This window comes from Populus trichocarpa, chromosome 4, assembly GCF_000002775.5.
Source record: "Populus trichocarpa isolate Nisqually-1 chromosome 4, P.trichocarpa_v4.1, whole genome shotgun sequence".
Taxonomy (NCBI): Eukaryota; Viridiplantae; Streptophyta; class Magnoliopsida; order Malpighiales; family Salicaceae; genus Populus; species Populus trichocarpa.
This window is the reverse complement of record NC_037288.2, coordinates 503,904-628,312: the sequence shown is the minus strand read 5'-3', so window position 1 is coordinate 628,312 and position 124,409 is coordinate 503,904. Positions and strand designations below refer to the sequence as shown.

Below are 124,409 nucleotides of genomic sequence, written 5' to 3'. Positions count from 1 at the left end.
TTTCTTTTCATTTTGGTCCTTTTGTCCAAATATTTTTTATTTTTTGTATTTTGATTTAAAAAAAAAACAAGATCAAACACGGACTCAATAAGAAAAGCCAACAATTTTGAAAATAAAAATTGAACACGTTTAAAAAAAATTTGAAATTTGAATCTTTTTGAAACAACGCAGAAAATAATATAAATACATCAAGAAAATATTTTTTTTAATTTTTTTTTTGTATGTTGAAAATATTTAGAAAAAAATATAGAGTCAAAAATTGGATTACAACATTCCTCCATCCTCAAATATAAATTTCCTTATTTTTCACTTTATTTTTGGAGCATTTCTCGTCTTTGGAATGTCGGGGCACCATCAGTTTTCCATTCTATCAATTCTAGATATTTTAGATGCCTGAATTTAGACCAGTAATGGTTACATAATTTTCTTCGTGTCTCATTACTCACATCATTTTCTAATTTTTAGTATGTCGAAGGTTGTCCGTCAATTTCTTCATGCACTGAATATACAGCGCTAGCTGTGGTTCATGACTAATATTGGTTAATCACGTGTTATAAACGGAACCAGACTTTTGTTAGACTTTTACTTATTTGACATTACATTATCGTCAACAAATAACATTCAGTTGTTGTCTTGTTGATACTGTAAGAGACCATCGGATATTCTTGGAGTTGGAGAAGTGTTTTTTTTCTTTCATATAGTGGTGGGGTTTTCATGAGGTTTTCACCGCTGTTATTAAATTTAGACCGGCCGAACTGGATTAACAGATCAATTCAAGATCCAGTTAATCCAAGGGTTAGACTAGTTCGGATAAAATAAAAAACCGACCAGTGCAACAATTCGGTAAAACTCGGTCGATCAGGCTAGTCAACCCATGACCCGGACAAATCCAGATGAGATTCAATGTTTTTTTTTCAAATATGGTTTTTCTTTTATACCCCTCTTTTTTTATATTTTTTTTAGTTGGTTATTAACACTTTTTAAAGTTTACTATATAAATACTAGAAAAATATTGTATTTTTTCAATGTGAGATTTGAAACCCTTTAGTATATATACTTTATGTTCCCAAGAAAAAAAGTTATTTTTTCAATATGAGATTTGAAACCTTTTCGTATATATACTCTATGTTCACAAGAAAAAAATTAAGTTTTTTCAATGTGGGATAAAAAACTTTTTGATTTAAATACTTTAACTTAAAAGAATAACATAATATCTTTTCAATGTGAAATTTAAATCTTTTTAATATATATACTCTATTTCTTCAATAATCTTCTTAAATATATAAAAGACAACAACTTAAGATACATGTATTTAGTTCTTTTCATATTTTTTTTCCTAAAACAAATTTAGTTAGATATTATATAACGACAATTAATAATAATAAATAGAAATTTTTAAACTCTAATAAAGATTATAAATTAATAAAAATACAACTTTAAATACACAAATTTTAAATATAAACGTTCTAAAATCAATATAATGATTTTAAATCATATAAATAACTGATTCTTTGAAAATTAACTGTTGCCTTTGTGGAACTACATATGATCTAGAAACATTTCTGTTTTAATCTTCCTTGTGTGATTTGGGATTGAATTTCCTTAAAATTCTTATAAAATTGAAAAAGAGGAAAATTAGAAGGGGGTCAAATGACATTTAAATTTAAGTGTAGGGGTTCCCCCTTCCTTAATATTTTGCTTCGCCCCAGCTTTAATTACCTTGATCTTCTAGCAAATAATTTCTTCTTCATCCATTTCCAAATATAATTTCCTTGAAGTATTTTTCACTTTATTTTTGTGGAGCATGTCAATATGTCATATAAATTAACCAAGTATTAGTTAATATATATATATATTAATTTTTTGTATACAATTGGATAAACTCTAAATCGCACCAGTAGCCAAAACAATAGTTTTTTTTTTTTTAATGAAAGACGAGAATTTTATTAATCATCATATTTAGCCAATAAGAACATGGCTAAACAGGAGAGAAAAAAATAACCAAAAATATACAGAAAAATCACAAAACAAAACATGATTAATTGGCTTCTCTATTAAGTCCATAAAAGCAGAGAAATGAAGCAACAAAAAAAAAAAACAACTTGAAACTGCCTAAACAATATTGCAATATTAAAAACCATATTTTCTAAAAAATGCAATTTGGTAGTTTTCTAAGGGGTATTTATTAAATGGATCAATTGACCTACTTTCGGTAAATTTTAAAGCCAATCGACCAAACTTTGAAGTTCAAAAGAAAAACAATCGATTGCCAAAATCAAAGCGCACAAAAAGGTGATTTTGCCTGTTTTGTATCCTGTTTTCCACAGTGAACTACAGTTGAAAGCTTCTCTAAATATGTATTTTGACGGATTCCCACCCATATTAATGAAACTATCTTCTGTTTTTCTTTGTGGACCTATAGACTAAGACAACATTGTCTGTCATCTACTTTCCAACAACTGGTTCTAGAATATTACTTGCATAGGAGGTCAAAACAACTCGGACAAAGTTTTTCTTTCTGTAGGTTTACTAAATTGTCATGCATGTACCCAGCCCGAAGTTCACATGCTAGTGAAATCCACAATAATCTTTAAAGTAAAAGGAAAAAAAAAAACTCCACGTTGTTGACCACCAAGTTTTCCAAAGATCATTAGTAATTTCAGTGCATGTTCCAAATCCAAATTCTAGATAATAACAATATGTCAACGCCACAGACTGAGGTTTATAAATTTCCATAATTTGATCAGTATGAATGACTTGTATCTATCCATCTCCCATATCACCATCCCAATAAAAATCTTCAAATTAACCATTTAGAACGCATATACCTTCTTAATTATACATTTTTCTCAGCCACTCTCTAAAAATGGAGGTGATGGCCAAATTGCTATCCGAAAGTGACACGAATAATAAGCGATTCGAATTCCCGACTGAGAGCTTGGGGGCTTTCCCTATGCCTGCCGGTCAAAATTCAGTTCATTTCGTTGCATTTGACATGTTAGACCAACCGTGGAGACTGAAGATCTCTGTACGCAAGAAAGGTAAGTATCTAAAACCTTGGATATGTGGTCAATGGAGGCGCTATGTTCTTCAGAAAAAGCTCAGGCCAGGAGATAGAGTTACCTTGATTATGCATGTGCAAGAGAATGGTGCAAGAAATTATCGTATCATAGCTGAAAGGAAGCATTTCGGTTTCTGGTATTCCATTGATCACTAGTTTACTGCACAGGCAAGATAGGGATATCTTCTGGAGCAGGTGTGGAAGCATTCTTGTAGAAAAGTGAAGAGATGAAGTATAATGGACACTGAAATGGACTAATAAGTATATAATGAGCTTAAAAGAGTTTTTCTTTCTCTAGCTTAAGCAATTTTTAACTCAATCATCTATGTTCTGCACTTTTCTTTTGTATATGAGATTATATGTTTTTAATTAATTTCTAGTTTGCCATTAACTTACTGGCACTAGCTTTAATAATAAATTCACTCGGCTATTATAAAAGAAAAAAAATTAATTATGGTCAAAGTAAAAGTATCTCTAGTCATAAGCAACTATGTATAAATATTTAATTTTATTAAAATATATAATTAGATATATTTTTTATTTAAAATATAATTTGTATATAAAAATAAAATAATTATCTAATTCTTTTCTTGAATTTAATTTATAGTTACTTGATTTATTTATGAAATAAGTAAAGTTTTTTTTTTTAAATGCAAATTTAAATTTCCTAGCTGTCAAGTACAGGACTGATCACTTGTCCTTAACTATGATGATGAGCTGTTTACCTCATCACCTTCTCTGTTTCTCTCTTGTCCAGTACTAACTTAACTGAAAGTCTGAAACTCCAAAATAAACCCATTCTGAAAAGTTAAATTGCCTAGCTGTCTGCTTCCAGATGAGCTGTGCAGTTATTTGGTGATTGCCCAGAATTGCAGAAGCTGAGTACTCTGAATGAATGCGATTGGGGAGGTGCAAGTTTGCCAGTGATTTGGTAATCTATTTTGTAAGAGTTTCTTATAAAATTATAATTACATATTTTTTTTCTTTTAATTTGTAATTATAACTATAATTTTGTAATGTGATTATAATGATATGATTTGATTGGAAGCCCCACCAATAGATATTTTTGCGTTTCTTTATAAAAAAATCTCTTCCTTCTCCATCTTCTTCATCCTTAATTTTAGAGTTTCTTTGTCTTCTTCGATCTTCTCCATTCCTAACACACCATCCTTCCCTCCCTTCCAACACCTCTCTCTCTCTCTCTCTCTCATTCCTTTCCGTTTCCTTCTCAGGTTCTCTCTAGAAAAACGGTAGGATTATTGTTTGTTTTTTGGATTAGAGTTGTTGCATTTCAATTTTGACAGTTGGTGAATCAGATCAGGGCTTGAATTGAAGTTGTGATATCAAGAAAAGTGGAATTGCGTAAAGTTTGATTTGTGGAAGTAGAAGTTGATTTTTTTCAGAAAGGGAATGTATTGGGTTTTTTGCATTTAGGTTAAGAATTGTGATGAATACGAGGAGTTCATGGGCTGATTTGGCTTCGAATTCTGCAGATGAGCGCACAAATGCTGGCTCTTCTGCTAACAATGAAAGTGTAGGTACTGCGGGAAATGCCCCTACTCGATCCACATATGTCCCTCCTCATCTCCGCAACCGCGCGCCATCTTCAGATCCACCAGCTGCTGCCTTTAGCGGGCCTGCGTCGAGTAATGATCGTCCTGGGTATGGTGGTGGATCTCGCTGGGGTGTTCCCCGAAATGATTACCGCGGTGGGTATGGTAGTGGTGGTGGGAGAGGTGGTTGGGATCGTGGGAGAGAGAGAGAAGTGGATCCTTTTGGAAGTGATAGGGCTTCTACGAGATTGGGTGGATTCCATGGGATTAAAGCATCAAACAAGGGAGTGATTGTTTTAAAGGGTATGTCATGTTTGTGGCTCAAGGTTTTTTCTTTCTTTCTTTTTAAAGGTTTATGCTCTGTGATTTTATTTCCATTCAGTGCTACTCATAATGGAAATTTCCGAGGTTGTAGTTTTGTTGCTATTTTCATTCTAACAAGGTTAGTTTAACTGCTTTATTGTGTATGTGAGGTTCAATGTGAGTTGCTTGTAATGTTCTTTGTCCTTTGGGTTTTGTTGGGTCTGTTTAGTTTTGTTTCTGGAATGAATTGGTGCGGATCCATGCAGATGGGGGTGATGGGCATAGTGAGAAATTGGGTGGGTTTCAATTTTCAAGGGTTAAAGCTTCAAACAAGGGAGTCACAGTTCTAAAGGGCGGGTCGTAAGTGAGAATTTTTTTGGTTCTAGTTAGTCTTTTTTAAGGGTTTTTGCTTTATTATTTATTGATGTTGTCGTCATTGATAGTGGTGGATTAGAGAGGTTATGTTAAGTAATAATTTTATTGTGTTGCTGGTTTTGTTCACAATGTTCAGTTTGATTGCTCTGATATGTTAGGTTCATGTGTGTTGCTTATTATGCTTTTTTGTCCTTCATTTTACTAGGGAGATGGGATTGCATTAAAAAGATTTCAGTAATTTTTACTTAATAAAGTACTTCCTGATAAATATTTATATATTTAGAGATGAAAAATGTGAAAATGAATGCCATTGCCTGTTGTCAGTCACATGTTAAGCTTGTTGTGTTGTCCTCAATAATCATCTAGCCAGCTTTTCTTTATGTTTGTTCATAAAGGTTAGTTCTTATTTGCTTGTTAGTCTTCTAGATTTTGTTGTTGAATGTTTTAGTATATGCAGATGAAAGTGATGGGGCTAGTGTGAAATTGGATGTGTTTCAAGGAGCTAGGGCATCAAACAAGGGAGTGGCTGTTTTGACAGGTAACGAAGATTTTTATAGTCCAAGCTGTTTTCATTTTATTTATTTATTTACATATTTCAGTTGTTAAGCATGTTAAGCATTGGTTTTGTTGAGTTGCTGCTTTTTGCTTTTTAGCATTCGTGTTACCATCATGAAATTTGACTGCTTGCTATGTATATTTGGTTGAACATTGTACCTTTTGGGCCTCGGTTATAGTACTACGGAGATGGGAATTTATTAAAAGGTTTCAGTTATGTATGTTCATTGCATGTGATTGAAAGCTTCTTTAATTTGTGGCACAGGATACAAATTCAGTAGCAGTGTTTGGTTCCTTAAAGATTTTGAGCTACAATGTTTGGTTCCGAGCAGACCTGGAGATGCATAGGAGGATGGAAGCACTTGGTGAACTTATTCAACTACATTCACCAGATGTCATTTGTTTACAGGTTTTTCTTGTTCCCTACTCTTGAAATTGGATCTCCCTGTGTTGACTTTCATCTTAATTACTGCCATTTTTTTTCCTGCAGGAGGTTAGTCCAGATATATGACATATTTCAGCAATCCAGCTGGTGGAAAGCATATCAATGCTCTGTTTCTTCTGAAATAGCAAGTTCAAGAAGATACTTTTGCATGCAGGTATGGTTTTGATATGTGCTGGATGGTGATTCTGCTTGTTAGTATGCTTCTGGCTTACTTTACTTAGTGAAAAAGTATGGATCCTGAGAATTCTCTTTGTTGTACACTCTCTCCCCCAAACTGGAGAATCATGGAAACATGGTTTTATGTTGGCTGTTAAATGAACTTCTGCAGGTTTTCCTTCTTTTGGTTGAGTGATAGTGTTTCATTTATTGGACCGGCCCTTGATTATCTTACTGATCACGGAATACGTTTGACCTACTCCCTCCCTGCCATTAACATTTTTGCACTTTATTCAACAGAATGCTTCAAACATTTAATTTATGCACGGCTTTTTATGCGTTCTTTTTTCTTGATTTGCTTTTTCTCATGTTTCGATTCTTGAAATATACTGAATGATTGATCAAATTCCAATGGTCTAGGTGCCTAAGTACCTGCTATTAGTTAATGTCGTACCATAGGCAGCAATCCATATAAATTTCTAAATTCCTAATATTTTTTTTTAAGATTATGATAATGATTTTTTTTAAAGTATTTTTTATTTAAAAATATATTAAAAAAATAATTTTAATATCAATATATTTAAACAATCTAAATACATAAAAAAAAAATTCAAATTTTTGAAAATTTCATTCCAAACACTTCCCGACAGCATATTACTTCTTGGATCATATGATGCTGTCTGCACATTAATATATAACACCAAAAAAAACATTTGTCACACCTCATAATCTAAAATGAAAAGGGTACACACACACACACAACAGCCTCTCTCTTTTCTAGCCGGTTAGAGAAAGGGAAGAAAATTTATTCTAATGAGAGTTAGGCAGCACAACAAAGCATAGATCATAAATTTAAAACAGAAGACAATAAGTAGCCTCTAACATGGAGCAGGCAACTACTCGTTACTCAACATTGACCCGAACATTAAATATCCTCATTTGGGTTTTAATGCTGTATCCTTTTCCATTTTTCCCATCGATCTTATTTTATTATATATATAAAAAACTTAGGTATTTTATAATTATTTTTAGACTACAAGACCCATAAAAAAAAAAAGTAACCGCCCCATTGTTGGATTAAAGATTATGATTAGTGTTGATTCCTCAGTTTTGATACCAAAAATGCAATGGCTTTCCCCCTAACTTGTCTCAACTGCATGCTACGCAATATTTTATTCTGCATCTTTAGCCCTACTGGTATCTTTAGCCATCATAAATTGTCTTCTCCAGCTAAGTGGCTGTTTGGATATGCTGCAGCGGTCGCGGTTGAAATGAAAATATGCAATATAGTGTTTGGTTAACACAAACCATGTTTTTTATTTATGTGGATCCCAGTACAAAACTAAAGTTGGAATTCAGTTTTTGAAAAGCAATTTGCTTTTTATGCGTTTTGCCCTCTCTCTCATTCCCCTTGCTTTCCCTTTATTTCCCAACGGTCCCACCTCCTGTCCTTGGTTTTTATGTTTCAACTATTCTAGAGGGCTTGCTGCCGACAAGAATTGTGTATTTAAAAGTGTATATGTGATTATTTTTAAAGTATTTTTTATTTAAAAATATATTAAAATAATATCTTTTTAGTTTTTAAAAATCATAATTGATATTAGCATATTAAAATAATTTAAAAACTTTAAAAAAATATTTATTTAAAACAAAAATAAAAAAATTTAAATTTTTTTTATAAATATTTTTAAAATACAAAAATTAGTTTTTTCAAGTCGCAATTTCTTTTCAAAATTAGTTATAAATTAATTTTTAAAATACAAAATTAGTCCCGCCTCTCATTACTCATCATAATTTATTCTCCTTCATCATCCATATAGAGAACTTATTTTAATTGTTGTTGTTAAAAGAAAAAAACTTCGTCACCGTTTATTCCGTGGTTATTTGAAAATTATTTTTTAATTTTTTATATGTTTGTTTATTATTAAAAAATTTATTTAATAAAAAACATTTTTTAATATAAAAAAATATAGCTTGGCTTTCAACAAATAACTTTTCTTTTATTTTAGGTAAAAAATACATTTCAAAAGTTACAAGAAATTAAAAATCATCTTGTTAAAGGTTAATTATATCAAATTTGAATTTTTTAATTGCTATATATATTTTTTTAATTTTATTTTTATCTTTACAATTTAATTTAAATTTCTTTTATATGGATTACTCATTTCAGTTTAAAATTTAAATTTTTTTATAATAATATTATCGATGGTTCTACGAATAATCATGTATCAATTTGATATGCAGAATTTTTATGATAATTTGTTCATTAATATTGAATAAGATTAGAATATCCTTTTTCTTGATGTTTTCATTATAAATTATTTATATAATTTTTTAAATTTATTATTTTTGTTTTTTATGCAATTATGGAGAGATAATTGAATTATGATTTTTTTTCTTAAGTTTTATTGAATCACTTTTATGTGCGTGTTTATTTTTATTATTATTTAATTAAATAAAAAAATTATTTCTAAAACCCCAATCAAATTTATATGTTGGGGAATCAACATCTATCTTATAGTTTTTAAATTTAATTATTTTTACATCGAAAATCAACGCATCAAACAATAATTGTCTGACTTGACAATAATTGTCTGACTTGACATCCAGAAGGCTGTATCTTTTTTATTTTGTTTTTAGCGCAAACAAAAAATCTCAGCCAAAACTTCAGGAAAAAAGTTGCCACAGGAGAAGGTGAGAGAGAGAGAGAGAGAGATTCAATGGCTTGCAGGCAGATCTCTTACAGATCCAAAGGAACAAGGAAAGTATCAAACTACCAAAAAAAAAAATTAAATATATCAAATAAACAAGCATACCATAGCTTCAAAATTTCTTAACAGCACATTAAATATATAAATAAGTGATTTAAACGGGAAATAACTGTCTATTAAAAGGCTTCGTAGCTCGCGGGTAAACTAAATATCTGTCTAAAATAACATCCAATCGTTTTTCTTTTTGCCCTAGCTAGTGCGTGTTCAAGCCCTCCTTTAAAAGATCATTGAATTTATTTTTTCTGTAGTGGTATGAGGACACATCACATCACATCACAAAAAGATTATGTAGAAAACAATTGATGATGTAGTTCTACATAATCACATCATTGAATTTATTGTTTTCTGTAGTGGAGAAAACAATTGATGATGTGATTATGTAGAACTACAACCCAAGCATTATTAAATAACTAATCGATTAGGTGCCCAGTCAACTTCCTAGTAAAGCTTACACGTATACACATCACATCACAAAAAGCTTCAGCCAAATTTTCTCACAAGGAAAAAAAAAAAAAAGTAACCGTAAGTCGATACCAAAACCCTAATTAAGTTGTCTAAAAGGCATGCTACGCATTCTTGTATTCTGCATCTTTAACCCTCCAGGTATCTTGAGCCATCATCAATTGTTTTCTCCAGCATCTGAATATTAAGAACAGAAAAGAATCAATTAGTCAAAACTTTTATCTTTGTCAAATTCATGAAATTTATGCCTGTGATAATTCAAAGGCTCAATATCAACAGAGAGATTGGAGATCACAATCCACAATTCTATCAACTTATCTGAATATGCACCCAAATGGCTGAATTGATTTTTTCTTACGACAAAATCTTTCAGTCAATTGTTTTACTTTTACACCATTTCGTATAAAAAAAAAGCATGGTTTTCCTGAGAATTCTCTTTGTTGTACACTCTCTCCCCCGAACTGGAGAATCATGGAAACATGGTTTTATGTTGGCTGTTAAATGAACTTCTGCAGGTTTTCCTTCTTTTGGTTGAGTGATTGTGTTTCATTTATTGGACCGGCCCTTGATTATCTTACTGATCAGGGAATACGTTTGACCTATAACTAAATTTTAGCAGTTCCTTAAAGTCAGTGTCTTTGTAAAACATGGGACCAAATAATATCTTACCTGGATTTCATGTATTACATTGCCTTGTAGTTGTCAGCGATCCAACTTAAAGACTTGATATTGGCATTCATTTTTTTCTAAATTCATTTTTTTATTATTATTAATATTGCCCCCTTGTTTGCAGTTAAGCAAACTACCAGTAAAATCTTTCAGCACTAAACCCTTTATGAATTCAATAATGGGGAGAGAACTTTGCATTGCTGAGCTTGAAGTACCAGGAAAAAAGTCATTAGTTGTTGCCACTAGCCATCTAGAGAGTCCTTGTCCAGCACCTCCAAAATGGGATCAGATGTTCAGCAAGGAACGTGTGGATCAGGCAAAGGAGGCCATCAACCTTCTCAAGAAGAACTCAAATGTGATTTTTTGTGGTGACATGAACTGGGACGATAAGTTGGATGGTCAGTTTCCTTTCCCTGATGGATGGGTTGATGCCTGGGTAGAGTTGAAGCCAGGGGACGATGGATGGGAATATTTAGACACGGTCAAAGATAGTAAATATTTATTTCATAAAAAAAAATAAAGATAGTAAGTGTTTCCAATTTCAAAATCATAAGATTTTAATTCCTCAGTTTTGAAACAAAAAATCTGCCGGAATTTCTTATTCATTCGTTCGCAAGGCCTGGCTCTATATTTGTTTGTTATTGGACTATCCTGTGTTGCATGATTTGGAATTTTGTTTTCATTTTTGGATTTTTTATGCAATACCCCTTCCAATCACATTCTGCGTCTTGGAATAAAAATTGTAAAAAATATGAAAAAAGTTGATTGAAAAGTAGTAAAAAATCAAAATGAAGCTGCTGAGAGAACCTAGTTTTTTGCGGTCATAAAGAGGTTCTGACTGAACAGTTTGAAGAACAACAAAGACTTACGTGGAAGGGCATCATTGACGTCCGGGATTCTGTGCATGTGGAATGTTTTTCAAATAATGACAGTATGCTAAAACTAGATATCACTGGCGAGTATAGAAAGCACCGTTTTTTTAATAATAATAATAAAAAAACATCTAAACCTCATCGAAGTTGGTGAGAGATTTTGGCCTGTCGGAATTGCTGTTTAAACGGAGTTTACCTAAAGGTTTTTTTTTTTAAAATTAATATTATTATATTTTTAAATTAAAAATACTTGTAATCTCTATTTTAATTTACTCCGAATAAATCTCATTAATTATGATGAAATATCTTGAAGAAGTCTCATTGATTATATGATGAAGTATTTTGAAAAGAGTGTTTGAGATTGTAATAGTATCGTGCTTTTAAAAATAATTAATTTTTTTAGTTTTAAATTAATTTTATTTATTTATTTTTGAATCATTTTAAAATATTGATGTGAAAAATAAATTTTAAAAAATAAAAAAAATATTATTTTAATATATTTCTAAATAAAAAATATTTTTAAAAACAAAATTTACTACAGTTTCAAACACATATGAAATTTAATATCTATATAGATACGAGATCTTTGAAAATGCATGCAGTGTGAGATAAGATATATAAATGGTTGAGTACCGTGTGGACCCCATCAAAGCACTTGTATGGTCAAACAGCCACTTGGCCAATTTCTTGGCTTTCTTGCGACGTAGCTTCCTAGAACTTTACCTGATGATGGAAGCTGCTATTTAAATTTAAGAAAATTAAAAATAAATACAATTAAAAATATATCACCATGCTAAAGTATTAAAAAAATATTTCATACTTACTCTAAATAGTACTTCAATTCTTCACAGTTAAAACAAATATAATTATGTGTAATTTTCATTTCAGCATGTGACAAATATCTTCTATTCTCTAGACCATTTTTTCCCCGTGTAAGAAAAAATTGAAAATGATACTTGTGCCATCATGATACACCGAATCTAATAGCGGATGACAAATCTGATCCCCCTCACATCTAAACCCATCTCTTTAACGAATAAATACCCCCTCTTGCTCCGTTACTCTGCGATCAGCCAGCTCGCACTCTCCAGTCTCCACTCTTCACTCACAATTCACCGAAAGCAAACTCTCTCATATCATCCTTAACTCTCCCCTACCCATTTAGCTCTATCATGGCCACCGTGATTATACGTAAACGACTCGCTCGCACAGACATCAAATCTTGTCTGTCTTATCCCACTGATGCACTCGGGCCTTTTCCGATGGTCGAGGGTCAAACGGCTATTTGGTTTCAAGCAAGAGATCCCACCGGGAAAGTTTGGAACTTTGAGCTCTCTAAACGGCCTCGTGGCTATCTAAAACCCGTCATGAGAGGTGACTGGTTGAACTACGTCCGTGAGAAGAGCCTTACAGTTAGAGATGTTATCGTCCTAACAAGGGAACAAGATATTCAGGATGAAGTAACCTACCACATCAAAGTTGAACCAGATTTGAGACTCACCTTGAAGACATTTTCTTCGGCTTATGAGGTGATCACCTTACTCTTGCTGTGTCATTTATGCTTTGCTTCTTTCGGTCTGGTTTCAGATCCCCTAGAGAGTCTTCAACCTCTAGGGTTTGGTTTAGTCTTGGGTTTATTTTAATATAATCTTTGATGGTATGATACTATCAATCAATATAGTTATACACTCACATAAGTTGAGTCTACTCAGTGTTCGAGTATACTCTACTTCTAGCCTTTCTTGGTCTCTAGCAAGTTCTCTCACATTTGATGATTGTGTTTCTTCAGTATCTGCTAAGCAAGCCATTGAATCTCTCTCTCTCTCCCCCTCTCTCTCTCTATCTCTCCCCCCTATGGCAACGTTTTTCCTGAAGTTCGTCCTGAGTTTTTTTGGTTTGTGCTAAAAGAAATAAAAAAGATACAGCCTTTTGGATGTCAAGTCAGATAAGTTGTTAGATTTGTGGATTCTGATCTCCAATCTCTTTGTTCAGCTTTAGAATTAGCATAAATTTCGTGGATTTGACCAAGATAAAAGCTTCGACTAATGGAGTCTCTTTTGTTCTCTTGAGTTTATTGGGATGCTGGAGAAGACAATTGATGATGGCTAAAGATACCATGAGGGTGGAAACTCTGTGCTATAGTAATTGAGTCTCTTAATGATTTGATTTTTGAGTGCATTTTCTTGAGTTCTTGTTTGTGCTAAAAAAAAATATACCTCTTGATTCCTACATAGCTATGCATGTCATTCCTACAACAACTAACACAGACTCTGACCAGACCCTTTTTTTTGGATACGAAATGGTGTAAAAGTAAAACAATTGACTGAAAGATTTTGTCGCAAGAAAAAATCAATTCAGCCATTTGGGTGCATATTCAGATAAGTTGATAGAATTGCGGATTGTGATCTCCAATCTCTCTGTTGATATTGAGCCTTTGAATTATCACATGCATAAATTTCATGAATTTGACAAAGATAAAAGTTTTGACTAATTGATTCTTTTCTGCTCTTATTCAGACGCTGGAGAAAACAATTGATGATGGCTCAAGATACCTGGAGGGTTAAAGATGCAGAATACAAGAAGGCGTAGCATGCAGTTGAGACAACTTAGGGGGAAAGCTTTTGCATTTTTGGTATCAAAACTGAGGAATTAACACTAATCATGATCTTTAATATTCCAACAATGGGGTGGTTACTTTTTCTTCTTCTTTATATGTATATATAGCATCTACTTTATGTGAGGATTATTTGTCTTTGAATCGCTGCACAATGTTAGTTTTTTTATTAGCTTTGAAATATATAACCGCTGTCTTGAAGCAAAAACGTTAGTCGATCTGTCCACTTTTTCTTTTTTCATTGCATCATTGACGACTAATTGAGTATGAACTGACTAATCCAAGTAGTGTTTAAATCAGTTGATACAAAAGAAAATTAAATAAAATTTTAAGAGAGAAAATGAAAAGAAAAAAAATCTAAATACAAAACTCGGCAGAAGTTGCATTATAAAGCCAAAGTTAAATAGACATGCTTGATAAAATATGCTAAAAAATATATAAAAAATAATATGTAAAATATGCAACTTTTTTTTTAATTCGCTTTTCTTATAAATCTTTTTTAATACTAATATAATCGAGTTTGAATTAGATTTATTATCAATATTTAGTTCAGGGAAAAGAAAAGGATCTTCTTAGATTGACAGTGTACTTGTATGTTGAATTTTTACATGGGTTTAGTGGATTGAGGGTTTAGATGTGTCTGTGCTTTCAATGAAATCTAGGATCCTATATTTATGTGTGGAATGTTTTTCCACCGCTTTCGAAGAATGGTTGATGGCTAAAACTAGGTGGTATTGACAAGAATCGAGAGTATCTGTTTCTGACAAAAAGTAGCTAAACCTTGTGCAAATTGGAGAGTTGAACACAGGTGAGAAGAATCCTTGCTTAATGAAAAACGAAAAACACGCACATAAAGTATTTATCATTATCTATGTGTCCCGTAAAGAAATAGAGGCACTATTAGATTAGCTGATAAATATGAGAAAATCATGTCGAGTCAGAAAAAAGTGGAAGATTTAACTGGTCCGGAAAAGGACACGATCTAAATAACCAATAAAAGAACGAAAAACACTGAATATGGAGCAAATTGGAAGAGGACAACGAAAGTATTTATCATTCAACGAAAGTAGTTAAAGAGGCTACTATGGCCCAGGCCAGCGACGACATGTGGAAGCATAAACATTCAGATCGTGTCCTTTTCGCGAGCAAGAGAAAAAAAAAATAGATCGTGTCCTTTTCAGATCGTGTCCTTTTCGCGAGCAAGAGAAAAAAAAAATAGATCGTGTCCTTTTCGCGAGCAAGAGAAAAAAAAAAAAAAATCGAAGCAAGAGAATCAAGAGACCAACACTTGTCCAGAAAAACCAAACCACCAATAGAACCCAAAAATAGATATACAAAACAGGAAAAAAAAATGTTTTCAAAATTTATTCAACCATATACCTAATCCTGCTTCCTCTCACCCTAAAAATCTATATGTAGTTTAAAGCCATCACCCATCAAGATAATACACAATACATACCAGGAATTCTAGCAAAGAGCTGATTCTTGTTGATATTAGAGCTGATTAATTCTTGTTGATAATCAAGATATTAAGCAAACCATCAATCGTTAGAGCAAGCAACAGAGGAAAAATAGAAGCTTCAACGTTAAGCAGATAAAAATAATTAATCTACATTGTTACCTTGCTTACTTGCCCTTCTCAAGATCAGTAAAATTGACATAATTGGTAAGGAGGCAATACCTGGGTTATCATATATCAAGGAGAAGAAAGTGAGAAGAGAGGTAAAGATGTTGGAGCTTCCTGTCTTGCCTAGCGATCATTATGGTGTGCTTTTAACAATATCAGGTCTGTAAAGTCAAGTGACGATTTTAGCTGGACGATAAGGCTTGGAACAGCTTGCAGAGCATGATGTTACAGATTTTGTATAGAACTTTTTGGATCGAAGTGATATGAACTGTTTATTGTTACTGCAAGGTTAACTAAGACCTGTTTGTTTGTTGGAAACTATTTTTTTTAAGAAAATAATTTTATTAGAAAGTAAATTTTTAGAAAGTGAATTTATTTTTCGATGTTTGATAGTATCATAGAAAATAAGTTGGAAAACACTTTCTAGTGTTTAGTTATGTTATGGAAAATGAGCTGAAAAATAACTTATTAATATTTTTTTTCAAGTTTATTAAAATAATAAGAAACAAATATTATAAATTAAAAAGTTGAATGAGAATGAAATTAAAAAAAAATCTAATTTTATAAATTATCTCAAATAAAATAAATAACAATTAAAATAATGGAGATCAAATCTAACAGATAAAAAAATTGAAAGATGATGAAATTAAAATAATAATAATTACAATTTCATAAATTATTTCACATAAAATAAGTAACAATCAAAAGAATAAGGACCAAATTTGATAGATAAAAAATTTCAATTAAAAAAATAATAAGAGAAAAACAAATAACAATCATAAAAATAGGGACCAAAGTTAATATAAAAATTAAATTAAATCAAATTCTAAGGGTGAAATTAAAAAAAAAAATTCAAAATAAAATATATAGCAATCAAAAGTTTGAAGATCAAATTTATTATAATCAGTAAATAATATGATATATTTTAATTTTTTACAATTTCTAGAAAGTGTTTTCTACTCAAAATAAAAGGAAAACACTTTTCTAGAAATTAAATCATATTTTTCTTTAACCGGAAAGTGTTTTTCGTTGACCAATTTTTTTAATGACAAACAAATACAGAAAAGTTTAAAAAATAATTTTCTACCAAACAAACAAGGCTATTAATGTTATACATTGTCATACCTAGTATCAATTTACGGATTGCCCAGAATCATCTTATTCAGTGAGTTTTGAAAGCTGGACTCAGCATGTAAATGAATGAATGTACAGAAAACTTGTATAAATGAAATAAACATTGTAGCCTTTGATTGAGCAGCTCTCTCTCCCTCTCCCTCTCTGTTAATTATGTATGGTTGATTTGCAGGGTATCTTCTTGTCGAAACTTAAAAACTTCGCATTGGATCCAGTGCCTCCTTGTTTCTTGACACAACTCAAGATCGTCAAGATCCACACATTTGATGCAAGTGAGGAGGAATTGCGCGCATGCTGTCAGGATTTTATTCAGAGTCTCAACAGTTTCGGAAAAGGTGTACATTTCAGGTGGCAGGTTGAACCAGAATAAGACATCCATGCTCGCTAGAGAACCAAAATTCGAAAGCATTTACATGTGAACCATGCACATATTGTTTTGAGTTTTGACACAAAATTCCGTGTGTTGAACAATTAAAATAACTTGTGCTCCTACATTTCTTTTTCTGCAGTCGTGTTATAGATCAGTGGTATATTTGTAACTGAGTTCTAGCAGTTCAATAGGGGTATTTAGTTCCTTCTGATGTGTACTTCAATTTCCTGCAAACATTTTTTAGTCCGATTCTGCTATCTATACTGGATTTTGTTGTATCTTAATGTTTTTTTGTTTATTTCATTGATGCGTAAGCTTTAATTGCTTGTCTTCTGATTGCAGATTCATGATTTTACTCTCTTTTTTTTTTGGTTGTTAGATATTGCATAGTACATCCTTTTTCTTTCTCTCTGTGGTTAAAACCTCCTCCTCCTAAAACCTGGTTTAGCCGATGACTCGGTCTAAGGCATAAAAATCTTGTTAAACTGAAGCAAACAGCGTTGAGCATGGGGTACCCCGAAGCAAGCAGTGCTCTCTGCTTGTGATGTTTTTTCCCCTCTTTCTTCAGAAAATTGAATGCCACTGTCTTTGTATAAAAACACTTGGCATCTCTTATTATATATTTAAATAGTTATCATTATTTTTTTAATAGTAATAGAGAGAATTATATATAAAATAGCACTGTAGATCATGAAGACTGAGAGAGAAAAGAAATTACAAAAAGGCACCATGAAAAGGGAAACAAAGACAAAACTATTTAATCCAGTTAATGATACATTTAAGATTTCTAAAAAGATCAAAAGCCTGTGTTACTGAAATTTCAAACCGAGAATTTCAATTAAAGAACCAAATAGTTATTATTATCTTATTATTATCACTACAGTAACCATTGACACTGGCAATCAATGCAAGTATTATTGTCTCGCAATCATGGTAACACCTATCTAACTATTGTATTAATATAACTATCATTAAAACAACACTGACCATCCGTTGTTTTTTTTTCATTAAACAAACATATAATTTAAAATTTATAAACATGCAAAAACAAACATTCTTTCATTATTGTTATGAGGGTGATATAGTTTTTCAGCCCTGTTATTTAAGTAAAATGACATATAAGCTATATAGGTAAAGAATTCATAATTTTTCTGATATTAACATATATACATAAATTTAGAGGCGGAAACAGGAGGTGGCAAGCAGGGGCTGGGGCCCCTGCAAGAAAATTGTTTTTCCAGCCCTTCCTTGATAATTTATATGATTTTAACTAAAATAATAATATAACTGAAATCTTACCCCCCTAATTTTATCTTTTGACTCCGCCCCTATACATAATATTATTTTATCTTAGCATGAATTACATACTAAAACAAAAACAAACTACTTTGTTATTGTGATTTAGTGATCTTTTATTTGACTCTCTTTACATATTTATTGACTTGACTAAGAATTATTTTGCAAGTAATAGGCTTTCTACATCAAGCTACTATCTTTCTTATTTATGAAGAATGATACATTATTAAATCATCATAAAACTTTATTTCCATGTATCTTGGATTTTTTAATGATTTAATGAAAATATAATTATGGTACATTTAGAAGAAATGAATTGCTTTAAAATGCTCACATCAAACTTAGAAAATCAAAGAAGAGATTACCTTTTTTTTTTCTTCCAGCAAGGCTAATTCCTTAATATTATAGAAAATTACTAGATAGGTTTCCCGCCACCACAGATTATCTTTCGACGCATAAAAATAGTTTCGTGCATGCATTAATGCTTTTTCAAGCAGTAATAAGATTTTTTTTTTTAATCCAAAATGCATTCGCTTTTGTTTTTTAAATATTGAGATCTGTTAAATACAGGCCTCAGGTCATCAACCTGGCCTTGTTCAATTACTTTGTTCTTTTATATTTTATTTAATAATATAATAATAATAAAAAATACTCGCTAAAAAGTCAATGATTTTTTTTAAAAGAAACAAATGTACTAATAGAGCAAGTTCGTTGGTTAAATACTAATAGAACAAGTTCGATGATTTTTTTAAAAGTCAAAGATTTTTTTTTAAAAAAAAAACTTCATGAATGCCTCTGTTTTTTCATTCACTCAAAGGCATCGTGTAATTGCTCACACCATACTAATAGAGCAAGTTTGATGATTAAATACTACCACATTTAACCAATATCGACCAAACCAAACATTTCAAGCAGCACTGCACATTGAATTAGTGGAAAGAAATGACAGGAAAAAAAAATAAAAGACCAACACAAACAATTTAACTAATTAAAATGCACCTTCCCTAACCCCGAGGAGGAGTTTAACTGATTAGATCCTGGGTTTACTTTCCAATAATCACGAGTTTGAGTCTTCTTAGGGCTATTAGAGGCTTACATGGTCATTAGCTTTAAAAACCAAGGGATTAATCAAGATGCAAACAAGTTTATCCATACAACAACGTTAAAAAAAAAAAAAAAAAGCACCCTGCCAACTTATGTGGTTGTCCTTCGAGCCCCTCATCTGTATTAGCTGACATGTTCAACTGGCAACACCATAAAACTACTCAAGAATAATAGTACTCGTACCATTTTTCTCAGTTTATTCCTAATCAAGTTTTAAAATAATGCACCTGGTCTACAACCCATTTAGCCAAGAACCAGTAAGTTAATCAGTTCGACCACAAAAAGAAGATTTTAAGAAGACTTTGAATGCAAGGATCCTAGGAGTTGAAGATCGCAATTAAGTGATCTCTTTGGCCAATGTTCTGCAGGCTGCTGCCAATGCACTACAAATTTTCCTTCATTAATAGCTTGCTTGGCACCCTGTAGTTGCCTATTATTGATAAAGTGTTTTTGTATATCAACTCAGTAAAATGCCAGCACACCCAGGAATTCACGAAAAGGACAACTACGGGATCCAAAACGAAGCACCAATTTCAATAATCCAGTCATGGAAAAGGTTACGAACTCACTGAGTAGCAACTCTCAAAGCGAACAAACAACCCACATAACAACAACCAACACACAAACATTGTTGAGAAAGCAATAAAAATCAATGAAAAAATGACAACAATATTCAAAGCAGCAACCTCACCGATTCAGGAAAATAAATAAAAAAAGCACCGATTTATATATCGAAAGAGCGACATCAATCACAACTTCTTTAACCATTGGCTCGACCAGAAAGAATTCAGTCCACATCACTTAATACAAAAGCAATATTATTCAAAAGAAAGATCAATAAATAACAAAACACAAATCTTCAGACTTGGAATGATTTAAAATCTAGAAAAGAAAGGAAGAAATATCAGTCGATTGGAAATGGAAGAAAGTAAAATTACTCTACCTGTCTAGTTACCCTCCTCTCTCCAAGCCCAATATAGAACTCATCATTCAACAGCTTCTCATTGTTTGTGCCCTGTATGTATTGAATGCAGTTGGAAGGTTTTAGTAACTAAATAGCAAGGGACAACTAATAGCTCTAGTAAAGCAGTGATTGAGGTGTGTCTAAATAATAGAAGAAAAATGAGTATGAAATTGTTGTAAATTTAGCAGATTTATCCTTACTGCAAAGGCAAGTAATCCTCCTAATGCTGTCTATGGAGAGAGTTTTCCTACCAGAATCCCCATTCCTTAACGAATGTAAAACGATTGCATCATTAAGAGATAAGAAGTGGTTTGCACATCCAATTTGTAAATAAATTTATGAGCATCAATACCTGGCAACCAAGACCCCCAAGCCCGAAGATACACTCACCATCAGTAATAACAATGACTTGGATATTTCTCTCTGCCCAATCCTTTGATGCTTTAAGAATTTTGCCCCTGAAAAATTCAATTTTCGCTTAATACTCCATAATTGAGCACCATAGATGTTTAGAAAAGAAAGAAAAAACTATAGAAAATTCATGTATAAAGGTGCACATGAATGAAAATGAACAAATGTTATTGTGATAGCAATTACTCAAGCATCATTGCAGGTTGCTGGAAGTACTGAGGGCGTTGAAACACAATATTCTGCACAATGGTTGGATTAGGTACTAAACTTCAAATGTATAGTCTAAATCTTTCCTTCTTAAGGGATGAGTTTCAAGCTTTTGCAAGCACACTGTTATAATAATATCCTATCCCATTATTTCAGCAAGAATGCAAGAAACTTCCCCAGGGCTTTCGAGTTGAAAAGTAGCCTTCATCTACTGCTCATGGCTGTCTTGTCAATCATGTGGTCCTTCATCAGAATTCATCATTTAAAATCTGGGTTATTAAAACAGAAAGCGAAACGGCACACACCACCGTAGAAGACAATTCTGTTTAAAAAATCTTATTTGTGCCTATGGACACTAAAAAAAACTAAAAGCAAAGCACAGAAGAGATCAAAAACCTTTCTTCCTTGGCTGACAAGCGATCTTCGAATGAATAAGCCCCACCCTTTTTCTAACACAGAGAGGCAATGTGTTTGGTGATGCATAGCAATGGCCAGTGAAGGGTTTGGTGATATTTGGTGGAAAGGGAAGATCCATATGAGAGGAAAACTGTATGTTGGTGTCCGGCCCTCACCATAGTTTGAGACAAAAACACAAAAAATATGTATATATTATGATAACAAAGAAGCCACGTTGCCAATAACTCAACCGCACATACAAAACCTGAGAAGAAATTACACCAGACATATCTCGAGATCAACAAAATTTTCAACGCAAAACACTTTTTAAATCCACAGTGAAATCACTCTTAATCTGCAGGATTTCTGATCTCTTTTAGTATTTTTTGTTTATTTTAATTTCTTGTAATCTATAATTTGGGCAAAACTACCCTGCTATATCCAATCGAAAGTGATTTGGGTTTCTTTATCCAACTTTTTATTACTAGCAAAATCGTCCAATAAAAGCCACATGACATGAAAAGATTGAACAAAAGATGTCCAATTGTCTTCTAATATTACAAATAGAGCATATATATATATATATATATATATATATATATATATATATATATGGTATGTTTAATTAAACAAAAATAAACCATACTGCAATTAAAATGTTGTCGAGCGTGGAGGCCTTACAAGTCCGAACTCTAAAGAAGGACACTCTGGCAAGCAGCTGAGTGCACTGTACTGGTGGGCTACATATATCAGAGGTTTCTAACGTCTCTCTCTGGAATGACAGCCTCTGCAACTTCCATCACTTCAAGAACCAGCCATGTCAATCTAGATGAAGTTACCATAAAGCTCCACTTCTTGTTTCAAACCTTTACCCTTTGTCTTTAAGAGCACGTTGCAAATAAACTAAAGTACTTGTCGGTTCACAAGGCCACTTTAGGGAATTCACATAGATAAACGAACAAGTTAGGGCAAACTTCAATTATACCCCCCAATTATTGGAGTAGTGTCGATTGTCTCCCCAAACAACCTTTTCTATTGATTTTACACCCAAATAATTTGGATTTTTCAATGAAGTTCTTCTAATAGGGACAATAATGTTCTCCAAGATCGTAGAAAACTTGATCTTACTCGTACGTTCCATAATATTAGAAAATCAGGTATAAAACAAATCTTATAAACTCAAGGAAGAAACATAGTAACAATGGTAAAAAAAAAAGAGTTATCATTGATGAAAAACATTAAAATAAAGAGGTAAAAGAAAGTTATGATTTGGATGGAAGTCATGATCAAACATGAATGGAAAGATTTAACTGAAAATGACGGAAGCTGAAGGAATAAAATTTTGTTTGGGGACGAAATTGAAACTAGTAATCTAGTTAGGGGTATTCTTGAAGTTTTCCGAACAATTTAATTCATCTTGTTAGCAAGTAAGTTCATGGGATTGCTTTCTTGATTCTTGTTAGATACTGGAAGATTTCTTGAGGTCAACAAGCCAACTCCAACTCCAACTCTGAAGCCAAACCAAAACCCACCAAGAAAATTCACTCAGAAAACGAAAAAATTAAGCCTACAAATGCAAGAACCTTTAGCTGAACCAGAACCAGAACCAGAAGATGACGTTGTGAAGCTCAATTTCTTCTTCAGTTATGGCACTGTCTAAGCTTCCTCTCTGCAGTGTCTTCTTCTTCCTGTACATTTCACTTTTTATATCATCACAAGGTAATGGAGAAAAACCCCACTTGTATATTCACTATTTCAAGAAACTAGGAAGAATCCCTTTTGTGTTTCTAATGTTTTTCTGGCAAATTTGCAGCTTTATCATCAAAAATAGCAGTGGCACAAATCAAGGACCAACAAGACAATGAGCCATTTGTGGGAATCAACATAGGAGAAGATGTGTCCAATCTTATGTCAGCTACAGAACTTGTTTCATTTCTACAATTTCAAAAGGTTACACATATCAAGCTTTATGATGTAGACCCCGACATACTCAAGGCCTTGGCTAACACCAAGATCCGGGTCATTATTAGTGTTCCAAATAATCAGCTTCTTGCTATTGGATCCTCCAATACAACTGCAGCTTCTTGGATTGGTAAAAATGTTGTTGCTTATTATCCACAGACTGTAATTACTGCAATTGCTGTTGGTGATGAGGTTTTAACTACAGTACCCTCTTCAGCTCCTTTGCTTATGCCAGCTATTGAGTCTCTTTATAGTGCTTTGGTGGCTGAAAATTTGCATAATCAGATAAAGATTTCAACTCCACACTCTGCTTCTATAATTCTTGATTCATTTCCACCTTCTCAGTCTTTTTTTAATCAGAGTTGGATCTCGGTTATTCAACCGTTGCTTCATTTTTTATCAAGAACTGGGTCACCTTTGATGATGAATTTTTATCCTTACTATGTGTTTATGCAAAATAAAGGAGTGGTGCCTCTTGATAATTCTTTGTTCAAGCCCTTGACACCATCCAAGGAAATGGTTGATCCTAATACTTTGTTGCATTACACTAATGTTCTTGATGCTATGGTTGATGCTGCTTATTTTTCGATGAAGAATATGAATTTTACTGATGTTGTGGTTCTTGTTACCGAGAGTGGTTGGCCTTCAAAGGGTGATTCAAAAGAACCTTATGCTACAATTGACAATGCAGATACTTATAATTCTAATTTGATTAAGCATGTTCTTGATCGTAGCGGGACTCCTTTGCACCCAGAAATCACTTCTAGTGTGTATTTATACGAGTTGTTCAATGAAGACTTGAGGTCACCACCAGTATCAGAAGCAAATTGGGGATTGTTTTATGCGAATTCGACACCGGTTTATTTGCTTCATGTATCTGGAAGTGGGACTTTCTTGGCTAATGATACAACCAACCAAACATATTGTATTGTTATGGATGGTGTTGATTCAAAGACATTGCAAGCAGCATTGGATTGGGTATGTGGACCAGGAAGGGCTAATTGTAGCGAGATTCAGCCAGGGGAGAATTGTTATCAGCCTAACAATGTTAAGAACCATGCCTCTTATGCATTTGATAGCTATTACCAGAAGGAAGGAAGGGCTTCCGGGTCCTGTGATTTCAAGGGCATTGCCATGACCACTACTACCGATCCAAGTAAGCATTTTTCACTCTTAATGCCTTGAATAAACACAGTTCTTTCATATTTCATTGAACTTTAACAAAGTTTAGGATCTGATCTTCAAATTTCGTCCTCAATAGATCGTTATTTAACTGTTGTCTGTTTGCAAAATTGAATGTGTGGTTACTGCTTAGACAACCAAATAGTATGCTGTGCATCTACTAAAAGTGCATTAAGGCTCTTGAGTGGTTAAACAGATACCTTAAGCTCAAGTATTTAGGATTAAAAGTTAAAAAGGTGCTAATTGCCTTATGCCACACCACTAAAGGAAAGTGAATGGTGGCACCATCCCATCATAATCCTCGGGGGATACTATTGAGGTGACTTCAAGGGTACATTTTGTGTGATTCCTACCTGACAGAGTCACATGGTTTCTTGAGTGATTGGATTGTGGAAAGGGCATGGAATAACATTTTGTGCTGAAACAGCCAACCTAGGAAATTATGATTTCAACTTGGACGCTATATGCCAAGAGAGCCCCATAGAGTCAGGACAGGACAGTAACAACAGTTCAAGGCCATTCATCCTCTTTCTTTTATACATTCTTGCAAGAAACTCCATCATTGCTCTTTATCTACCGAATGACTGTTACCTTGAGGAAAATGAGTCCTGTTTGTGATGTTTTTTCACCTGTTATGTTTCTCAAACCTAACATCTTTTTTCCTTGTTGGCAGGTCATGGGAGCTGTATATTTCCTGGAAGGTAAGAAACCCTTTTTTTCTACTTGGTGGCCTAATTTATTCGAAAGGACATCACACTTTGGTTCCTTTTCTGCTTCTTTGCATTCCCTTTCCTGGTAGTCAAAGAGAACAATTTCTTAATGAAAGTGCAAAAAGCAAAATCATTACTTAATGAAAACACCTTGCAACAATTTCTCACCAATTTTCCAACTTCGGATGCAGCAAAAAAATAACGAATAAGGCGAGGACGGTGGTGAACACAACCAATCCAAGTAACGCAGCGGGTGGTTCAAGATTAATCAGCTTCAAAAGCAGTAGAATGAGTGCAGTAGACAAGGCATTACAAACTCTCTTGACTGTAATCTTCTCTATTTTGTTATACATTCCCTTTATGATGTCTTGAGGCGTAAAATAAAACAATTTTTTTTGTAATGTAATAGTGTTTAATTCCTTCATGATGATTGGCTATTGCTGTGCTAGGCTGTTTTTAGTCCACAAATTCTTCATTGTACAAGCAAATTCTCACTTGAGAGATGTTCTTGGTAGGGTCTTCTCTGTGAAAGGAGTGATGACAATTTTTTTGTGGGCTCTTCTGTGGAATCAAAAGTGTTCAAAAAAGTAGGTTAGCACTATATACTTTCTTGTAAGCAAGAGCATACCGCAACAAACATGGAGGCCTAGAGAGAAGGATTTTTCGGGGCCATGATTATGAGCAAGATAATGGGAGTATCTTCAAGATTTTTCCTTCCTCTAAACAAGCCAGAAGGAATGATGAAGTTTGTGAAAAGGCTAGTCTTTAAGACCCAGGTTCTTCTTTTTATTTTTTTTATCTTTTTTATTCACTAGTTTTTTAGGCTAATCTTCTCGTAATGATCATGACAAACAGTCTAAACTAAGGTTTGACCTGTGATTAAGGTGAGCTTCTTTCTTAATCATTCAAACTTCAAGCTAAGATTGTGAGATATAAAATTGGTTTCGAATGAACTTTAATGGTGAACTTTGTGTCCAAGTTACAAAGTTAACCTAAGATACCCTTATTGTAAAACCAACAAATAAAAAAACAAATTATTAATTATTAAATTTGATTTTACTGTGATAATAATAATAATTTATCCACTCAAAATTAAATAAGAAGTTTCAAGTTTTAAATTAAATTTAGCATAGAGTTAAGCTAATCAAAATTTAATTTGATTTTTTTAAAATTATTTTCTTTAAATTTATTAAAAAAACAATCTTGAAATTTCTTTGTTTTTGTCTTTTTTTTAATTTTTTTTAAATTCTTTAATTTAAAAACAATCTTGAAATTTCTTTGTCTTGGATTATGAGTGTATGATGTAGGGGTGTGCATTTCCGGTTCGGTCCGGTTTTGGGCCAAAATAAATAACCAAATTGAAATTATTTTTTTTCAAGTTTTGGAACCGAACCGAACCGAAAACCGGTTCAAACCGACCATGTTCGGTCCGGTTCGGTTTTTTTTTCCTTCCAAACCGTTTAAACCGGTTCGTCTTATTTCTATTTTCATAGCTTTGTGCTTATGAGAGAAATCTTGGCTTTCTCAACAAGCTAAACCGGTAAGGAATATCCAGAAATCCAACCCCAGTTTTCTTTTTGCTAGATCCTTGCTCAAAAATTAATCTTTGCACAAAAAATACACAAAACATAAGGAAAGGAAAGAAAAGAAGTTATTTCACTGAAAAAAAAAATTAAGATCAAAAGATATGTATTATTCAAATGTAAAACCAAAACAATCAGAAACTAATTACAAATTTTTATATAGATCTACACCATCTATCGAGTGTGTGGTGTTTTTATACTCGGTTTCTTCAATAAATAACCGAACCCGATATCCAGTTGTTGTTCTCATGAGACCAACATCAAGAAAATCACAGAAAAACTTTTCACTGGTTTGACATAACAATCTTCTTCGGTTACATGGGTATAAAAAATTATATAGCAATTACAAAGTTAAAAGCAAAAGAAAAGGTAAGAGAGGCGTGGCTGAACTAAAAAAAATTAAAACCAAGTGAAGAAAGGTGTGCCTTTGATATGAGGACAGCTAATAGGAGGACAGATAAGCATGGAGAAGCAGGAGCTTAACGATTCTTAAAAATTGTGGGATATGGATTGTGGAGTACAAAGAAAAATGAGGGAGGAGAGAGTGGGAGACGCAGAGAGCAAACTAAAGGGAGGGGGCGGCTGTCTTCAGAATGTTACTTTAGGTTTAGGGTTACGAAAAAAACATGTTATTTATACCTTTTTTTTTTTAATGGTGGCTGGGTTGAACCGGTTCGGTTCGGTTCGGTTCAATCGGTTTCAGACTTTGAAAACCGAAACCGAACCGAACCGAATTTTTTTTGTGATTTTTCAATCGGTTAATTCGGTTTTTTTTTTTCGGTTCGGTTTTTTTGGTTGTTTTTTATTCGGTTTTGTCGGTTTAATCGGTTATTCGGTTTTTTTGCTCACCCCTAGTATGATGGAAGATATTTTTTAAAAATATATTTTATTTAAAAATATATTAAGATATTTTTTAATTTTAATTTTTTTTTCAAATTAAACGCAATTTTAAAATATGCAGCTTTAAACTGAAAAAAAAAAAAACATTCTTTTAAAATACTTGGCCATTATGTGGGTCCCTCAAATTCCTTCCGCTGACCATAGGTCCCATTTAAGCACCTACACGTTTGATTCTTCAGTGGGCCATACTTGAAGCACTTTGTCTCCAAAGCTGGACTTTAATGTTTCAAATTAGTTTGAACTTTCCGAACTTATAAAAATGCAATCTTTGTTGCAAAAAATAACCTTCGTGCCCATCGTCATCATCTCTCCCCTTTCTAAACCTAGTAAAAGCTGCAATCTTTCTGTTCATCTCTCAAACCTCATGTCTTGGTCTTGCAAGAAGTGTACTTTCATTAACTCTCCATCACCAAAACCCACTTGCCAAATCTGTCTCTCACCTCCTTCACCCCCTCCACTACCTTCCTCTTCTTCAAATCAAGAAACCCCAAAATGGTCTTGCAAGGCTTGCACTTTCTTGAACCCGTATAAGAACAGTAGCTGTGAAGTATGTGGCACTAGAGGTTCTGTTTTTTCTCTTTCTAGTTTAGAGGATTTGACCGATACTAGTGGTCTTGATGGTGATGTGGATTCTTCTGTTGGGTCTGTTTTCATGCCCTTAAGGCATTGTAAGAGGAAGGTTAGAGACTCAGTTGACGATCATCAAGAGGGTGGGTTTCGTGGGGTTATGTCTTTGAACAATGTCGAAGGTTGGTTATTTTTTGTGTGTTTGTTGTTTGCTTTATGGATTTTGTTGGGTTTTTTGTCTGCTTAATGGATGAATGTTGCTTGTGTATGCAGTTGGAGGTGATGAGGATTCTGCGAAATTGGGTGCATTCCAAGGTGTTAAAGCATCAAACAAGGGAGTGACTGTTTTAAAGGGTAAGTCAAATGTTTGTGGCTCAAGTTCTTCTTCTTTTTTTGTCGTTTTAAAGGTTTATGCTCTGTAAGTTTATTTCCACTCTGTGCAACTCAAAATGGAAATTTCCGAGGTTGTAGTTTTGTTGCTATTTTCATTTTAACAATGTGAGTTTGATTGCATTATTGTGTGTATGCTAAGTACAATGTGAGTTACTTGTAATGTTCTTTGTCCTTTGGGTTTTGTTGCTGATCTATGCAGATGGAGGTGATGGCCATAGTGTGAAATTGGGTGGGTTTCAAGGGGTTAAATCATCAAACAAGGGAGTCACAGTTCTAAAGGGTGAGTCGTAAGTAAGTTTTTTTTTTGTTCTAGTTAGTCTTCTTTAAAGGTTTTTGTTTTGTCATTTATTTATGTTGTCTTCATTGATAGTGGTGGATTAGAGAGGTTATGTTAAGTAATAAAGTGTGTGAAAAATGTGAACATTAATGCCATTGCTTGTTGTCAGTCACATGTTAAGCTTGTTGTCTTGTCCTGAATAATCATCTAGCCAGCTTTTCTTTATATTTTTTTTTAATTAAAGTTTAGTTCTTTTTTGTGCTTCTTGTTAGGCTTCTAGATTTTGTTGTTGAATGTTCTAGTATATGCAGATGAAAGTGATGGGGCTAGTGTGAAATTGGGTGCGTTTCAAGGTGCTAGGGCATCAAACAAGGGAGTGGCTGTTTTGACAGGTAACGAAGATTTTTATAGTCCAAGCTGTTTTCATTTTATTTATTTTTTTACATATTTCAGTTTAATGGTTCTTTGCTTTGTTAGTTTATTTATGTTGTCTGAAACCACAATGATGGATTGATGAGGTTATGCGGCGTAAGCATTGGTTTTGTTGAGTTGCTTCATTCATTTTGCTTTTTAGCACCCGTTTTACCATCATAAAATTTGACTGCTTGCTAGGGAGATGGGAATTTATTAAAAGGTTCCAGTTATATATGTTCATTTCACGATTCAAAGCATCTTAAATTTGTGGCAGAGGATACAAATTCAGCAGCAGTGCTTGGTTCCTTCAAGATTTTGAGCTATAATGTTTGGTTCCGAGAAGACCTGGAGATGCATAGGAGGATGAAAGCACTTGGGGAACTTATTCAACTACATTCACCAGATGTCATTTGTTTACAGGTTTTTCTTGTTCCCTACCTCATGAAATTGGATCTTCCTGTGTTGACTTTCATCTTAACTATTTCCATTTTTCCTTGCAGGAGGTTATTCCAGATATATATGACATATTTCAGCGATCCAGCTGGTGGAAAGCTTATCAATGCTCTGTTTCTTCTGAAATAGCAAGTTCAAGAGGATACTTTTGCATGCAGGTATGGTTTTGATATGTGCTGGATGGTGATTCTGCTTCTATGTTCTTGTAATACACCATTCACAGGCCTGCGAGATAGATACATTAAGCATCAAAATTAGTGGTCTTGTAAGTCACCATGTTGAAAGTTGTTACAGTTACTCTCATGCTCTGTTATGGCAGAGACAACTCATACATGGTTTCAAATTAACATGACCTTTAGTATGTTTCTGGCTAACTTTACTTACTGACAAGTATGGATCCTGATAGTTCTCTTGCTGTACACTCTTTCCCAAGAACTGGAGAATCATGGAAACATGGTTTTATGCTGGCTGTTGAATGAGCTTTTGCAGGTTTTGCTTCTTTTGTTTGAGTGATAGTGTTTAATTTACTGGACCGGCCCTTGATTATCTGACTGATCACCGAATATGTTTGACCTTTAACTAAATTTTAGCAGTTCATTAAATGTCATTGTTTTTTTGTAAAACGTGGGAAAAAAATTAATATCTTAAAGAATTAATGTTGGCATTGTTTTTTTGTAAATGTCATTAACAGTTCATTTAATGTTGGTATTCATTTTTTCTAGTATTATTAATAATGCCCCCTTGCTTGCAGTTAAGCAAACTGCCAGTAAAATCCTTCAGCACTAAACCCTTTATGAATTCAATAATGGGGAGAGAACTTTGCATTGCTGAGCTTGAAGTTCCAGGAAAAAAGTCATTAGTTGTTGCCACTAGCCATCTAGAGAGTCCATGTCCAGCACCTCCAAAATGGGATCAGATGTTCAGCAAGGAACGTGTGGATCAGGCAAAGGAGGCCATCAACCTTCTCAAGAAGAACTCAAATGTGATTTTTTGTGGTGACATGAACTGGGATGATAAGTTGGATGGTCAGTTTCCTTTCCCTGATGGATGGGTTGATGCCTGGGTAGAGTTGAAGCCAGGGGACAATGGATGGACATATGATACCAAATCCAATCAAATGTTGTCTGGTAATCGTGCATTGCAAAAGAGACTGGATCGATTCATATGCAGTCTGTGTGATTTCAAGATCAGTAAAATTGACATGATTGGTAAGGATGCAATACCTGGCTTATCATATATGAAGGAGAAGAAAGTGAGAAAAGAGGTAAAGATGTTGGAGTTACCTGTCTTGCCTAGTGACCATTATGGTTTGCTTTTAACAATATCCGGTCTGTAAAGTTAGTAACGATTTTATCTAGCTGGACGATCACGATACAGTCAGGGAACAAAAAATCCTTTGAGCATACTTTGCATGCAATTTTGTACAAAACAAACTCAAAGATGCAAAGGCCTGGAGCAGCTTGCAGAGCATGCTGTTACAGATTTTGTATAAAACTCTTTGGATCGAAATGATATGAACTGTTTCTTGTAACTGAAGCGTTAATTAAATGTTCTACATTATCATCACTAGTATCAATTAACGGATTGCCCAGAATTTTATCAGTGAGCATTGAAAGTTGGCTAAGCTGCTTCTGCTTGAGAATTGCTGTCATAATATTTTGATTTGTGATGTAATTAGGTATGAATTATAGCAATAGATCATCGCCATTAGACAACATTATTTTAATTTGTATCTTAAGTTTCTAGCTCACCTGTATGACCAAGTGGTTCAACTGTTTTCGTCTAAAACTAGAGATCAACAAGAACCTGAAATGTTAAAACCATAATTGAATATTTTTTAATGTTTTGGGTTGCATTAGATCGACACAAGAATTTAAGCACGCATGGATGATCAACCACTGTTCCGCATTTGGCAGATTTCATTCAGTTTCTTTTGCACATTTTGCCTTCAATGATGGAAATTATTGATCACTTGGAGTTACACTTAACATTCGTAATATCGTATCATTTAAGAATACTGCATGGTTATGGAAATATGAGAAGTGTTTAGTTGTGAGGACAGAAGAACATACATCTAGGCAAGGTGGACAAGAATGCACTGTTAGGTTTTGCTTTGTAGGACCACCATTTCGAAATTCATGACTAGGAAAGATGACCCAGAATCCAATAACGGGGCCAGAACTTATCCATCCATGGACTCCACCATCTTTATTGTCCATTGAATATTGGTACATTTAATCACTCACAGCATTTTGCCAGCATGAAATCAACATTATATCTTGCAGTTGAAGGAACAAGCAGTCATCGGTACCGTATCCTACTTACCTCTCGAGATCAGGATTAATTGGATTTACCAAAAGAATTGACTCAGGCACAATTAGCTGTTTGCCTCTGTCTGGAAGTAGATCTTCAGGCATTAGCATTATCCCTTGCTTCTCATCAGTGATTGCCATGTAATGAAACCTAAAACAAGCATTTTCGCTTAAAGCCAACAAACATGTACAGAAAGAGGCATTAATTAGCGAATAGCGTAGAGAGCAGCATATTTTACTTGTCGCGTCCAAACTTGAAGACCATCCTTGTCTGAGCAAGATCAAAAGCTGGAGATCCTGCCAGAAGCTCGTAGATGGCATAGCAGAGAAATCCTGAAACACCACTATTCAATATGTACCTAAGAACAGAAAGAAGATTATATTAAAATTCAATATAAGTTCAGGAAAATTAATTTTGAAAGAGGAACAAGAAGGCTCAGATGGATCAAAGACCTTATGTCCATACTGAGAGGCAGTTTGGTGCTCATAAATGAAATCTCTAACTTGTCATTACTATTATAAATGACACTATACTCAGCTCCATGCAATCTGCAACATACAAAGTAACAAATATTTTGAATCATTTAAGAGAAACGAAGTATGACAAGAAAGTATCATAGCTATTTTGTTCAAGTGATGGTCATACAATTGATATCTGTCCTGCCCTCCCGGCAAGTTGCAATTGATGTCCCAATATTTGCAAATTATACACAGACAATGTTATATAGTTGACTTGTCAAGTTATGATCAAGATTATAAGAACATGGACTAGTGAGATCATCTTACAATTGCAGCAGCAGCATTAGAACATGTTCTTTGCTTATCCAAGACTACTGAAAAAAAGAATTGAAGTATGAATAATTGTGGGGCTTTTTTTTTTTTAAGGTTATCCTCTACTAGATTCATTTGATTTTAGGTCAAGAATGTTGTCCATTCCTCCATATTTAAGGCCTGTTAAGTACCCTTGAGGTTTCAATATTGTGACTTGTGAGCCTCGCCAAACCCTTGTCCTGTATGACCTGCACCAAATTAAACACCAGCATGTAGTATGAAAGAGAGGTAGAGGTGAGAGTTAAGACTTGTGGGGCAGTAGAGTTACATATGGACCTTGGTTGACCAACCTCACTTTCCCCTTTCCCATTAAAGATTTTGTACCTTACCTTTTTCCTCTCAATTACTTGTGATGATTATATATCATTTTCAAGTATTAGATGACTAAAGAGTGATAAGGTAGTTGGTTACTAAGAAAATACAATAACATCAAAGTTTATAATCTTTCATGTCTCGTTAAATTGTCTATGCTTTGACAATACAAGCTAGCTAAGACTGCCCTAGTTAATATTAACAAGTTGATGGCTCTTTGTTGAACCTACATATGGAATTATCTTGAACTGCATTAATTAGCTGCTTTACTTCAAGGTGTCTTCTCTACGCTTCAAGAGACAGTGTATTATTAAAAAGGAAAGTAGAGAAGGATCAGGATATTGGGCTTTCCATGACTGATTTTGGACGTAATGTTTGGGCCTGAATGTTATGATTTGGATTAAGTCAGTGAAGTTAGAGAAAATAAAGAGAGATGAACGAGGGGGAGAAAGTTTAATGTAATGGTAAAGAACAGTATTTTTTTTAAATTGTATGTTGTGAGGATGGTTTAGAGTATTTATACACCTGGCCACCTAGGATTACATGACTCGCCGACGAAGATAATAGGAGCAGTACATAGTAGCTCATATGATAAAGAGGGGATAATGAGCAGTGATTCTTCTTCCTGACGATAAGTGGGTGTGGTGATTATTCACCTATTTTCCTTACCTAAAAAAAGAGCACGTATAATGAATTATGCAGCCAATAAAACTATATTATTTCACCAAAATGTGAACCAATCAGGAGACGTGCATGTATGAAAATCTTGAAGGCGACCAGTTGCTTCTGAAACAAGTAATTAATAAAGTGGCGCCATACTATCTCTTTGAAATGTGTAGCACAACCCGGTGATATGGTCAGTTGCAGGTTGAAATGGTTAAGGAGGACTGGTTTGAGCCTGGCCTGAGGGCCTGATTTCAGTCTGTTTGGGACTCGTTTTCCTTCTTTTCTTTTTTCCTGTCAGAAAGCCATGCACTAGTTTTTGTTTGCTATCGGAAATAATAGAAGAGGAGAGGCTGCAGCCTGTTGGCTGCTGCCACACATTTGGCTACATCTAAAGACATGCCAGGCTAGCCGGCATTGTCAAAGAATCGAGGTATTGCATATGATTCCAACCTCATTGCTGTCAAATTGCTACCTGTTTTTTTTTTTCCAGTTATAAATGAGAGTTTTCCAACTTGATGCTTTAACACATTAAATTATATGTGCATGTTGTATCTTTACATATCCCATGCCAACTTCAACACCTCTCTTACTTTCGTTATTAACACATAATTTGCATCAATCTTCAGCATATCACGTGATAATAATTAACCACAAGTTCTGAATCTGACTCTAGAATCAGTTTTTTATTCCCAGCGACCATGCCAGCTCTATAGAGGAGTCTTAAATATCATCAGTTGAACACCAAGTATTCTTCGTTGGCCGACAGTGAAGCCCAACCATGCCAATCCGCCAAAGAACCAAATCATTGGACTATGTAGGCATGAAGTACGTACTTTTCTAGACCACATTAATATAGTCAAATTAGGGATCCACGTTGTTGATAAAACTTCTCATTCAATTTATTCAACATTGAAGGATTACAATCAACGCACTCACTTTCTACTCGATATCCATGATCCATGCATTCGATCAAGCTTACAAGAAATATATGTCTAAAGGCCAAAGCGTGTATGTACAGTCCAAGAAATTAAAAAAAAAAAAAAATGGGACCGAGAAAGGATCCATGGAAATTAAGAAATGAAGACACCCCACATGCAAATGATGATTTTGCTTCAATGTTGGATGCATCTAACATTAATTAGCACCGCCTTAATAAGAAAAATACTCTTAATTTGGATCGAAATCCAAAAGTCCAAAAGGGAAAGTACCCTTTCCTTTAAGGATTTACTAATAATTAAAGCATCAAATTTAGAAATTTCATAATTTCCAAAATTCCCTCTCTTTATAAAAGGAAACGACTTTGGGAGTTACCACTTACCAAACTATATAGGAAACAACACTATAATTGCTCTCTTATATATATACACACACAACATTCTTTCTTGCTTTATTGTTTCTCAGACACAAAAATTACATACCAATTGACGGAATTTCTCTCTTTCTTTGTGTCTTTCCTTGGCCCTTTTTCTTTGACACCATCATGCAAGAAACGGAATTAGTAAACACTACAAGGAGATGGGGCACGGGCCGGAAGAAGGTGGAGATGAAGAAAATAGAGAGCAAAAGCAGCCTAATAGTGACTTTTTGCAAGAGACGCAATGGTCTTTTCAAGAAAGCTAGTGAATTTTGCAATTTATATGATGATGCCAGTCTTGCTATAGTCGTTTTGTCCCCTAACCAAAGACCATACTCTTTTGGTCATCCTGATGTGAATACCGTCGTTGATCAATGCCTTGGTGATCAAGAAAGCAGTGAAAGAAACAATATTTCTTGTTCAGAGGACACACATGGGAAAAACAACATGGATTGTGACAACATTAATGAAGAAGGAGAAGGGTGTTGGTGGGAGAGGTCGGTTGAAGATATGAATTTGGAGGAACTTGAAAAGTTTAGGGCATCTTTGGAAACATTGAAGAATAATGTGGCAATGAGAGTCCGAGAGGAGAGGAGAACAAGAGTTAGTACCAGGGATTTCTTGGGTGGTTTTTCATAGTTTTTCAAAAAAATTTAGCAGCTTTGGGTTTTGTTTGTAAGATAGCTGCTATTTTGGTGTCTTTTGATTAATTTAATCACTCTACCATTAGTGAAATTTTTAGTAATTACAGCATAATTTACTAAAAATGCAAAATTTGCAGTGAAATCAAATTATCAAATATATAACCTAACTTTACATCTTCTTTTTTTTCTTTTGAGAAGGAAAAATAGAACTGTAGTAGCATGTAATTCCATTAATATACTAGCTAATAGATTTATACTCCGCAATATAAATTAAAAAGCTTATACAAGCATATAATTAAATAAATCAATAATTATATATGTAAATAAATAAATAAATAAAAATCATTAATATTAACTGAAAGAGAAATTAAATAAATTAAGAGATAGATGTAAATTAAGATATTTGATTCCACAAAATAAGACATTTACTCGTTTGTATCTACTGAATTTGTTTATTAAAATCAATGGATAATAGAAATATAAATACATATGAAACTGATTTAATAAGATAAAAGAAAAATAATATTATGTAAGGCCAAACATATTAGAAATATATATTTTTAAAAAATAAAGCTCATTTGTATAAAATAAAAAAATCTTCAAAAATCAAATACAAACAAAACCAATTTTTTTATAAAAAAAATAACGTAGAATGATAAAATCATAAAAAATAAATAAAAATACTAAATTGCATTAACTTTCTAAACTTGTTACTCGTGTCAATAGATCGAAAGCTCAACAAATAAAAAAAACACGAAATCTAATTCTCAACAAATCAAATGTTGAAAAATAAAACTGAAAAACAAATCAATCACAAAACAAAACTGTGATAAGAAGAGTGAGGGTGAGAATAAAATAAAAAATAAATTAAAGGGCATCAAAGAAATTTAAATTGAAAAGAAAAACATTTTAACAAAAGAAAAAAGAAATCAAATGAATGAGATCTAAATTGATAAAAATAAAAAAACATAAACTTTGATTCAAGAATGAAATTGAAAACCAATTAAACTTTAACAAAAAAATCAAGGAAAAAAAATCAAAAATAAAAAGAGTAAGGACTGAATTAGAAAAAAAAATATGACAAATAGTAATTTGATGACTAAATTGAAAACAAAAAAAGCTTTTATATGGCTAAGGATGAAAATAAGCAATAAAAAACATAAAGACTGGAAAAAAAATGACAAGGCATGTACTTTCCTTAGAAGAGAGAGAAAAGAAGGAAGAAAAAAAAAATGACCACTTGTTAAAATTGCCCATCATTTATCGCCACACGTAACATTAGCAAAAAAAAAAACACGATGACGCTTCTAAAGACACGATAAAATAATAGGTTTAGCCTCCGGATGACATCTCATACGCCACTTAAAGGGAGAGGACTCAATTCGCGTACTAACGCATAATGAGTATGCACTAGCAATTTTTTTGAATAAAAAGTTATTTTTCTAACTGGAAAATATCAAAATGCCCTCCATCAGCCTAGAAATTACAACACAGCCAATGTGAAAGGATACAAATGCCTCTAGACGCATGTCTTGTTTTATTTTTTTTATTTTTTTTTTCTATAGAGTTATCTTGATATCATCTCTTAGGTTATAAATATAACAAGTTTACAAAATTTATTTCATGTCTTTTTTCTTTACTGCTTTTTAATTTATTTTTTTTATCTCAAGTGAATAATTAAAATCTTAATTTTTTTAAAAAATAAATTTGCATCATCTTAATATTTTTTTCACTAAAAAAGAAGAAGATAGATCCATGGTGTAAGACTGGCCACGTATGTAATGAAACCCTAAATCTCACCCGTGGGTGGTTCTCGGTCTGTAGCAGAGCATGTATCCATCCATGTGATTCCAGGCTTCACGTGAATGAGGTAACTCTCTCACTTCTCTCATTCTCTGCACCTCTCCATCTATCACATTCCATTATTTTAATGGCAATTAATGTTTTCTTGACATTTTTATTTATTTTTTATTATTTATTGTCATATTTTGACAGCAGTGTCCTATTATTAAGAAAACAAATAACTAAGAAAACACAATCAAGTCAACTATCACATGTTTTATATTATTACTAAAAGTAAGATTTTAAATAAATTGGTACAGTAAATGGATCAAATCATTTTTTTTAGTACATAGAGATGAAAAGTAAGTAGTTTATTTTTAGTTTTAATAAAAAAACATAGCACTCATATTACACATTTTTATTTATTTATAACACTTATTATATTTAGATTTGTTTACTTTTATTTTTAGATATTTTTTAAAAATATATTTATTTTAAAAATAATTAATTATTTTTTAAGTTTTCTCAATAATTTTGATATATTAATATTAAAAATAAAAAAATCTAAAAAAACTAATTTAATATATTTTCAAGTAAAATATTTTTAAAAACATGTTTCGCCATGATATCAATCATGCAGTTAGTTTTTTTTAAATAACTATTTACTGTATTACCTTAATTTATATTTATTTATTTATTTTAAAATATTAATCAAACATAATTTAAATAAATAAATAGAAAGCCTATGTATTTTTTTTTCTAGTAATTCTTTATTACCCACCAATCAAAGATTTCTTTTATCATCCAATCAAACCGAATCTAGAAGTGATCCACTTTTGGTGCTGAGTGCTGGCCCACTTTGACACTGAGAGATGTCTATGATTTGATTGCACCGCTAAAGTTCACTAGATTCTACGCATGTATGTGATAAAAACCCAAAGCACAGCTAATCCTTGCCGTACTGTCTCTGCTCGGTTACCTTACAAAAACAGAGCTCTCAGCTTAAAAGTGACCGAGCAAAGAAGAGATAGATACAGAGAGAGACCCCTTTTAGTTTCTTTGTAATGTAATGCAGCCTTAAATCTTTGCTTAACAGATCCAAACAAACACTCGTCAAATAATTTTTGCTACATAGAGTATAACGAGAGAGAGTTTGCAAGAAATGGGAGACTACAGGGCCTTTTGTGCTTCTCTCGTTGTTTTCTTGTTGTTTCTTGGCAATGGTGTTAATTGTGAAGACCCTTATAGATTCATTACATGGAAAATCACTTATGGTGATATCTACCCTCTTGGTGTTAAGCAGCAGGTAGAGTACTGCTAGTTTCTTGTTCTGTTTTCTTTGTAATTTTTGGATTGGAAAGAAGTGTTCTTGCTTTCGGAAATGATTTTTGAAGCGGTTTAAGGTTTTGAAGTAATGTGTTTAGTTTTGCGGGCTGAATGTTTCAGGGGATCTTGATAAATGGGCAGTTTCCAGGGCCACAAATTGATGCTGTTACTAATGAGAACCTCATTATCAGTGTTTACAATTACTTGAGAGAGCCATTCCTCATTTCTTGGTAAATTTAACTATCTAGCAATGTTTCTTTCTTTCTTTCTGTTTTTTTTTCTTGATGTTTTCATGGTTCTGCTTGGTTGCTTAGAAAATGTAGGAAAACGGAATAACAGAAAAAATATATTTTTTCTTTTTGTCTGGGATGTTTCATTTATTTGTTTCTCATACTTTGCATGAAACTCCTTAATCACATGCCATTTTCTTTTCTTGCATTTCCCTGTCAAAGCAGATTGCCACTCTTAATATCTTTCTGTTTTGGGTTTAAATTCTCTTACCAGATCTGTGGCTAAAAGCTTTCCATTGTAAAAAATGTGGGATTTTTTTATTTTTTGTTAGATTTTGATGTATAAAGTCACCATCAATTTTATCAATCATGGGGTTGCTTTGGCCATTTGCATGTTGAAGATATTATTATTTGGATTTCTGTCCTTGCGTTCTTGGATAGCATGAATACAAAAATATTTGTTTTGCACACAGATCTATAGAAAATGTTGGGCAGAAAAACACGGCCCTTTTTCAGCTGCTTCCTATGGTCTGGGTTTGTACAGTTGACACTCACATCAGAATCACTGTTAAGAACGATGTAATGCCATGGTTAAATCCTAGTTTCTCTAACTAATTACTTTCACTTACGACTCACTGATTGGCCGACACTGAACGCGGTGTTAAAATATTCCAATTGTACAACTGGCCCTTGAAATTAATTCCACTACTCACATGCTAGATCTCTGGATCTTGACTATGCCCACATTTTTGCATATGATATTATTAATGTCATTGGTGGTGGTTGGCCAGAGTTAAATGTTTGCCTCACATGTTTTTATGAGTATGATTCTGGTTTTTAATCTTAGCCCTAGGTGGATTGAGACCCCATTATCATCCTCAGCTCTCATGCATTTTTTCAACCTTATTTGTTTCATGGGGAACCACAAGCATCTGCGTTCATGGTGCTTTCTGCCATTCTGCCATTATGATGGAAGTGTGCAGGAGTGCATTAAGAAAAAGATGTTGAATAATTTATTAGTAAAGTTGCATAGGTAAAGGACAAAAAGATATTGAAGGATTTATTAAAATTACACAAGACAAGTAGCATGATTTTAAGGAAGTAAATAAGAGGTAATTTTCATATAATCTGAAACCTTGAGCTGATTTTCATGGTCAAACATTGAGCCCTCGGATGATCTCCAATTTCTTGATACTGTATATGACCTGAAGTTCAAGTGCAGACTTTTTGCATGAGTTCTCCTGGTGTGAGATAGAGACCATTGCTTCCCACAACGAAAGTAGTCGTTTCTCATCCTCTAAATGTCTGGGTTTGACTCAAGCACAATATTGGAGACTTCAACTGACTTTTTTGAGCTTCCACTTATGTCTATAAAGTCAGGCACTTAAGTCAAACACTGTTGATGTGAAATTTGGCTGTCATGGCATAACAGGAATGGCATACAGCAAAGAAGGAACTCATGGCAAGATGGAGTCTATGGCACTAGCTGCCCAATCCCACCAGGAAAAAACTTCACTTATGCTCTCCAAGTGAAGGACCAGATTGGTAGCTTTTTCTATTTCCCATCACTAGGATTCCACAAGGCAGCTGGTGCATTTGGTGGCATCAGAATCTGGAGCCGGCCTCGTATTCCTGTGCCTTTTCCTCCCCCTGCCGGTGATTTCACTGTATTAGCTGGAGACTGGTACAAGAGAAATCATTATGTAAGAGCTCTCATAGATTAACGGACTTTAGTCTAATATCTTCTTGTTTATTAGTATTGATACCAGGTTCTCTTTGGTTATGTAGCAATTGAGAAGAATCTTGGATGGCGGCCACAATCTCCCATTCCCTGATGGCCTTCTCATCAATGGTCGTGGATGGAATGGATACACATTCACAGTTGATCCAGGTTCCTGCCCTTGAACTTATAAATATCCCTGCAAATATGCTTAATCTTTCGATTTAATTTATCACCAGTAACTGAGAGCAATCTATGTATTGTATATCTATCCGCAGGCAAGACATATAGGTTCAGGATATCAAATGTTGGCCTTACAACATCCATTAACTTCAGAATCCAGGGGCACAAGATGAAACTGGTGGAGGTAGAAGGATCCCATACACTGCAGAACACATACTCTGACCTCGACATCCATCTTGGACAATCTTATTCTGTCCTCGTCACAGCTGATCAGCCAGCAAAAGACTACTACATTGTTGTTTCCTCGCGCTTCACCAAACCTGTGCTTGCCACAACTGCCGTTCTTCACTACAGTAATTCATGGCAAAGAGTTTCTGGCCCTATTCCTGGTGGACCTACTACACAGATTGATTGGTCCCTCAACCAGGCTCGATCTTTTAGGTATTCCGCTGTCATGAGACTTATTGTATATATTAACAACTTATATTAGATGGGGTTGTGGTTAATGAACACAAATCTTATCTCATATTCTCTCAAACCAGATGGAATCTGACTGCAAGTGGACCTAGGCCGAATCCCCAAGGGTCTTACCACTATGGATTGATCAAGACCAGCCGCACAATCACCCTCGCAAACTCTGGTCCAATTATCAACCGCAAGCAGCGGTATGCTGTCAATGGTGTCTCATATATTCCTGCGGACACCCCATTAAAAATTGCAGACTACTTCAATATTCCTGGGGTTTTCAGCCTTGGAAGTATGCCTAGCAGCCCCTCCTGGGGTAATAATGCTTACCTCCAGACTGCAGTCATGTCTGCTAACTTCCGTGAATTCATCGAGATTGTTTTCCAAAATTGGGAGGACACTGTTCAGTCATGGCACATTGATGGTCATTCCTTCTTTGTTGTCGGGTAAGCTTATCACTCTCAATACTCAGAATTTATGCTTCCATGGTACAGAATACTGTACAATGTTTCAGTCATAAAAAATGTTGAAGATTTGCTATGTGAGCAGTATGGATGGAGGGCAATGGACACCAGCAAGTAGAGCACGCTACAATTTAAGAGACACGGTAGCTCGTTGCACCACTCAGGTTTGGACAAAACAACCTTTTGGTTTTGTTATTTTTTTTATTCGATCTAAACATGTTCAGTGTGAAAGCTGTAGATGCTTTTGTAGTTTTTGCTAAATATTTTGATTGAATGCAGGTTTATCCCAAGTCATGGACTGCGATTTACATGGCTTTGGACAACGTTGGAATGTGGAACATAAGGTCAGAAAACTGGGCTAGGCAATATTTAGGTCAGCAGTTCTACCTCAGGGTTTACTCTCCAGCACACTCATGGAGAGATGAATTACCAATTCCAAAAAATGCTCTCCTTTGCGGCCGGGCAAGAGGTCGTCACACGAGGCCTCTTTGAGTTAGGTAGCTAGATCATTGAGTTTTGTCACGAGAGGGTGACATTGTGCTTATTGCAGAGGAGGGCTAACTGTTCCCTGCGGAAGTCTTTAATGCAGAAGCTCAACTTGAGCTTTTGAGTCGTTTTTCATTCATTCTTGTCTGGCTTATTTTTATCTAATTGTTGCTGTGCTACTTTTAAATAACTATGAATTCAATGTGCAGCACTTCTGGTTCTATACTGAGCTTGATTACTGCTTAGAACCTCATTAGGATACAAGCCTAGAGAAAAACCAAAATCTTTAACCATGTTTCCATCAAAAGGTAAAACAACCTTGAACCTCATTAGGAGTCGAGGGCTTGCTCGAGTTGTGTGGACAAGGCTCATATCATCCCAAGTGCAAACAATTTTCTGCGTATGCATCTTTATTTGAGATTCATATGTTTATTTGAGATATTTACAACATAAAAGCTTAATCCATAGTGATTATCATATTAAATCAATATCTAGCTGGGTCAATAAATTAGAATATAGTACTCTAATATTTGAATTAATGGTTGTCTAAGAAATTGTGAAATCTCGCTCATGTTGGACTCTGGATTGATGCCAGGAATCAAACTCACAGGAGAAATGAAGGAACCCGATGCCATCACCTTTATCTTTTTGTTTCGGAATATTGTCAAGAAAAAACACCAAGCTGGCAAGGTAAAAGTAAAAAGCGAGTCAAGCTGGCCCGGACACCCACGTAAATAAATAAAAAAAAAAGTAAAAAGCGAGTGAACCTAATAGAGTCTATAACTCGGAATATTGTCAATGAATTTTTTAATTCAAAATGGTGTTGTCCAGGAAAAAAAAAAAGAATTTAAACACAACTTAAACGAAAACAAAAGATGAAAAAGTCATTTTGATCTTCTTCAAGGTCGCGGTCCACTCATCAATTCAATTGAATTTTCTAGATCAATTACATGGCCAATATGAATAAAAACCTTACTTGGTCAATTGCTCAAGTCAACAGATTCCTAAATCCATTAATTTTATGCCAAATCAGGTTTTATTATTATGATTGTTTGAATTAACTTGCATATACTTAATTAATTTTATATATCCTGAAATTAATAATTATATAAACCTCAAATAACTTTTACTATTATTTTCAACACCCTTTGATGCAAAAGAGCCGAAATACAAAGCCACGGCCGAACAAGAAGTTGAAAAACCCGGTAACCAAACATGGGCTACAAATATAGCCCAAGCTAAAGTTATTTGATGCATAAATACATTAGAAGTTTTATAGCATGTGCAGGGAAAGTAATATTGCTTGATATCATCATAGAACAATCTTATAAAACAATTCTTGGCTTCTAGTCCAATATTGCCCTTCTTTTGATAGCTAGCTAGCTCCTACTTTATGAAACCACAACACTAGCTTATGATAATGATGGTCTTGTCTTGGTAAAGGAAGCTTAATTCTTAATTTGTCATAGTCGTCACCCTACCTCTAATCATTCTCACCATCATTAACATTCAATAAAGCTTGGAATCCTAAAGGTGATCGACTCAGCTTCATGCTCAAGATCTCAAGATCTCAAGATCAAGAATTTTTTTGTATTTTTTTTAATCTATCTATCATCATCAATGGTGGGATCTTTAACGATCATTTCTTTAACTCCTTTGAGAAAATTAAGGAAAGGGGACTTTTTTTTCTTTTTCTTTTTAACTACTTGAATTTGGATTAAAATATTTTGAACTTATTGTAACTGCTGGATGCTGTGGACTTGCTAACTATTTTAGTATTTTACCTCAAAATTCGATATGTAACGGATTATAAGAGAGTTGAATTAAACAATATTGATTTAACAAGATGCCAACATACTAGGAAACATGGATTTTGTGACCATTTTATCCAAGAATTAATTAATGAAGCTCTTGCACTTCTAGGAATCCTAGCATTTTCCCCCAACAGTAGTATTCTTTTCCCCCATCTTTCATGAACAGAGGCTACCTAGGTAATTCCCAACTTTAAGCTAAATATAATTTATCTTCCCATTAAACAAAAAGTCTTGATAATTAATATGAGTTCATGCAACCATTTAACACAAATGGTAATATAAAAAAGAAGGATTATCAGGTTAATTATGTTGCTACCAACAAAGTAACCTGTTTGAATATATATGAGTTCATGCAACCTTCACAAATGTTAAATGTACAAAATTTTAACGTTCATTTGGATAATTTAATGTCTGAGGAAGAGCACAAAAATTCCAAGAAGTCTCTCTCTCTCTCTGTTTTTTTTTTTTAACATTCTATCATTAATTTAATTATGCTTACGAAATCATAAAACACTTGTCCATGCTTGTGGCAAATCCATCCAAAGAATATTTCCCAATTTGAAACCGTCTTCTGAATTCTCCAACCCTTTGTCAGCTTAGTCACATCCCGACATTCATAATTTGTTTCACCACTTTTGGCCTCAATTGGCAATGAAAAAACCCACTTGGTATTGCTTCCCACAATGCCCTAGCTCTCAACCTTGAAAGAAAAAAATAAAAATAAAAATAAAAATAAAATCCCACCACCAACGGTGACGTTTTAAACCCTAGGTGTCATGTGCATGGAAATTTGCTCGACATTCCAAGCATGTTACGTGGCACCACATGTTCTAATATTATCACTACTAGTTTACCAAAATTATTTTTGAAAAATACAATAAAACTAGTGTTAGAAGTCGGTTAATGATATATTACACCATTTGGACCATACATGACGTACTCATATTTATATGCTTAATAACATCCATTCTTACGTTAAAATTGTACATGGTTAGTATTTCAAAATAAAAAAATATTTGATTAAAAAATAAAAATATAAAATAAATTTATTTTTAAAATAGTTTTTAGAGTGAAATATAGAAAAACATATCTTTTTTATCACTACTATTTTTATCTTTTTTTTTTCCCAAAACACTAATACTCCGTCTCTTTTAATCCAATATATATAATAATCAAAAGCTACCTGATATATATCTCTAATATAAACATGGTTTTTTTTTTTGTTCAAAGTCTTGTCAACGGAGCATTGATTATCGGGTTTTGAGGCAATATAAAGGGAAGCTAAAGCTATATATGGTTTTTTTTTTTTTAAAAAAAAAAGGGATAAGAAGAGAGAACGTTTCAAGGTGTGGGAGGGTTTCTTGGTATGTTTCCTTAAGGTCATGCAAAGGCTTAGGTCATGAGCCCATGTTTTTCACTTTCAAATGCCTAGCTATGTCTTCCTTGTTTTGTTGTGAATTTTCTTCTTGTACGTACGTTTCTTTGTTATAACGTTTGGTTTAGGCAATTGGGCGTGGGAATTTGTTCTGGGAATGGCTGCTGGCATGCTTAGTTTGCTATTCTAAGAGGCTTACCTTTTGTTTTATTTGACCAAGTATTGGAGATGATCTCATCAAGAATATCTTGATTTGCAACAATACAAGCAGCGATAAGAATGAAATAAAACAGGGGAAAAAATTAAGGAAGACTGTACGTACAAGTTCCAAGATTTAATTTCAATTATTTAATCATTTAATTTTTCATCAGATTCAGTATGATGTTAGGAAATCTTTAAAAGCAAAGAGTTATGTGATCAATGTAATTAGAAAGCAAACTTCACCTGCATCAAAGTTTTTTTTTTAAATTTAAAAAAGCATTGTATAATTCTGATTTTTTTTTCTTTCGTAATTTATCTATTTTCTTTTCGAAAATCTATCTTAATATATATGTAAAGCCCTTAACATATTGGGTTTTATTTTACTCTTTGATTATAGTAAATAAATAATAACTTCCTTTTATGTATACTTAAAAAATAGATTATTCTTTTTATTTCTCTAAATAGTTATAATAAAAGATAGATTCAAAGAAAAAATATCTGCAATATTCCTATTTGTAGCTTAAAATCTAACAAACCTCCTCATTAAGGAAGAAAATTTAATCACCATGGATATGAAAATGTAATTTATGGTAAGTCTAATTACTCCCCTTTTCCATTTCTTGAATAAATTCAAAATCTATTTTGCAACTTTTGAGCCCAGAAGATAATCCCCTCATCCAAGTATATCTCTTATTTTAAAAACTTTAACGAATGCCTAGATATGGCTCAAAGAATGTCATACATGCACACAAAATGATATCATCATGAACTTTTGGATACAAGTGCTTTTTCAACTTCTTTTTCTCCTTTCATTTTCACCCAATCATCAACGCATTTTTGAACTCAATTCTCTGATATTCCGAGCCCAATTTCTTCTTTTTCTAATAAAAAAACCCCCCCGCAATGCCTAAACTCACCTTAGAATAATAATAATAAGAAAAGAAAAAGAAAAAGAAAAAAAGCTGCACATAGTGACGAAATTATGCAACTGAGTCTCCTTAGTATTTATTCTCTTTTGTATTGGCATAGACCAACTCATCTTCACTCTCTATATATCTCTACCTTTCTTCTTGATGAATCCTAGAGGCAATGAAGAAAGTTGAAATTGAGAGCTCTCTAAATAAAGGGTCTCCATCATCTTCTCTTGATATAAGAGTTACTAAGAGAGGTGTAGCTGGTAGTTTGCAAGAAAAAAACATGAAATCAGCCACAGTTAGGCCTTATGTTCGATCGAAAATGCCCAGGCTTCGCTGGGCACCTGATCTTCATCACTGCTTTGTGCATGCAGTTGAATGGCTTGGTGGAGAAGATCGTAAGTTATCTTGTTATTTACAAGCCCTTCACTTCACTTTTTTAATTTCTAGTTCTTAATTGTATATAAAAAATATACAGGGGCCACCCCAAAGATAACACAATATTGAGTTCTCATATACAGGGGCCACCCCAAAGATGGTTTTGCAAATCATGGATGTGAAGGGCCTTACCATATCTCACGTAAAGAGCCATCTTCAGGTTGGCTATATATGATCAAATTTGCCTTGAGAAAAATGTTTTGCTTTTGAATCTTCTTTAGAGGTTTTAGTAAAAGCTTTGGTATGTTTGTGGTCAGATGTACAGGAGCATGAAGCATGAGCAGATGACACAAGGTATGTAACAAATGTATTAGCTATTAATTCTGGCAACACACACACACACACACACACACACACACACAAGGTAATTATTCTGGCTGAAAACTCAAATAGCTAGGTTGTGACAGTGTCATACAGGCAAGCAATGGTCACCATGTCAGTTAATTATTTTCCCCTGGTTCTGAAAATAATTTTTGTACTTTTTGTGCTCCATGTCAGAGAGTTATCATCTAAAAGAAGAATTACATTAAAGCTGCAACAGTGATTAGACATGGGTATCATGCTTTGCTACCATATTCAGTAGCTTATTTTTGGACCCTTTTTTCGACTTGTTCTGTAAACAAAAAGAGCAACTCCATGATAAAGAAATTCATTTTCTTCATTTAAAAGGGGTCAATAATTTAATCCTAGTACTATAATTCTTTTAGCCTCATGTATGATTCCTTGGTGCAGAAGCGGCTATGGAAGCAAAGAAGAATGGTAAGGAGCCTAAGATTCACCATTCAAATTATTTGACGCATACAATGTGCTGCCAACAGAATCGTCAGTTAAATGGCAAGGGATTGGTCAATAACAATGCACTTCTCCATCAAGGCCGTGGAGCTCACAATCCTGCTAATGGGCTTGCCCTCAGAAATGCTAGCTTCTTGACATCTCAAAGGTTCATAAATTTCAATCCTTTTCTCCATAACATAGTTCCAATAATTATACTAATTAATAATGGGTGTACATTTATTTAATTATTAATAATTAATAATTATCTGTATATATAAAAAATACAGATAATATTGGTCAATAACTATGTTATTTCTCCATAACATATATAGTTCCAATAATTATACAGATTGTTAGTTATTATTTTATAATAAAAGAGTCAAGATATATATAAAAAAGACAGCAGCATGTTTTTGTTGAAGAACAAAGTTGAAAGTATATATATGGCTTGTAACTTTGCAAAACAAGGTGCGGGGAGAATACGTGATTTTGTGGCTTGTATCTAATTGTTTCATGTTGTGATATTCTCTGTTTTGAATGTTTTAAAATAAAAAGAGTATGAAAACATATAATTCTATATGTCCAATTATCTATATTTTCTATCTTGAAATAATAACCAAAAGCTATATTAAATCATGCTCGCATTTTGAATGGAATGAAGTAGGAAGGCAAATTCTGCTGAGTGATTCAATTCCCAATTGACCATCACAATCAGTTAAGGAGAAAGAATATTACTTTTAGTGGTAGTCAAAATTTACACTCATGAGATGAGGTGTTATTCTCTTCCATTTCTACTCATTACATTATTTTCTTTGTCATCTTGTTGTTTTGTAATGATTTTTCCTTTTGGTCAGAACTAATAAGAATCAAAATAACCATATGTGGCTATTTGCGGATATCTTTGCAGGAAAGACAGGGAAGGGCTGTGGATTGGAAAGAAAGTGAATGAACCATTCTTACATGAAGAAAAAACAAGCAAGGAGTGGGAGCAGAAACCTGATAATTACATTATCTTCAAGGATCTACTCAAGAGCTGCAATGGCACAGTAAACTCTCTACTTCTTGTCAAGTACTGATATCTTTCGACATGTTTATGACATTAAAACCAGTACGACAAATAAACTTGTACCTCAACTGGTTCTCACACGTTTGTTACTCGTGCCCATTTCTTAAGAGGTTTCCTGTTTGAATCTTTTCTTTGTTAAATTTGCATGAATCCAATCTTGTCATCAAATTAAGAAAAAAAAAAGTTGGACATCTAGAGAATTATTAATTCATAGTTCTGGGCACATGCCATTTGATATTTCAGGAGACAAATGACCAAGATAAGATGTCAGCAGGTGCCGCAGGTTGCAATAAAAGTAATCAAAGTTTAGAAGAATTAGACGAGATTGCACAGAGAATAGATGGTGACGGGATGACTTTATCCCTAAAATCAAAAGTTTCCGAGTCTTTTTTGAAGCCGAGCAAAGCAAAGAATAGTTCAGATGTGAATGATGTTTCTCTTGAGCTCACCCTTGCTTGAAGACATACACATTATGAAGCTAACAGTTTGGAACCTTTAGAAAAGTCTTTCAGCTTGATCATTGCTGTAACTTCCTATAGTTTACTCCAATTGATGCAGCAACTCGAGGAAATTAATAGCCTCAACTCTGTAATTCTAATATAGACTAATAAGAATTTAGTACTTTTAGCTAATTATTGATCATAAAAGAATATGGATGAGAGCCTAAAAGTTAGACTTTGTGTTGAATGTGCTTCAATGCAACATGTGCTATTGAGAAAATAGCCTCATAATTAAGCACTTCTTTTTTCAACACATACGAAGTACTACACAATATATATATATATATATACATACATGAGATACTAGTTACATGACCCGCGCGATATCAAAAAATATTAGGTATTTCTGCAAAACTATAACTAAGAGTTTTGGGTTTTGGTTGCAACATTTGACCTAAAAGTAATATTAATAATATTAATAATAACATTAAACTTGTATGAACCACAAAAAAAAGAAAAAAAATCTAACATTGAATTCCTGTCGTGAAAGTTTGATAACTAAATAGAAAAATAAATTAACGAATTACCCAAAATTAATTGGGCTAACCCGTCAAACCAGATTAACCCGTCAAACCCGGGATCCGTGTCATGAAAGTTTGATAACTAAATAGAAAAAAATTGAACATTAACAAACTAAAAACAAACAAAAGGAATCAACTTTTTCACTGTGGACTGCACAGTGCAGTCCACAATCAAAAACATAAAACAGCAAAAAAAGAAAAAAAAAGAAAAACTAAAGGCATCATCCAATAACTAAATATAAAAAAATCTAATATTAATGAACTAAATTAAATAAAAAATATTAATTAAAAATAAAAAATAAAAAAATTATAAGAAGAAAAAAACTAATGAAGAAAAATAAAAAAAAATCTAAATTAGTTGGCTTAACCCGTCAAACCTAAGATCCATATCATAAAAGTTTGATAACTAAATAGAAAAAACTTTAATATCAACAAACTAAATAAAAAATATTAATAAAAAAGACATCAACATTTTCACCGTGCACTGCACTGTGTAGTCCACCGTGAAAGGCATAAAACGAAACAAAAAAAACTAAAGGCATCAGCCTTTTCACTGAGGACTGCATACAATATTAAAAAATAAAATTGGAAGAAAAAAATTAATAAGGAAAAAGAAAAAAAAATGAATCAACTAGCTTAACCCGCCAAATCAGGTTAATACGTCAAACCTAGGATTCGTGTCATGAAAATGTGATAAATAAATAGAAAAAAGATTTCATATTAATGAACTAAATTAAAAAAAAATTAATTAAAAAGGAAAAAGCAAAGAGAAAAAAACCTACAGGAAGAAAAAAAACTAATGAAGAAAAAGAAAAAAAATCTGAATTAACAGGGTTGACCCGTCAAACCTGGGATCCGTGTCATGAAAAACTAAAGGCATCAACCAATAACTAAATATAAAAAAATCTAATATTAATGAACTAAATTAAATAAAAAATATTAATTAAAAATAAAAAATAAAAAATAAAAAAATTATAAGAAGAAAAAAACTAATGAAGAAAAATAAAAAAAAATCTAAATTAGTTGGCTAAACCCGTCAAACCTAAGATCCATATCATAAAAGTTTGATAACTAAATAGAAAAAACTTTAATATCAACAAACTAAATAAAAAATATTAATAAAAAAAGACATCAACATTTTCACCGTGCACTGCACTGTGTAGTCCACCGTGAAAGGCATAAAACGAAACAAAAAAACTAAAGGCATCAGCCTTTTCACTGAGGACTGCATACAATATTAAAAAATAAAATTGGAAGAAAAAAATTAATAAGGAAAATGAAAAAAAAATGAATCAACTAGCTTAACCCACCAAATCAGGTTAATACGTCAAACCTAGGATTCGTGTCATGAAAATGTGATAAATAAATAGAAAAAAGATTTCATATTAATGAACTAAAATAAAAAAAATAATTAAAAAGGAAAAAGCAAAGAGAAAAAAACCTACAGGAAGAAAAAAAACTAATGAAGAAAAAGAAAAAAAATCTGAATTAATGGGGTTGACCCGTCAAACCTGGGATCCGTGTCATGAAAAACTAAAGGCATCAGCCAATAACTAAATATAAAAAAATCTAATATTAATGAACTAAATTAAATAAAAAATATTAATTAAAAATAAAAAATAAAAAAATTTTAAGAAGAAAAAAACTAATGAAGAAAAATAAAAATAAAAATCTAAATTAGTTGGCTTAACCCGTCAAACCTAAGATCCATATCATAAAAGTTTGATAACTAAATAGAAAAAACTTTAATATCAACAAACTAAATAAAAAATATTAATAAAAAAAGACATCAACATTTTCACCGTGGACTGCACTGTGGAGTCCACCATGAAAGGCATAAAACGAAACAAAAAAACTAAAGGCATCAGCCTTTTCACTGAGGACTGCATACAATATTAAAAAATAAAATTGGAAGAAAAAAATTAATAAGGAAAAAGAAAAAAAATGAATCAACTAGCTTAACCCGCCAAATCAGGTTAATACGTCAACCCTAGGATTCGTGTCATGAAAATGTGATAAATAAATAGAAAAAAGATTTCATATTAATGAACTAAATTAAAAAAAAATAATTAAAAAGGAAAAAGCAAAGAGAAAAAAACCTACAGGAAGAAAAAAAACTAATGAAGAAAAAGAAAAAAAATCTGAATTAACGGGGTTGACCCGTCAAACCTGGGATCCGTGTCATGAAAGTCTGATAATTAAACAGAAAACATTTAATATTAAGAAACTATAGAAAAAAAAATAAACTAAAGGCATAAGTTTTTTCACTCTGGATAAAAAAAACCAATAGAAAGAAAAAAACTAATGAAGAAAAAGAAAAAAAATATGAATTAACCCGTCAAAACTTGTGATTCACGTCATGAAAGTTTGATAATTAAATAGAAAAAAAATTGACTGGTTAACCCAGAATTAACTGGGTTAACCCGTCAAACCAAGTTAACCCGTCAAACCAAGTTAACCTGTCAAGCTCGGGATATGTGTCATGAAAGTCTGATAATTAAATAGAAAGAAATTTAATATTAACAAACTAAACTAAACAAAAAAATTAATTAAAAAGGAAAACAATTCTAGGTTAACTCGTCAAATCACATTAACCTGTCAAACCCGAGATCTGTATTATGAAAGTCTGATAATTAAATTAAAAAAATTAACATTAACAAATTAAATTAAAAATAAAATTTCATTAAAAAAACACAAAGAAAAAAGCAAAAAAAAAAAACCCATAAAGGCATGAAAAAAAAAAATGGAATTTTTTTTTAAAAAAGAAGACATCTCATGCTTTTTAGTATATTTCATAATTATAATACTTATAATATAATTATAATATAATAATAATAAGGAAAGTCTAAAAGGCGTGGGGAAAGTACTCGTCAAACCAAGTTAACCCGTCAAGCTCGGGATACGTGTCATGAAAGTTTGATAATTAAATAAAAAGAAATTTAATATTAACAAACTAAACTAAACGAAAAAAATTAATTAAAAAGGAAAAAAAATTCTAGGTTAACTCGTCAAATTACATTAACCCGTTAAACCCGAGATTTGTATCATGAAAGTTTGATAATTAAATAAAAAAAAATTAACATTAACAAACTAAATTAAACAAAAAAAATCATTAAAAAAAAGCACAAAGATAAAAGAAAAAAAAACTCATAAAGGCATAAAAAACAAAAACAAATGAAAAACAAAAAAAAAGAAGACAGCTCATGCTTTTTAGTATATGTTATAATTATAATAATTATATTATAATAATATAATATAATAATAATAAGGAAAGTCTAAAAGGCATGGGAAAGTACCCGTCAAACCAAGTTAACCCATCAAGTTCGGGATACGTGTCATGAAAGTCTGATAATTAAATAAAAAGAAATTTAATATTAACAAACTAAACTAAAAGAAAAAAATTAATTAAAAAGAAAAAAAAATCTAGGTTAACTCGTCAAATTATATTAACTCGTCAAACTCGTGATCTGTATCATGAAAATCTGATAATTAAATAAAAAAAATTAAAATTAACAAACTAAATTAAACAAAAAAAATTTAATTAAAAAAAAACACAAAGATAAAAGCAAAAAAAAAAACCCATAAAAACATGAAAAACAAAAAAAAAATGAAAAAAAAAACAGCTCATGCTTTTTAGTATATGTTATAATTATAATATAATATAATAATAATAAGGAAAGTCTAAAAAGCGTGGGGAAAGTACTGTTGCTTTCCCACGCCTTTTAGATTATTGTTAATATATATATATATATATATATATATATATATATATATATATATATATATCCTGTTTAGTATTAAAAAATAATATAAATTATATCCTGAAACTTCAACTAACAATTTAAACTATTAGGTTGAATTAATTCTTTGACATGGTATCAGAGACTTGATGACCAAGCGGTCACGAGTTTGAATCTTACCATCCTCATTTATTTGATAAAAATTAAGCATAAAGTAATGTAGGCCTATGCAAATTTTAAGATCAAAAGGCTTTTAATTGAGAGGGTATATTAAAGAATAATATAAATCATATTTTGAAACCTTATCTAACAGTTTAAACAATTAGGTTGAATTGATTCTTTTACATCTAGATGTGAGTATGAAACTTTCTAGTGCAAACTTCCTGTCTTAACTATATATTAATTCTCCTATATATTTTATGTTGTAATTTCGAATGAAATTAAGATGGAAAAAAGGAAATGGCAATTTAATTATTCTTGTAGAATAACTAAATAACGTACTAGGCATAAAAAGAATGAATTAGAAATCGTAACATATTCTTTGAGTCCCCGGCCGGAAACATGCACGAAAATGAAAGAAAAAAGCGAATCTATATATATTGGAGTTAGGGTGTTTTAATTCAAGGTGAGTTTGAATTTAAAAAGAAAATCAATTTATAGATTTTATTTTTTTAAATCTTTCTTATGATTTTATATAAATATTTCAAAATTAAAAAGAAATCTAAAAAATAAATTTTACAGAAAAATATTTTGAAAAAACAAATTTCATGCCTTACTAAACACACGCTAAATTTCTCTTTTAAGAAAAAGGATTTTACACGCAAGCAAAATTAGCAGACACTTTATATGGTATAAAGGCATGGAAGGAATCTTTTTTTTCTGTGCAACAACCAAAGTGTCGGCGCCAGTTATATGAATGTATTTGTCGGCCGTTTATTGCAACAGGGTCATTTCGTGTTCATATAACCATGCATGATGAACAACCTCATTCCCTCTTACCAAAAGATTCTAAATATAAAAAGAAAATTAGCTATATAGGACCTGGTTATATGCACCTTGGAAAAAAAATTTAAATTAATGTTTTTTTGGTATTTTTTATATAGTAATATAAAAAATAAAATAAAAATTATTTTAATATATTTTCAAGTGAAATATTTTTTTAAATATTGTACCACAATATTAAACATGCATACAATAATGCTTGTTAGTACTGTGTTTCTCTCATCCATGTATAAATTTAAATTGTTGCTCAAAAATAATTTTATCCTTTAAACTTAAAACTTGCATGCATTTATAACTACTTTATATAAGGACGATGAGATTTAAACTCTAATCACTTAGTTATTATAACATTGATATCATATTAAAAAGTTATTTTAATTAAAAAACTTAAAAACATAAAAAATAATTTTATATTAGTCTAACAATTTTAATATTGGCCACATCACATGGATGATTTTCTCTTTTTTTTTTTTTTAAGTTGCACTGACCATTAATTTACCAAAAAAACACTATAAAATTTTTTCAATTTACAGACATAATATTTTGTCAGTGGTTAGAAAGTGAGTTCGTCAGTGTGACTTTTGCCGACGAGCTCACAGTCGGAAATACTTTGTCAGAAAACCTATCATTTGGGATTTATTGTTTGTTTGTGAGTTCATTGGTAATAAAACTACCAACGGATTTAAAGACGGACAAAAGATGTCAAACAAAAAAAAATTATCCTAAAAAATATTAGGGAATCCTAAAAATTAAGATTTTAAAATTGAGTTCAAATAAAAAATGGGTAGTTTTGCTTACTTGATACGGGGAATCCTAAAAAAAAAGAATCAGAATGGTGTTGAAGTGACCAAATTTGTGATGATGAAAGTTTGATTTGTGATAAAATAGGGGGTGGTTTGTTGTTATTTGCAGAGAAAAATGGAGGAAGAAGAAGAAGAAATGAGGGAGGGGGAGGGGGTCGCTCGTTATGTCATAAATTAAATATTATAGATGACATTACGAATGAATTTCACTAATGGGTTCAATCTGTCGATAATTTTATCTGTATAAATAACACGTCATTATATTATTTGGTTTTTTTTTATTCCTTTTTTTTTACTATATAAAGATAATATTTTTGTCAATGTTTACTAATAAATACAACGAGAAATTATTCTATCGGTAAAATTCACTGTAATCTACAAATAAAAAATTTATATCAGTATTCTATTTATATTTGTTAATTTTCTAACAGTTTAATCTTAAGGCCTTGTTCAGGTTACAAGTGAATTGCTTCTCATGTTATCTTGTTAAAATTTAAGGACGTAGCTACCGAGAAAAAAACTAATCCGTTGTAAATGCATCCCATAATTACCTTATTAAGATTAAAAAATAATTTCAGTTAATACACAAAAATATTCTGGTTGTTTAAAAAAATAAATGAATTCTATTGATAAATGATAATACATAGAGTAGCAAAAGTTGAATTGTATTGCTAGCTAGCTAGCTGGGTTAATCAATCATGGACACTTGTATAGAGCGGTGCTTAGCGGGGCAGGTTTTCCCTAGAGGCAGATGGCTCTATTAATTAACTCTGTAAGCAGCGAGAAAAGATGATTGGGTATGTAGAATTCGTAACATTAATTCTCAACTGCACCATTGTTTTCATCAACTAATTATTGAGATTTTATCGCTATAAATTCTCTTCTGGTTTGGCTATGGTAGAGTAGTATTGCAAGCTATAGTTACAGTAATTCTTCAATGATGGCTACGAAGCTTATTTTGGTATTGTTTCTTGCACTTGTTTTTGGCACTGATGCTAGGAAGGTAGCAATGGGCAAAAAGGATGCATTTCATGAGGGTAAGACATTCAACTTTGATTACTTTCCTGGTTATGACTTTGGTTCTGGATTTGGTAGTGGTGCTGGTGCTGGTTTGGGTGGGGGAGCTGGACTGGGAGGGCTTGGTGGTGGAGGAGGGGGAGGAGGAGGTGGTGGAGGTGGTGGTGATGATGAAAATGGTGGAGGGTTTGGCTTTGGAGGTGGAGCTGGAGGTGGATTTGGGTCTGGAATTGGAGGATTTGGCGGCGGCGGAAGAGGTGATCCTTCTGGTGGTGGGATTGGTGGTGGATACGGTGGAGGAGGTGGAGGAGCTGGAGGAGGGTTTGGAGGTGCACTGCCTTGAGCAGTAGCGCTGAAATAATATTATCTTGCTGGACTGGTTATTTATTGAAGATTTTCTTTAAATGGTGTGACCGGTAACAATGGTATAAGCATAATTTCTCCTATTTAATTAACGTGATTTCTTCCTTCCAACGATTGATCCTCGAAATTAGGTTGTTTAATCCCTAAAATTAAACAAATTCAAATGTTGTGGGATTTATTTATTTTTTGTTATTTTTCACTCAAGTTGTATTTGATTAGCTTCTACAATAAATATTATGAAGTAAATTATCATAGTTGTATGGATGAGAAAATGGTGTGGCTTGATGCTTACATATGTTAGAAATTGAATATGTTACACGAACCCTATTTTTAATTTAAGAATTTAAACATTTTGATTATACATTCAGTTTTGTATTTAAAAGCTATTATTTCTCATGGAAATTCCATTACTCACATATTAAACTCAATAAATGAAATTTAACTTGTAGGAGTTCATCAAGATTATTAAACCCATTTGAATTAATAATCCGGATCCCAAATTCTTTTTTCTCTCTTCGAAACACTATAATTATCTGAGTATTTTTTTTATATTGAAAAAATTTTAATCCACCGCACAGGTTAATATTAGCCATCTATCTAAATATAATATATAATTTTATTATTACTCACTACCACTCAAAATTTCTGTTTTATTTTTTTTTTAACTTACCAACATTAATTAATGGTACAGGTTTCAAAAGGCAAAAGTTACCAGAATTTCCAGATTGATACTGGACCTCATAGCAAGAATAAAGAAAAATCTTGTATAACTTTGTCTTAAATTTAATGAATATTATATAACTTACCAACATTAATTAATGGTGGCTAGGTGTTTTACAAGAGAATTTGTTGTGTTGATCATGAGCAAGATGATCTCGTTCGATTGATGGCAAAGATAAATGCATATAAACTAACTACTTGAAAGGCTGACAGTTTATGAATATGATAAATTAGTTGTCAAATTGAATATTTGAATCTTCTTGTAGATGGGGACCTGATCGAGATTTGTATAATAGTAGAAGGGTTTAGATGCACTTTGCCAAAATAGTTTTTTTTTTTTTTTTTTCCAACCCCGAATAGGTTCTCTCCTTGCATGTTTAACCAAGATTCGAACTTCCATGGGATTTTTTTAGATCGGAGTCATTAAAAATAAAAACATTTTTATGAATTTAGTTTGTAATTGAGTAGAGACATATTTAGCATAAAAATTGATTTTAAATTAGTATTTGATTACTAATATATATTATTTAAAGGGACATAAATAAAAATATGAAATGAAACGCAATGTAAGATACTATATATTTAGGATCTTCATCCTACATAGATACTATATTTCCACTACGTGAATTTCTAAGCATGAAAGTTTCAAGCTTGATGAGAAGTGCAAATGCTAGCTCTGTGACAATTTGTGTCACAACAACCAATATGTTCATGTAATCATGACCAGTCGAGGAAACAATAAGATTGCTTCTAGCTTGTTTATAGCCATTGACAAATTAAGCAATCTCTCAAAGAAACTAACACGAGCTTGCTAGCCTGAGAAAATGGAACTTTTATTCCGGAGATGAAATGTAGAAGACATCTACATGATATGATCAGAGTGATGAGCATTTTATATCCGTTAATTTAGAGCATTGCTATAAAGAATTATCCCAAGCTTGCTGCTCTGTTCACACAGAATTTCGAGGGTCAGCCAATCATATACGTCCGGTTTAAGGATTACCATTATCACTATCGTTTGAATCATTACCTTCAACATTTCCTATACCAAACCCAAAGCCAATGCCAAATCCAAATCCCATGCTAACGCCATTGTTGCTATTATGACCCTTGTAACCACCTTGTCCCTGTCCTGTAGGCGCTCCAGCTTTGCCCCCACCAACTCCAAAACCACCACCTTCACCATGTCCATATCCTTCACCATTACCACTACTATCACCTCCCCCTCCTCCTCCTCCACCACCACCCCCGCTGCCGCCACCTCCTCCTCCTCTATTGCTACTTACACCACCACCTGCTCCAAAGCCACTACCATGACCATACCCACCACTAGAACCACTCCCACCACCTCCTCCTCCACCACCACCACCACCACCACCACCACCTCCTCCTCTATTGCTACTTACACCACCACCTGCTCCAAAGCCACTACCATGACCATACCCACCACTAGAACCACTCCCACCACCTCCACCTCCACCACCTCCGCCACCGCCACCTACTTCCCCTTCTCCTACACCACCACCACCACCACCACCTACTCCAAAACCACTTCCATGACCATACCCTTGGCTTGAACCTCTTGCCCCTCCTCCCCCACCACCACCTCCTGCCCCTCCACCACCACCACCACCAACATCACCACTTGCATTACCTCCACCTCCAATACCCTCTCCAGCACCATATCCACTTCCATGACCAAATCCTCCACTGGCCCCTTTTCCTCCACCGCCACCCTCTCCTCCTCCTCCTCCTCCTCCTCCACCCGCATCACCATTTTCACCAACACCAGCCCCAAATCCATAACCTTTACCATGACCAAACCCACCACTTGCATCTCCACCACCTCCACCATCTCCGCCGCCACCTCCTCCTCCTACACTAGCATCACCACCACCTGCTCCAGCCCCATACCCTTCTCCATGTCCACCTCCTTCATCTTCATGACTTCCACCACCTCCACCTCCTCCTCCTCCTCCACCACCACTACCATGACTACCCCCTTTACCTTGGGTGCTAAAATCTCTACCATTCCCGAAAAAGCTTCCACAACTTCGCCAATTTTTATAGCAATTATCACTGTTATCATCGTTGTCAGACTTCCATCCACTTCGGCCACCATAGTTGCTTTCATCACCCATATCACCTCCATAATCAATGCCATTCAAATCACTAGCAATGCTCAAGACAAAAAGAGCCAGGTACAAGAATTTACTAGAGATTCCCATGACTCCTCACGAAACATAAGCCAACTTGCCTGACTCCCTCTCTAGTCTCTTCTATTTATATGAGTTTGTAGCCACTCTGCCACCATAATCATTTAGCAAACAATGGCCCATGCTTACATTTCCTCTTTTGGAATTATTTCCCCAACAAACAATACTGTATTTCAAAGGAAACCAAGTGCAATGAACATAACACAATAGAAATATGCAAGGCATCCGAGTCAAGAAAAAGTCTAGGCTGTTTATAGCGTCGTCAACTATAGCCGCCAAGAAACTTTTCTAGAAGCGAGGAAAATGGAACATTTTCTAATCAATACCCAAATAATTGGCGAGAGTAGTGTCTTAATGTGTTTGATGTTGAGCTCTAAGATGTTTATGTAAAAGTATTTTTCTATTGAAAATGATATATTTTGTAGATTTTTTTACTTATTTTTTTATATTAATATATTAAAATTATTGAAAAATATTTAAAAAATTAAATTAATGTACCGCAATACCAAATAATGACGCAAACATCATTATAATTAGCCAGAGATGGTGGATTAGGTGATTGTATATTGTTCAAATATCTTTGATAGGGAGAGAAGCTTAAACAACCAAATTATATTTTAAGTAAGAAAAAACGTGGTGTCATTCTTGAAATCTAAATGGAATCCTCTCTGTCATTTCACTTTTAAAGAACTTAAACAAGTATACAGTATGAGTTTGGAACCCTAGCAAACTTTTGGACAATCGCCAATATCATTCCACACAGTGCTGTGAGAAATAAGCATGCCTCTTGTTGTTCCTGTAGCTGGTATATATGGTGGCTAGCTAAGTGGATTGATCGCTTGAGTTATAAGCCTGGCAAAGTACAAGCATCAAATAACAAGTAACAGTAAGAATATTAATTTGGCAAATTCTTGAGGAAAAACAAAAGGTACACAGAAAGACACCGAGATTATCATGTCAATTATTTGTTTTCGAGGATTTTTTTTTTAGAAATATTTTGAAAGATTTTTGCTGTTATTAATATTTTCAGTGGGAAACTAACTACTCCCACTTTAGCAGCCCCCCTTCACAATTTCACTCTAATAAACAATTATGTACTATATAGTATATATTTTTAAATTTCATAGTGGACTCCAGTGCTTAAAAATATTCTTCACTTCCAGAAGCTCTCACACCATGTTCCCTGCCAAATTACAGAAGGAAAAATTCGAGTTGCAATATTGATCATAAATGCTATCCTAAACAATTTCTTACAGTTTAATTTTTCAATCAATGCGGGAATTATTCGAAGAATAACCCTTGTCGTGGATAAATATAGTCAATCTGATATGTCCAACATCGGGGATCCATATAGGATGGAAAAAAAAGGAAGCCCATGATAATACTTGGCAAGCATTATTATAAATAGAAAAAAAAAGTTTATTACATATCCATACCCATGTCATATATTCAGATATTACTAGTTATTTTACATGTGCTTTATCTAAAATGAGATCAATTTTTCTTTTAACATAAAAAAAATGAATATGACAATATTTTATAAGTGTTTTTTAACATAAAAAATTCTTAATATATAGTAAATTTGGAAGTTTATACATTCATTTAATTAAATAAACTAAAAATTATTTATATAACCGAAATAAATTACCCAAAAATACATGTAAAACATCCTAAATACCTTGATAAACCTATATATAGCTTCAAACAACCTAAAAAGCTGTAAAACAAATAACCGAAATCAACCTGAAACCAAAATCATTCATAAACTCGGATCTATCATCACATGCAAAATTTAGGGAATATGTAGAATAAACTTTTCTTATCAAATAAAATTTATTAATATTAAAATTAATATTTTTTATAGCTTTAATCAATATTAACCAAAACTTTCTCTTTAAACCATAAGAATAAGGTTAACCAAAACTTTCTCTTTAAACCATAAGAATAAGGTCATTTTTCCTTTTCTCTCTCAAATTATAATCTAAAAATAAGAAAAATAAAATTTTAAACTAAGGACCATGCTTCTACTATTTTCTATTAAATCTCCAATAATATCTCAATAGAAAGGGTCTTGATCAGATGCAGAGGTCCATGCTTCTATTATTTTCTATTAATTCTCCAAAAATGAAGACCGAAGATAGCTGTAGTTTCTACCACAAGTTTCACAAGCTTAACCACGCTATACGGTAGAGAAGGTCAGGTATGCAACCAAGCACACCACATAGATGAGGATTCAAATCCCAAGATTTGGAAACATAAACATATAAGAGATACTTGGCGATGGAATATATATATATTTAAATACTAGAAATTAAGACTGACACTTTTGATAAACTTAATTTGTTGCAAGCCATCATCTGTGAGCTCGATGCACCTAGAAACACTGAGAATATGTTTAGGTTTATAGCAAGAAACACGTTTTTGACCGCTTTACCAAACCAATGAGAAGAGCATATAGCTAGCAACATGAAAGTGCAGCATAAGATAAATGCAGCATGTGATGCCATTTTTTAGTGGACAAATAAGATATGATGTATATCTGCCATGTCCATTCCATAAAAGCCAAGCTACAGTGTTCAAGAAATCCCAGATTTTAATCATGCAAACCCCTTTCGTCTCTCTTTTCGCTAGAGATGCAGATACAATATTGTGCTGTCATAATTTAGTCCCACAAAAGGAATCACCTAAGGCTTTGATCACCGGCATACTCACGATACCTATTAATGAAAAAACTATAATATCCTTTCATTTCCAAAATATAAAAATCAATTTCTTTCATTAATGACAAGTGAGTAACACAGCCAATGGAGCCTCTACCGGTTCCTAATAAAGTTAACAGTCCTAGAAGCTAGAACATTAGAGTTGACTGGGTTGCAAGCCCTTTGAAATTACTAGAAGATGACCAAAATGAAGGTAGAGAGGAATCAAAACAAGAAACAAACAGGACATCATATTCTCGTGCTAGCTTACATGTCAAATGATAGTACTCCTGTAGATGCTGGTTCCTAGATTCGAATTCAGAAAGTCAAGAGAGAAAGCACACAACCTGGTCATTAAACCAAGCCCTTGAGGATGTTTGATTAACAAATTAGTGATGTTATTAATCTCTATTTCTAAGGTGATGAGCCAATTAGTAGTTGTGGGCAACCAATGATATAATAGGTATGAAGTAGTATGAAAATCATACAATTAATGGTATATGGCAAATTAATAATCTTTTATTATTCACCTGGTAGTATAATTATCTAATTGGTAGATATTTGGTCAACTAATAATTAGCAAATAGAACTAAAGGTGTAGATAATAATGTAAACTCAATCAATAGTATTATTAATATATTAATCAGTACAATATTTTTTTTTCCTGTTTTTGGATTGTAATGGTGTGGTTGATTGCTTTGGTTAGTGAGAATGTGTGTGTTGATTAATGTTGTTTTGGAAAATTAAGGATACGCTTTTTAGTATTGGTCTTGTTTTGTTATCTGGGATGTTTAGTTGTTTGTAATCTTAGGATTTGGTGTGGTTTATGCTGTTAATTGTTGATCTTTTTAGGGGCTGCCTCAAATAATTGATGTTGTCTCATGGAATCAGTAACACCCTTTTGATTTTTCTCTTGTTTGTCTCTCTGGGTAACTTTTGAGGTGATTTTGTTGTTTTCGTTTGGTACAATTGGTGATTGTTATCATTGGTGGAGGAAGGATTATTCATTTTTCAGTGAAATCATGTCTCTTTGTTTCTCATCTGAGGGTTGAAAAGGTGCCTGGAGTTTTGATTTATGCTTCAGCTTGGGAATCGGATCATAACTTGAATGATGCGGCTGCTCCTGCTCTTATGCAGAATGGTTTTGAGCCTTTGAGGGTTTGTCCACGGTCAAAGGCTCTTTGGGTTTAGAATCTTCAGATGGAACTGGCATACCTTAACAAGTTAAAGGCGCAGACGGTTGCGCTTGGAGGGGAGAATGAAAATGTTTTTCATGATTATGATATGTTTCTTGGTGATGAAAAAGGAAATGGTGCTGGGTCAAATGTTGATATTGTGGAATCAGAGAAGAAAGGGAATTTGTGATAAACATTTGAGAAAACTTCAAACAATCTTCAGTGTAGCTGTTGAAGCTCTCCCTTGTAGTTTTGGCTTGAGAAAGAGGCTATAGGAGATGCTGGAAACAACACACTTGACACATTCAGAAGCATGCGTGGGAGATGCTGATGCTTCCTAAGGTTGCAAAAGGCAAATCAGGACTGATTTTTATGACGAAGTGAAATTCTGATATCTGACAAGTATTTGAGTCATTGCTTTCAGAAGTTGAAATGTAGGCATATAATCTGAATGCTTTTCTGATAATGTGCCTCATCATAGATGATTTGCTTTTTGAGGAATGCATGGCCGGGGATCTTGCTTGTGAATATGTCTCATTGTAGTTGCATTTAGGAAGGTTTGATGAAGCCAGAAACTAGCAGAAAGGCTCCGCAGAGGTTTTAAGGGATTCCGTGGAAATTAGATCGTTTAATAAAACTATTTCTGTTCCAAGCAAGGATGGTTTGCTATCGAAAAGCACCATCTGGAAAGCTAGTTGAGATATCTCTCATTTCAGTAGCTAAAGATGGTGGCAGTAATGCTGGATTCTCCCTCCCTTCTGCTGCTGTGGATTTTATACCTCAGGAGAATCCAGCAAGCAAGAGAGACGTGTAAGCGGTAAGTAAGTAAATTAACAGCTAAAGAAAATTGTCTGCTCAAAGTCATAAACAGCTGTGTTAATGAATTGAGAAGGAAATCATCTTCTGCATTTTCCATTTCTTTTTCAACAACTCTCTTGGACTATAATGGCCGGGATTAATGCACAAGAGACTGCCTCACTGGCTCTGTTACTGTGCCTGGTGTTAACATCTCCATGCTGCATTTATTTTTTTCCCATCCACACTCTAGATACTTTGATTATGACAGATTGTTGATATCTTTTGGCTAGTAAGGAGTGAAGGAGAGGAGATGGAATTCCTCTACTTTTCTTTTAGTTTTTGGTTTTTGTTACAGAAGAGGACTAAAAGCTAAAGACAGAACAACTGTATGTGCAGGGCAACCCTTACGTCTGCTTGAACTGCGCTCTATGGTGTCATTGCTTGCCAAATTATTTTCAACGGCTGATTACCAAACAATATTTGAAAATCTCTGGCTAAATGCTTCCAGCTTTACATGCCATTGAAGATACATCAAACATCGTATGATAATTTTATTATTTATATGGACATTTTTACTTAAAAATCATTGAGAAATTTGCTAAATATTAAACTGAACTAATATACAATGAGTTACTGGAACCAGAAGCTTCATTGAGATCAAGGGAAAAGATGCTTCTCTACAATGAAGCTCTTTGTATTAGACTCTTGGCCAATGTGGACTCACTACCTGCACTTGCCACGTCAATAGCCAAATCAATGTCCCAAATAGTATGATGAGAAAACAGTAGCAACAGAGAACATACTCAAGGACATGATTTCTCTGAATCTAACACTCCTTGCTCTCACTTACAATGCATTCCTTAATCCAAACATCAAAATTCTAAGAAAGAGATTAGGCACTGCATCATCGGCATGAATTTGGGGCTATAATTATGAAGAAATGTGACTTCGACAGACTAATAACTAAAACATAACGCACAACAGAATTCAGAATTCAAGGCCTGTATGTTGCTGCAGTAAGTGAAAGTCGCCAAAAACAGTGGGAAGTGGGTTCAGGATAGTGTTCATCAGAAAGTTTAGTATTTGATCTCTGGTCATTAGCTTAAAAAAAGAGCGAAGTCTGCTAACTTCAAGAGTGCTGAAAACTAATCGCATATGACTGGCTACAACAGATGGCTCCTCAGCACGTCCTGAAATTGCCATTTGCTCTAGCTGAAGAGTCTTAACTGGAAGCCTTTGGCAAACAAGAGAGAGAAGAAGTTGAGTCCAGTTGGGCAACCTTAAATGCAAACGCTTTCTGAGAAGTAAAAATGAAGCGCCAGGTGAAGTAAAGTAGGCATGATGAACACATGTAACTGAGAAATGACCAGGACTAAAATCTCAAACACAGGAGATTTGAAAACATAGTAGGTTTTTTAAATTGAAACCATCATGGTAATGATTTCAAAATCTTATTAAAAAACAAAACATGAGTTTTATATTTTTGATGTGATGTAACTTTTAGTAAACGCAAAACAATCAAGCACTTCCTATTTGGGAAACTAATTTTAATTATCAAACACTTGTTGATGATATGGTTGGTGATCAAAGAACAAGTCTTTTTTTGTTTAGTTTTGAAGAGTTTGATAATCTTTGACTCTGACTTGTATTTGATAACAAATTCATGACAAGATTGTAGAGGGTCTAATACAGAAAAAACCAGAGACTTGAATGTGGTCCTAATTGTGTAAAATAAATACCCACGTAACTTGGGATTGATTTGCCAAAAATATGCAAGGCAACTACAGACTTCTACTTGTTACATAGCCTTGTCTCTTTACACAAATTTCAACCTCATTTTTAACCTCAAACTGTTACTTCTCTTGTTGAAACTGTAATTGAAGCTGAATTCCTTGTTTGTTTTTTTAATGTTTTAAAAGTATTTTTTAAAAAAATAAATATTTTTATTTTTTATTTTAAATTAAATTTTTTTAATGTTTTTAGATCGTTTTGATATGATGATGTTAAAAATAAATTTAAAAAAATAAAAAAAATATTATTTTAATGTATTTTCAAGCGAAAAACACTTTGAAAAACAACCATTACCATAATACCAAATGGGCTGTTAATGTCGGATTATCTAAATGGTTTAATTTGAAATTAAAAAAACATTAATTTTTATATTTTTTTAATTTAAATTGCAGTTTTCACCACATAAAATAAATATATATTTCACATATTTAGGTAGTTTATGAAAGTGCGACAACGGTTGCTTTTTAAAATGTTTTTCATTCAGAAATACATGAAAATAATATATATATATTTATTTATTTATTAAAAATTATATTTTATATCAGTATATTAAAATAATAATAAAAAACATCAAAAATAATTTTAAAAAAATATTCAAAAATTATAAAATATAAACGAAAACAACCAAGCTGTTTCACCCTAACAAGAGCCTATGGATCGAGGAAGGAGGTCATCAAGTCCTCTATTGTCAGGACTATTGTGACTATTTCCAGAGCCACCAACTCCCAAACTTGAGCTGCCAATAGCCTTTCCCTGACCTAGTGGAATCCTTTCAAATCTCACCAACCCATTTTCCCCTTTTATTTTTCTTCTCTACAGTGTCAGACTGTCAGTGATACCTCAACAGCAAATAGGTAATCTGTCATGGTTCTAATCCCATGCTCTTAGCTCCACTATAGAAAACCTGCACCCTAATCTTCATGTGCTTAGATTTAAGAGGACCAATCATCATAAAAGGCAAGCCCTTTTAACATCATGTTGAATCAAGGGTAGATATTCTCTGGTATCAGATTGTACCTCTTGGCATCCATAAGATTCTAACAGGCAATAATGAGTAAAAGCTGAACAAACGAAAGACAGTAACAAGGCTGAAGCCTGAAACCCTTGGGGCTCGGCTTAAATCAATTTTTATATCAAAACTAAGAATTTCAAGAAAAAATAATTAATTAATTATTGAAATTTAAATTCTCATTATTATATGAATAAAAGTACTATATTAAAAGAAAGTTAATCGAAAATATTCTTATCTTAACATAAAAAAATAAAGGTCAAGAAGAAAAAAAGATTGGGTAGCCATGTCCATAGTCCTAGGCACCACTCACTAATGGTGGGGTTGCAGTTGGCTGCATCTTGATGTGGCAGAGTCACCCTCCTCCACCCACTCCACATACCACCAAACATCCTTACATAAAAAAAAAAAAAACATAGTATCATGTTCAACACATATAAAAGTGGCCATATTTTCTCTCTCTATCTTCTCCACTCCATTGCAAGAGATGCTCTTTTGAGCTCTCCAAGATTTGCTTTCCTTTGAGCAACACTCACCACCACCAACAAACATGTAAGTCTCTCTATTTCTTGACATTTATTGGGCATTTATGCTTTAAAGACTGCAGCTTTTCTTTCTATAAGGGTGATTGAATGGTGATACTTCTTATGTGTAATGAGTATTTGAATGAGATCTAGAAAACCCATTTCCAATCTGGCAATTTGGTAGCTTTTGAGACTTAACAGATTGTTATGTTACAAAAATGAATGCTGGTTTATGAGATAGTGTTGGGAAATGGGAAGTAAAAGATTGGTGATTTTTGTTTCGATTGTTAGAATGTTGCCTGGATTGCATAGTTTGGTTCCTTGTGTTATATGTAGTGTCATTAACTTGTAAATCATGTCCTAGTTTCCTTGTACTCTCATCTCACTCACATATTTGTGATCCCTTTTGCTCTGGTTTGAAGGTGCTGGCATCCTTTGTCACTTTATGGGTTGATTAAATATAAACTCATATATGATCAAAATCCGAACTTTATGTCTATATATATGATCAAAATCCAAACTTTATTCTGTATTTTGCACGCGCTGATTATGTTAGATTCTTCTCGGTGGTACTTGTATATAAGAGTTCATATTATTATTATTTTGATCAGATATATTCAGTTTAGAAAATGAGGGGAGGAGGTTTGTGGCAACTTGGCCAATCAATTACCCGCCGACTTGCTCAGGTTGATAAGAAGGTTGTGGGACGTCGATACTTTGCCTCAGAAGCTGAGCTGAAAAAGACTGTTCTTTATGACTTCCATGTTGCTAATGGTGGCAAGATGGTGCCATTTGCTGGGTGGGGCATGCCCATTCAGTACAAGGACTCTATCATGGAATCAACGGTGAATTGTAGACAGAACGGTAGCCTTTTTGATGTCTCACATATGTGTGGGTTGAGCCTCAAGGGCAAGGACTGTATTCCTTTCCTAGAGAAGCTTGTTATTGCTGATGTTGCCGCGCTTGCACCTGGAACTGGGACTCTAACTGTCTTTACTAATGAGAAAGGAGGAGCAATTGATGATTCAGTGATCACCAAAGTTCAGAATGATCACATGTACATAGTTGTGAATGCAGGGTGTAGAGATAAGGATCTTGCTCACATTGAGGAGCATATGAAGGCATTTAAGGCAAAAGGTGGAGATGTCTCATGGCACATCCATGATGAGAGATCTCTTCTCGCCCTCCAGGTCAATCTTTGTATTCTTATCTTTGCTTTTCTTTGTTTTTTGTTTTTTTTTTGGATCTTTTATTGTGTTTTGATATTCATGACACTAGTGCTAGATTATTGACTTGAATTCAGCTTTCATAGTAACCTGTGACTTTAGGATGCAACTAAAGCATGTCTGGAACAAAGTTATGCTTTGAATGCTATTCCCCCCCCCCCCCCCACCCCCCTCTTGTTTTCCTTTTCCATATCTTTTGATAAGCAACTTTGTTCTCGAACACCTGATTTCATGGCATTTATAGAGTTTTTTCATTTTTTGGGTGCAGGGTCCTCTTTCTGCTTCTGTTCTCCAACACCTGACAAAAGATGATTTGAGCAAGTTATACTTTGGGGAGTTCCGTATTACAGACATCAATGGAGCGTACTGCTTTATCACTAGGACAGGGTATGCTTCATTTTGGCTTCTCCTTCATATGTCCTCATTCCTCAAATATGGAATGCGCATCTATGACCATTTATATGTAGTCATTAAGAGTTTAAGTATAGCTGTCTTGTTGACATTTCACTTTGAGTGTGTGCTTAATTTCCCATCTATATTCTCTATTTTCCAATAAAATTTCTGGGAATATGATAATTGTCTTTAACTCACCTTATGACGACGTAGCGAAGAAGAATTAATTTAACCTTAGAGCTATTTGGAGCTGAGGGTACAATATTCTCATTGTTCTCTTGCATTTAAACCATTTATTTCCCATGCTTATTTTTCTCTTATTGGTCATGATGGATTATTTGTCTCTTTGCTGAGATTTTCAGATACACTGGAGAAGATGGATTTGAAATATCAGTTCCTTCAGAGAATGCAGTGGATCTTGCCAAAGCAATCCTAGAAAAATCTGAAGGAAAAATAAGGTTGACAGGGCTTGGTGCCCGGGACAGTCTCCGACTTGAAGCTGGGCTGTGCTTATATGGTAATGACATGGAACAGCACATAACACCAGTAGAGGCAGGACTGTCTTGGGCGATAGGGAAGAGAAGGAAGGCTGAAGGTGGCTTTCTGGGTGCTGAAGTAATACTCAAACAACTTGCAGAAGGTCCAAAAATTAGGCTTGTAGGATTTACCTCTACTGGTCCACCTCCCAGATCCCACAGTGAGATTCAGGATGAGAAAGGGACTAACATTGGAGAAATTACAAGTGGAGGATTTAGCCCATGCCTCAAGAAAAATATAGCCATGGGGTACGTGAAATCTGGTTCACACAAGGCAGGCACCAAAGCTAAAATACTGGTACGTGGGAAGGCCTATGATGGAGTTGTCACAAAAAAGCCATTTGTACCAACTAAATATTACAAGCCATCTTAACTCAGGTTTCGTACTTCAGTTCATGCATTTTGTAATTGGTTCCTGTTTTGACTTGTTTTCGATAAACTCGATCACTTCAACGAAATCTCCCCTATTCCTGTCTCTAAGAAGTTCCCAATATCTTGTTCATGTTTTTTCATTATTAGTTGACAGGAATGATTGTGTTACATGTTTCCAAATGAGAGAACAAATTTCGTGATAATAAATGAAAACCACATTTACTTTCTTTATGTGATGGTCATTTCAAGCACTCGTTGCAAAGAATTTTGTGAGCCTTATCTGTATATAGGTGGTGGTTTGTTTTAGTATGGTGGCTTTTAAGCTCAAAAGAGTTGTGCCATGTCTTGGTATGTTCCTATACGCGAGGACCTGCACTGAATAGCTGAGACAGGCCTTTGGAATACCGAAGATTTGCTGACTGGTACGCATCTGCAGCTACCATGCTTTGTCCAAGAGCAGCCGCCATGGTATGCAAATAAATAAAGTTGAGTCCTTGGAAAGATGAGATGGGAGATGGAGTCAGCCCACATCACAAGAAAAGCAAAGCACAAAGCGTTTGCACACCAAGATGTTCAAATATGACATGGTTTCAAATTTGTCAAACTCTTTGGTGGCTACTGTTTAGAACCTAGGTAGATAGTTTTTGAACAAATAATCTAATAAATTTATCGACACTTGGTGTTTCGAATAATAATCCAAGAGGACTTGGCACATTTTATCCTCGCAACTTCTATGACCAGAGGTCAATACTCAAAATCTCAACAAAAGTTCGGTTGCTTTTAATCGTCTGGCTTGTTGTTTGGGCCATATTGGACTATTTCCTTAAGCCCTAGAAATGGCCTGAAATTAAGAGCAAGTCCATTCATTCCGGGTTCAACTGTTCACATCTCCATATTCAAAACTTGATATTTTGACTTTTCTCTGGGAATTTATTAAAGTATTTTTACGAGGCAATGGTTGAATGAGACAGCTTTGAATCATAGCACACAAAGACCAACCTCTGGATTTGGTGGCTTAAATGACGACTCACTCAACTAGAATACTTATTATAATCTTTGCAACTAGCAGATTCAACAACTTGGGAGCTCGAGAAACGTATATTTAACTAGCCATAAGCATCAGGACTAAAAATATATGAAAGTACTTGTGATCTTTAAAATTTTGATCTCTTAGAGCTATAACCACTTGCTTGGAACAAATGTAAAATTTAAGAACATTGATTCCCTTTACATTTTAGATATCATAAGATCTCATGAATTTAGTGGTAATTCTCATCCTTGCAAAGTAAGAAAGAAGTTTCTCATACTTGAACATATTCTTGAGGAAAAAATTGAATATCATTTGTGATAATCTATACATGTTACTTTGATGTACAAAAGGAATTTTTAAAAGAATGTGAATTAGTTATGGACAGAGAGGTCTAATACTATCAAAAAAGTTTGCTAGCAAACTCATCTATGGTGCTTCCATCTACATGAGAAGAAGAGGATTTTCTGGCAAGATCTCTCAGTTGTGACAAGCTTCTTCCAAGCTTCAATGCAACATTCATTTCAAACATTTCTCCGTCTTCGCTTTTCTCGAAATCTCTTTGTTGAATGCTGGTTTCAATTGATTCTTCCATAAGTGTAAAGAATCCAGCACAGTTTCTGTACATTTCAACTACCATACCGATTTGGCCACCGTGCTCAAATGTATTGACTGTGCTAGCTAATGCACCAGCTGTGACAGCCACAATCGCTGCCCAAGATCCATGGCCTACAAAGGCAGACCCAGCAGCTGCAATGCCAGTGAGTAATGGACCAGAGATGGCTAAGATCTTGTTAACCTTCAATGCCAAGTTGCCTAGTCTCATGTAATCTTCACTATCTTTTCTCTTTATCACTTCAATCACCTGCCTCATCTCCTCTTCAAGATCCCCACTGCACCCATTCCTTCCTTGTGTTTTGTGCTGCTTTCTTGGGGATCCTTGTGTTTTAGGCCACCAAACAGCAGGCTCAAATTTTTCGGGAAACTTTTCAATCATTTTTCCTAACAAAGGAAGAGGGTAAGCTTTATCAAGAGCCAATGTCTTCTCCATTGCATCCTTCACATCTAACGCGGTAGGATCGCGAAGAGCAAGTGTTGTTCGTATATGGCTATAAAGTTGCTTGAACAATCTTGTGGCATTTCTTTGCTCTTCTGCAAGCTGTGAAGGCTGGATTTTGTTCATGATCAGTAACATTCCAGTAGCTGCAGAAAATAAAAGAGTAGAAGATAACTTCAAAGCCAAAAGAGGTGCTCCAACTGTACCAGCTGATGCAATACCAGCCATTGTTGCTGCTGTTAGAGTGATCATGTTAATTGAATTCAAAAGAAGTTTGTTCCAATTGTCACGTTGCTCCCCAATGTTTTTGTGCATCTCTACTCTATCTGCAACGGCTTCCAAGATGGCAAAAAGCTTGACTGTTGCTCTAGTAGTTGCTGGTTCTTGATCAATCCTTGTGTTAGTGGCAGTATTAATCTTCTCTATTGGGATTGCACTTGTGAACCCATCTCTTAAATTATGTTCCTCAACTACATTTAATGCATTTCTTGGAACTGAAATACGAATTCCTGGAAGCTTAGGTACAGAAATGGCAGCATTGATTCTTGTTGAACAAGTACAAGAGACAAGAAAGCTTGAAGCTTGTAAAGAGGCCATATTAATGTATATGGATTTTCCCTTTTCTTTTTTGAGAAAATGTATCGGCTTTCTAATTTCTTTGGCTTCTCTCTAATGTGTTTGTGATATGTAGGATGAGAATTCAGAGGTTGATGATGAAAATGGAGGGAGGCAGTGAAAGGTTTTTATAGTAACGAACATAACTGAAAAAGAAAAGGTCTTACGGGTTGAATTGACCGCTGCATGCATGACTTAGTTGACGAGGCATAATGGCTGCCGACCGGACCCATTCACCCTCTTGAAAACTGTGTCCACTTCAAAATTCACCTTTCAGCCTATATAGCTTTACTGGGTCTTAGGCGAGACATTGTAAAACTTGATCAACCTACGTTATTACCATTTAAATTGATCAATTCTGCTGTTATAATATATGATTTCTCAATTTCTTGACATAATTGCTCATGCAAGATTCTTCTTGTCTATATATAACGTGGCTGAATGCAGCTTTTTGGGTTTGGATATCTGGGACCATTCGGGCATTTCCTACATTTAATGCTGGAAAAAATGTTCAAGGGAAAGAAGGATACCGCAGCAGTTGCCAAGAAGGTATATTACCTTTGTGGCTCCATTGTAAAATTCTGTACTCATAACTCTGGGAACTCTGGGAAAGAACTGTAGTTTTTTTTTTTTTTTTGGTTTTGTTTTTTTTTTTTCCCACATTTTTTTTTGTCCCCCCCCCCCCCCCCCCCCTTTTTTCCCCCACATTTTTTTTTGTTTTGGTTTTTTTTTTCTATTTTATCATTTATTTTTGTTTTGTCTTTCTTTTTTTTTCCCCAACATTTTTTTTGGTCCCCCCCCTCGTTTTTTTTGGATTTTACATGTTTGTTTTTCTTTTTTTTCCAAGATTGTCTTTTTTTATTATTATTCTTTTTTTTTGTGTTTTTTTTTTAAATTATCTTTGTCGATTTTTTTTAATATTGAACTGGTTGAAAATTTAGTTAATTTTTTTTCTTTAAAACATTATGGATTACTACAATGTTTTTTTACATGGTTTTTTTTTTCAAAATGATCTTTGTTGATTTTATTTTTTTCATATTAAACTGGTTGAGAATTTTGCTTCGTAGATTTTTTGTTTAAAACACTGTGAATTATTACAATGTTTCTCCACATAGTTTTTGTTTTGCTATAGTATTTCCCCACATGTTTTTTTTTTCAAAATTATCTTTGTCGAATTTTTTTTAATATTGAGCTAGTTGAGAATTTAGTTTTAACTTTACCCATATGTTTTGTTTTTCATTTTTTTTCATTTTGTTTTTTTTTTTTTTTTCCAAAATTGTCTTTTTTTTTCATTTTTTTGTGTTTTTTTTTTCAGAATTATTTTTGTTGATTTTATTTTTTAAATATGGAGCTGGTTCTGAATTTAACTTTGTAGTTTTTTTTAAAAAACACTATGGATTTGCTACAGTGTTTCCCCACATGGTTTTTTCGCCCTTTTATGATTTTTTTTGTTTTTTTTTCCAGAATTATCTTTGTCGATTTTATTTGTTTCATATTGAACTGGTTGAGAATTTAGCTTCGTAGTTTTTTTCTCTAAAACACTGTGGATTGCTACAGTGTTTCCCTACATTGTTTTTTTTTTAGATTTGTCTTTGTCGATTTTATTTTTTTCATATTGAGCTGGTTGAGAATTTAGTTTCACATTTTTTTTCTATAAAACATTGTGGATTGCTACAGTGTTGCCCCACATGATTTTTTTTTGTTATGATTTTTTTTCAAAATTATCTTTATTGATTTTATTATTTTTAATATTGAGCTGGTTGAGAATTACAACTGTAGATTTCCTCATGAAACACTATAGATTGCTACAGTGTTTCTCTGCATGATTTTTTTTTCCTTTCATTTTTTTTTGTTATTATTGTTTCCAAAATTTTCTTTGTTGATTTATTTTTTAATATTAAACCGGTTAAGAATTTAGCTTTGTAGTTTTTTCCTTGAAAACATTGTGGATTGCAACAGTTTTTCTCCATATATTTTTTTTCGCTTATCACAAACTCATTATCTCTTGCAATGTAATTAATTGTATGTCAATTTTATATAATATCCGTTTATTGATTATTGTTGTATTTAATTTACAAGGTTTATCAAATGGGAGGTAGTGCTGTTATTTCACTGTTTTTACTAAGCCTGGGCCCTAAAAGAAAAGTCAAGTGCTATAACGAGTATTTTGTCAATGGATATGTCTTTCATAATGAAGAATACGGGCATGGAAGAAAGACATACAACTGCGGTGTTTGTATTAAGGGATCGACTTCTAGTGAGTTTGAAGTTGACTACTACGGTAGATTGGAAGAGGTCATCGAACTACAATATCATAGCGAGCAAAATAGAGTGTTTTTATTCAAATGCTATTGGTATGACACAACTGATAGAGGAATCAGAGTAGATCCTCACTATGGTCTCGTTGAAATCAACTCAAAAGCTAGACACCGTAACGTAAACGACGTCTTTGTTTTCGCAAAGCAATGCCAACAAGTTTATTATACATACACCCCTTTCTTTAGAAAGAACCGATCAAGAGTTGATTGGTTATCCGTTTTAAAAACAAAACCCAAGGGTCGTGTCGAGGTTGTTCAGGATGAGAACGAAGACACAAGTGTGATAAATGAAGTCTTTCAAGCTAGTGAGTTGGTTGAACCATACCGAGTTGCTCCTTCGATTGACTTAGAAGAAAATTCGAATTTTCATGTTTTCAACGATAGTCTTGTTGATGTTGACGCAGAGGAGTTGAATGCTATTCTGAGCTCTACTAGTGTACAAAAGAATGTTGTTGAAGAAGATGATAACGAAATTGAAGAGTGCGATGAAGCTGATGATAACAATTCAATTGAGGACGAAGATGAAAATTCCGACTAACTAAACATGTTCTAAAGCCTTATTTTTATAATGTAAGAATTTGGAACATGAAATATTTATTCTTCTTTAATGGTCAGCTCTTGTTATTGTGTTGCGTGTGCTGTAAGATTGCAATTCAAGATTTTGTGACACGGTTACACAAAAAAAATAAGAAAAATTTACGGTTTCACCGATGGGTACACCGATGGACTATAACTCGTCGGTATTTCACAGAGAGTTGAAAATAAATTACGGGAGTGTGCCACAATCACCGACGGCCTATAACCCGTCGGTATTTCACAGAGAGTTCAAAAAAAATTACGGGAGTGTGCCACACTCACCGACGGAGTCACCGACGGCCTATAACCCGTCGGTATTTCACAGAGAGTTCAAAAAAAATTACGGGAGTGTGCCACAATCACCGACGGACTCACCGACGGTTTTACTGACGTATATTACCGACGGACTCACCGACGGAATACCCACACCCCGAAGTGCACGCATGTCAGACACGTGTCCGTCGTGCAGATGTACCGACGGATCGAAAAGTCTGGCGGGATATCAATTAATTGCCGACGGAATTACCGACGGAATTTAATTCCACCGACAACAATTAATGTCTGTCGGTAATTCCGTCAGAAAAATTGTCATATAAAACACCCCCTTCCCCCCATTTGGTTCATTTTTTTCTCTCGGCTCAGTTTCTCTTCTTCTCCATTTCTCTTCTCCTCTCCGGTTGCATTTGGATTTTTGAAGAGATTTTCTTATTTTGGTGGTAGTTTTAAAATGTATGTATTCTTTTTTCTTTATCTTTGTATTTTTTTTTAATCATGATGATTTTTTTTGGTGTTCTTCGTTTTGTGTATTGTTTGTAGATAAAATCTTAAATTCAACACACTATTAAGGTAATCATTTTTTTGTGTATTGTTTGTTTTGTGTTTAGGTTGTTTTATATATTGTTTTTTAGTTTTTTCATTTTATTTATTAATTTTATGATATTATTGTTTGTATTGCTATAGTTGTTATTGTTGAATTTATGTTAAAAATATTAATTTATATATAGAATTACATTTAATTAATTTATCTTAATTTAGGATATTATTGTTTGTATTGCTATAATTGTTATTGTTGAATTTATGTTTTAAATGTTAATTGAAATATAGAATTAAATTTAATTAGTTGAAATTGATTCTTTTACTTGAATTTTGTTATATGATGTTATTGAATAAGATGTTTTGTGTTGATGATGATGAGTTGGGTTGAGATCCAGGATGATTGGATAGGGATGTGAAATAAAATTGGAAGTGTAATATGATTTTGTCGATAACTTGGGACCCCCCAGTGTAGGAGAGACTCTGTCGAATTTTTTTTAAAATAATTGAAGTTAATTATGTAATTATTCGTATAAATTTGTGTAGATGCGTAGAATGAAATCTACAGCACGTCGTCAGAAGACGGTTGTAGCTAGTTCTTCTAGCAGCGAGGAGGACGTATCCTTAGGTGCTGATCACGGCGAGGAATCTACGCCAACTTGTGATGCTGCCTCTTCTAGCGCGGTTTAACGACGCAGAAGCGGTGTGCCTTCACAGCGGGGTCAATTCACCCGCAAGTACCAGGCACAATGGAAGGATGACCTCTCAATGTAAGTTTGTTTAGGTTTTACTTTTTTTTTATATACTTATAACATAATTTATGAACAACTAATTAATATTATTACTTTTATTTAATTTCAGGTTCACAAACATTGAGGCTGCAAGGGCTATAACATTGGCGTTTAAATCATCGATGGAGATTCCATTGTTTCAATGGAGCCAGGTTTCCAAACATCCTGAGTGGAAACCTAATATTGATGCATGGTTTAAGAGATTTCAGGTCGGTGTTAGTTTTTAATTTTCAGCTTATTTTTAATAAATAATTTTTATAATTTTATATCTTGTAATATTTTTATTTTATATGAATTATTTATATACACAGAACAAATTTGAGTGGGATAGGGCGAACAACAATGTTGTGAGGAGGGTATGGGAGAATCACGCGGCAACTAGGTAACATCGAAAATAATATTTATTTTTGTTTTATAATTTTATGTTTTAAATTCTAATTTGTTACTATGGAAGTAGGTTGCGTGATTTTTGGTATGACACAAAAAAAAAATAAAAAAGAAACGCGAGGGATAACGGTCTTGATGGATGGAATGAAGTGGCGGTTTGGCGGGAATTCAAACCGCCATTCATCTCGGGGGAAATATGGACGGCATATATTGAGCACGTGACCTCAGAGCGGTTCTCACGGCGCTCACAGTCCGACGCCGACAACCGGAACCGACAAATTCATGGTTCGGTGATCACGCACACCAGCGGATCCGTCCCATTCAGCGCACATGCAAAGCGGATGGTAAGATTAATTTTAATGAAATATATCGTTAATTAATTTGTCGTTCCTTATAATATATTTAACTTTCAACCTATTTTTTCCTTACAGGCTGCGTCTCTTGGACGTGAGCCGAGTCCAATGGAGCTGTTTGTAGAGACGCATGTGCGGAGTCAAGACTGCCAAAAGGGGGTGCAACAGTTTGTGGACAACCGTGCTCAGCACTTCGTGGTATGTTCGTTCATTCATTTTATTTTGAAAGTTATTATTTTCTTGAATTGCATTTTGAATGATGATTTTTTTAAAAATTTTCAGGAGACCTATAATAGCCGGTTGAGGGAGAGATATGGGGACCATCCTTCGACCCATCCAGATTTCGATCCAGATTTGTGGATGGAGGTGGGATCGTTTGGTGGACCTGATAAAAATCGGGTCTACGGGCTCTCCAACACTACCGCTGAAAACTTGCGTTCGGCTCGTAGTGTCTCAACCGTTGGGAGCTCTCCATCAGACCCAGTCTGAGGAGTTGGTTGCCTTGAAACAACAATATCAACAACTCTCGACGAATTATGATGAGCTCCATCAAATAGTCATGGAGTTGAGATCAAAGATGGGTGATGATACTTGTGCAGCTCCTTTTTTGCCGTACGGTCCCGGGAACAACCAGCCTCCTCCTCCTCCTCCTCCAGCTCCGCCGCTATTCTAGTTTAATATTGTTTTTTAAACACATTAAATTTGTAATGAATATTTGGATGAATATTATTTAACATTAATTTTATATTTTTAATGTTTAATCCAATTTTACTTGTTTATTAGAGTTTTACTATTAATAAATTATTTTTTTTGTATATTTTAAATATATACCGACGGATAATATCCGTCGGTATTACACAGAGAGTTGCCAAATAATTACCAGCCATGCCATCATTACCGACATATATTATCCGTCGGTGATAAACATACAGACGGATTTACCGACGGATAATATCCGTCGGCATTACACAGAGAGTTGCCACACAATTACCACCGATGCCATCGTTACCGATGGATTATCCGTCGGTAATTACCGTTGAAAATTCAGACGGATTTAATCCGTCGGTAATGTTCCCGCGGGAAAGTTTTTTTTTTTGCGCGCGTATCCGTCTGTAAGACTGTCGTTGTTCCGTTGGTGGGTTGTTTTTTTTATTTGCGACAGAATTAGCGACGAAACGGGGATTTACCGACGACTATTATATCGACGGACGTGGTCCGTCGGTAATTATTTCACCGACGGAGTTCATTCCTTTCACCGACGGAATGAGTCCGTCGGTAAAACTGTTTAATGGTGTAGTGACGGAGGAATGACCTTCTAAATATATTTTAATTTATTACTGGAGGGGTTATTGATGAAAAACTTCGTAGGAATATTTTTGAGAGTTAAAAAATAATTATAGTAAAGGTCACTCTCACCATTAATTCTCCAATAAAATTACAGATGGTAATATTTACCAACGAATATACCGACAGAAAAATAAAAACACCAACGAAATTGAATATGATATTCCGTTGGTTGTATAGTAAACATCTCAAGGGAAATACTAACGGAATGAAGCGGATAATTTTTTTTGACGCACTTTGTCTGTCTGTAAATCAACGACAAATTTATTATCGACGGACTCACCAACAGAAAAGAAATTACCAACGAGAGTTTTATCGACAAACTGTTTTTGTTCATGAGCATGTCGGTAACATATTTACCATCAAACTATGAGTGTAAATACCGATAACAATTTATATAAGTAAAACCATAAAGACCCTGTTTGTTTTTGTGTTTCAAAAATATTTTTGAAAAAAATTAATTTTTTTTAATTTTTTTCTTCGCTTCAAATTAATTTTTTTATGGTATTTTCAGATCATTTTGATGCGATGATATCAAAAATAATTTTTAAAAAATAAAAAAATTATTATTTTGATGTTTTTCTGAATAAAAAACACTTTAAAAAATAACTACAACAACACTCTTAAACACCCCAAAATCTGGTAACGAAAGCTACTCCAAAATGTTGTTAATTAATATCCCTTAGACCTACTGTTGAACTAAAAAAAAAGTCTTGAGGATGGATTCACAATCCTCCCCATTTTTAAGAAATTAAGGTGATCACGATATTCGCTAAAAACATTATTAATTAATTTTGTTAGGGATTATTATTATTTTTATCATTATTATTAAGGGTATAATATGGTAGTTGTTACATGCATTATTGGCATGCATTTGCACTATATATGTGATTAAACATTTACAACAGGCCGTGACCCTCTTGCCAAATATAAATAAGAGATTTTTGTCTGTTTCAACTTGAAGGCATGTAAGAAAACTCGTCTGTTGCCATTGAAAGTCATTTTCATACACAGGAAACACAAAGTCTGCCATAGCCATCACCTGTTGACTTGAACCCGTACGTCCGATCGAACCCTAACATAAGAAATAGTCTAATCCAATTTGTGAGCTACGAAAACCTATTCAAACTTCTATGTTTCAACCATTAGACTTTTTCCTTCACCTCTTGGTCCACACCCTTCACCTTGTATAAATACCATGCCTTGCTGAACCTCAAACCCAATTCACTTCTGAGCTTTGAGACGTTAACACAAGCCAGCCTTCACCATCCCATTCACGACAACAGCTTCCTTCAAAGACATATATATATAGTAAAATTAGATAGATTCAACCATGGCAAGTCTTCAAGTTTCAGGCATGGTGGTTTCAGGTTCTTCATCCTCTTTTTGCAGTCATAAAAATTTAGTTAGAGCCACTATAAATGGACAGAAAATCCGGATCGGCCCTCTATCTCTACCAAGGCTTTCTAGCAAAGATTTTATTGAAGAACTGAGCATTAGATCAGCTGGTTATGGAATTCCGATAACTACACAAATGGAGAAGGGATCCGGTCCCAAGACCAGTAGTTCTGATCCAGTGGTGGTTGCCAAGCTTCACGCACTCATGGAGGCTGTGGCAGATAGAATTGAGATGCACAAGAACATTGGAGAGCAAAGAGATAACTGGAACCACCTGCTTTTGAGTTCCATTCATGCTATGACTCTCACCGCAGCCACCATGTGTGGACTTGCAGCCGCTAGTGCAAGTGGTGAACCACTTGCAGGACTCAAGGTATCTTCGACGATACTATATCTTGCAGCAACCGGAATGTTGGCGATAATGAATAAGATCCAGCCATCACAACTTGCTGAAGAGCAAAGGAATGCTGCTAGGTTGTTCAATCAGCTTCACGGCCAGATTCAAACTTTGTTGTCCGTTGGCAGTCCTACTGTTAGTGATGTCAACGAAGCAACGGAGAATGTTTTGGCTTTAGACAAGGCATATCCACTTCCATTATTAGGCGCCATGCTTGAAAGATACCCATCAAGTGTAGAGCCTGCAGTTTGGTGGCCTCAACAAAGGCGAAAACAAGCGAAAGGGCTCGGTAGGAAGATAGAAGGAAATGGGTGGAATAGAGAGTTGGAAGATGAAATGAGAGAGATTGTTGGGGTTTTGAAGAGAAAAGACAAGGCAGATTACTTGAGATTGAGTGGAAAGGCCTTGAAAGCTCACAAAATGCTGGCGTTTTCTGGTCCTCTACTTACCGGTCTTGGAGCTTTGGGGTCAGCTTTCGTAGGAACTTCTAACCCATGGGCTGTGATATTAGGAGTTGCTGGTGGTGCCTTGGCAAGCGTAGTGAATGCAATGGAGCATGGAGGCCAAGTTGGGATGATATTTGAGATGTATAGAAGCAATGCAGGTTTCTTTAAGCTCATGGAAGAATCTATAGAATCAAACATAAACGAGACAAATGTATGGGGAAGAGAAAATGGACAAGTGTATGAAATGAAGGTGGCGTTACAGCTAGGCAGGAGCCTATCAGACCTCAGAAACCTTGCAGCTTCATCTTCTTTAAGAAATATTGAGGAGGATACTGAAGAAGAATTTGGAAGCAAGCTTTTCTAGTGCTAATTAATTGGGAGCTTAATCATCAAGTACCTCCTTGTTAATATATATGATTTGTTGATTCTTTTTGTATATGATCTACTAACATGATTTTTGTTCATATAACAACACTCATTCATCGTAATAATAGTGCCTTTGATGTTTTTTTTCTCACTTTATTTGGTGTATATTACTTTGTTAATTAATTAGTGTGCCTATATTGTAGACTTGGTTGACAATTTTTAAGATAATTAATTAAATCATCATCATCGGTTAATCCCATTATAGAAGACTTTGTAAGGGGAAAATTATTGAAGAAATCCATCAACATGAGAAAGTCAATAATTGCTATAAGAAAATGAAAACGAGTCGAAATCCAAATTCATGCTGATGACGTATATTTATATATAGATTTTATCACCTGGTAATTATATATTTAATATGTGAATTAAATAATTTTTTTTATTGTTATATAATAAAGACTATTTTCTTATTATTATATAACCCCAACATCAATATTTGGCGTTCCAATATAAAAAAAATGTCGGTGTGCCGTAAACATCATCTTGAGATAGTTAGAGTGTTTACAATGAATTAGGTTATGGCAAATGTTAATAAATCCAGCCCCAATTTAAAATTGAATTTTAAATCTATCAAATTAACTTCTATTTGATTTAATTCTAAATTTAACTTGGATTAGATTGTTGATTGAAGAGTTAACCGGAAAAATCATTGTATTAACTTGCCGGGAAAGAGGTTTGATAAAATAAGTTTTTCATGTCCTCTGGAGGAGTCTTTGTCTTGCTGAAGCTCAAAGTAGGGACACTCGAATCAAATAATCTCCCTATTATGTAACCAGCCAGTCAAAGGGCCCAAATTTAGACGTTGCATTTAATGCAAGAAATAGTCTAATTGATTTTTCTTATTAGAAATTAAGGATTTGTTTGTGTTTTCTGAAAGACAAATTTCTGAATTTTTTGTATTTGATTGTATTTTAAAATTTTGGACTAACGAATTCACTTTTCTTTGAGAGAAATTTTTTTATAAAACTAAGTTTTAAAGTACTAAAATTAAGAGTTTCGACACTATATTTTTGTTTTAGACAATTACTTGAATAGTTAATTATATATACACACACACACACTCACACACGTTAGACATATTTAATTTATCTTTTAGATGAAACTAGTTAACTGTAAACATTTATAGATTCATTAATTATTAAGATTATTATCATCTTAAATTTAAAGTTATTAAATTCAGCTAATCCTTTAGGCTATCATAAGATTTCAAGTCACTTGGATGGATTGATCTAGATTCATATGAGATAGATAATATTATTTTATTTTTTAAAAGTTAAATTAGATTTTAATCAAATTATCCAATCAAATTAATGATATTGATCGGATTTATTTTTAATTGATTTTTAAAAAATTTAATTCAAGTTAGGTTTAGAATCGACGTGCATGTCAAGCTATATTAGATTTAATAATTGTTTTTAATTTCAAAATTACATTTGATAGAACTTATTATAAAATTTTATATCATGTGTTAATTACTCATTTCAAGATTAGTTTGTGAATTGGGTTAGTTTTCGTATAAAGGAGTCGTCACCTAGTATTTGGTCACTAGGAACCCTAAATGGTCTTTCAGAGATTCTAAGGTAAGGGACTGGTTGCGTAAAGGGAAGGTATTAACACCCCTAGTACGCCCTACCTAAGGTAAGCTGCTTGGTGTTTGGCTTGTTTTATAATTGCTATAGTGTTGGTGTTTTCTAATCTCATCAGTTTTTCTAGGTTTGATTCAAACTAAATTTATTAAGATAGAAATCTAAGGAGGTTCCATGTGCTTTAAAAGCTTATTTTCCCCTTATTATTTCAAGAGTTTGCGACTCGTAAATCGCAAGGAGGAGGGATAAAAAATTTAGAAATCTAGGGCGTTTTAAAAGCCTATTTTTTTTTGCCTTAGAGTTTCATACTCTCACGGCTCGTAAACCGTGGAGTAAAAAATCGAAATGTCCTCGATTATAATCAAGGCTTCTTTCAAGGATATGTGCAGATTTATTATTCCTAGAAAATTATTTTGGATATTTACCACTCCGGGTTTCTTTATCCAAATATTAACAGTGAATAATAACAAATTATTCCCAATAATGTTTTTGATATTCATCCTTTAATGATTTCTTTATCCAAACATTAGCGGTGAATAATAGATGAATTCCCCCCAAAATAAGATTTTTATATTTTTTGGAATATTGGCCAATACCCTTTGGAGTTTTACAAACATGTTGTAAAATCCAGAAATGCAAGAAAACAAAATTTTTTTTGTTTAAGAAATCTATACGAAAACACATTTTCAAAACTTCCAATATTTTTTGTATAAAAAAAGAGCGTTCAAAACATGTTAGGGTATTGGCCGTATGCAACATACAAGAAATTTTTTTTTCGAAACACAAGCATCACAATTACACAAAAATTGCAATAAAAGCTAACTAGCCGTCACATATATTCTTAGATTTATAATAAGCTTAAAGCAACTAAAAAAAAATTTTCAAAGCCAACTCACCCCACGCAGACAGCAAGGAAAAAATAAAACTGGGAGCAATCACTAAGAAAAACAAAACAATGGCCGGCTGATTTCTTATCCAGCGGGTGTAAAGAAAACAAAAGGAAAGTCCCTAAACGTAAAAGTTCCTAAACATGAAGACAAACCCTTTTTACATGGACAACAGCTAAACTCGAACATCATGGAAGAAATGGACAAGCGCTGGTTTTATCTAAACAGAAATCAATTATCCAGAGGAAAAAAGTTTTACAACCGAATAACCAACGAATGCCTAGTATAAAAAATAACCAACGAAATGGACAGCTCACATGTGCCTCCTTAGCTACTGGTAAATGACAGACGAAGCAAAGACACTGAAGCTGTGCTAATGAATTGAACGTTCTTCCTTCTACTTCTCTTGCTTTTACTGGTTTCCCTGTCGCCTGCCTCTCCTTTCTCCTTTTTTTTTTTACAGTGACGAAAGGATCAAAGAAAGAACCCCTATGTTCCCCTGTTATCTGCGGTTTTTTAAAACTCCCTGCCTCTCTTGTGTTTTTCTTCTTTCTTTTGCTATTTTTTTTCTGCTCTTTTCTCTTCGTTTTTCTCTTTTTTTTTATGCTCTTTCTCTTTTGTCGTTAGGTCATTAGCAGGGCTTATATATAGTCTAAATATATCTTTATTTAGGAAAGATTCAATGCATTAATTCGAGGATGCAAATCCCTACTGATTTGCAGTAAAAAAACGCAAAAAGAAAACTTAAATATTCTGATTCTAATTAATGTCTGATTTCTTTCCAGTTTTTTAGAGGATGGTGTGGCTTCTTTCTTTCCTTCCATAAGGCCAGCTGCTCCCTTTGAAATGAGGCAATAAAAACATGGTTGTAGCTCCAAAAATCAAGCGTGATGATAAAGGAAAACAACAGGAATTTGCAGAGAAAAAAAAGAAAGAAATCAGATGGGTAAGGGTGCATGCTGCAAAGTCTTATTTTCCTTATTCGGTGTGGTAAAAATCCTGTCATTTATGATGATCCAGCCCCCCTATCCAGCTTTCAATATCCTTCTTCAATTCAATCCCTCATTTTAGCACTTTTCAATTTAGTCCTTAGTCCAAAAAAATCATTCGAATCAGGCCCCCGAACTTGGGCAAAAATCCTTTTTTGCGGCAGGAATCCTTACTTTCACACTAGATATTCAAATGGGAATATCTTGAGCTTCTGATATCGAAATCAAGCAATTCAAAAGCCCATATTCATCTACGTGTCCCAGACTACAACTTTGATGAAGGATTCAAATTGAGATAAAATCATTTTAAAGAACAGAATCTGGCAGTAATCTTGTTGAGAAAAAAGGGTCTCCTAATCTAATTCAGAAACTGACAATGTCGAGAATCCCGATATGACTGAGAGTATGACCTAAGAACAAATCATCAAAATTTTTGACGGAAATAGAGTTTTTTTAGTGCAAAACTCGGGTCAGGATCCTTCGCGGCAGGAATCCCTACTTTCACACTAGATATTCAAACGGGAATATCTTGAGCTTCTGATATCGAAATCGAGCGATTCAAAAACCCAAATTTATCTATGCGTCCAGGACTACAACTTTGATGAAGGAGTCGAATTGAGATAAAATTATTTTAAAGAACAGAATCTGGCAGTAATCTAGTTAGTCAAAAAGGTTCTTGATCTGACAATGCCGAGCATCCAAATCTGACTGAGAGTCTGCCCTAAGATCAGTGATCCCTAGGACCCAATAAAGGTGTAGGTCAATTTTTTAACATGTCATGAGTGACAGAACATAGCTAGGATGGTCAGATATCGTACGAAACCAAGTCAGAATCAGAGCCTAATTTGGAATAAAAAATTACAACAGCAGCGAATCAGTTTTTTTTTTAGTGCAAATTTTAAGGGATTTATCCAACCTTAAAAACAAGATAATGAAGGAACGAATTTAGCATTATGAAAACTCCTGATCAATCTAAGAAAACCTAATGATTTTGGCAGCAAAGGGGGAGGATAAAAATATTAGAAAACAACTCAAACAAGGTTTTGAAAAAAAATATTTCTTTCTCCTTCGCTTTTGTCAATTTTCCAGCAAACATGAGCTACACTCCTACACTCGGTTCAAAACAGGTATACACCGTCTCCAGCACATGGGGTCCAAAATTGAGTAACAACAGTAACCTCCACCATTACTATAGTATATTGCCCTACAAATATATATAGAGAAGATTAGCTAACCAATAGGTTAAGCCTCCTAATTATTCTCAACTCTTATTAATCCACTTGTTAAAATTCATTGTATGTAACAAATAATATATGAAACTTATAAAAGTATAACAATAACTAAAAGAAAACATAACAATATTTAAAAGTGATGTATTATTCATCAAGACAAAAGACATCAGATAAATTAAAACACTACAGATGATCAAGCATCTGGAGAGAACATTGGAACTGGTGTTAGTCAACAAGGAAGTATAGTTGTTAAGACATGACTATTTTTAATGTTTTTTCTTCGACGTAGAGTCTTATCAACCACTTTCCATTTTTTTCCCTTAGATCTTAGATCTTGTATGGTAGGATTTTATCATGCACAAACAAGTACACAATATCTTTATTAATTGATGGAATTGCTTGTTGTTTGTATGAAAAAAAAATTTAACTTTGATTTTACAATTTAAATTTACATTGTATTTTTTATATCATGTCAAAAAAAGTGTTTTTGACAAACAACCATGTAAAGGAAATCCATTACAAGAGAACATGAATCAATATATTATTTGTGTTTTTTTGTGGTAATAGAAACTACAAGTTTACAAGATTGGGCCATATTGGACTATTTCCTTAAGCCCTAGAAATGGCCTGAAATTAAGAGCAAGTCCATTCATTCCGGGTTCAACTGTTCACATCTCCATATTCAAAACTTGATATTTTGACTTTTCTCTTGGAATTTATGAAAGTATTTTTACGAGGCAATGGTTGAATGAGACAGCTTTGAATCATAGCACACGAAGACCAACCTCTGGATTTGGTGGCTTCAATGACGACTCACTCAACTAGAATACTTATTATAATCTTTGCAACTAGCAGATTCAACAACTTGGGAGCTCGAGAAACGTATATTTAACTAGCCATAAGCATCATGACTAAAAATATAGGAAACTTGTGATCTTTAACAATATGATCTCTTAGAACTATAACCACTTGCTTGGAACAAATGTAAAATTTAAGAACATTGATTCCCTTTACATTTTAGATATCATAAGATCTCATGAATTTAGTGGTAATTCTCATCCTTGCAAAGTAAGAAAGAAGTTTCTCATACTTGAACATATTCTTGAGGAAAAAATTGAATATCATTTGTGATAATCTATACATGTTACTTTGATGTACAAAAGGAATTTTTAAAAGAATGTGAATTAGTTATGGACAGAGAGGTCTAATACTATCAAAAAAGTTTGCTAGCAAACTCATCTATGGTGCTTCCATCTACATGAGAAGAAGAGGATTTTCTGGCAAGATCTCTCAGTTGTGACAAGCTTCTTCCAAGCTTCAATGCAACATTCATTTCGAACATTTCTCGGTCTTCGCTTTTCTCGAAATCTCTTTGTTGAATGCTGGTTTCAATTGATTCTTCCATAAGTGTAAAGAATCCAGCACAGTTTCTGTACATTTCAACTACCATACCGATTTGGCCACCGTGCTCAAATGTATTGACTGTGCTAGCTAATGCACCAGCTGTGACAGCCACAATCGCTGCCCAAGATCCATGGCCTACAAAGGCAGACCCAGCAGCTGCAATGCCAGTGAGTAATGGACCAGAGATGGCTAAGATCTTGTTAACCTTCAATGCCAAGTTGCCTAGTCTCATGTAATCTTCACTATCTTTTCTCTTTATCACTTCAATCACCTGCCTCATCTCCTCTTCAAGATCCCCACTGCACCCATTCCTTCCTTGTGTTTTGCGCTGCTTTCTTGGGGATCCTTGTGTTTTAGGCCACCAAACAGCAGGCTCAAATTTTTCGGGAAACTTTTCAATCATTTTTCCTAACAAAGGAAGAGGGTAAGCTTTATCAAGAGCCAATGTCTTCTCCATTGCATCCTTCACATCTAACGCGGTAGGATCGCGAAGAGCAAGTGTTGTTCGTATATGGCTATAAAGTTGCTTGAACAATCTTGTGGCATTTCTTTGCTCTTCTGCAAGCTGTGAAGGCTGGATTTTGTTCATGATCAGTAACATTCCAGTAGCTGCAGAAAATAAAAGAGTAGAAGATAACTTCAAAGCCAAAAGAGGTGCTCCAACTGTACCAGCTGATGCAACACCAGCCATTGTTGCTGCTGTTAGAGTGATCATGTTAATTGAATTCAAAAGAAGTTTGTTCCAATTGTCACGCTGCTCCCCAATGTTTTTGTGCATCTCTACTCTATCAGAAACAGCTTCTAAGATTGCGTAAAGCTTGGCTGCTGCTGCAGTAGTTTTAGACTCGATTGGCTCACACTGATGATCTGGCCTTGTGTTTTCTAATAATGGGACTGTACTTGTGAACCCATCTCTTAAATTCAGCTCCTCAACAAATCTTAATGGGGTTCTTGGAACTGGGAGACGGAATCTTGGAAGCTTAGGTACCGAAACAGCAGCATTGATTCTTGTTGAACAACTACAAGAAGAGAAAAGAAAGCTTGAAGCTTGTAAAGAGGCCATATTGTATATGGTTTTTTCCCTTTGTTTTCTGAGAAAATGTAAGCGTTTTCTTTTATTATTTCTGTTCTCTGGCTTCTTCGATGTGTTTGTAATATGTAGGGTGAGAATTCAGAGGTTGATGATGAAAATGGAGGGAGGCAATGGAAGGGTATTTATAGCAACGAACATACCTGTAAAGAAAAGGTCATAGGGTTGAATTGACTATGTGATAGTTGACAAGGCACAACATTGGCTGCTGAATCTCGCATGGACCTGTTCACCACCACTTGAAGATTATTTACTTCAAAAATTCTCCCTAGCCTAGCCAGCTTCTTTGGTCTCAAGTGTGACATTGTAAAACTTGCTCTGCGTCCACACATTATTATATTGTGGCATCATCACTAAAGGAAATCACAAGCTCATGATCTCTTCAATATACTTTTTATAAATATTAAACACACAAATATTATTTTTATTAAATTTAAATCAATATTTTTATATTTTAATTCTTGATTCACAAAACTGAACAATTAATGTATCTAATTACAATTTTTATGATCCGCTTGATACTTGTAAAAGTCGCTACTAACAACCTACAATAATCACTGCATATCCAAATGATACACGCATAAAATGTCACATAATTTATGGTATTATACATCCACATTAAATAAATAATAAATATTTTTTTAAAAAAACAATAGTAATAAAACCTGAGGCTTAGACTTGAACCGGTATGAGTTAGAAAAATAAACATGATCGATCAAATTAAAAATTAAATTAATCCGCTAACTTGATGGATTCAAATTTGACTTTCAAGTTTGACCGATCAAAATTCATCCTTCAATTAATTTATTTTAAAAAAAATAGAAATCAACCCTCGTGAATAGTGATGATTGTTCATACTAACTGGTTTTCTACTATTGGTGCTTTTTGAAAAAACTGCCATTTTTATTTTTTGGAGAGAGATTGGAGGAACAATTGTCGGGTTATTAATAGAAAGAATCCAATCGTCAAATTGGTAATCCACCCTTGTCTCTGGAGGTTGAGTTTTAAATATATTCTATTTATTGTAAGTGAGTTCAAATCTATGCACAGTCATTTCATGAAGTCAAATTTTCTAATATAATATATGTTTCTTTCTTCGTATGTATGCCGTGTTATGAGGCAGCAATTGTAAAAATAAAATAAAATGAAAAATATTTACATTGATGTACGTACGACATGTTTCTTGAGAAATAAAATGAAATTGGTGATGAACAACTTTCAGGATATCTTGCCCGCAAACTCATCTATGGTGCTTCCATCTACATGAGAAGAAGAGGATTTTCTAGCAAGATCTCTAAGCTGCGACAAGCTTCAATGCCATTCATTTCAAACATTTCTCCTTCTTTCCTTTTCTCCAAATCCCTTTCTTGAATTGTAGATTCAATTGATTCTTCCAAAGTGTATAGAATCCTGTTAAAGGAAAAGCAATCACACGATCTGATTGAGAATGATTATAGGATGTAAATATAATTAATTTTATTTTATGATCTGTTTACTTAAAATAGTACATAGGTTCTATATAAATTGTTTCCTTATGTACCATATTCTGATCAATACAATATACAGAATTCTCAATTTAAGTAGCACGTACAGTTTCTATACATTTCAACCACCATACCAGCTTGGCCGCCATGCTCATGCACCTTCTGTCACTGCCACAATTACTGCCCAAGATCCATGGCCTACAAAGGCTGACCCAGAAGCTGCAGTGCCAGTGAGTAATGGACCACAGATAGCTACAATTTTGTTTGCCTTCAATGCCAAGTGGCCTAGTCTCATATAATCTTCACTGTCTTTTGTCTTTATCACCTCTTCAAGATCTTCAATACACCCATTCTTTCCTTGTGTTTTCACCTGTTTTCTACCTAGGGATACATTTGATTTTGGCCACCATATAGCTGGCTCAGAGTTTTCAGGGAACTTTTCAGTCATGCTCCCTAACAAAGGGAGCTTAAGCCTTATCAAGAGCCAAAGTTTTCTCCATGGCATCCTTCACATCTAACTCCTTACGATCACGAAGAGCAAGTGTAGTTTGTATTTGGCTATAAAGCTGCTTGAACAATCTTGTGGCATTTATTTGCTCTTCTGCTGTGAAGGTTGGATTTTGTCCATGATAAGTAACATTCCGGTAGCTGCAGAAAATAAAACAGTTGGAGATAACTTCAAAGCCACAACGGGATCTCCTGCTGCTACACCAGCCATGGTTGTAGCTGTTAGAGTAATCATTTAGCTTGCTTCATATTTAATAAATCCTTATAGATTCTGGCCAAAGTACATTGAATAAAAAGAGAGAGAGAGAGAGAGAGAGAAAATAATAATTTAATCACCATATCAATCCCGAATTTTTTTCATCTCAACAGAAAAACGCAGCTTGCCATCTTGGAATTCTTATGGTCTCAAATTCCAATTCCTTTTGCCACAATTGTAAGCAAGTAAAGGAATTATTTTTCCCTTGCAGCTTTGAATATTGTCCATCAAATGTAATTCCTTACTAGTTCATCAGTCATTGTTTTTGCCAAAACGTTAACTAGCAATGCCCGTACGTACCTTAAAGAGAATCACAGCCATTAAAAGAAAAAAACACTGCTATAGTGATATTTGAAAAGTCAAAAGGGTCAATAAGATGAAGACGTAAAGAATATTAAAGAAGGAAAAAACACTGCAAGCTGTGAAGGTTGGATTTTGTTCATGATCAGTAACATTCCAGTAGCTGCAGAAAATAAAAGCGTTGATGATAACTTCAAAGCTAAAAGAGGAGCTCCTGCTGATACACCAGCCATGGTTGCAGCTGTAAGAATGATCATGTTAATTGAATCCAAAAGAAGTTTGTTCCAATTGTCACGTTGCTCCCCAACGTTTTTGTGCATCTCTACTCTATCTGCAACGGCTTCCAAGATGGCATAAAGCTTGACTGTTGCTCTAGTAGTTGCTGGTTCTTGATCAATATTTCTTGTGTTAGTGGCAGTATTCTTCTCTATTGGGATTGTACTTGTGAACCCATCTCTTAAATTCAGTTCCTCAACTACATTTAATGCATTTCTTGGAACTGAAATACGAATTCCTGGAAGCTTAGGTACAGAAATGGCAGCATTGATTCTTGTTGAACAACTACAAGAGAGAAGAAAGCTTGAAGCTTGTAAAGAGGCCATATTAATGTATATGGATTTTCCCTTTTCTTTTTTGAGAAAATGTATCGGCTTTCTAATTTCTTTGGCTTCTCTAATGTGTTTGTGATATGTACGATGAGAATTCAGAGGTTGATGATGAAAATGGAGGGAGGCAGTGAAAGGTTTTTATAGTAACGAACATAACTGAAAAAGAAAAGGTCTTACGGGTTGAATTGACCGCTGCATGCATGACTTAGTTGACGAGGCATAATGGCTGCCGACCGGACCCATTCACCCTCTTGAAAACTTTGTCTACTTCAAAATTTACCCTTCAGCCTATATAGCTTTACTGGGTCTTGGGCGAGACATTGTAAAACTTGATCAACCTACGTTATTACCATTTAAATTGATCAATTCTGCTGTTATAATATATGTTTTCTCAATTTCTTGACATCATTGCTCATGCAAGATTCTTCTTGTCTATATATAACGTGGCTGAATGCTGCTTTTTGGGTTTGGATATCTGGGACCATTCGGGCATTTCCTGTTGGGGATTCCGGCTCCCCCATGCGCGGACCGGTGGTGTACTGATAGTTGCTCATAGGAGGCTAAGCACACTGAAACACAATATTTTACGTGGTTCGGCAAAACCGCCTACATCCACGGGAGAGGTTCATTTTATTAGAGATAGAGAAATGATATAATAAATACATGGAGGAGGAGGATCACTCAACTCCCAGCTCACACACTCTGCTGCATATGGCAGCAGGGCTGCTGCCATGGGCAGCAGCTCCTCTTTCCCTCTTCTCTTCACTCTCTCACGTTATCCCTCACTCTCTCATTTTACTCTCAACAAATATGCCTCCTTTATAGGCATTTCATGGTCAACATGGAGGGGCCAATAATGCCTTAAAGTATGCCACCAATTGTGGCATGAATGGAGCTACCACTAACTTGGTGGTGGGGTATTGCCACTAAATGACAATATCCTAACATTTCCTACATTTAATGCTGGAAAAAATGTTCAAGGGAAAGAAGGATACTGCAACAGTTGCCAAGAAGGTATACTACCTTTGTGGCTCTATTGTAAAATTCTGTACTCATAACTCTTCTTTCGTGGATTGGTAACCTTCCTATCATATCACCAATGCTGTTTTCAATTCATTCTACCTTAATTATGTTATATATATTTCAGTAACCCTTAATGCCTACTAAATTAAATAACCATTCTAAAATGCTGAATCCAATTGTTTCAGGTGGCTGTGGAGCAGTTGACAGCTTCTCCTTGGAACAACTTGGTTTTCATGATTTATTATGGGATGGTTATTGACGGTAAGTCTGTATCGGCTCATCTTAGACTCACAACTCCGCAAAGCCGCAATCCTATCTGATTACCTTAGGGTTGGCTTTTCTAAGCTCTTATGTCCATAAAGTGTGGTATATACATACTAAACACTACATTGTTGAAGTTACAAGTCCAGATCCATGGAAAAGAATTTGTAGCAAAACAAAGGGATTAACATGGTTTCTTGCACTACTCAAGAATCATAATCCCAATGTAAGCTTTGTTCTGTTTTTCAATTCTAAGTAGTTATGCATGAATTTGTAAAGTCAAAGAACTGTCAAATTGTAAATGAAGTTAGCTCAGAAAGAAGCATTCGTTGGCTAGGTTTACGAAAAAATTCATACAGTCATGAGGAAACGATATATTGATTCAGTTGTTTGTTGCATGACAAACTAGAACATCATTGCTGCTTATCATCTTACTAGAAACATGAAATGCAGGAAGACCCTGGATGCAAGTGAAAACTAAACTAAAAAAGGAATACCCAGCAATGCAGTTCACATCATGGACGGGATTGCTCTTTTCTCATTACAATCAATGCGATTTGTTACATTAAAAAAAATCCGCTCATTGTCATAAAACTTTGATAAATGAAAAAAACGCAGTTCTGGCCAGTCGTTGGGTGGGTAAATCACCAGTACGTGCCACTGCAGTTTCGTGTTATTTTCCACAGCCTTAGTGCAGTAGTCTGGTATTTGCTTCGTCTCCAACCTACTCTTCTCTACTTCAAATTTTCTTTATCAAATTTTACAGAAAATGAGATTTGATTCCTTTTCCTCCTTAATGTCATTTTCAGGGGAATATTTCTAAACCTCCGAGCAAAGTCAATGGCGTTGACCAAAGGTTAACAGAAGAACAGAAATCACCAAAGATGAATAATGCTTCCTGTTGCGTGAACATATTATGTGGCTAGCACATTGTTTTGAGCAACCATAAACTCAGCCAGGGGCGGAGCCAGGAATTTTTTCTATCCTGAGCTATGATATAAATATACATAAATTATTTTTTAAGATCAATCATTCACTTAAATATATAAAATTTTCAAGTTTACAATAAAGTTTTAATTCAAATACATAACATAAAATATATAAAAAATAAAATTTAAAGTACATAAAATTCAAAATAAAAATAAAAATAAATTATACTATCAAAGCTGCACTCTTCGATGTTTTGTATAATAGAATTCATCTATGATCGAATCCGAATCAATATCTTCAACAAGCTCTCGTTCAATGTAAATCATCATAGAATCTGCTAAGAACTCCTCTTCCATTTTATTGCGAAGCACAGTTTTAACATGTTTCATAGCTGAAAATGCCCGCTCTGTAGTGGCAGTGGAAACAGGCAAAGTCAAAACAAGACGAATCAACCTGTCAATCAAATGATAGTGCTGCGACTTACTTGTTTCAGCTAATCCTCGACATAATTCAGAAATGGTAGACATATTCTGAAAGCTCTCATGACGAATCACATCAATCTGATAATGCTCTAGCTGAGATCTCAAATAATACATCTCTTGTTCATTGAAATCTTCAGGATAAAATTTCTCAGCAAGCTTGTAAATAGCATCAACTTTAAATGATTTAAAGTTGTCTTTAGGTTCTAAAGCAGAGCTAAGTACAAGGAGTTCCACTGTCTCATCATTGAATCTAGAATTTAATTCTTCCAACTGAAAATCTATTGTTGAGTTAAATATATCATAATGATAATGCTGGTAAACTGTCACTGAACCTTGTTGTTGACATGAACGACCTGTAGCATTTTTGTACGAAGCATTCATATGTGGTATGTCAATCTTATATTTTGTGCAAACAAATTGCACATTTGCAAGGAGAAGATCAAATCCGGCATCTCTCAGAGTTTGAAGCAATGCTTTAGTAGTTGATACAAGATCCATCGCATTTAAGATGTCAAGAGATTTTTGCTGCAAAGCTCGACAAAGTAAATCAGTAATCCCCATTATTTTATGCATCAAATATAAGATGAATATAAATTCAAAAGATTTCATCACAATCAAACAACCACCAGCTTCTCCACGTATAGAATTAGAAGACCCTTCTTGAACCATACTTTCAAGCACAGTAATAGTTGCACCATACATATCTATTAAGCTGCAAATAGAATCAAAATGAGAGCTCCAGCGAGTAGTTCCACTTCGATGTAAATTACCAATTTGATTAGCCCCTCTACCAGTCTCACGTTCTCCAGTAGCTACCATATGTGCAATTTCTATAGCCTGAGCATAATGTAACTCGGTATGACGTTTGGGAGAAGCACAAATAAGGTTGATAATGGTTGTCAATTTTGAGAAAAATAACCAAATAGAAATCTCATTTCCAGCTGCTGCAACTAATGCCAGTTGTAGTCGGTGAGCAAAATAATGTACATAATATGCATAAGGACAATCTCTGAGAAATAGAGCTTGTAGTCCATTCCATGCGCCACGCATATTGCTAGCACCATCATACCCTTGACCTCGCATATTGAAAATATGCAAGTTATATCGAGCGAGCACATCACAAATTTCTTTTTTAAGTGTTGAAGAAGTAGTATCTGAAACATGCACAATACTAAAAAAACGCTCTCGTACAAAACCCTGAATGTCAACAAATCTCAAAACAATAGCCATTTGTTCTTTATTTGATGCATCTTTGGCTTCGTCAACCAAAATACAAAACTTTGCATCTCTAACTTCTTCACAAATCTTTTTCCTCACTTTGTTCGCAAGAATATGCAAAATCTCTTTTTGAATAGTCGGCGATGTATACTTTGCATTTTTCGGAGCTTTTTCTAAGACAACATCATCAATGTCAACATTCAGTCTCCCCATAAGTCTTATCATCTCCAAAAAATTACCTCGATTATTAGAAGCCGAAGATTCATCATGACCTCTAAATGCACATGCTTGTAAGCTAAGCCATCGAACACTTTCAATTGTTGTCATAAGTCTTAACCGATTTTTCTGAACTTCTTCAACAGTTTATGCATTCAACACTTTATCAATATGTCTACTTACTTTCATTAAATCTTCAGCAGATTTCACAGCATTATTATGTGGTGAAGTGGGACTTCCCACATCCATCAAAAGTGCACATCTAACCCCATCATTAACCCTCTTCCAACTTCTAAAGCCTTCGGTGGTGAATGTGAGATGACGAGGCACTTTGTTTTCAAAGATAAAGCATGGAAAACAAAATACTGCATCCTTTGATGGAGAGTACTCTAGCCAAGGAAATTGATCAAACCAAGTGTACTGAAATCGACGATACTGTCTCCCTGATTCAGTCCTTGGATACTCTGCTAACTTAGGTTGATATGGACCCATTTTGATATAAGCTCTTCTAATTTCATCTTGTTGATTAATAGGATGTCTCCACACTGGAATTCGTAACCCAGGATCTCGTTCAAGAGTATTAACATCAATTTCAACTCTTTGAGATTTGGAAGGGGGTTGTTCACTATGATTTGACACATCAACATTGGAAGGAGAATGTCCTTTACTGGTTGATGTTTGTTCGTTTGGTTTAAAGAATGAAAGCATAGTTTTTCCTCTCTTGTTTCCTTGATTTTCCATTATAATTTATAACCTATTCAAGTAAAAAGGATTAGGAAAGTCAGGTGCAAGATGAAAAGATACTAATGCCACAATAGAATATTCATAAAATACAGAATATACAAGGATAAACTAGAGATGCAAACTACTGGGAGATTTGAAGAACTTAACTTTGAAATAACCAGTAAATTATTAGTCCTGAACTACTAGTGTGTTAGCATGCATCCATTTCTAGGGTACAGTCTACTGTTTACTCTACTAACAATTTACTGTAATGAATATGAAACATTGAATTCAAAATGAAAAGTCATGACTTGTAAATTCTTACCTGATGATTTTACACTCTTGCGGCTCTCTGTATAGATTTTTCTTCAAAATCCAAGCTAAAATTATATATTGTTGAGAAGAAAAATAGCTAAAACTCCAAGTTATTTAGAAGATATGTAAATTAATTAATTATTTATATTTAAATAGATTTGCTATAAAATATAATTAATTAATTAGTATTGAAAGAGAAGATAGGTGGCTAATTAATTAGCATTGCTGTGGAAAGTAAAGTGGCGGCTGATGACAAGTAATTAATTTCTATTGCAAGGAAAAGTGGGACATTAGGTTTGTTGTAAAAGATGCGGAAAGTGGGGTGGGATATATGTTTGCTGTAAAACTGTAAAAGAGAGGAAAAGTGTGGGACATAGGCTATGGAAAAATTTAAAAAAAAATGGGTTATTAATTTTTTTAACCTGGGCTACAGCCCTCCTTAGCCTTGTAAAAGGCTCCGCCCCTGAACTCAGCAATATTAGGCCTTCAATTATTTGTGTAATGTGTGATGGATATTGATGAAATTTTATTTGGGAAATGTTATCTCTTCTCTCTCTCTCTCTCTCTCTCTCACTCTGTTTTTTTTTTTTTTTTACTTTACTAATGAATGATTTTTTTGTGATTTTCAGTATGTTCTGTGTCACGAACGGAGTGCTTTACCCCAATTTTCTTTCCTTTGTGTGGATTCTTGTTGAACAGCCAATCCTGTGATTTCTACTACTTAAATGATAGTGGAAAATTTGATAGACTAGTCTGCATTTTACTTCATTTCAGCTGTTCTATACTATATGCTCATGTCGGCCTGACATTGACACAGGGAACCTTGACACAATCTCGTCCTTCAGCACTCTTGTTCAAGATAGACAGAATCTGAAAAGCTTGCATGCAAGTCCAAGATTTTTACTATTTTTTAGTATTACATTATAATATGGCCTTTACTTCCAAATGTCAACTCCTAGAGTTGTTTAATTATGCTGAGCAATTCTCTTTCCCTGCTGCTATAGCAGGGTGTGCATATGACAGAGTCCGTCGTTCAGGCGTGGCTATAAAAAATTCAAATTGTGATTCATTTGGAAATAAAAAAAAACATTTATCTTGCAGCTTTATAGCTAGTACTCTTAGCTTGAATGCTTGGTAGCTGAGTACCATTCTCTACTTTTTGTGGCTTTCAAGTTTCAAGTAGTTGTTTGCTGCTTCGGATAATTTCTTGTACTGGGAATCGGTTGAGATAACGGACTTTGGGCGCATAAGAAAAAAAAGGAGACAAAAAAGCATAAGAATACAGAGTTTTGTTGAAAAAAATTGTGTCTCCGCACAAAAATTATAATAAATTTTATTATGGGATATTTTCTTTTTAAACTAAGAGTCCAAACTAAAAAGGTGATAAAAGTTTTAAATAAATTAGAAAATCTAAAAATAAAAAAGAAAAATAACAAAATTATCTCAAACAATAGTTATTTCTAGGTCTAATTTGAAAGTTTTTGAAGGTTTTCCGAGCATTTTTAATTACATTGAGCCAACCGTCCTTTAAAGCTGGGCTTTTAAAACCTTCTATTAAATTTAAACGCAATTTAAAAATCAAATAAAAAATTAAAAGTTTTTATATCATGTCAATTACTCTACACATTTAACTCAACCCATGTTTTAGGCTTCGTCTTGTACCATTGATTGATTCATGAATATCCATCCATAGAAGACTATCTAAGCAATCTAGTGGTGGCGAATAGGCACTAGCTAATAAAAACATTCATCAACTTCATTTACTCAATTCATAATCAAATCTTAACTTTCAATATCAACATATTGATCTTTAAAGGTGATCTTTATCATATTCAATTATTATATTTAATATTTATTATAATAAATTATTATCTCTATATATAATCATATAAACCTTATATCAAGTGAATGCTAATTAAACCCATTTCTTTCTAGCCATGGTCGGAGAAGTTCAGTTTCTAAATCTCATGTTAAAGGAAATAGGGACCTCATCAACCTATCTGTCAACGGAGGAATGACCTTCTAAATATATTTTAATTTATTACTAGAGGGGTTATTGATGAAAAACTTCGTAGGAATATTTTTGAGAGTTAAAAAATAATTATAGTAAATGTCACTCCCACTATTAATTCTCCAATAAAATTACAGATGATAATATTTACCAACGAATATATCGACAGAAAAATAAAAACACCAATGAAATTGAATATGATATTCCGTTGGTTATATAGTAAACATCTCAAGGGAAATACTAACGGAATGAAGCGGATAATTTTTTTTGACGCACTTTATCTGTCTGTAAATCAACAATAAATTTATTATCGACGGACTCACCAACAGAAAAGAAATTATCGACAAGAGTTTTATCGACAAACTGTTTTTGTTCATGAGCCTGTCGGTAACATATTTACCGTCAAACTTTGAGTGTAAATACCGATAAAAATTTATATAAGTAAAACCATAAAGACCCTGTTTGTTTTTGCGTTTCAAAAATATTTTTGAAAAAAATTAAATTTTTTTTATTTTTTTCTTCGCTTCAAATTAAAAATTTTTGATATTTTCATATCATTTTGATGCGATGATATCACAAATAATTTTAAAAAAATAAAAAATTATTATTTTAATACTTTTCTGAATAAAAAACTCTTTAAAAAATAACTACAATAATACTCTTAAACACCTCAAAATCTGGTAACGAAAGCTACTCCAAAATGTTGTTAATTAATATCCCTTAGACCTACTGTTGAACTAAAAAAAAATCTTGAGGCTGGATTCACAATCCTCCCCATTTTTAAGAAACTAATGTGATCACAATATTCGCTAAAAACATTATTAATTAATTTTGTTAGGATTATTATTATTATTATTATATATTATTAAGGGTATAATATGGTAGTTGTTACATGCATTATTGGATGCATTTGCACTATATATGTGATTAAACATTTACAACAGGCCGTGACCCTCTTGCCAAATATAAATAAAAGATTTTTGTCTGTTTCAACTTGAAGGCATGTAAGAAAACTCGTCTGTTGCTATTGAAAGTCATTTTCATACACAGGAAACACAAAGTCTGCCATAGCCATCACCTGTTGACTTGAACCCGTACGTCCGATCGAACCCTAACATAAGAAATAGTCTAATCCAATTTGTGAGCTACGAAAACCTATTCAAACTTCTATGTTTCAGCCATTAGACTTTTTCCTTCTCCTCTTGGTCCACACCCTTCACCTTGTATAAATACCATGCCTTGCTGAACCTCAAACCCAATTCACTTCTGAGCTTTGAGACGTTAACACAAGCCAGCCTTCACCATCCCATTCACGACAACAGCTTCCTTCAAAGACATATATATATAGTAAAATTAGATAGATTCAACCATGGCAAGTCTTCAAGTTTCAGGCATGGTGGTTTCAGGTTCTTCATCCTCTTTCTGCAGTCATAAAAGTTTAGTTAGAGCCACTATAAATGGACCGAAAATCCGGATCGGCCCTCTATCTCTACCAAGTCTTTCTAGCAAAGATTTTATTGAAGAACTGAGCATTAGATCAGTTGGTTATGGAATTCCGATAACTACACAAATGGAGAAGGGATCCGGTCCCAAGACCAGTAGTTCTGATCCAGTGGTGGTTGCCAAGCTTTACGCAGTCATGGAGGCTGTGGCAGATAGAATTGAGATGCACAAGAACATTGGAGAGCAAAGAGATAACTGGAACCACCTGCTTTTGAGTTCCATTCATGCTATGACTCTCACCGCAGCCACCATGTGTGGACTTGCAGCCGCTAGTGCAAGTGGTGAACCACTTGCAGGACTCAAGGTATCTTCGACGATACTATATCTTGCAGCAACCGGAATGTTGGCGATAATGAATAAGATCCAGCCATCACAACTTGCTGAAGAGCAAAGGAATGCTGCTAGGTTGTTCAAGCAGCTTCACGGCCAGATTCAAACTTTGTTGTCCGTTGGCAGTCCTACTGTTAGTGATGTCAACGAAGCAACGGAGAATGTTTTGGCTTTAGACAAGGCATATCCACTTCCATTATTAGGCGCCATGCTTGAAAGATACCCATCAAGTGTAGAGCCTGCAGTTTGGTGGCCTCAACAAAGGCGAAAACAAGCGAAAGGGCTCGGTAGGAAGATAGAAGGAAATGGGTGGAATAGAGAGTTGGAAGATGAAATGAGAGAGATTGTTGGGGTTTTGAAGAGAAAAGACAAGGCAGATTACTTGAGATTGAGTGGAAAGGCCTTGAAAGCTCACAAAATGCTGGCGTTTTCTGGTCCTCTACTTACCGGTCTTGGAGCTTTGGGGTCAGCTTTCGTAGGAACTACTAACCCATGGGCTGTGATATTAGGAGTTGCTGGTGGTGCCTTGGCAAGCGTAGTGAATGCAATGGAGCATGGAGGCCAAGTTGGGATGATATTTGAGATGTATAGAAGCAATGCAGGTTTCTTTAAGCTCATGGAAGAATCTATAGAATCAAACATAAACGAGACAAATGTATGGGGAAGAGAAAATGGACAAGTGTATGAAATGAAGGTGGCGTTACAGCTAGGCAGGAGCCTATCAGACCTCAAAAACCTTGCAGCTTCATCTTCTTCAAGAAATATTGAGGAGGATACTGAAGAAGAATTTGGAAGCAAGCTTTTCTAGTGCTGATTAATTGGGAGCTTAATCATCAAGTACCTCCTTGTTAATATATATGATTTGTTGATTCTTTTTGTATATGATATACGTACTAACATGAATTTAATTTGTTAATATAACAACACTTCATTCATCTTGATAATAGTGCCTTTGATTTCTTTTTCTCACTTTATTTGGTGTATATTACTTTGTTAATTAATTAGTGTGCCTATATTGTAGACTTGGTTGACAATTTTTAAGATAATTAATTAAATCATCATCATCGGTTAATCCCATTGTTATATAATAAAGACAATTTTCTTATTATTATATAACCCCAACATCAATATTTGGCGTTCCAATAAAAAAAAAATTAGTTGGTGTGCCGTAAACATCATCTTGAGATAGAGTGTTTATAATGACTTGGGTTATGGCCCATGTTAATAAATTCAGCCCTAATTTAAAATTTAATTTTAAATTTATTGAATTAATTTTTATTTAATTTAATTTTAAATTTATCGAATTAATTTTAAATTTAGCTTGGATTAGATTGTGCATCGAAGAGTTAATCTGCAAAATCATTGTATTAACTTGCCGGGAAAGAGGTTTAATAACAGTACTGTTAGGGCTAGGATTGATAAAATAAGTTTTTCATGTCCTCTGGAGGAGTCTTTGTCTTGCTGAAGGTCAAAGTAACCAACCAGTCAAAGCGCCCACATTTAGACGTTGCATTTGATGCAAGAAATAGTCTAATCCGATTTTTCTTATTAGAAATTAAGGATTTGTTTGTGTTTTCTGAAAAAATCAATTTCTGAATTTTTTGTATTTGATTGTATTTTAAAAGAAGTATTGGAACTAGTGTTAGTCAACAAAGAAGTATAGTTGTGAAAACATGATTATTTTCAATGTTTTTTCTTCAATGTAGAGTCTTACCAACCACTTTCAATTTTTTTTCCTTGGATCTTGCATGATAGGATTTTATCATGCACAAACAAGTACACAATATCTTGATTAATTGATGGAATTGCTTGTTGTTTGTATGAAAATAAAATTACATTTGATTTTACGATTTAAGTTTACATTGTATTTTTCGTATCATGTCAAAAAAAATATTTTTGACAACCTTAATTAGAACCATATATTGAAAATCCTTGACAAGAGAATATGAATCAATATATTATTTGTGTCTTCTTTGTGGTAATAGAAACTACAAGTTTACAAGATTACAAGCTTACAAATTAACTACTGCCTGCAAGTTATTAGCGTACGATATTACATATAAGCCTTCTCATAAATAAGTTTTGAAGATCCTGCAAACTTGATTCAATTGCAAAGCAATTATTGTTGTTAATTTGTTGTTGTTTTCGTGTCTTCTATCTTGCATCATTTTTTAAATAGTGAAGTTCAAGGTAACTTTTAGTAACCAGCCACTCATCTTATTCTATTCAATGTAACCTCTGATAACTACCTTCTCACTTTATTTTATTCATCGTTTTAAGGATTTTGCACCATGTTTACTTTTTATACCTTCCTTTCATCACCCACATTACTTTTATTTGTCTAAAACTGCTCAACTTCACTTTTTTAGTTTGTTATTACGTATTTAAGGTGACTTATTATTTATGCAAATCTAGAATTTTTCAAGTCTGTTCTACAATCAAGATTGGAATGAATTAATTCAAAACAAAATTGTTTCAAGATTTTTTTAAAAAGTTAAAATAAAATTATTTTTAAATTAAATTAAATTTTGAATGGATTTTAACCAGGTGAACATATATCATTGCAATTAAACAATCTTTTTTATCTATACTTTATTTTTCTCTCATCTTCTTCAATCTTATTTTTGTTCACGACCCGAGCTAAATCAAGCATCATCTTCTCTTCTCATCCTAAGGTATGTTATCTTTCTTCATTTTCTCCTTATTTTTCTATATTTCAGGTGTTTTAACAATTCTTTTTCATTTATTTTGTTTTTTTTAATTCTCGCCCGACACTAAGCACTCTATAAAGGTAAGAATTTTTCATTCCTTTTTCTTCTCTATTTGTGTCTCTTTTTTTTTTTTTGCATTATTGTTTTGTCATTATTTTTGTTCAATTGTGTGTTGAATTTTAGTTGTTACTGTAATATTTTTTTTAATTTTTTTGTTGAATTTTAGTTTTTTTCTTTCAATTTTGTTGTGCAATTTTAATTAAAGGTGTAGGATTAACTTTAATTATTATTTTGAATTTTTGGTAATTTAGGTTAAATTTTTTTTAAATTTAGGATTAAATATATTGCCACTTAGGAAATGAGAATTTTATGAGAAATTGAATTATTCTAATTTGTTGGAAGAAATTAAATTAAATTAATTGGTTTATGGCATATATGTTGTGTATTTACAGGTTTAAAAATGTTATGTTGCCTCTCGTATAGAAGAGGTGCTGCCAATTTGTTTTTTAAATAGAACTTGTTTAATTCTTTTTTTTGTTATTTTGTGTATATGCCACGAGGAAAGTTAATTACACATAAGAACATGATCACTACTAGTTCTTCTAGAAGCAATGCTAATGACCACGAGTCATTAGATGCTGACTAAGAACAGGCATATTAGGCATATCTATCGACTCACGACAAGGGGTCATCGAGTGCGATTTTGCAATGTCAAAGGGGTTCCTTTCACAATAGAATCTATTTGCCTGTAAGTGCCAGGCTTAATGGAAAGATGACCTTTCAATGTAAAAATAATTTTTTCTCTTCCACAACGACAAGTTTAATAATTTTTTAAGAAATAATTTTATTTAACGAATTCAATTTCAAGTTTATAAACATTGAGGCTGCAGAACAATAACATCGGCCTTTAAATCTTTGATGAAAATTCCATTGTTTCCATGAAGCCAGGTTTCCAGACATCCTGAATGGAAACCGCATATCGATGCATAGTTTTCAAGATTTAAGGTTAATGTTAACTTAAATATTTTATTATTATGTTAATTTAGTTAGTTTATTAAAATTATTGAAATTTTCCTTTTATCAATTTTTACTGCAAGATAAAATTTGAATGGGAAAGAGTTGATGATAATGTTGCAGAGGGTTTGAGAAAATCACACTGCAACCAGGTAACTTCAAAATCAGGATATTTTTTTATTCTAAATATTAAAATTTTATTTTTCATTTACTAATAGATAATTTATTGGTAACTTATAGGTTACGTGATTTTTGGTACAAAGTGTAAAAGAAAGTAAAAAAAAATATGCGAGAGAAAGCGAGCTTCCTACCTGGAATGACGTGGCAATTCGGAAGGATTGCAGTCCACCATATATCTTAGAGGCTATATGGGTGGACTACATTCAAAACATGATGTCTATGCGTTTCACTCAACAGTCACAGTCCGGTACAGAGAACCGGCACCAGCGTATTCACGATTCCATTACAACGCATACCCGTGGCTCTATTCTGTTTGTTTTGCATGTGAAGCATATGGTAAGATTTTTTATTACTTTCATTTTTCATTTTTTATTTTTTATAAACATTTTCTTGGGATGGGTTGTCTGTTTCAACTTGAAGGCATGTAAGAAAAATCGTCAGTAGCTATTTAAAGTCATTTACATACACAGGAAACCCAAAATATGCCACAGCCATCACCTGTTGACTTAAACCAGTACGTCCGAACCAATAGATTAAACCTCCTAATTATTCTCAACTCTTATTAATCCACTTGTTAAAATTCATTGTATGTAACAAATAATATATGAAACTTATAAAAGTATAACAATATCTAAAAGAAAACATAACAATATTTAAAAATGATGTATTATTCATCAAGACAAAAGACATCAGATAAACTAAAATACTACAGATTGTCATGCATCTGGAGAGAACATTGGAACTGGTGTTAGTCAACAAGGAAGTATAGTTGTGAAGACATGACTATTTTTAATATTTTTTCTTCGACGTACAGTCTTACCAACCATTTTCCATTTTTTTCCCTTAGATCTTGCATGCATGGTAGGATTTTATCATACACAAACAAGTACACAATATCTTTATTAATTGATGGAATTGCTTGTTGTTTGTATGAAAAACAAAAATTAACTTTGATTTTACAATTTAAATTTACATTGTATTTTTTGTATCATGTTAAAAAAAATGTTTTTAACAACCATCCACGTAAAGGAAATCCATTACAAGAGAACATGAAACAATATATATTTGTGTTTTTTTGTGGTAATAGAAACTACAAGTTTACAAGATTGGGCCATATTGGACTATTTCCTTAAGCCCTAGAAATGGCCTGAAATTAAGAGCAAGTCCATTCATTCCGGGTTCAACTGTTCACATCTCCATATTCAAAACTTGATATTTTGACTTTTCTCTTGGAATTTATGAAAGTATTTTTACGAGGCAATGGTTGAATGAGACAGCTTTGAATCATAGCACACAAAGACCAACCTCTGGATTTGGTGGCTTCAATGACGACTCACTCAACTAGAATACTTATTATAATCTTTGCAACTAGCAGATTCAACAACTTGGGAGCTCGAGAAACGTATATTTAACTAGCCATAAGCATCATGACTAAAAATATAGGAAACTTGTGATCTTTAACAATATGATCTCTTAGAACTATAACCACTTGCTTGGAACAAATGTAAAATTTAAGAACATTGATTCCCTTTACATTTTAGATATCATAAGATCTCATGAATTTAGTGGTAATTCTCATCCTTGCAAAGTAAGAAAGAAGTTTCTCATACTTGAACATATTCTTGAGGAAAAAATTGAATATCATTTGTGATAATCTATACATGTTACTTTGATGTACAAAAGGAATTTTTAAAAGAATGTGAATTAGTTATGGACAGAGAGGTCTAATACTATCAAAAAAGTTTGCTAGCAAACTCATCTATGGTGCTTCCATCTACATGAGAAGAAGAGGATTTTCTGGCAAGATCTCTCAGTTGTGACAAGCTTCTTCCAAGCTTCAATGCAACATTCATTTCAAACATTTCTCCGTCTTCGCTTTTCTCGAAATCTCTTTGTTGAATGCTGGTTTCAATTGATTCTTCCATAAGTGTAAAGAATCCAGCACAGTTTCTGTACATTTCAACTACCATACCGATTTGGCCACCGTGCTCAAATGTATTGACTGTGCTAGCTAATGCACCAGCTGTGACAGCCACAATCGCTGCCCAAGATCCATGGCCTACAAAGGCAGACCCAGCAGCTGCAATGCCAGTGAGTAATGGACCAGAGATGGCTAAGATCTTGTTAACCTTCAATGCCAAGTTGCCTAGCCTCATGTAATCTTCACTATCTTTTCTCTTTATCACTTCAATCACCTCCCTCATCTCCTCTTCAAGATCTCCACTGCACCCATTCTTTCCTTGTGTTTTGCGCTGCTTTCTTGGGGATCCTTGTGTTTTAGGCCACCAAACAGCAGGCTCAAATTTTTCAGGAAACTTTTCAATCATTTTTCCTAACAAAGGAAGAGGGTAAGCTTTATCAAGAGCCAATGTCTTCTCCATTGCATCCTTCACATCTAACGCGGTAGGATCGCGAAGAGCAAGTGTTGTTCGTATATGGCTATAAAGTTGCTTGAACAATCTTGTGGCATTTCTTTGCTCTTCTGCAAGCTGTGAAGGCTGGATTTTGTTCATGATCAGTAACATTCCAGTAGCTGCAGAAAATAAAAGAGTAGAAGATAACTTCAAAGCCAAAAGAGGTGCTCCAACTGTACCAGCTGATGCAACACCAGCCATTGTTGCTGCCGTTAGAGTGATCATGTTAATTGAATTCAAAAGAAGTTTGTTCCAATTGTCACGTTGCTCCCCAATGTTTTTGTGCATCTCTACTCTATCAGAAACAGCTTCTAAGATTGCGTAAAGCTTGGCTGCTGCTGCAGTAGTTTTAGACTCGATTGGCTCACACTGATCTGGCCTTGTGTTTTCTAATAATGGGACTGTACTTGTGAGCCCATCTTTTAAATTCAGGTCCTCAACAAATCTTAATGGGGTTCTTGGAACTGGGAGACGGAATCTTGGAAGCTTAGGTACCGAAACAGCAGCATTGATTCTTGTTGAACAACTACAAGAACAAGAAGAAGAGAAAAGAAAGCTTGAAGCTTGTAAAGAGGCCATAATATTGTATATGGTTTTTTCCCTTTTTTTCTGAGAAAATGTAAGGGTTTTCTTTGATTATTTCTGTTCTCTGGCTTCTTCGATGTGTTTGTAATATGTAGGGTGAGAATTCAGAGGTTGATGATGAAAATGGAGGGAGGCAATGGAAGGGTATTTATAGCAACGAACATACCTGTAAAGAAAAGGTCATAGGGTTGAATTGACTATGTGATAGTTGACAAGGCACAACATTGGCTGCTGAATCTCGCATGGACCTGTTCACCACCACTTGAAGATTATTTACTTCAAAAATTCTCCCTAGCCTAGCCAGCTTCTTTGGTCTCAAGTGTGACATTGTAAAACTTGCTCTGCGTCCACACATTATTATATTGTGGCATCATCACTAAAGGAAATCACAAGCTCATGATCTCTTCAATATACTTTTTATAAATATTAAACACACAAATATTATTTTTATTAAATTTAAATCAATATTTTTATATTTTAATTCTTGATTCACAAAACTGAACAATTAATGTATCTAATTACAATTTTTATGATCCGCTTGATACTTGTAAAAGTCGCCACTAACAACCTACAATAATCACTGCATATCCAAATGATACACGCATAAAATGTCACATAATTTATGGTATTATACATCCACATTAAACAAATAATAAATATTTTCTTTTTAGAATAATAATAATAAAACCCGAGACTTAAACTTGAACCGGTATGATTTGAAAAAAAAAACATGATTGATTAAATAAAAAACTGGATTAATTCACTAACTTGATTAATTCAAATTTGACTTTTAAGTTGGACCGATTGAAATAATTAATTTATTTTTTAAAAAATAGAAATCAACCCTCATGAATAGTGATGATTGTTCATACTAACTGGTTTTTTTTACTATTGGTGCTTTTTGAAAAAACTGCCATTTTTATATTTTGGAGAGAGATTGGAGGAAAAATTGTCGGGTTATTAATAGAAAGAATCCAATCGTCAAATTGGTAATCCGGACCTTGTCTCTGGAGGTTGAGTTTTAAATATATTCTATTTATTGTAAGTGAGTTCAAATCTATTCAGTCATTTCATGAAGTCAAATTTTCTAATATAATATATGTTTCTTTCTTCGTATGTATGCCGTGTTATGAGGCAGCAATTGTAAAAATAAAATAAAATGAAAAATATTTACATTGATGTACGTACGACATGTTTCTTGAAAAATAAAATGAAATTGGTGATGAACAACTTTCAGGATGTCTTGCCCGCAAACTCATCAATAGTGCTTCCATCTACATGAGAAGAAGAGGATTTTCTAGCAAGATCTCTAAGCTGCGACAAGCTTCAATGCCGCATTCATTTCAAACATTTCTCCTTCTTCCCTTTTCTCCAAATCCCTTTCTTGAATTGTAGATTCAATTGATTCTTCCAAAGTGTATAGAATCCTGTTAAAGGAAAAGCAATCACACGATCTGATTGAGAATGATTATAGGATGTAAATGTTGTGTGGTCCCGCACCATGTGATGGGGGGCCACCACATTAATTAAGTTCGGCTACTGTAGACGTAGTAGAGAGAAACAGAAGAGAGGAGAAGAAAACCGAGAGAAAGAAAAGAAGAAGAGGCAGCAGAGCAGCCTGCGTTCTTTCTTCGATTTCCAGTTCGTTCACCGTTGGATTGGGCTGAGATTTTGACAGCAGCTTCTAGACACATTCCTCTTCATTCTGGACGGTTGGATCGAAGATTGGTGGTGTGGAAGCTGGCCGTTTTGACAGAAAACGGGGCTGTCAGTATTGTGAGTTTTTCTCAAATAATTCTCCTTTAATCTTGTTGTAATCCGAGAATAAGTTATTCTTGATGATATATATGTTGTAGCCCTTAGTTGAATCTGAGGAAGAACAATTGTGAACCCATTATTTGTGATAGTGGAAGTTTTTAGGTGGACTCCGGTCCCGTGGTTTTTCCCGCATCGGGTTTTCCACGTAAAAATCTTGGTGTTGATTTGTGTGATTGTTGCATTATATTTGTTCATTGTTTGATTCTGTTTTTACTGCACAAAGAGGGAAAAAGGATTGGGACTTGTGAATTGTGAATTGTATTCCGCTGTATTGATCCGGTTAGTTGTCCCTAGTTTTCCCAACAAAGTGGTATCAGAGCATTTGGTTGTGTAGATTGAATTCTTGTGCAGTTAAAATGGAAAAGGAAGATTCGGGCATGATAAAGCTCACTTCCTCAAATTATTTTCTATGGAAAACAATGATGGAGGATCACTTATATTGCAATGATTTGGCTTTGCCGATTGAATGTAAAGGAATAAAGCCTGATGATATGGATGATGCAAAATGGAATGGACTAAATAGAAAGGCTACCGCTAATGTTAGAAAATGGGTATCTTCTAAGTCCATTAATCATATTTCTCAAGAACATGATTGCTATAAAGTTTGGAAGATGTTGGAAGAAACATTTGCCAAGGAGAGTGCACAAAACAAGGTTTTTGTAATTAGAGACCTTGTGAATTTGAAGTATAGAGATGGTGAAGATGCTTCAGTGCATATAAATGTATTCCAAGGGTTCTTGAATCAGCTGTCATTGATGAACCTTGAGTTAGCCGATGAAATGCAAGCATTAATCCTATTGAGTTCATTGCCGGATAGTTGGGAGACTTTGGTAGTGTCACTTAGCAATTCTACTCCGAATGGAAAGCTCACTTTGAAAACAGTGAAGGATTGTATCCTCAATGAAGAGAAGAGGAGGAAAGGGACAAGCACTTCTGAGTCTCATGCACTTGTTACAGAAAGTCGAGGGAGAAGTCAAAACAGGTTCTCTCACGGTAAGCAAGATGGAGAATCCAGCAATAGAAAAGGCAAATGGAAGCCAAGAGGACGATCTCAGTCAAGGAAGGGTTTTAAGTGTTATTATTGTGACAAGCCTGGGCATATGCAAAAGGATTGCAGAAAGTATAAAAGAGATAAAAAGGGTAGAGATGAAGACAAGAATGAAGAGAATGGTACAGCTGCAGTTGTATCTGATGGTGATGTTGCCATTGTGTGTGATGATGGCTGTGTTAATCTTGCATGTCAAGATACCACCTGGGTTGCAGATTCAGCAGCTTCTTACCATGTTACACCCCGACATGATTTTTACACATCCTACACTGCTGGTGACTTTGGTCAAGTTAGGATGGGAAATCAAGGGATGGCTAGTGTTGTGGGCATTGGAGATATTTGGTTGGAAACCAATACTGGTTGCAAGTTGCTACTCAAAGATGTTAGGCATGTGCCTGATATGCGCCTACATTTAATCTCTACAGGTACTCTTGATGAAGAAGGCTATCACAGTTACTTTGGAGATGGTAAATGGAAGCTCTCCAGAAATTCCCTAATTGTTGCTAAAGGGAAGAAGATGGGTCTCTACATGTCACAAGCCAAGGTGATCAAAGGGGAGGTGAATGCAATTGAAGATTGCTCTACTGATCTATGGCATAAGCGGCTTGGACATTTGAGTGAGAAAGGCCTTGGCATCCTTGCCAAGAAGAACTACCTTCCATTGAAAGGTATGAACTTGAACACATGTACTCATTGTTTAGTTGGTAAACAACATAGAGTTGCATTTCAAAGATCACCTTTACATAGAAGGTCACATGTTCTTGATTTAGTTCATACTGATGTTTGCTCTATGATTGATAAGTCTCTTGGAGGTGCATTGTACTTTGTTAGTTTTATTGATGATCACTCCAGGAAGATTTGGGCCACTTGTTTGAAATCCAAAGATCAGGTGCTTGATGTCTTTAAGGATTTCCATGCCAGAGTTGAAAGAGAAACTGGTAGAAAGCTGAAATGTGTTCGAGCAGACAATGGTGGTGAATACAGAGGTCCTTTTGAGAAGTACTGCAGGGAACAGGGTATCAAGTTGGAGAAGACAGTTCCTAAGACTCCACAGCAGAATGGAGTGGCTGAGAGAATGAACAGAACCATTGTTGAAAGAATTAGATGTATGCTCTCTCATGCAAAGCTGCCTAAGTCCTTTTGGGGTGAGGCAATGAAGACTGCAGTTGCCATGATCAACCTTTCTCCATCAGTTCCTCTTGAGTTTGATGTTCCAGATAGAGTTTGGAAAGGAAAGGATGTTTCCTATGCACACTTGAGAGTGTTTGGATGCAGAGCATTTGTACATGTTCCAAGGGATGAAAGGTCCAAGCTTGACAGCAAGACAAAGCAGTGTATTTTCTTGGGATCTGAAGATGATGAGTTTGGCTATAGGTTGTGGGATCCAAAGGAGAAGAAAATTGTGAGAAGCAGAGATGTTATCTTCTTTGAAGATCAAACCATTGAAGACTTTGAACTGAAGGAGAAAACAGAGTCTACTACTTTTATTCCATCTAATTCAAATCCAAGACCTACTCCACAGTTACCTTTGATGTTTGCTAATCATGGGGGAGACTTGCAAAATGATGATAATGGTGGTTTTCTTGTTGAGCCATTAGTTGGTGATCATGAATCAACTAATGATGATATTGATGTTATTCCTGAACAGGTTATGCAGGAAGCTCCAGATGAGCCACAATTGAGGAGGTCAACCAGACCTCGCCAACCTTCCACCAAATATTCTCCTCATGAGTATGTGCTAGTTACTGATGGGGGAGAGCCAGAATGCTTTGATGAAGCCATGTCACATGAGAAGAAAAGTGAGTGGTTGCAAGCAATGCAAGAAGAGATGAAATCCTTGCATGAAAACCATACCTTTGAGTTAGTGAAGTTTCCTAAAGGTAAGAGAGCACTCAATAACAAATGGGTGTTCAGGTTGAAAATTGATGAACATTGCTCACAACCAAGGTACAAGGCAAGATTGGTTGTGAAAGGTTTCGGTCAGAAGAAGGGTATTGATTTTGAAGAAATCTTTTCACCAGTGGTCAAGATGTCTTCAATCCGAGTTGTGCTTGGCTTAGCTGCTAGTTTGAATCTTGAAGTTGAGCAACTTGATGTGAAAACTGCCTTTCTCCATAGTGATTTAGATGAAGAAATCTACATGGAGCAGCCTGAAGGGTTTGAAGCAAAAGGTAAAGAGCAATTAGTTTGCAAGTTGAAAAAGAGTCTATATGGGTTAAAGCAAGCTCCAAGACAATGGTATAAGAAGTTTGATTCTTTCATGGTGGATCATGGTTATGACAGGACCACTTCTGATCATTGTGTATTTATGAAAAGGTTTTCAGATGGAAACTTTATTATTCTCTTGTTGTATGTGGATGATATGTTGATTGTTGGCCATGATGCTAAGAAGATTCAGATGTTGAAGGAAGAGTTAAGCAAGTCTTTTGCAATGAAAGACTTAGGACCGGCAAAACAGATTCTTGGCATGAAGATCATACGTGACAGGAAGAAGGAGAAACTTTGGCTATCTCAGGAGAGATATGTTCAAAAGGTACTTGAGAGATTCAACATGAGCAACTCCAAACCGGTTTGTTCTCCACTTGCAAGCCACTTTAAACTAAGTTCTAAACAGTGTCCTTCAAATGATGAAGAAAGAGATGAGATGAAAAAGGTTCCTTATGCATCCGCAGTTGGTAGCTTGATGTATGCCATGGTTTGCACAAGGCCGGATATAGCTCATGCAGTTGGTGTGGTTAGTCGGTTCCTCTCCAATCCTGGTAAAGAACACTGGTCAGCAGTGAAATGGATACTCAGGTATCTCAAAGGTACTTCTAGTTTCAGCTTATGTTTTGGTAATGATAAACCTGTGTTGGATGGATACACAGATGCAGATATGACTGGTGATGTTGATTCTAGAAAGTCCACATCAGGATACTTGATGAAGTTTGCAGGGGGAGCTGTCTCATGGCAATCAAGGTTGCAAAAATGTGTTGCATTATCCACTACAGAGGCTGAATATATTGCTCTTACTGAAGGGGGCAAAGAGTTGTTATGGATGAAGAAGTTCTTACATGAACTTGGCCTAGTTCAAGAGAACTTTGTGTTGCACTGTGACAGTCAAAGTGCAATCCATCTCAGTAAGCATCCTACTTTTCACTCTCGATCAAAGCACATTGAGGTTAGATATCAATGGATTCGAGATGCTATGGAGATGAAGTCATTTGTTGTTGAGAAGATCCATACCGATAACAACGTGTCAGACATGATAACCAAACCTCTACCGAGAGAGAAGTTTGAGTTTTGCAGAAGGGAGGCAGGCTTGTCAGAGCCTCCTAAATTGAAGCTTACATGTTGATCGCCAGTATGGCGAATTCCTCACATGGTGCGTGAGGGGGAGATTTGTTGTGTGGTCCCGCACCATGTGATGGGGGGACCACCACATTAATTAAGGAGGCAGCTGGCTGCCTCTTTGGTTTAAATTAAAATGGTTCGGCTACTGTAGACGTAGTAGAGAGAAACAGAAGAGAGGAGAAGAAAACCGAGAGAAAGAAAAGAAGAAGAGGCAGCAGAGCAGCCTGCGTTCTTTCTTCGATTTCCAGTTCGTTCACCGTTGGATCGGGCTGAGATTTTGACAGCAGCTTCTAGACACATTCCTCTTCATTCTGGACGGTTGGATCGAAGATTGGTGGTGTGGAAGCTGGCCGTTTTGACAGAAAACGGGGCTGTCAGTATTGTGAGTTTTTCTCAAATAATTCTCCTTTAATCTTGTTGTAATCCGAGAATAAGTTATTCTTGATGATATATATGTTGTAGCCCTTAGTTGAATCTGAGGAAGAACAATTGTGAACCCATTATTTGTGATAGTGGAAGTTTTTAGGTGGACTCCGGTCCCGTGGTTTTTCCCGCATCGGGTTTTCCACGTAAAAATCTTGGTGTTGATTTGTGTGATTGTTGCATTATATTTGTTCATTGTTTGATTCTGTTTTTACTGCACAAAGAGGGAAAAAGGATTGGGACTTGTGAATTGTGAATTGTATTCCGCTGTATTGATCCGGTTAGTTGTCCCTAGTTTTCCCAACAGTAAATATAATTAATTTTATTTTATGATCTGTTTACTTAAAATAGTACATGGGTTCTATATATATAAATTGTTTCCTTATGTACCATATTCTGATCGATACAATATACAGAATTCTCAATTTAAGTAGCACGTACAGTTTCTATACATTTCAACCACCATACCAGCTTGGCCGCCATGCTCATACTCCTTCTGTCACTGCCACAATTACTGCCCAAGATCCATGGCCTACAAAGGCTGACCCAGAAGCTGCAGTGCCAGTGAGTAATGGACCACAGATAGCTAAAATTTTGTTTGCCTTCAATGCCAAGTGGCCTAGTCTCATATAATCTTCACTGTCTTTTGTCTTTATCACCTCTTCAAGATCTTCAATACACCCATTCTTTCCTTGTGTTTTCACCTGTTTTCTACCTAGGGATACATTTGATTTTGGCCACCATATAGCTGGCTCAGAGTTTTCAGGGAACTTTTCAGTCATGCTCCCTAACAAAGGGAGAGGTTAAGCCTTATCAAGAGCCAAAGTTTTCTCCATGGCATCCTTCACATCTAACTCCTTACGATCACGAAGAGCAAGTGTAGTTTGTATTTGGCTATAAAGCTGCTTGGACAATCTTGTGGCATTTATTTGCTCTTCTGCTGTGAAGGTTGGATTTTGTCCATGGTAAGTAACATTCCGGTAGCAGCAGAAAATAAAACAGTTGAAGATAACTTCAAAGCCATAACGGGATCTCCTGCTGCTACACCAGCCATGGTTGTAGCTGTTAGAGTAATCATTTCGATTGCTTCATATTGATGATCTGGTCTCGCGTTTCGTAACGGGATTATACTTGTGAACTCATCACTTAAATTCAGCTTAATATATTTGGAAAATATTTAATAAATCCTTTTAGATTCTGGCCAAAGTACCTTGAATAGAAAAAAAAAAGAGAAAAAATAATAATTTAATCACCATATCAATCCCGAATTTTTTTCATCTCAACAGAAAAACGCAGCTTGCCATCTTGTAATTCTTATGGTCTCAAATTCCAATTCCTTTTGCCACAATTGTAAGCAAGTAAAGGAATTATTTTTCCCTTGCAGCTTTGAATAGTGTCCATCAAATGTAATTCTTTACCAGTTCATCAGTCATTTTTTTTTGCCAAACATTAACTAGCAATGCCCGTACCTTAAAGAGAATCACAGCCATTAAAAGAACAAAAAAACTGCTATAGTGATATTTGAAAAGTCAAAAGGGTCAATAAGATTAAGACGTAAAGAATATTAAAGAAGGAAAAAACCATATTCTACAAACAAAAAAAATACCAAAATTTTATGATGATTAAACGTATTAATGTTATACTTTTAAGTTCATGCATGGAATCCTAAGATCCAAGCAAGATTAGAGTATGCATAAAAGACTGCTGATAATATATCCAAGAATAATCTTACAAAGTTACAATTTGAAACCAGCAAAAAAAAAATCTTATATACTTGGTACTTGGATATTGTTAGCAACAATGCCTTGTCCAAAAGAGACATTGATCCTAATTTGATGGCATCGCCCTTGAATACGGGTACAGCATCTTTACAATAGCCAATTGGAGATCTGATCAGTCTTATTGTTGATATATATGTGCAAATATTTCTACATTAATTATATTATGCAACATCACTATAATTATTTCCATATTTCAAGTTTTCTTACTTAAGCCTAAATATCCTCTCAGGAGGCCTCGTCTACTTCTAAGTTATGTCCTTACAAATTATCTCACATGTAGAAGTGATTTTATAAATGGCAGTCCATTTGATCTTATGATAAAAATGTCGAAAGGACTACGATTTTTGGAAATCTGAAGAATACTTTGATAAAAATGTCAAAGTTATTGGGTCTCAGGAGAGATTTCTTTTCAATCTTTGACCTTACAAATTATCTCACATGTAGAAGTGATCTCATATATGGCAGTCCATTTGATCTTATGATAAAAATGTAGAAGAGACTAAGATTTTTGGAAATCTGTGGGAAATCAGATTTTCTTGGTATAGTTCAACAAATGAATGGAAGCATTCGCAATTTCTGCAATATTTTATGTGCAATAGTAAGAATCTTGGACTTGCATACAAGTTTGAGGTTAGAGGCCTGAGAGAAGCCACTTTGTACAAGGAATTGGTCTTGAAAGTAATAAAACAAAGTGATTGGTTATGGACAAAAAAAAATTATACTTTCAAAATAGCTTGCTAGCAAACTCATCTATGCTTGTTCCATCAGCATGAGAAGAAGATGATTTTCTAGCAAGATCTCTAAGCTGTGACAAGCTTCTTCCAAGTTTCAATGCTACATTCATTTCAAACATTTCTCCTTCCCTTTTCTCCAAATCCCCTTCTTGAATTGTAGATTCAATTGTTTCTTCCAAAAGTGTAAAGAATCCAGCGCAGTTTCTATACATTTCAACCACCATACCAACTTGGCCACCATGCTCGAAGGTACTGACCGTGCTAGCTAATGCTCCTGCTGTCACTGCCACAATTGCTGCCCAAGATCCATGGCCTACAAAGGCAGACCCAGCAGCTGCAATGCCAGTGAGTAATGGACCTGAGATAGCTAAGATTTTGTTTACCTTCAATGCCAAGTTGCCAAGCCTCATATAATCTTCACTGTCTTTTTTCTTTATCACTTCAATCACCTCCCTCATCTCCTCTTCAAGATCTTCACTCCACCCATTTTTTCCTTGTGTAGTCACCTTTTTAGGCTGTTTCCTACCTTGGGTCTCATTTGATTTAGGCCACCACACAGCAGGCTCAAATTTTTCAGGGAACTTTTCAATCATGCTCCCTAACAAAGGAAGAGGGTAAGCTTTATCGAGAGCCAATGTTTTCTCCATGGCATCCTTCACATCTAACTCCGTAGGATCACGAAGAGCAAGAGTAGTTTGTATTTGTCTATAAAGTTGCTTGAACAATCTTGTGGCATTTCTTTGCTCTTCTGCAAGCTGTGAAGGCTGGATTTTGTTCATGATCAGTAACATTCCAGTAGCTGCAGAAAATAAAAGCGTTGATGATAACTTCAAAGCTAAAAGAGGAGCTCCTGCTGATACACCAGCCATGGTTGCAGCTGTAAGAATGATCATGTTAATTGAATCCAAAAGAAGTTTGTTCCAATTGTCACGTTGCTCCCCAACGTTTTTGTGCATCTCTACTCTATCTGCAACGGCTTCTAAGATGGCATAAAGCTTGACTGTTGCTCTAGTAGTTGCTGGTTCTTGATCAATATTTCTTGTGTTAGTGGCAGTATTCTTCTCTATTGGGATTGTACTTGTGAACCCATCTCTTAAATTCAGTTCCTCAACTACATTTAATGCATTTCTTGGAACTGAAATACGAATTCCTGGAAGCTTAGGTACAGAAATGGCAGCATTGATTCTTGTTGAACAACTACAAGAGAAAAGAAAGCTTGAAGCTTGTAAAGAGGCCATATTAATGTATATGGATTTTCCCTTTTCTTTTTTGAGAAAATGTATCGGCTTTCTAATTTCTTTGGCTTCTCTAATGTGTTTGTGATATGTAGGATGAGAATTCAGAGGTTGATGATGAAAATGGAGGGAGGCAGTGAAAGGTTTTTATAGTAATGAACATAACTGAAAAAGAAAAGGTCTTACGGGTTGAATTGACCGCTGCATGCATGACTTAGTTGACGAGGCATAATGGCTGCCGACCGGACCCATTCACCCTCTTGAAAACTGTGTCTACTTCAAAATTCACCTTTCAGCCTATATAGCTTTACTGGGTCTTAGGCGAGACATTGTAAAACTTGATCAACCTACGTTATTACCATTTAAATTGATCAATTCTGCTGTTATAATATATGTTTTCTCAATTTCTTGACATCATTGCTCATGCAAGATTCTTCTTGTCTATATATAACAAGTAGTGGAATGATATAATGATCTGATCAATTCTGCTTGTTTAGTGACATGACCTAGATAATATATATAATTGATTTGTTCAAAATAAATCTAAATAATATCATAACTCCTTATGTTGATAGATCAAAATTTATATATAAACTCCTAGGTAACCCGATATACCAGTATGAATAACTCCTTTCATATATTATATTCTTCGTTTCAAGTGGTTTTTAGGTCACAAACTTTTTCACATATTGTAGAATTAAGGACGCGGATCATCAACATAAGAACAATGCCTAAACTTGTAAAACAAGCCCAACCACAAATCCTCCCAGAGGAACTACAAAAGATGCTGAAATTCTCTATACAGACTATGTTGATGCAAGTCAGAACAGTTTGATTGATAATGGAGCTCCGCTATTATAAATTTATAGTTAATGACATGGGATGATAAAATTATTAAACTAGAATTAGTGTTTATAAGGATTTTCTCATAGAATTAGCATTAGATTAGTGGTATATATTTGATATATGCTAGAGAGTTTAAGAAAAAAGTTTGATTTTTCAAAAAAGTTTGATTTTTCTTTACCCTTAACCTCAATCAAATTTAAATATAAATATGAATTCTTGAATCTTGATAGTACTTTTATTCAGACAATATATTTTTAATAATAAAAAAAAAGACTTGATTTACTTAACTAATATTTGCATAATTATAAGAAAGATGGACACACGAAAGAAAAATAAATTCTTATATTTTTTTCATAAATTAAATGTGATTTGTTTTTAATTTTTCTTTATATTTATTTCCTTTTTAATGCTGTAATTATTGATAATTATAAATTTTCATAACTACCACCTGATTGCTAAACCAAATAAAAAAAAAGACTGTTTAATATTTTTTTGCGGTACGAATTAAATTTTTTTAATATTTATTCTCTAAAAATATAAAAGTAATATAAAAAAATCTTAATTCTTACAATCAAGATGCTCATAGTATAGTTTACAATCCGGTATTGCTTGACAGGTCAACTCAGGATCTGGTTAATCTAGAGCTGAAATGGGCCGGGTTATAAAAAAACAAGAGAAAGAAAAACCGGTATGATCCGGCGACCCGGTAAGACCCGGTTAAAACCCCGGTTGTAACCTGTTGATTTTTGTTCTTTTTACTAAAACGACGTCGTTTTGATTTTTTAAAAAAAAATTGACTCGGTCGACTGGTGACCCGGTTAAAACCTGAAACCCGGACTTGGACCGGGCCGGCCACATGATCGGGTCTAAAAACTATAGTTGATAGACAAATAGTTATAGTTATTATAATGAAATTAAATCGCAATAATTTGACATTTTCAAGTTATTGTACATAAAAAAATGGAGGGGTTAGCAAATCACCATCTTGACCAAGTAAACAATTTGCGATAAGGTTGCAGTTTATATTGTGAAGTAAATAGAATATTTCCATGTTGTAATGAAATATAGTCAAACGACTCAAACCCTTGGAGCTCATGTCACTATTGGCAGTCCTTTCTCAGCCAAGCATCAGACACTAACTGACACGTACTATAGCTCCTAACTCCCACTTGTCACTTTCTTATGTCTTTGTCTGATATTTTTTAGAGCGAGTCACTGGTCAAGTTAACGAGAGGAAGTTGGGTGAGAGTGATTAGTACAGAAGGTTGAGTCTTTCTTGCTCAATTTTACAGGCAAATGTAATATAAAAAATGGGGTCAGTAGCGAAGAGAGGACTGCAACAGTACTTGTTACAGCTTCAACAGCACCCCCTGAGAACTAAGGTATATATTTGATGTCAAATCTCTTTCTTTGTTATGTGTTTTTTTGTTTGTTTTGGATTTGTTTTTGATTGAGGAAGGAAGTGATTGAAGTTTGAATCTTTTCTAGTTTTTTCAAATTTTTTGGGCTTCATTTTTTATGGGGTATTTGATTGAGGGAAGAATGCGATAAAAGTTTCGATCTTTTCATTTTTTTGGGTTTTTTCTTAAGATGGGGAATTGAGGTCAACTACCCTCTTGATGATTGCAATTGTGTTATGAAAAATTGAGATCCACATTTGTAAATGAATGACCTTTTTGAATTTTTAATATGATCGGATTTTGTAAGAAACATTTGTGTAATGCAGGCAATTACAGCAGGGGTGTTATCAGCTGTCAGTGACATAGTAGCACAGAAACTCTCTGGCATACAGAAACTTCAAATTAAAAGGATTTTGCTCAAAGTGGTATAAGCTTCTTTCTCATTTCGTTACCTTCAATTGGTTTTCCAATGAACTGTGAGGGAGCAGTGTGAGTTTTATTGGTTTCAGTTTCTTTTTCCCTTTGATTTTTGTTGTAGAATACTGTAACTTCATTGATCCGAATCTTAGCAATTTATTTGTTAGGACTCAGGAGTGGGCCAAATTCTATTGATAGGAAATAATAGGAAAGCTGAGACTTTGGTGGAAGTTTGGATTATCAGTTCAATGAAGCCGACTTATTTCAGGGAATTGCACTTAGTTGTAGACTGGTATACTGTGATAGAGGATTCATAACTTTGCATTGGTTTGTAAATTGTTTCTTCTGTTTCGAAGTTGAATCATATTATTTCTGGAAAATGGGAGAGTATATTGCTTGGTGGATGTGTATCAAATAGTTAAGAACTGTTGCAAACATAGAAAGGAAATTGTGATTGAAAAACCACGAATCCATGGGGAGGGATGGGGAGTTTTGGTATTTGTTTCTCTACACTAATTTGCCTTTGTTCGCAATACCTGTACAAACATAAGCAAACTGTAGAGAAGCTGATGACCACTTCAAAACTAAATAAGATCAACCTCAAAATCTGCTCAGATTTACAATACTTGTGGAGTAGTGAGATTTTTATACCAAGGCATTACTCCTCCTTTGTCACTTGTGATCAGACACCTGTCTGATTTTTAACTGTAAAACAATGCTGCCATTTATTTCTTGCTACTTATGAACTTGTATCCTGTTGTTTAACTTTGATCACTACCTGCTAAATACCAAGAATTGCATCTAACAAGCATTTTGCACACCGAAATGATGAAATCTGCCTATATTTCATTCAATGAATCTGGTCTTTCAGTCTGGGTTTTCAGTTTCACTTGTAGTTGAATTGACCATAGCAAAGCAAAATAGTGATTCCCTGGTAGCATGCATAAACTAAAGCAAAGTTGGGTTTTTAAATACATTAAATAGTTGTGAATAGTCTGAGTTGTATGCATGTCAACTGCTGGTATGTTAATTCACATTTGCGTATCTACTGTTACATTTTTTCTTCTCTTTTTACAATCATCCACCCTAACGTGGCTAAATGCAGCTTTTTGGGTTTGGATATCTGGGACCATTCGGGCATTTCCTACATTTAATGCTGGAAAAAATGTTCAAGGGAAAGAAGGATACCGCAACAGTTGCCAAGAAGGTATACTACCTTTGTGGCTCTATTGTAAAATTCTGTACTCATAACTCTTCTATCGTGGATTGGTAACCTTCCTATCATATTACCAATACTGTTTTCAATTCATTCTACCTTAATTATGTTCTATATATTTCAGTAACCCTTAATGCTTACTAAATTAAATAACCATTCTAAAATGCTGAATCCAATTATTTCAGGTGGCTGTGGAGCAGTTGACAGCTTCTCCTTGGAACAACTTGGTTTTCATGATTTATTATGGGATGGTTATTGACGGTAATGTATCAGCTCATCTTAGACTCACAACTCCACAAAGCCGCAATCCTATCTGATTACCTTAGGGTTGGCTTTTCTAAGCTCTTATGTCCATAAAGTGTGGTATGGCACACTAAAAACTACATTGTTGAAGTTATAAGTCCAGATCCATGGAAAAGAATTTGTAGCAAAACAAAGGGATTAACATGGTTTCTTGCACTACTCAAGAATCATAATCCCAATGTAAGCTTTGTTCTGTTTTTCAATTCTAAGTAGTTATGCATGAATTTGTAAAGTCAAAGAACTGTCAAATTGTAAATGAAGTTAGCTCAGAAAGAAACATTCGCTGGCTTGGTTTAAAAAAAAACTCATACAGGCATGAGGAAACGATATATTGATTCAGTTGTTTGTTGCATAACAGACAAGAACATCATTGCTGCTTATCATCTAACTAGAAACATGAAATGCAGGAAGACCCTGGATGCAAGTGAAAACTAAACTAAAAAAGGAATACCCAGCAGTGCAGTTCACATCATGGACGGTATTGCTCTTTTCTCATTACAATCAATGCGATTTGTTACATTAAAAAAAATCCGCTCATTGTCATAAAACTTTGATAAATGAAAAAAACGCAGTTCTGGCCAGTCGTTGGGTGGGTAAATCACCAGTACGTGCCACTGCAGTTTCGTGTTATTTTCCACAGCCTTATCGCAGTAGGCTGGTATTTACTTCGTCTCCAACCTACTCTTCTCTACTTCAAATTTTCTTTATCAAATTTTACAGAAAATGAGATTGGATTCCTTTTCCTCCTTGATGTCATTTTCAGGGGAATATTTCTAAATCTCCGAGCAAAGTCAATGGCGTTGACCAAAGGTTAACAGAAGAACAGAAATCACCAAAGATGAATAATGCTTCCTGTTGCATGAACATATTATGTGGCTAGCACATTGTTTTGAGCAACCATAAACTCAGCAATATTAGGCCTTCAATTATTTGTGTAATGTGTGATGGATATTGATGAAATTTTTTTTGGGAAATGTTATCTCTTCTCTTTCTCACACACACTCTGTTTTTTTTTTTTTTACTTTACTAATGAATGATTTTTTTGTGATTTTCAGTATGTTCTGTGTAACGAACGGAGTGCTTTACCCCAATTTTCTTTC

The 124,409-nt window shown here is 34.1% G+C and overlaps 16 protein-coding genes across 36 annotated transcripts; 11 read left to right on the top strand and 5 right to left on the bottom strand.

Annotated features, from left to right (window-relative positions):
* Positions 1 to 4,021: 4,021 nt before the first annotated feature.
* Positions 4,022 to 31,317, top strand: LOC18097370 (uncharacterized). 6 transcript variants are annotated; one of them, XM_024598669.2, is made up of 7 exons: positions 27,910 to 28,392; positions 28,523 to 28,603; positions 28,842 to 28,922; positions 29,231 to 29,311; positions 29,608 to 29,753; positions 29,834 to 29,944; positions 30,538 to 31,317. In XM_024598669.2, exons 1-7 carry the CDS (start codon positions 27,942 to 27,944, stop codon positions 31,120 to 31,122), a joined length of 1,536 nt encoding a protein of 511 aa, XP_024454437.1. In that variant the 5' UTR covers positions 27,910 to 27,941; the 3' UTR covers positions 31,123 to 31,317. The 6 variants fall into 6 exon arrangements, with proteins under 6 accessions (XP_052308323.1, XP_052308325.1, XP_052308324.1 ...); XM_052452362.1 differs by having other exon boundaries at positions 27,910 to 28,431; positions 28,529 to 28,603; XM_024598668.2 differs by having other exon boundaries at positions 27,910 to 28,431.
* On the top strand, positions 5,982 to 10,885 carry LOC18097373 (uncharacterized). The gene is given in 5 exon segments (XM_052451931.1): positions 5,982 to 6,002; positions 6,113 to 6,256; positions 6,338 to 6,348; positions 6,350 to 6,446; positions 10,475 to 10,885. Coding segments are annotated over 5 exon segments (669 nt in total). The 3' UTR covers positions 10,871 to 10,885.
* Positions 12,242 to 14,051, top strand: LOC112327148 (uncharacterized). The gene is made up of 2 exons (XM_024598675.2): positions 12,242 to 12,751; positions 13,739 to 14,051. Exons 1-2 carry the CDS (start codon positions 12,395 to 12,397, stop codon positions 13,784 to 13,786), a joined length of 405 nt encoding a protein of 134 aa, XP_024454443.1. The 5' UTR covers positions 12,242 to 12,394; the 3' UTR covers positions 13,787 to 14,051.
* Positions 20,072 to 22,239, bottom strand: LOC18097449 (uncharacterized). 10 transcript variants are annotated; one of them, XR_002981197.2, is made up of 5 exons: positions 21,346 to 21,973; positions 20,929 to 21,192; positions 20,684 to 20,789; positions 20,532 to 20,596; positions 20,109 to 20,382 (listed from the first exon to the last, which is right to left on the bottom strand). XR_002981197.2 is itself a non-coding variant. In XM_052452366.1 (4 exons), the coding sequence occupies exons 1-4, from the start codon at positions 21,482 to 21,484 to the stop codon at positions 20,369 to 20,371; spliced, it is 324 nt and encodes a 107-aa protein (XP_052308326.1). In that variant the 5' UTR covers positions 21,485 to 21,999; the 3' UTR covers positions 20,072 to 20,368. The 10 variants fall into 10 exon arrangements, 2 of the variants coding, with proteins under 2 accessions (XP_052308326.1, XP_024454440.1); XR_008059039.1 differs by lacking the exons at positions 20,929 to 21,192; positions 21,346 to 21,973 and adding an exon at positions 22,027 to 22,232 and having other exon boundaries at positions 20,072 to 20,382; XR_008059041.1 differs by lacking the exon at positions 20,532 to 20,596 and having other exon boundaries at positions 20,072 to 20,382; positions 21,346 to 21,974.
* LOC18097371 (glucan endo-1,3-beta-glucosidase 1) lies at positions 22,779 to 25,623 on the top strand. The gene is made up of 4 exons (XM_006383844.3): positions 22,779 to 23,064; positions 23,159 to 24,463; positions 25,163 to 25,190; positions 25,391 to 25,623. Exons 1-4 carry the CDS (start codon positions 22,992 to 22,994, stop codon positions 25,569 to 25,571), a joined length of 1,587 nt encoding a protein of 528 aa, XP_006383906.2. The 5' UTR covers positions 22,779 to 22,991; the 3' UTR covers positions 25,572 to 25,623.
* A 4,070-nt stretch (positions 31,318 to 35,387) lies between the features above and the next one.
* LOC18097368 (agamous-like MADS-box protein AGL62) lies at positions 35,388 to 35,900 on the top strand. The gene has a single exon (XM_006383841.3). The coding sequence runs from the start codon at positions 35,388 to 35,390 to the stop codon at positions 35,898 to 35,900; it is 513 nt and encodes a 170-aa protein (XP_006383903.1).
* A 2,707-nt stretch (positions 35,901 to 38,607) lies between these two features.
* On the top strand, positions 38,608 to 42,782 carry LOC18097367 (L-ascorbate oxidase homolog). Its single transcript, XM_006383840.3, has 8 exons — positions 38,608 to 38,993; positions 39,134 to 39,243; positions 40,676 to 40,946; positions 41,032 to 41,134; positions 41,242 to 41,587; positions 41,689 to 42,057; positions 42,161 to 42,239; positions 42,355 to 42,782. Exons 1-8 carry the CDS (start codon positions 38,850 to 38,852, stop codon positions 42,565 to 42,567), a joined length of 1,635 nt encoding a protein of 544 aa, XP_006383902.2. The 5' UTR covers positions 38,608 to 38,849; the 3' UTR covers positions 42,568 to 42,782.
* A 4,234-nt stretch (positions 42,783 to 47,016) lies between these two features.
* On the top strand, positions 47,017 to 49,806 carry LOC18097366 (myb family transcription factor PHL12). Its single transcript, XM_006383839.3, has 6 exons — positions 47,017 to 47,263; positions 47,387 to 47,463; positions 47,561 to 47,597; positions 48,036 to 48,243; positions 48,985 to 49,123; positions 49,387 to 49,806. Exons 1-6 carry the CDS (start codon positions 47,041 to 47,043, stop codon positions 49,600 to 49,602), a joined length of 900 nt encoding a protein of 299 aa, XP_006383901.2. The 5' UTR covers positions 47,017 to 47,040; the 3' UTR covers positions 49,603 to 49,806.
* Positions 49,807 to 56,649: 6,843 nt separating this feature from the next.
* On the top strand, positions 56,650 to 57,069 carry LOC112327255 (glycine-rich protein 5). Its single transcript, XM_024599515.2, has one exon. The coding sequence runs from the start codon at positions 56,650 to 56,652 to the stop codon at positions 57,067 to 57,069; it is 420 nt and encodes a 139-aa protein (XP_024455283.2).
* Positions 57,070 to 58,801: 1,732 nt separating this feature from the next.
* LOC18097365 (glycine-rich cell wall structural protein 1) lies at positions 58,802 to 60,037 on the bottom strand. Its single transcript, XM_024599514.2, has 2 exons — positions 59,158 to 60,037; positions 58,802 to 59,073 (listed from the first exon to the last, which is right to left on the bottom strand). The coding sequence occupies exons 1-2, from the start codon at positions 60,035 to 60,037 to the stop codon at positions 58,802 to 58,804; spliced, it is 1,152 nt and encodes a 383-aa protein (XP_024455282.2).
* Positions 60,038 to 67,881: 7,844 nt separating this feature from the next.
* On the top strand, positions 67,882 to 70,779 carry LOC18097363 (aminomethyltransferase, mitochondrial). The gene is made up of 4 exons (XM_006383836.3): positions 67,882 to 68,049; positions 68,633 to 69,211; positions 69,516 to 69,634; positions 70,003 to 70,779. Exons 2-4 carry the CDS (start codon positions 68,651 to 68,653, stop codon positions 70,547 to 70,549), a joined length of 1,227 nt encoding a protein of 408 aa, XP_006383898.3. The 5' UTR covers positions 67,882 to 68,049; positions 68,633 to 68,650; the 3' UTR covers positions 70,550 to 70,779.
* A 1,066-nt stretch (positions 70,780 to 71,845) lies between these two features.
* On the bottom strand, positions 71,846 to 73,328 carry LOC18097362 (probable F-box protein At4g22030). Its single transcript, XM_006383835.3, has one exon. The coding sequence runs from the start codon at positions 73,227 to 73,229 to the stop codon at positions 71,979 to 71,981; it is 1,251 nt and encodes a 416-aa protein (XP_006383897.3). The 5' UTR covers positions 73,230 to 73,328; the 3' UTR covers positions 71,846 to 71,978.
* LOC112327184 (probable F-box protein At4g22030) lies at positions 71,846 to 109,109 on the bottom strand. Of its 4 annotated transcripts, XR_008059032.1 has the most exons (3): positions 107,952 to 109,104; positions 88,339 to 88,865; positions 71,846 to 71,912 (listed from the first exon to the last, which is right to left on the bottom strand). XR_008059032.1 is itself a non-coding variant. In XM_024598900.2 (1 exon), exon 1 carries the CDS (start codon positions 89,655 to 89,657, stop codon positions 88,404 to 88,406), a length of 1,254 nt encoding a protein of 417 aa, XP_024454668.2. In that variant the 5' UTR covers positions 89,658 to 89,796; the 3' UTR covers positions 88,271 to 88,403. The 4 variants fall into 4 exon arrangements, 1 of the variants encoding a protein (XP_024454668.2); XR_008059034.1 differs by lacking the exon at positions 88,339 to 88,865 and having other exon boundaries at positions 107,425 to 109,109; XR_008059033.1 differs by lacking the exons at positions 71,846 to 71,912; positions 88,339 to 88,865 and adding an exon at positions 88,271 to 88,337 and having other exon boundaries at positions 107,425 to 109,109.
* LOC18097359 (peroxisomal membrane protein PMP22) lies at positions 73,658 to 95,073 on the top strand. 4 transcript variants are annotated; one of them, XM_052452361.1, is made up of 5 exons: positions 73,658 to 73,796; positions 94,048 to 94,123; positions 94,577 to 94,647; positions 94,742 to 94,827; positions 94,933 to 95,073. In XM_052452361.1, exons 1-5 carry the CDS (start codon positions 73,689 to 73,691, stop codon positions 94,982 to 94,984), a joined length of 393 nt encoding a protein of 130 aa, XP_052308321.1. In that variant the 5' UTR covers positions 73,658 to 73,688; the 3' UTR covers positions 94,985 to 95,073. The 4 variants fall into 4 exon arrangements, 2 of the variants coding, with proteins under 2 accessions (XP_052308321.1, XP_024454669.2); XM_024598901.2 differs by lacking the exon at positions 73,658 to 73,796 and adding an exon at positions 93,591 to 93,853; XR_008059035.1 differs by lacking the exon at positions 73,658 to 73,796 and adding an exon at positions 93,826 to 93,915 and having other exon boundaries at positions 94,577 to 94,827.
* An 8,773-nt stretch (positions 109,110 to 117,882) lies between the features above and the next one.
* LOC18097355 (probable F-box protein At4g22030) lies at positions 117,883 to 119,130 on the bottom strand. Its single transcript, XM_006383828.3, has one exon. The coding sequence runs from the start codon at positions 119,128 to 119,130 to the stop codon at positions 117,883 to 117,885; it is 1,248 nt and encodes a 415-aa protein (XP_006383890.1).
* Positions 119,131 to 121,044: 1,914 nt separating this feature from the next.
* On the top strand, positions 121,045 to 124,306 carry LOC18097354 (peroxisomal membrane protein PMP22). The gene is made up of 7 exons (XM_006383827.3): positions 121,045 to 121,355; positions 121,700 to 121,798; positions 122,896 to 122,997; positions 123,192 to 123,267; positions 123,717 to 123,787; positions 123,882 to 123,967; positions 124,073 to 124,306. The coding sequence occupies exons 1-7, from the start codon at positions 121,284 to 121,286 to the stop codon at positions 124,122 to 124,124; spliced, it is 558 nt and encodes a 185-aa protein (XP_006383889.3). The 5' UTR covers positions 121,045 to 121,283; the 3' UTR covers positions 124,125 to 124,306.
* Positions 124,307 to 124,409: the final 103 nt, after the last annotated feature.

Excerpts from the sequence above, each read along its gene's own strand:
- LOC18097370 (XM_024598668.2), top strand. The coding sequence starts at position 27,942 with ATGCAATCTTTGTTGCAAAAAATAACCTTCGTGCCCATCGTCATCATC. Across the intron at positions 28,923-29,230 it reads GGGAGTCACAGTTCTAAAGG|ATGAAAGTGATGGGGCTAGT; the intron begins GTGAGTCGTAAG and ends TAGTATATGCAG. Across the intron at positions 29,312-29,607 it reads GGGAGTGGCTGTTTTGACAG|AGGATACAAATTCAGCAGCA; the intron begins GTAACGAAGATT and ends AATTTGTGGCAG.
- LOC18097365 (XM_024599514.2), bottom strand. The coding sequence starts at position 60,037 with ATGGGAATCTCTAGTAAATTCTTGTACCTGGCTCTTTTTGTCTTGAGC. Across the intron at positions 59,074-59,157 it reads TGGTGGTGGTGGAGGAGGAG|GAGGTGGCGGCAGCGGGGGT; the intron begins GTGGTGGGAGTG and ends ATAGAGGAGGAG.
- LOC18097363 (XM_006383836.3), top strand. The coding sequence starts at position 68,651 with ATGAGGGGAGGAGGTTTGTGGCAACTTGGCCAATCAATTACCCGCCGA. Across the intron at positions 69,212-69,515 it reads GATCTCTTCTCGCCCTCCAG|GGTCCTCTTTCTGCTTCTGT; the intron begins GTCAATCTTTGT and ends TTTTGGGTGCAG. Across the intron at positions 69,635-70,002 it reads TGCTTTATCACTAGGACAGG|ATACACTGGAGAAGATGGAT; the intron begins GTATGCTTCATT and ends TGAGATTTTCAG.
- LOC18097367 (XM_006383840.3), top strand. The coding sequence starts at position 38,850 with ATGGGAGACTACAGGGCCTTTTGTGCTTCTCTCGTTGTTTTCTTGTTG. Across the intron at positions 38,994-39,133 it reads CTCTTGGTGTTAAGCAGCAG|GGGATCTTGATAAATGGGCA; the intron begins GTAGAGTACTGC and ends TGAATGTTTCAG. Across the intron at positions 42,240-42,354 it reads TAGCTCGTTGCACCACTCAG|GTTTATCCCAAGTCATGGAC; the intron begins GTTTGGACAAAA and ends GATTGAATGCAG.
- LOC112327148 (XM_024598675.2), top strand. The coding sequence starts at position 12,395 with ATGGCCACCGTGATTATACGTAAACGACTCGCTCGCACAGACATCAAA. Across the intron at positions 12,752-13,738 it reads CATTTTCTTCGGCTTATGAG|ACGCTGGAGAAAACAATTGA; the intron begins GTGATCACCTTA and ends GCTCTTATTCAG.
- LOC112327184 (XM_024598900.2), bottom strand. The coding sequence starts at position 89,657 with ATGGCCTCTTTACAAGCTTCAAGCTTTCTTTTCTCTTCTTGTAGTTGT.
- LOC18097368 (XM_006383841.3), top strand. The coding sequence starts at position 35,388 with ATGCAAGAAACGGAATTAGTAAACACTACAAGGAGATGGGGCACGGGC.
- LOC18097362 (XM_006383835.3), bottom strand. The coding sequence starts at position 73,229 with ATGGCCTCTTTACAAGCTTCAAGCTTTCTTGTCTCTTGTACTTGTTCA.
- LOC18097449 (XM_024598672.2), bottom strand. The coding sequence starts at position 21,484 with ATGGATCTTCCCTTTCCACCAAATATCACCAAACCCTTCACTGGCCAT. Across the intron at positions 20,790-21,345 it reads TTGTCAGCCAAGGAAGAAAG|GGGCAAAATTCTTAAAGCAT; the intron begins GTTTTTGATCTC and ends TGAATTTTTCAG. Across the intron at positions 20,597-20,683 it reads TTGGGGGTCTTGGTTGCCAG|GAATGGGGATTCTGGTAGGA; the intron begins GTATTGATGCTC and ends ACATTCGTTAAG.
- LOC18097359 (XM_052452361.1), top strand. The coding sequence starts at position 73,689 with ATGCAGCTTTTTGGGTTTGGATATCTGGGACCATTCGGGCATTTCCTA. Across the intron at positions 73,797-94,047 it reads CCGCAGCAGTTGCCAAGAAG|GTGGCTGTGGAGCAGTTGAC; the intron begins GTATATTACCTT and ends CAATTGTTTCAG. Across the intron at positions 94,828-94,932 it reads AGCCTTAGTGCAGTAGTCTG|GGGAATATTTCTAAACCTCC; the intron begins GTATTTGCTTCG and ends TGTCATTTTCAG.
- LOC18097366 (XM_006383839.3), top strand. The coding sequence starts at position 47,041 with ATGAAGAAAGTTGAAATTGAGAGCTCTCTAAATAAAGGGTCTCCATCA. Across the intron at positions 47,264-47,386 it reads ATGGCTTGGTGGAGAAGATC|GGGCCACCCCAAAGATGGTT; the intron begins GTAAGTTATCTT and ends TCTCATATACAG. Across the intron at positions 47,598-48,035 it reads GCATGAGCAGATGACACAAG|AAGCGGCTATGGAAGCAAAG; the intron begins GTATGTAACAAA and ends TCCTTGGTGCAG.
- LOC112327255 (XM_024599515.2), top strand. The coding sequence starts at position 56,650 with ATGGCTACGAAGCTTATTTTGGTATTGTTTCTTGCACTTGTTTTTGGC.
- LOC18097354 (XM_006383827.3), top strand. The coding sequence starts at position 121,284 with ATGGGGTCAGTAGCGAAGAGAGGACTGCAACAGTACTTGTTACAGCTT. Across the intron at positions 121,799-122,895 it reads AAAGGATTTTGCTCAAAGTG|CTTTTTGGGTTTGGATATCT; the intron begins GTATAAGCTTCT and ends GGCTAAATGCAG. Across the intron at positions 123,968-124,072 it reads AGCCTTATCGCAGTAGGCTG|GGGAATATTTCTAAATCTCC; the intron begins GTATTTACTTCG and ends TGTCATTTTCAG.
- LOC18097355 (XM_006383828.3), bottom strand. The coding sequence starts at position 119,130 with ATGGCCTCTTTACAAGCTTCAAGCTTTCTTTTCTCTTGTAGTTGTTCA.
- LOC18097371 (XM_006383844.3), top strand. The coding sequence starts at position 22,992 with ATGGCACTGTCTAAGCTTCCTCTCTGCAGTGTCTTCTTCTTCCTGTAC. Across the intron at positions 24,464-25,162 it reads GACCACTACTACCGATCCAA|GTCATGGGAGCTGTATATTT; the intron begins GTAAGCATTTTT and ends CCTTGTTGGCAG. Across the intron at positions 25,191-25,390 it reads AGCTGTATATTTCCTGGAAG|CAAAAAAATAACGAATAAGG; the intron begins GTAAGAAACCCT and ends CTTCGGATGCAG.